This window comes from Miscanthus floridulus, chromosome 9 (genome assembly GCF_019320115.1).
Source record: "Miscanthus floridulus cultivar M001 chromosome 9, ASM1932011v1, whole genome shotgun sequence".
NCBI classification, from domain to species: Eukaryota; Viridiplantae; Streptophyta; class Magnoliopsida; order Poales; family Poaceae; genus Miscanthus; species Miscanthus floridulus.
In genome coordinates this window covers 32028377-32172555 of record NC_089588.1, presented here as the reverse complement: position 1 = coordinate 32172555, position 144179 = coordinate 32028377, and the positions used below count along the sequence as shown (strand labels likewise).

The 144179-nt window shown below is 47.0% G+C and overlaps 2 protein-coding genes, 1 long non-coding RNA gene and 3 pseudogenes across 9 annotated transcripts; 4 read left to right on the top strand and 2 right to left on the bottom strand.

Annotated features, from left to right (window-relative positions):
• Positions 1 to 13857: 13857 nt before the first annotated feature.
• LOC136479598 (wall-associated receptor kinase 3-like) lies at positions 13858 to 16559 on the bottom strand. Its single transcript, XM_066477410.1, has 2 exons — positions 16299 to 16559; positions 13858 to 14508 (listed from the first exon to the last, which is right to left on the bottom strand). The coding sequence occupies exons 1-2, from the start codon at positions 16557 to 16559 to the stop codon at positions 13858 to 13860; spliced, it is 912 nt and encodes a 303-aa protein (XP_066333507.1).
• Positions 16560 to 20959: 4400 nt separating this feature from the next.
• On the top strand, positions 20960 to 26931 carry LOC136483632 (putative F-box protein At5g62660). Of its 7 annotated transcripts, none has more exons than XR_010765553.1 (3): positions 20960 to 23348; positions 23442 to 23549; positions 23648 to 26708. XR_010765553.1 is itself a non-coding variant. In XM_066480746.1 (2 exons), the coding sequence occupies exon 1, from the start codon at positions 21152 to 21154 to the stop codon at positions 22346 to 22348; it is 1197 nt and encodes a 398-aa protein (XP_066336843.1). In that variant the 5' UTR covers positions 20960 to 21151; the 3' UTR covers positions 22349 to 22365; positions 23442 to 26707. The 7 variants fall into 7 exon arrangements, 1 of the variants encoding a protein (XP_066336843.1); XR_010765554.1 differs by having other exon boundaries at positions 20960 to 22365; positions 23168 to 23549; positions 23648 to 26707; XR_010765555.1 differs by having other exon boundaries at positions 20960 to 22365; positions 23648 to 26706.
• Positions 26932 to 33295: 6364 nt separating this feature from the next.
• Positions 33296 to 43934, bottom strand: LOC136479597 (putative wall-associated receptor kinase-like 16; annotated as a pseudogene).
• Positions 43935 to 70474: 26540 nt separating this feature from the next.
• Positions 70475 to 78583, top strand: LOC136481672 (wall-associated receptor kinase 2-like; annotated as a pseudogene).
• Positions 78584 to 84428: 5845 nt separating this feature from the next.
• LOC136479596 (wall-associated receptor kinase 2-like) lies at positions 84429 to 109926 on the top strand (annotated as a pseudogene).
• A 24280-nt stretch (positions 109927 to 134206) lies between these two features.
• LOC136481670 (uncharacterized) lies at positions 134207 to 135180 on the top strand. The gene is made up of 3 exons (XR_010764808.1): positions 134207 to 134627; positions 134726 to 134781; positions 134932 to 135180. It is a non-coding gene; the product is annotated as an uncharacterized lncRNA (long non-coding RNA).
• The last annotated feature ends 8999 nt before the right edge of the window (positions 135181 to 144179 follow it).

Sequence of the window (144179 nt, the reverse complement as noted above, 5' to 3'; positions counted from 1 at the left end):
TTTCAGATTTAGATATAGGTTGCAACTTGGAAGCATTAATATAGAATTCTTTGGTGCTTATATAAGCACCATCTACATGCGGTCATGCCTGATGTCCTGAACTCCTTATATAATACCAGCTACCAAGTTTATATTCTTATAATCAAATATTATAATCAAGACACTGTCGAGGTACACAGTAGGATTCAGGCAACTGTCACACCTAATTCTAAGGATAAAATTGAATGCACTAAACTCATGTGTGCCCAGGGATCAGTCACACATAAGTTGACAAATTATAAAAAGTATCGTCACGGTGTATCTTACATAACGATTAATAACATCACATAGTCTCACACAACACAGCGGAAATAAAAAAAAATTAGCTCTCTCGTGGTAGCTCCAACACAGGGATGGTCAACTGGTTGACCACAAGCCTAATAGTCCTTAGGGAACTCCTCATATCCGTTGTCATCTGTTACCCATCCGGGATTTTTATCCAAATATTGAAAGCAAACAAGCGTAAGTACTTCCCGTACTTAACAAGATAACATAGGGTTATGAAAGCTCAAAAAGGTTGACTCTGGTTTACTACAGTTAGCACTTTTAGTAGGTCAAGATTTTATCATCAACTATTATCAAGTCATGCTTAAACTCCCATTTAAACCCACATAATCAGATATCTGAATCATTTAGATCATATTATCATCGTATAACATCATAAATGAACAACAATAAGTAATCAGTTATTCTGTAAGTTTTCCGGGCCGCTCATGACCGTGAGCACGGCTGTTATAACAGTTTGTAACCCTCTGCAGAGGTTGTGCATATTCACCGCGAGTCATGTTTCCCCTATGCCCGGGTTAATTACTCCTATATCACTACCAAGGTGAGCGGGCGGGGTACACTATGAAGCCATTTCATAGATTTCTCTAACAAGTTAGGGCCGCTAGGTTTCCTCGACAGATAGATGTAGGAAACCCCCTTTCCTATGGCACATATCCATCGCGGCTATACACATAGGAATAGAGGCAGCCCTATACCCTACGTGGCAAGCTCCTTTTGCGCCATAAAGGTAACCTCTAACAAGCTAGAAAAGGTCCTATTACTGAGCTAAAGTCAGAGCCATGTGACCCTCACGGTTGCACTGTCAGTCCCAGCTTTTGTCGACAGATAAGTCCTTATGGAGGGCCGAGAGCATCATGATCAAAAGTCATTTGCTCCTTCGCCCTATAATTCAGTTGTTTAAAAGCAACTTTTACCTTTTCTTTCCATAGAACCATCATTCATTATGTAAATCATGTATAGTTACATTGAGCGCTAGCAAACTACCCATATGCATATAACCCATAGGAGAACAAGGAACATGATAATCAATCACTAGGATGTCCTTACGGGTATCAAAATTAGACACATGCAAATGAATAATTAATAAATGGTGAATAGGCATCAAGGTAGATCCCATGCTATACTTGCCTTGTTTAGCAAACTCCTGCTGGCCCTGCTGGTCGTCAAAGAACTCTTGGTATCCAACGTTCTCCTCACCGTCTGAACGCGACCAACACAGCAACATACAACATTCCAAAGGCATTCATGCAAAGCAAACAATCCTACAGTTAGAACAGTACACCAGCAGTATAGAAAACAAGATAAAATGTTTATGAACAGATTCTATGTCTCGCTACGATCATGTCAATGCGAAGTTCACGAAAAACGGAGCTAAAACGCGAAAGTTATGATTTAAACGGGATTTCCTATAGCAATTTATTTAACTAAATCTAATCTCAAAATTTAAATGTTGCAAACATGGTTAACAGTGGTATTAACATGTAGAGAACTTAATTGTGAACCTAACGAAATTTGAACGGGTCAAATCGGAGCTATAACGACGATTTTATAAGCAACACAGTGCAATGACATTTTTGTAAATACTAAAAACGTATTTTGGACTAAAACAGTATATTTTACGTTTTCAAAATGAGAAAGCGTACTCAGGAGATGTGTTATGGACTGCGGGTTAGGATTTAGAAAAGCTCGGGGACTCATTAGCAAAACTGACACGCGAAGGGGTATCGGCTTATGTGAGCCGTTGGATCAAGAACGATCGGCTCAGATTAGAAATGAGAGAGAGGGAGAGGGCAGCGGCCGGGAACAGTGCGGCCACGGCGGTGCAGCCATTGCCAGCGGCGAGGACTCGCCGGCGCGATCGGTACGGGGGCTACGGGCCATGGTTCAAAGAACCGAGGGCACCGGGAGAGAGATGGGGGGCAGGCGAACTCGGCCAGGCCTAGAGCGCGGCTGTAGGAGAGAGCCGAGGCGGCGGTTGCCATGGCCGGCGGCTGGAAGCTCATCGGCGCACGTGGCTAGGGCACTAGAAGCCGTGAAACAAAGAATTAAGGGCATGGGGAGAAAGAGGGGAGCAAGGGGATTCTCATCGTGGGGAAAACGGAGTCGACGGTGGCTTGGGGATGGCTGTCCACGCGGAGGGGCGGACGGCGGACCTCGGCTTGTCGGTGCGGCGGTTTTTGGCTTCCGCTGCGCCTGGCGAACGCGAAGAAGGAGCGGGGAAGGCAGCAGAGGGAGCGACGAGGGGTGACGGCTCCGTTTTAAATGAGGCCGGGGAGCGGGGCGACGCGCCCACGGCGCCAGGAGCGGGGCGGCGGTTGCGGCTTGGACCGGACACGGCGGTTGCGGGAGGTGGGCGAAGGCACTAACGGGCGGGGCCGGGTTGTCAGCGGCTAAGAGGGAAAGGGGGTGCGGCAGCGGTTGTTGCCTGCCCGAGCTGGGCCGGCCCAGGAAGGAAAGCAAGGGGAGGGGGAAAAGGAAAGCGAGCGAGCCGGCTCGGCCAGAGCAAATTGGGCCAGCGGGAAAAAGGCCTACGGGCCAAAAATGAGGAAAAGAGGGGAGGGGAAGGAATTTCCTTTTTTTTTCTTTTTCCAAATAAATTTTCCAAACTCATTCTCAAAAGGTTTTTAAAACCTTTTAGCATTTGAAACAAAACCACCCATCACAGAAATAAATATGCAATAACATGAATGCATCAACATGTTTCTATCCTTATATTTACTTTTAATTTCATAAAAAATATTATTTCCTAAATTTGAAATGCACGTATAATTGCATAAATAAATCAAATTTTACTATTTTAAAATAATGCAAATTTTTAGGTGTTACAGCAACTGACTTGCATTGGTGGTAGCTATCATCCAACAAGCCCACAGCTAGGTCCATCTTGGTCCATAGATACATAATAATATAAGGATGATAAATCATATCCACGGTTGGCAGCAGCAAATGTACTGACGTATAAATCTATCTGTACCATATTTTAGGCTGAAACTTCACTGACTATGTGTAAAGTAATCTGTTGCTCTTTCACCATGTGAACGCACGGTAGGGGCAGGCGCCGAAAGGGCTCCTTGCTGTTGCACTGTAACCGCAGCAGGGGCAGACGCCGAAAGGCTCCCCTACCGCACTGTAGCCACGGCAGGGGCAGACGCCAAAGTCAGCCCTGCTATCACATCTAGTCACTATAGCAGCATGGCAGCCTGGCATATCTGTGTACTAGAATTCGATGGGTAGAGTTTTATTTATAACTTCCCACTGCAACTCAGTAAAGTGAGCGAGTTCAGTTTTGCCATATCGTCTGCAGAGCTCCGGCCAACGCTGGTGCTTGTGCTGTGTGCGCGCGCGGTCTGTTCTCCCTCCCTTCTTCTATCTCTAGCCATAGTGTGTGGTTGGCAACGCCGGTGAGCGGAAGGCTCACCCGTGCGGGAGATCCCGGGGCAACAAGTGGTATCAGAGCCGTACAAGCGCCGTCGTCGTACTAACCGCTGGCGATGACGGATGGTTTGGAGATGGGCGACAGCAGCGGCGCTGCTGTGGCTGCCCAGCCACGACAGAAGGTCGTCGTGTGCACGGTGCGGGAGGTCAGTGACACCAGTTGGCCGACGTTGATTCGCACCAACTATGGAGAGTGGGCGGTGACCATGAAGGTCAAGCTCAGAGCCCGACGGCTCTGGAATGCCATTGACAAGGGCACCGACAACGAAGAAGACGACATGTCAGCGTTGGAGACTATCCTCGCTGCTGTGCCAGCGGAATACAGGGAGCCATTGGGGGCGAAGAACTCTACTAAGGAGGCGTGGGAGGCCATTACAGCGATGCGCGTCGGCTCCGACCGTGCAAAGAAGGCGACGGCCCAGCTGCTGAAACAGGAGTACGCCACCCTCAAGTTCAAGGATGGTGAGTCAGTGGAGGACTTCTCCCTTCGCCTGTAGTCGCCCATCAGCAAGCTGAGGAGCCACGGCGTCACCATCGACAAAGAAGAGGCGGTCTCCATGTACCTTTAGTCTGTGCCGATGAAGTACATCCAGATTGCTCTCTCCATAGAGACGATGCTGGACTTGTCCACTCTCACCATTGAGGATGTGGCAGGCCATGTGCGGGTGGTGGACGAGCGCATGGAGCAGGCCACAACAACGATGGATAGTGTCAAGCTACTGCTGACAGAGGAGTGGGCTGCCCGGATGAAGAAGTCCAGTGAAGCCTCCTCCAACCGTGGTGGCGATGGCAAGCACCGCGGCATGGCTTCTTCGGAGAAGAAGAAGAAGAAGGTCGACTCCAACGCCTGTCTGCGCTGCGGGAAGACAGGCCATTGGGCAAAGGAGTTCCCAAATCACAAGCAGGAGAAGAAGGCTGAGGCTCATTTAGCGCAGGCTGATGAGGATGATGAGGCCACTCTCCTGATGCCGACGTTCTATGCACTACACGACGTTGAGGCCAAGGAGAAGGGAGAGGTGATGGCGGTGAAAGGGCATGGCAAGGCTCTAAAGGCTGTCATGCTCGACGAACCGCGTGCCCAAGTCCACCTTGGATGTGTGGGCGGCGAACAGGAGCAGCAGTGGTACCTGGACTCCGGCGCCAGCAACCACATGGTGGGCTCCAAGGAAGCCTTCTCCGAGCTTGACGCCAACATGACCGGCACGGTGAAGTTCGGTGATGGCTCAACGGTGGCGATCCGAGGGCGCGGCGCCATCATCTTTAGGTGCTAGAACGGTGAGCACCACACACTGACGGATGTGTACTACATCCCGCAACTGCGTTCAAGCATCGTCAGCATCGGGTAGCTAGACGAGCGCGGGTGCGAGGTACTGATCGAGAGCGGAATTATGAAGATTCGGGATCGGGAGCGGCGTCTTCTCGTGAAGGTAAAACGCTCACATAATCGATTGTACCTGCTTGACTTAAAAGTGGAGCAGCCGGTGTGCCTAGCAGCACAGCACACTGAGGAGCCGTGGCTGTGGCATGCCCGGTTCGACCATCTCAGCTTCGACGTGCTCGATTGGCTAGAGAAGATGGTCCGAGGGCTGCCCCACATTAAACACGGAGGCGAGCTATGTGACAGCTGCCTGGCCGGGAAGCAGAGGAGGTTGTCGTTCCCAAAGGCGGCCAAGTATCGCGCGGCGGACGCTCTCGAGCTCATCCACGGTGATCTCTATGGGCCAGTCATGCCAGCCATAAACGGTGGTCGGCGGTACTTCCTCCTGCTCGTGGATGATGGCAGTCGCTATATGTTGCTGCAATTCATGACGAGCAAGGACGAGGCGACGGAGGCGATCAAGAAGTTCTAGGCACGCGCGGAGGCAGAGAGCGGCAAGAAGGTGCCCGTGCTGCGAACTGATCGTGGCGGTGAATTAACTTCGGTGGAGTTTGCTGCGTATTGCGCGGATCAGGGTATGGTGCGACACCACACCGCGCCGTACTCACCATAGCAAAATGGCGTGGTGGAGCGGCGGAACCAGACGGTGGTCGGCATGGCTCGATCCATGATGAAGGCTAAGAGCATGCTGGCAAGGTTCTGGGGTGAGGCGGTGACCACGACAGTGTTCATCCTCAACCGTGCGTCCACAAAGGCCTTGAAGGGCATGATGCCGTTTGAAGCTTGGTATGGGCACAAGCCAAGCGTCTCCTTCCTCCGGATATTCGGCTGCATCGGCCACGTTAGGAAGATGAAGTCGGTCTTCACCAAGCTGGAGGATAGGAGCACACCGATGGTGCTCCTAGGCTATGAGGAAGGTACCAAGGCATACTGGCTCTATGACCCACGTGGAGGCAAGGTGGTTGTCTCGCGCGACATCATGTTTGATGAGAAGGTAGCCTGGGAATGGGACAGTCCGGGCACGGGGGAAGCTGGCGGCTTCACCAACACCTTCGTCGTCGAGCACTTGGTCATCCACGGTGGTGAATACGCTAGAGAGGAAATGCCGACCACTCTAGCAACAGAGCCGAGCACTCCTAGGGCACTGCTGAGCACTCCAGGAGTGGTGTCGAGCACTCCGAGAGTGGTGCCGAGCACTCTAGAAGTGGTGCCGACCACTCTAGGACAGGTGCCGAACGCTCTCGTAGCAGAGCCGAGAGGTCTTGCAGTGATACCGACCACTCCAAGTCTTGTGCCGAGCACTCCTACAGTGGTGCCAACCACTCTAGGAGTGGTGACGAGCGGTCCAAGACTTGTGTTGAGCACTCCTGCAGCCGAGGTGCCGAGCACTCCAAGTGTTGTGCCGACCACTCCGGCGGAACAGGGGACTCCATCAACGCCGATTGAGTTCGCCTCACCTCCAAGCGACATCACAGAGTTCGTGGATGCTTTCCACGATGGTGAGGAGGTGCGGTTTCACAGGCTGGATGACATCGTCGGCGATACAGGGTGCTCAGGCCTGGCGGGTCAGCTGCTCAATGACCCAGAGCTGCTTCTCGTCAGTACAGAGGAACCACCCACTTCGCGCTGGCCGAGAGCGATGCAAATTGGCGACGGGCGATGCTGGAGGAGATGAAGGCGATCGTGGAAAATGAGACTTGGGAGCTCGTCGATCCACCTATAGGATGCCGTCCGATCGGCTTGAAGTGTGTTTACAAGGTCAAGCGGGACGAGCACGGCGCCATTGTCAAGCACAAGGCGTGCCTCATCGCCTGAGGCTTTGTCCAGCACGAGGGCATCGACTTCGAGGAAGTCTTTGCGCCGGTAGCGCGCATGGAGTCTATCCGACTGCTGCTAGTTTTGGCAGCAGCAAATGACTGGCGCGTCCATCACCTGGAGGTAAAATCGGCCGTCTTCAATGGCGAGCTGGCGGAGACGATCTTCGTCAGGCAACCTCCGGGTTTCGCCGTCAAGGGAGCAGAGCACATGATGCTCCAACTGCGTAAGGCGCTCTACGGGTTGCGGCAGGCCCCGCGAGCGTGGAACGCCAAGCTTGATGCCACACTGGGCGAGCTTGGGTTCACGCGGTGCCCAACCAAGCATGCGCTCTACACGTGGCGACAGGGGAAGGAGGAGCTCATCGTCGGTGTGTATGTGGACGACTTGATCATCACCGACGCGCGTGCGGAGGACATCGACAGCTTCAAGCGCGAGATGGTGGCTCGTTTTCAAATGAGCGATCTCGGCGCGCTCTTCTACTACCTCGACATCGAGGTGAGACAGGGGAAGGAGGTGCTCATGTTCGGTCAGAGCGCATACGCCTCGAAGCTGTTGGAGCGGAGCGGCATGACTGAGTGGAAGCCGTGCGTGACTCCGATGGAGGAGCGACTGAAGCTGACGAAGGCCAGTACCATGGCGAAGGTAGATGCAACACTCTACCGAAGCATTGTCGGCGGTCTACACTACCTAGTCCACACGAGGCCGGACATTGCGATCGCTGTGGGCTACGTCAATCGCTTCATGGAGGATCCTCGAGAGGATCACTGGGCTACGGTGAAGCGGTTGCTATGCTACGTCAAGGGGACGGTGGATCAGGGGATCGTCTTCCCCAAGACCCGGCAGAAGTGGGCTGCAGCTCACTGTGTTCAGCGATGCAGATATGGCGAGGGACATTGACAGACGGCGGAGCACTTCTGGCGTGCTCGTCTTTCTCGGGTCGGCTCCAATCTCATGGCTGTCGCTGAAACAGGAGGTAGTGGCGCTGTCCACGTGTGAGGCAGAGTATGTGGCGGCGGCCACAGCGGCGTGCCAAGCTATGTGGCTACGCCGGCTGCTAGGCGAGCTAACCGGTGTGGAAGCTCACCCACTAGTCGCGAAGGATCCGGTTCTCCACGACCGGAGCAAGCACATCGATATCAAGTTCCACTTCCTTAGGGACTGTGTCGATGGAGGGCAGATCGTCATCTAGTTTGTCGAAACTAGTCGGCAACTCGCGGACGTCCTCACCAAGCCGCTCGGCCGTCTTCGGTTCACGGAGCTGAAGAAGATGATCGGCATGGTGGAGGTTCTAGGGTTAGCAGCAGGATTAGGGGAAGAATTGTAAAGTAATTTGTTGCTCTCCCACTGTGTGAACGTGTGGCAGGGGCAGGCACCGAAAGGGCTCCCGGCTGCTGCACTGTAGCCGCGGCAGGGGCAGGCGCCAAAAGGCTCCCCTGCCGCACTGTAGCCACAGCAGGAGCAGACGTCATAGTCAGCCCTGCTATCACATCTAGTCACTTTAGCAGCATGGCAGCCTAGGATATCTGTGTACTAGGATTAGATGGGTATAGTTGTATTTATAGCTTCCCACTGCAACTCAGTGAAGTGAGCGAGTTCAGTTTTGCCATCTCCTCTGCAGAGCTTCGTCCAACGTTGGTGCTTGTGTTGTGTGTGTGCGCGCTCTGTTCTCCCTCCCTTCTTCTACCTCTAGCCATAGTGTGTGGTCGGCAATGCCGGTGAGCGGTCGGCTCACCCGTGCGGCAGATCTCGGGGCCAACACTATGTACCTTCCAAAGCTGAGTTGTGTTTGGTGTCTTAATATTTTAATTATTTTTTGCTCTTGTAGAGTTTGTCCTCGTGTGTTTGTAATTTCAGTTTGGAACTCATGAGAGTTTGCACTGACTATGTACCTTCCAAAGCTCAATTTCTTCAAGTTTTAGTAGGAGGTTCCAACGCCAGCCGATCCCATGTGCACACGCCACGGTCAGGCTGCCGCACCAGCACGGCACACACAGGCTACACACCGAGAGGAGGAGACAATCCAAGCCCTTGCTGCACATCTTCATTGTAGCATATATAGGTGACAACAGATTGGCCAGCACAAGATTGACCTTTTCCTAGTATGTTCTTGTTGCTGAAATTGACGAGTACAAGCCCAGCCAGTGCAGATTACTACCTGCAACCGTCAGCCTCTTGACTTACTATTTAAAATGCAAATTTGTGATTTCTTTAATAGCAATTTAAATATGCTTTCCTGTCTGTCATTGAGGGATTAGAGAAAACATAGTAATACAGATTTGTGGTTCTTTGTAAACTCCATGCTGAACCAACTATAAGTAACATGGATCTTTGGGGTATACTGATTACTACCTGCAACCGTCATGCTGTACTGCTAGTTACAGTACCTATTATATGAAGTTCCTGTCATTTATGGTTATTTTGTAAACTTTTGCACAACATAGGGGTATCATACTATTCGTTTGTGGAGCAGGGGTACTCTCATATGCAGACCATCATCTGTTTTTAGCTCATTTACCTGATAGAGTCTTCATTTAGCTGATTATGTGATAAAATTCATGGCTGCAACTGCCCATTTTGGGTTCAGTGACTGTTCTTTACAGTATGAAGTTTTGAAGTTTATTTTTTCACAATTTTAATGATTAGTTGATTTCATGTGGCAGTCCAGAGAAACAGCTTCAGAAGATCATCATTTCCACATGGGGAAAGTGAGAGCAGTCCAGGAACAACTTGTTAAGAGTTTACTTCTCCATGGTTCAGAAGATCACAGAGTATGAGTGGATTAACAAGGAGTAGCAACTACATCGAGCACTCGCTCGCCTCTCACGCCTCCGGCACAGCCGGCCTATTCCTTCTTCTTTTTCTTTCCCCTGCCTCACGTCTCCTTCCTCTTAACAGCTAACACGCTCACTCGATCGTTACGACATCATCATGGGCCGACCTTCCACTCTGGGCCTTGATAGCGTGTATTGGGCTTGATCATCCGCCTAGGCCGGCCTGGTACCATTCTTCCTTCCTCTCCATCCGCCATCTTCCCGCCTTCACCCTTGTTGATATCAGCATCTCCTGGTACCGTGACATTCCTCCCATCTTGAGATCCAGCTTGCCCCCAAGCTGGTGCCGCCGGGAAAGTAAGCTTCAGGGCTTGTTCGTCCTCCCAGGTTGCAAGATGCTCAGGCCATTCCGACCAATGAACCAGGATTTGATCAGAACGATGAGGTTTAGTACGACGTCGTTGCAGAATCTTCAAGGGGTACTGGAATGGAGATGGAGCAGGGGGAATGTCAGCACTGACCTGCATAGAAGAGCTGACGGCGAGTTAGAGTTGAGAGACATGAAAAACTGGGTGCACTGAAGACTCTGCTGGAAGTTGGAGTTTATAAGCCACAACGCCAATCTTCTGAACAATCTTGAATGGACCAAAATAACGATAAGACAGCTTCTGATTCACTCGATGGGCCAAACTGGACTGAACATAAGGTTGTAGTTTGACAAACACCGATTGACCCACTTGAAATGCACGTTCAGTCCTGTGTTTATCAGCTTGATGTTTCTGACACTGCTGAACCCGAAGAAGTTGCTGATGCAGCAACTGTTGCATAAGATGACGTTCTTTGAGCCAGACTTGCAGATCAGCAACAGCACAGTCTTGGAGATGATCAATACCAAAGTGACGGGGTTCATGACCATACAGTACTTCAAAAGGTGTGCATTGCAAAGAAGGATGAAAACTGGTATTATACCAATACTCTGCTAGAGGTAGCCAATCTCGCCATTTGCTAGGACAAGCATTGACAGTACACCTGAGGTAAGCTTCTAGACATTGATTCACTCTTTCGGTTTGGCCGTCCGTTTGAGGATGATAAGCTGTGCTCATTTGAAGTTCAGTGTTGGACAAACGAAAGAGTTCTTGCCAGAGATGGCTTGTGAAAATTTTATCTCTATCAGAGATCAAAGCAGAGGGCATACCATGCATCTTGAAAATATTATCCATGAAATGCTTGGCAATTTGCAAGGCAGTGAAAGGGTGAGTTAAAGGTATGAAATGGGCATACTTGGAGAATTTATCCACCACTACTAGAATGCAGTTGCCTCATGCCCCATCCGTTCCTCGTGCCTCGCGTCACGCGCTGCTTGCGCCTAGCATTGCCCGTGCCTCGCGCCTCGCGCTGCACTCCGCCGCACCTCGCGCCTCCCAGCCGGACTCACGCTACGCATAGTCGAGGCCCGTGGACCGTGGGCGACCTTCGCACCATGGCATCGAGCTTCACGTCAACGAGCATCTGTTAGGTGGCAACAAGTAGCTGAACACACGTTACAACAGTATGTTTCATGCGTTTCAGATGTAAGTTGCATATGTTTCATTTGGATGTTGCAAAAGTAGATCTTGTGTTGCATATGTTGTAATGTCTATACACGTATGTTATAAGTGTATATTTCAAATGTTTCTACTGTTTTCAAACGTATGTTTGCAAGTGGTTTATCTGAATGTTGCATATGTTGCACTGGCTATACACGTACACTGGACTTGTATGTTTTTCAAATGTTTCAGTTGTTTCAAACGTACATGTTGCAAGTGTTTTATCTAGATGTTGCATATGTTGCAGTGGTCATACACGTATGCTACAAAGTGTATGTTTTCAAATGTTTTAGTTGTATCAAACGTATATTGCAAGTGTTTTATCTAGATATTTTATATGTTACAGTGGCCATACACATATGTTGTAAGAGTATATTTTAAATGTTTCATATGTTTTCAGATGAATGTTGTAGCAAATACTACATGTTGCAAGTGTTCCACGAGCAGGCGCGGGAAGTGGGCGCAGGCGAAGCAGGTGGTCCCCTCGGGCACAGCAGTCCCCGTGTGTGCGGGAAGCGAAGTGAACGCGGCGGACCCCACATGCATGTGCAGCAGCAGTCGCATGCGTACCGCAGTAGCAGGCACTTGTGTGCCGCAGCAGCAGGAAGGCCGGCCCGACAGGCACGGCAGCAACAGCATAAGGCAGGACGTAGCAGCATCGTGCGGGCGAGCAGAGGCAGGAGGTGCATGCATACATGAGCGTTTCGAGTCGTGTTGAGTCACATGGGTGTCGTGCTGTGTCGGTCGATGTTGTGTCTGACAATTTTGGACCCCGTGCGCGTTATTGTTATGTGTGTGTCGGTGCACGAGGCGTGTTTGATGTTATCATTTGGGGCGGGCAGCAGGTGCGGACATCCAGACGTCCAGACACTATCCACTCCCTATCTCCTTTATCGAAAAAAACACGGCATCTATTGGTCACTACTTGACTCACTCTCCAGTGTGCCTTGACTCCACGGTGCATGGGTACCGACTGTTATGTGACAGCGCAAATATTTTTATTATTTTTAGAGGTTTATTCATATGCCAAATTTCTTGCATAGAGTTTGAATTGCATTATTGACTAGATGTCTTATATATAAAGCCTTTTTCTCTGCCAAGTTTATATTAGCAACCCTTGCAACAAGGATGTGTCACTTACTTTTTTTTTTGCAACCAGTTCTTGTTGCTTATTTCCATTCAACAACAATAAACAAAGCAAGGTACTGGAATTTAAAAGCATGGATTCATAATCATATACCTCCAAAATCTATTTTGATTTCCAGTTAAAAGCTTAAACCTCGAAATACTTATGAATTAGTCCATTAATCACATAAGACAAGACTAAAAGTGCGAGTCAACAACTTTTTAACCACTTAGTATGAGGTTTCGAACATATTTGATTTGAAATAAGTCTTGACAAACTCTCTCCGTATTGTGTAGCTTAATTATCCACTTGCTCCATATGTTACAAAATAATGGATGTTATATGATTGTGTAGAGATACCAATGTTATAGCTAAAAGATCAAAATATCTCTTATGAGAAGGTGAGAGATAGAAACACTAATGTATTGGGAAAAGAGAAGGGTGTATTAGAAAGCGAGAATGTTAAGTATTTTGGGACAAAACCTGAATGCTATAAAAAAACATCAAGTATTTTAAGACGGAGGGAGTACTCAACATGCCTCCAATTCTGATAGGCTTCCAAGATGTAGTACCATTACCTATATAGCTAAGCAGGCCGTATTTGTTTGATCCGTTCGTTGGCCTGGCCCAATAGCATGGCCAATTAGCCCAATAAAAAATGATTTCCCATCCAGCCGCACGGACGTTTTGTCTCCCTGACTCTGCGATAGTGCGATCCCAATTCCCAAACTTCTTAGTCTCGATGTCTCCTACCGCGCTGTGCCCAGATGTTGGAGAAGATTGATTATGAGCGTATCATTGAAGATTCCATTTCAAAGAACACTAAAAGAATGATGCTATTCAAGTAAAGATAATACAACATAGGTACCATTCTTGACATATCTTATTGCAATATAATATATTATGTCGTACATCTTATTTTAGCCCTATTTTTTTTCAAGTTAGTAGGCCTCATTTTTTTAGTTTCATACAAGACCTCGGATTTCCTCGGGACAGCCCTGGCACACATCAACGATAATGGGGAAAGAAGGGGCCAGGGGCGGGGCAACGGGTAGGCGGGACCGGTAGAAGACATCAAAAGGCAATATAGAATAAATTATATATAAATAAAATAGTGAACAATATATAGAGAGGTGCATACATATGGGAAAGGCGTGACCGGTAGAAGACATCAAAAGGCAATATAGAAATGATTTTCAGTAACGAGAATTTTTTTGAATAGAGGTGGCTCAATCTACAGCTGATTCGACAAGTCTGATGGTTATCTTTATTAACTGGTGACATGGCTGAATCATGTGAACAAAACAAAAGCAATGGTACAAATAGAGGATCCAGTAGAATCATCATGCATAAAAATACTAGTAGGAGAAGTTAACTAATCCCCTGTGCTACTGATGCACACGACACAGAGCTATGCTATCTAGGATACCTCGCCGACATCATCATCTCTTGCTCCAAACTGTATCTTCTACTAGATTCCTCAGGTCTCTGCCTTTCACTAGTCCCTGATGGATAGTATCCCCCAATGCTACCATTCACAAATTCTTCAGTTACCATATCATCTTTCTTGTACTTTTTGTTGGAACCTTGTTGAAGTCCTTCTAGTGTAAGTTCAACCTGTCGCATCGTTGGTCTTTCTTCACCTCTTATGTTTATACAGGATGCTGCAATCATAACAACTTGTTGTACTTCTGTGCCTCCTTCCTCTAGAACCTGTGGATCCATTATCTGGTCAAGGTTTCTAGAGGCAAGTAGATTGAGGAAATGTGGAACAAGGCCACCATATTCATTGGACAAATGTGAACAAGTTGGTTTCTTCCTGGTGAGTAGCTCCACAAAAATTACACCAAAGCTATAAACATCACTTTTCTCGGTAAGACGACCGGTTTGAAAGCACTCGGGATCCAAGTATCCGAATGTTCCCTGTATCCTTGTTGTCAACCCTGTGTTGTCTATCGGAATGTACCTTGAAGCTCCAAAGTCGGATATCTTTGATGTCATTGTATCATCAAGAAGTATGTTGCTAGACTTGATGTCTCTATGGATTATTGGGATTGAAACTGATGACTGAAGATAGGCAAGAGAAGTAGCTATTTCAGTTGCGATCCTCAGCCTATTGCTCATAGTTCAGTTGTGATCCTAACGACTACTAATCTATATATTTTGACATCTATCCATATTTTTTTTCTTTGCAAGGCATCTCCATGTATGTTTGAATATATAGTCAAAACCTTAGCTTAAACCATATTTTTCTGATGCCATCAATATAGATTTTAATTTTAAAATTTTAGTCTTATTATAGTTACTATACATTTTTTACCCTAAAGAGTAGCCAAAACTTTTGTACTTATTTTATACTTTATTAACTCTTCTTTTTTATTTTATTGACAATAAAGATTTTATGCCATAGATTGCACCCTTGAGTACTACAATTGCACACCAGTCATTTATAGATGCACCATATCACTTAAGATCAGCGATCAAGCTTGAAGTGAGATGTAAGATAGGATAGCAGCGATAACCTCAGGAGGATAGTATTATTTATTGGAAATAAATCTCAAATACAAGTTATTACAACCACCATTAGTCTGTATTAACCTCCACAGTTTCTCAAGATGTTTGAATTTTTCTTATTACATAATTATAGACCCAATAATGTTTCTTTATTCTAACAAAGAGTTCTTACAATTATACTATTAATATAGACATGTAAAATATTTTAGTTAAATGTATGCACAAATACAAAATATTTTTATACAATTGTATGTCACAATTATTAATATAATTTTAAATGATTTGTTACTATCATTAGTAAATTAGTCAATATTTTTCATGACATATAAAACATAACATGTATATTTATTGCTCATGCATGCATATGTATTTGATCTGCATTTTGGCAAAACATGTAAATATATTAATATTAATAGAAGTGGGTAATATGATAACATTGTGGTTATTTAAACATTTTTTTGTAATAAAAAATGTTGGTAATTCATATGTAGATTTGAGAGGATATTTTAATTTTTTAATAATCAAAGAAGTTGTAAGTACGACACAAATTTAAGAGCTTAAGTAAATTATCTATCAACTATAGGTGGGTAAGTATAGGAAAATTTAGGGTTACCTTAAATTATATTCATAATTGGTGGGTAATTTACATACATATTCATAGATCACCTTATGTTTTTTTTTGCATTTATTAATGTGAGCAATTATTTAGGAAAAAACAGATCAAATGGTTACTATTATCAATAATGATTAGAGTATGTTTACAAATTGTCCATATGATTGTGGTTTTGATGAGAATTTATAAGATATATTTTTTTCTAGCATTTCTTGTGCTCACAATTTAATAAGTGATTGGCTAAAATAAATAGTGCTCGACTTTCCTATAAACACCAAAGCATACTTCTAAGTCAAACATTCTTAACTTTGACCAGCATAAGTTAAAAAAAATCCGTGTAGTTTAACATGTGAACTACATACTATAAATGTATTTCTCATATATTCAATTTATAAATATAAATCTTATGTTGGTAGCCAGTGTAATTTTTTTTTAAAGACCACTAAGGGAATGAAGTTCTTCAAGTAAATAACACGATATGAATATGTTTGCTAAGCTTTAGCCCGTACGGGAGTGGGAGTATGAGTTGACCATTTGCCTGCTGCTTACTGTATTTCAGTTGCGTGCAATTGAATGAATCAAATTGAATGAATTACGTAGCTTGAGTTTGAGTAGTAAACCAACCTTGACAGCCACCGGCGATGTAAGGATTGCCTCCATAGCCGACCTCGCAGTTGCATATGTAGCCAATGATAAAGGCGGTGCAAACGCTGTGTTTGCTCTTGCATACGTCTTGGGAGCAGGTCTCATTGTAGTGGTAGATGTCGAGTCGTGGCAGGTTCCGCGTGATCTTCCACTTGAGGAGAAGGGGAGCCTCCTGGAGCTCGTGGGCGCCCACCAGCTCGCTCTGGTCGACCCACCCCTCCTCCGCGACGAACACGTTCACCGGCGCAAGCTGCTGCTCCGCCGTGTGGTTCCGGCCGTGGATCCACTCGGCCTGTACTTCTCTGGGCCGTGTACCGGCGGTGAGGGTTGCCTGACAGCAGTCCATGTTGGTTTTGCAATACCTGCCTTTGGCATAATCCGGCCCATACACCTCCGGCCCCAAGTTGCTGCAGAAGGTTGTGCAGCCGCCGACTATACTTTGGGTTTTGTCCCCAAACTCAACGATGAGCGTCGCCTTTTGGCGAGCCAGTTGACGCCATTGGACATCCGTCAACCCTGGAAGCTTCACCTACCCTAGGCGATGCTCTAGCAACTAAAATAAAGGGAGGAAGAAGACGAGGCGAGCATGGCCATGGTGGCGCGCATGGCGGCGGCGCGGTCGGCTCACGGCGGTGGATGCGCGTTCCTCCCCCGGAGGGGCTGGCATTGGCCAAAGGCCAGCAGCTACAGCATCCACAAGGTCTAGCGACTACGGAACGGTAGAGAGAGTGAGCGGTGTAGGCGTGAGGTGGCCTGGCCACGGCGAGCTCGGACTCGGCGGCGCTCTGTGGTCGTGGCGACGGTGCGGCGATGGCCCTAGGGGCTTTACCTATGCTCAAAGAGCGTTGCTAGCGGGTCGATGGGGTAGCGCGCGATGCGGCGGAGTTGTGGGCAAGACGAATCAAACAGCGGTGCTACGGTGGTGGTGCTTGGCCGGCGAAGACACGACGGCGGCGGCGCTACTGCTTTGCTCCGCTCTGGAGCGGCGCGTGGGCGAGAGAGAGAGAGAGAGAGAGAGAGAGAGAGAGAGAGCGAGAGAGTGAGTGAGCGCGTGAGGGTGTGGGTGACCGAGTGCTCTCCCTTTTGACGCGGCAGGGCGGGCCGGCGCCGGCGTATGGCCGCCAATCGGCACGCGCGGCCTGCGCCTGGTTGGCCACCACAGCGTGTGGCGAGGTTGGTTCAGGCCTAAAAACAGCGTCTGAAACCCAATTTTGGAACCACTAGAACTCCTAAACCATGATGAATTTGGGCAAAAAAACTTCACCACATGGTAGAGTTACAGGAGTACTCCAAGTTTTCTTAAATAAGTTTGGCCAAATTCTAAATGGTTTTCAAACTAAAAATCCCCAAAGTGTGCTACATGAAAACTGTAAGTCAGCCTAGGGACTTAGAAAAATTTTCAAGTTTCAAAACAACATCAAGTTGATTTTTGGAAGCCCTATTTGACCAACTTAGGCACTGATTTAGCTCTTGACCCTTAAACAAAGTTTGTTCTACATGACCTAAACTACAACTTTTATTTAGGTCCCACTGTCATGAAAGCTCTTTAAGTAATTAGTCAAGTTAGGTCAAACAATCAACTTAATAAAGGCATTTCTAGTAATACTAACACTTAGAAGCATTTTTGGACCAACTCATGAATATAAGCTTGGTTCCATTTTCCATCCTAAGGGTGTCTAAGTTGTTTTAGTGACCAAACAACAATCACTTGCATTAGCCAAGCATGATCACAAGCATATACATGTATAATTAAGCATCACATGTGATAACATACAGTGAATATGAAAGGAAATTTTCATATGCAAATGCTCTTGAATGAATGGGTGATGCTTATGCTCATGCAATGCAAGTGCAAAATGCAAGCTTAACACTAGGGTGTTACAGTCCCGTATTTGGAAATCATTTTCGTTGAAAGTGATTGGAACCAATGACCAGGCTTGCTCGTAATCTCTTCTGGCTCTTTTTGCTTTCGTGCTCCTGGTTGGACCCGCCTGTCATGGCAAAAATGTGGCCATGTGATGGGAGTATGCTATTTACGGTTTGGTTTTCGTGCATGTTTTCTTGCTTTCCTTGCTGCTGTTGACTTGACTGCTATTGCTCTCGATGTACCGGCGAGGATACCACTACTGACTGGAGCGGATATTGGGGCAACTACTGATAGGGCTGATACGCTTTATGATGTCAGGCAAGAGGTCGCGGAGCTTGGCCTTGCAAAAATGTTGGCTGTTGTACTAAGCCGCATCCTAGCGGATAGTGAGACTGGCGGCCATAGTATTGGCTGTGCATGCTATCGACGCGCGGGGCGTTGTGATAGATGTGCTTTGGTGCTTCGCTGCTTCTGGAGGTTTCGTCCTTCTCCTTGAGCTCTTTCGCCATCTTGTTATACTTGCAATCTCTGGTTGTATGACCGGCGTTTTCACCGCATACGGCGTAATATGGTGATCTTTGGCCTCTGCTTCTTCCCCTGTTATCGCGTCCTCCTCTTGTGCCGCGTCCACCCCAGCCACCGCGTGAGTTTTGATCGAATGGGCGGTTTGAGTTGAACTATGGCTGGCTTGGCTGAGGCTGCTCTGGCACTAACTGGCCTGATTCCTCTTGCAAGTTATTGATTGCGCGGTAGGGCCTCACGTTTCGCTGGCCTCTGCAATCTCTGAATTTCTCGGACCAACCTTTCCCTTTCACATTCGGCCTGTTTGAATACTCGTTGGGTCTGCTCGGCCCTATTTCTTGCCGCGGCTTGCTGTACCAACTGGTCCCTTTCGCGTTGTAACCTGATGATATCTTGCTGAAACTGATCGAGTTTTCTCAGGTCTCTAGCTTGCTCGATGATTTCACTATCTTCGTCTTCTTCCCGTACTTCATTTCTGTCTTGATCAAGCTGGACTTCCTAAACTACACCATCAGGCGTCTCCTCTCAACCGATGGGAGGCACTGTGTTGTCTCCCGTTGTCTGGCGTGCTGGTGGTTCCGCCGTTGCTGCTGCTGCGCCATCTTGCGTGGCTGTCTCTGCAGTCGCAACGGTCACTGCCTTGGATTGTTCCACTCTATCCGCCGATGGTTTCGGCGCCTTATTTTATGGTGGCATGATAAGCTCGAGCGACAACCACGGTGGGCGCCAATGTTGCTTTAGGCCGTAACCTTAGAACCCCGTGTTGTCACTCAAACTACTGCCAAAACCGAAATGAACAGGTGGCGAAAAGGTCCCTGCAAGTGACCTGACTTGTATATCATTAGTTGGGAACAGGGTTCCTCTTTCCTTTTACAACCCACGCGGGGGCGCTATTTATACATTTCAGTAGCATTTTACATGGACTCAGTTATCCCCACAACTACCCTGATTCGAGGGAATATTCCATTTCACTGAGGGCATTCCCGTCTTTTCCTTCTCCGCCTCCCTAAGGCTTCAACCACCCTCGTTGCAAGTTAGTGGTCCTGTCGGCCAACTGTAGCCGCCCGGCCCACGTGCAGCCCCTCCTCAGCGACGAAAGGGCGAAGAGTTCCTACAACATTAGAGAAAGCCGCCTTGCAAAAGCGTTCAACCCCCCTGTTTACTTCACTCGATGGCCTGGTTTCGCCCGATTGGACGAAAGCCTCGTCCCAGCGAGCCCGCTCCTGTGTCGTGCGAAAGCACTCTGACGACCGAGCGCTCCCTTTCGCCCTCAGCGTGACACGAAAAGCGCCGATCACTGGTGGCTTTTTCCTTTCACCAGCAGGGGGTGCGAAATCCTAGGGTCGTAGCCCAACAATATGCTATAACAATGTACTGTAATATGTGGGACTTAGCGACGATTTAATTATGTTCGGTGCAAAACTTATCTAATACACTCATAATGATTTATTTTTGTTTTTATCTATGAACAAGTGATGTTTAATAGCTTATTAGGAATAGTTTTAAGTCAGATTCTATGATTTTTTTTGAAAACATTGATTTTTTTGAATTTGATTTGATATTTCTGATATATCCTGTTTATCCATGATCTCTGATAAATCTTTATTTCCAAAATGAAGACCCTGCGTGCGCCACATAACTCCACTAGCACCACCACAACGCAAATGGGACCTCAAATCCAACAAGTTTGGGGGTTAGGGATTCGCCAAGGGTAGAGGTGAGAGTAGTGCCAACAGGCTTGTGCATAAGTTTGGAAGAGAAAAAAGAGGGCCAGTGGGTTAAATGCCTAGATCTTGTCGTTAAGTTGGACCATACCGAGTTCTGTGGCTCAGCATAAACTGGCTCGACATCGAGGTTCGGGGGAGCAAGCGCCATGTCGAATCCTATGTAGCAAAAGCGATCGACGTCTATGCTAACGTGACAGGGTACGGTGTTGTCTGACATGACGCAGGGCCATGTGCCTTGGCGCTATGTCTTATGACACCGAACTTTGAGTCCATTATGAGATAAGGCTTCTCAAGGTAAAAAAGAATCCAAGCAGACAAAATGCAAAAAATTCACAAATAGCCAGAGGGAGATTTATGTCGACTGCCTAAGACTTATTTGATACAACTCAACTTCACTAGTGAATTATTTTTTTTCTAGCTTTGGCTCGAAAAACAGTTCTATCGGTAGAGCTAAATCTATTTTAGTAAACTGTTTAGTAAAACAGCTATGTCGAAAAGAATGGAATACCCATAACACTCTTCTGTGTTTTTTTTTCTTTTTTTTTGTTTTCTCCATTTTTTTTCCTTCCCTTTATTTTTCTTCTCTTCTCTCTCAAACCTTCATCTCTTCTCCTCACCGCGTGCTTGCTGTTCTTCGTTCTCCTCACCAGCACGAAAACACGCGCGACCCCGCGGAGCTCGAGACACGCCTGCCTCCTTGCGCGGCCGTCTCTCCCGGCGCCGGTCGGGTCTGCCCGGCTGTTCCGCGTCGCCGTCCGCGAGCACGAGCTCCATCCGGCGGGTTCGCGCGCCTGCTCCCCAAGATCCAATCGCGACTACATCATGTCAAAATTGGCCGGCGGCGCCCCCCCGCTCCCCGAGGATCTCGTTTTCTGTGAGATCCTGACGCGTCTGCAGGCGAAGCCCCTCCTCCGGTGCCGCGCCGTCTGCCGCTCCTGGCGCCGCCGCCTCACCTCCGACGCCAAATTCCTCCTCGCCCACCACCGCCGCCAGCCCTCGCTCCCGCTCGTCACCTCCGGTGACAGGTCCACCGAGGAGAGAAGGATCGACGCCCTGGACCACCGCACCGGCGAGCGGCGCCCCGTCGAGCAGACGACGGGCGGGACCGGCGGCGCCGAGGACAACCTCCAGGTGCTCGCTTCCTGCGACGGCCTCCTCATCCTCCTCGCCAACGGCGGCCTCCAGATCTGCAACCCGGCGACCCGCCAGCGCGCGCCCCTCACGCTGCTCCACGGCGCCTCCTGCATCTCCGCGCTCTACCCTCACGGCCCGTCTGGATCGTACCGAGTGCTATGCTGCTTCAAGAGAGCCGAGGACGGCCACGCTGTGTACCACGTGCACACTGTCGGGTCCGGCGAGCTGAGGCGCGTCGGAGAGCCTCCCGCGCCGTGGGCGTCAGGAGATATGGCAAGGGCGATGCCGGCGATAGCATCGTTTTACCCGCCCGTCCTAGCAGACGGCAGGATCTACTGGGAACCGGTAAGGCTGCCCGGTGGCAACGGCAAGGGCAACAACATGCTCGTGTTCGACACCATGGCCGAGTCCTTCCAGCATTTGCTGTCGCCCGTCGACGGTGGTGCATCTCTTGAGCTGTTTGAGATGAGCAATGGTGCTCTTGGATTGTACGACAACCATGGCGGCACGGCTGATCTTTGGGTGCTGCAGGATCACAAGAGCTGGACTTGGTCGTTGAACAACCGGATCAAATTTCCGGCAGATGTTCTTTCTGTGATGCCAGTACTGGACCCAGAGGGAGATGTGCTCGTCCTTTCTCTCAGAGGGGAATCAAGCTTTGAGTGCCAACATCTGCAGCACATCTCTGGTGGCAATGGCAGTTTGTTGGCACGGTATGAATGGAATTATTCTCTGAATCTTTGGAGGCACAGGTTCAAAGAAAGTCTTGTCTGCCATGACTTCTTCTCGATGGGAGGAAATGCTGGTCGTGTTGATGAAAAACCACTGTTTGATGGTTTGTCAACCGTGGCGCTGGTTCGTGATGATAATTCTGAGCCGCATTGACAAAAAAAAAGAAGAAGGTATGAATCCGTGCTAGCAAAGCTGTTGCATCTCAGCAGGATGGAGTCACTCCTGATGATTCTGAACTGTCTAGTAATAACAGCACTGGAGATTAGTAATAACCTGAAACTATTCCTCTAGTCTGGTATTTATTTCCCTTTTCACATGAGCCATGAACACTCTTTATTTTGGTTATGTCATGCCTTTTTAACCTTGTGTCTTTTATTTATAATAACTTGCAAGTATCTCTGGTAATATTGATGCTGCATAGAGATTTCAATAAGCTGATATGTCTGCCTCTCTGTGTAAGCACACAATTTCGATTTTGTATTTCTTTGCTGTGCAAAGTCTGGGTAGGGCGCAAAGTATCCAATAAGAAACAAAAGTACAATGAGTAACCTGCAACCATTGCCTCTAGTTTCAGGTGCCTTTTTCCCGTCTTCACTTGAGTTATGAACACATGATGAACGTGCAGAATAAAGTGGTTATGTTGTGCCTTTTTTAGCCTTGTAACCTTTGTTTTTAACTGTAAGTAACTCTGGTAATCAATTGATGCTGCAAAGGGATTTAGATAAGCAACTCCCAGTGTAAACTTCTCTACTTGGATTTCTTCATTAGGCCTTTTCCCTATTTGTACTAGTTGTGTTTAGCGCATATTTTCCATTTGTGCTACTCCTGGCATACACCTTTTGCTGTTCTTGTCTTTCTTTCTTTTAGTATAAGCTTTTTTTTAATGTAAAACCATATATTATACTTTAAAAGCTTTGAGCTACCTAATTGTGTTGTGAGTGAAATTAGTGCTTGACTAGAAATCATGCGCAGCATTGCCGCGCGGATGATCCTGTGTCGGGCAGCACCAGCCTGCAATACTTCAGCCAGCCGCTGCAGGCGAACAGGACCGGATTCCATACACATTGTGTATAGCCTGGTTGAGGAAATCATTCTCAAGAAAGGATAATGGCTATATCAACTAGAATAGAGAAAAGGAAGTTCAGAATATGTGGTAGGCCTAGATAGTATAGCGATTCAGAAGAACTCGTGATAACCAAAGAAGACATGTCAACATCTCATTGATCTGATTTTGTGTATATTGCAGTATATACGACGAACACCACGGGGCCCCACATGGAGATACACAAAGGTGCTAGAACTCCTATATATAATGACTGCAGCATGCAATGGCTATATAACCCTTCTGTTCCAAGTATGTCTTCTATTTCCATGTTCCTGCTTGTTGAATAGTCGCTGCAAGTGTGTAACTGGGAAAAACAATCAGAATATGTTTTTTTTTTGCTACCACAGAAGCTAAAAGGCAAGTTTTATAGGACGGCGATTAGACCTGCTATGTTGTATGGTGCAGAATGTTGGCCTACGAAAAGACGACATATTCAACAGCTAAGTGTCGCGAAAATGCGTATGTTGCGTTGGATTTGCGGTCATACAAGAAGGGATCGAGTTCGGAACGATGATATACGTGAGAGATTAGGAGTAGCGCCAATTGAAGAAAAGCTTGTCCAACACCAGTTGAGATGGTTTGGACATGTGCAACGGAGACCTCCAGATGCACCGGTGCGTAGTGGAATCCTAAGTCAGGATAGTAACGTGAAGAGAGGCAGAGGAAGACCGAAGTTGACTTGGGTAGAGGCAATAAAAGGAGACTTGAAAGGATGGAATATACCCAAAGACTTAGCCTTAGATAGGAGTGCTTGGAAGACAGCTATTCACGTGCCTGAACCTTGATTGCTTCTGTTGGGTTTCAACTCTAGTCTACCTCAACTTGTTTGGGACTTAAAGGCTTTGTTGCTGTTGCTGTTGTTGTTGCTGCTGTATGCCTATGCTGAGTTTCAATTATGGGCAGTATACTTTAGGTTTACTCAATCAGAACTATGGAGATTGGAGAATAGGATAAGCGTGATACATTTGTCTCATGTGGAAGGGAACTTTGCTAATATCATGTGGAACCGAAAGTGATGATGGAGCTTAAGCTATAACCTGGTCTAGCCAGAGATGCTTTTTTTATTACTTATTTACCTTTTTATTTTTCACTTGTTGGTTTAGAAAATTAGAAGGTTTCAAATAAAGATGAGTTGAGTTCCAAATGTGCCCAGTAGCAACTCCATCTATGGGATACAATTCAATATAGCAATGCATCAATAATTTTTGTAAGATCATAGTTTTATAAGAGAACAATATTTTCTGAAACTAAGCATATCTCACAGATATTGTCATAAAAACTGAGGCCATGCATAAGTATGCATCACTAAGTTTCTTTCAGTGGCACAGCACAAAAATGTCTTGTATAACCTTTAATTAATGATGAAGAGCTAGAGTACTCGAAGGGTGATGCATTAAACTTGACTGCCTAAGAATGGGGAGACTGTCTAGGAGGTAATGAATGCTTGTGACATGGTTGTGTCGCAGGCAACATAAGCATCCATTCCATAGCATACTGAAGTACTGATATAGGTCCTTGACTGAAGCCATACAATCTACTACATGGGATACATACAGTACTACAAGACATTGCTAATGCACGATCATGATTGAAGCACCCACTGATTGAAGGCATACAACTACTACGTGTAGTGGCTCCTACACCATACGACTATCTCCTGAACATCTGTGCTTTGTGCATCTAAAAGAACTTCACAGCAGCTGGGCTTGCAAACAAAGAATATTAAACAAATAGGAATTCCATCTTAAATTCACAAATTTTAGACAAGCAGTCATCAAGCATGTATTTTATCAGTGAAAAAAAAATCTATGATAGCTGAAGGAAACATGTGTTGGCATCTTGCCATATCTAATCCTATTGATTTCTGTAATATTTTGGAAAGAGGCTATGTGCATGCAAAAGAATTTCACAAACAGCTGGGCTTGGTAACAAAAAATATGAAGCAAATATGAATTTTCATCTCATTCTAATTCTAAAACAATGTCTTAGGGATGAAAAGTCAACAATAACTTAAGACTGCTCATCCTCAAAGCTTATGTTTCTGCTTTGCGAGATCAATTTGTTTTAGACATCTTCAAATTAACAATTCATGAGACACGCACAAGCATCACAGTGAATATCAAAGAGGACCGGCTAGAAGCAGTACTGCAAAAGAAGGTCTCAACCACAGCCCGGATAAGCATCGATTCATGGCTGTTTACCTCATTGCCTCATGGGCATTCCGTCGAACACCACCTTTGCGCTATTGATGTCACATCCAGTCCAGCGTTGGCGAGTGCTACCGGGGCAGTGAACGCCAATTTAGGTGGACGGGATGCCGTTGCTGCCGTCCCCTTCGGCTTGGGGGCCGCTGGGCATGGCCAGCCGCCCAGCCTGCACGCCCCTTTCCGTGGCTTCACCTGGACTGCCGTTATCTGCAGCTCGCGGCGCGTGGTGGTGCTGCCAAGCGGGCGCTAAGGAGGAGCGGGGGCGCTTGATACCCGCAGCGGCGTCACGTGCTGCGAAGAAAAGCTCGGCTCGCCCCCGCACCGCTCCAACGGTGGACCGCGCTCACGTCGTCGAGGGCGCACCCACGACGCGGTGCCCGTGCAGGTAGTCCACGGCCATAGCTGCGCGCCGCGCCAGTGCGGAGGCCGCGGCTTCCGCCGGCGCGGAGGACAGAACGTACGCCAGCACCGCTGTGGGTGCGTCGGCGGCCGGAGCGACGTGCGCGGGGGGTCGCCGGGGCCACTAGGGCCCCCACCCGCGCTGGGAGGAGGAGGGAGGTGCTGGAGTCGAGGGCGAGGGGAGCGGCCAAAGAATCGGCCCGCGACGAAGGTTCGTGATGGCTCGGGTCAACGATAAAGCGGGCGAGGGACCCGACCGATCCGCAATCGGACGGACGAGATCGCTTGCTCGCCCGATCCAACGGTTAACGGGTTTGCGGGCGACGTCGCACGATGGTTTGCCCGCTTTTGGAGGCAGGATTCCTATATAGAGATTGCGAATTTCAGCTCATTAAAAAATCACCTGCCAGACTAATAGAACCATAATTAGGTGTAACACCATCTGACTGTAAGTCTGGTACCGTGGGTGCATTTCACTCAACTGTCTCAATGTCAATGGTAGAAGTGAGATTTAGTAGCGTGTTTGCTTCCTGGGATTGGGAATCAATATTTCTGTTTCACCTTATTTGTTGCCTCTGTATAAACCATGCTATGTTTTGTTTGTTTTCTTGAATATTGCCTTCATCAAAACGAAAATATACTTTATACGGAGTGTAGCCCATCCTATATACTCCAAATACCACTCTAGAAATGTGCCTCTAAGAAGCTGTGTTCCAGTCTTTTCAGTTATACAAAAAAAAAAAAATGGCTTCTTTAGTTATTGATGATAATTTTGGTATACTAATGTTGGTGGTGAGGATGAAAAACCGTTGTTCCAGCTGTTGCTAACTGTGTTGGTGCTTGTTGATGATAATTCTGGGCTACACTGAGGAATTCATGGTGTGGCCAAGACGGTTGCATTGTAGCAGGAATAAGTCACTCGTGAAGATTTTGAATTATCATTATTGTTTAGTATTTCTTTCTATATGTATGTATGGGTTGTTTGCAAAGTGCTAGCCATTATGCAACAAAAATCCATACGTGTAACCAAGATTGACACGAGTCACCAACACATGATCGATCTGCATGCAGAATAAAGTGGTTTATTATGCCTTTTTAGCCTATATATGCCTTTGTAACTGGTAGGTGTCTCTGGTAATCAAGTGATGCTGAATGGAGATTTAGATGAGCAACTTCTTTATCAAATGCTGATACTTCCAGAGTAAACACTATTTGCTTGCCGTTCTTTTTACTTCTGTGAAATCTTCAGTATTTTAAAGCACATTATCGATTTGTGTGTATTTCATGGTGGTACTCTTGGCATGTCCTTTCTTTGCTGTCCTTAGCTCTTTCTTTCCGTAATACTTTTTGGTTTTGTTATTTTGATGTGCCTAAGTTTCGAAAAACCAAATGGTGGTGTCAGGAAACTTACTAATTGATTGTGAATTTTACCCCATCCATATATAAACTGCTTGACTAAAAGGATCGTGAGGTTAATCAGTATTTTCGTAGTGGTCTTAAAAAGTCCTTAATGGTTTTATGACCAACGTTATCATTCTGTTGACGCTGTGGGTTGGAATAGTTCCCCTGCAATCAAAGAAACAAACACTCTTGTGTCCCCCAACTCACTGACACCTTTTTGTCGAGTTTTTTTTTTAAAAGAAATTTTATTCAAATGCTCTTGTGTCCCCCAACTCACTTGACACCTTTTTGTCGAGTTTTTTTTTAAAGAAATTTTATTCTGCAAAAGTTTTGCACCAAACCATCCAATTATCATAGGGTTTATTGCAAAAAGGACAAGTTAACTTTATCATACGCCTTCTCGAAATCAACCTTAAAAATGGCCCTATTTATTTTCTTTCAATATAGTTAAACTGTTTCATGAAAGATTGTGACACCTTCCATGTATCATCTTATCTGCTACCTTGTTGATCCTATTTGTCGAAACTTTTGTGAAGATTTTGAAACTCAAATTTAGTGATAACATCTTAACCTTTTGGCAGTAATGTTATAATCCCAAAGTTTTGAGACTAAAAAGAGATAGATTTCCTTCATAGAAATCATGGAATATATCCAACAAATCGGATTTAATTGCATCCCAAAACACATGATAGAACTCAGCTAGAAAACCATCTGGACCAGGTTCTTTGTAATGTTCCATTTGGAAAATGGTTTCTTTAGTCTCATCTTCGCTGAACACTACTGTTAAAAAACAATCATTCTCTTCTTCAGTTGTGGTATGCCATCACTCTGTTCTCCAGCATAGTGAAATTATTCTCTTCTTAAATATTGATGGGTGCAACTTATCTTAAATTTCCAGCATACTGAAATTATTTTCCTCTTAAATAGTGATGGGTGCGCCTTATCTTAAATTGTCATTTTTGTAATGAATTAGCACCTCTTGTTTTGTTCTCCCAAACCTCTGCCACTTGTTCATAGAAACCTTCTCGTAGTTACCATTACAGTTCAAATTTGAAAGCCTAACTCACTATTTTACCAATAGGTCTATTCCATTCGTTCCAAATTATAAGTCACTTTGATTTTTTTGTTCATCTATTTTATTATGTATCTAGATATATTATTATATTTAGATGTATAGTAAAATGGATGTACCAAAAAAGTCAAAACGAATTATAATTTGGAATGGATGAAGTATTAGGTTAGGTGAACACCCCCTAGCAGCATGAGATTTGTTCAGGGAGGGAGAATTGATCAGAGAACGACTCAAAGGTGGTAGTGATCCACAGCAAACTCTAACGCGCTACTGGTCGCGCTTGGGGCGTAGCGCGCGAGTGGCCAGGTGGCTTGGCCAGGCCTACGCATCCACATGCAGAACGAAAAAGCTCTTGTGGGTCTGGTTGTGTAGCCTGGAACGTGCACAAGGATCATATCATGGCCAGATCTGGCCTATGTATATGCAGTAGCAACAGCCCACTTTCGCGCCTGATAATATCAGTTTTTTTCTTATTTTATCTACTTTAGTTTCCAGTTTCTATTTGTCATTTTCAGTTTTATTTTTTGATTGTCAATTTCAGTTTCTGCTTCTACTAATTTCAGTTTCATTTTATCTACTTTAGTTTTCTTTTTCAATTTCAGTTTTTTTTTGTGGTTGTCAATTTCAGTTCATTACTTCAGTTATTTCATTGTTTTTTTAGTTTTAGTTAAATGAGTTAGGAGTTTTTTCAATGTTTTTTATTTTCTGTTTTCAGTCAAGTTTTTTTCAGTGTGTTTTTAGTTTCAGTTTTCAGTCTTTTTTAAATATTTTTTAGTTTCAGTTTTCAGTTATCGTTTTAGGTCTGATTGCCTTCCTAAAAGCGGCATATCAGTCGGCTCACCTAGAATTAGCCTTGGGCAAAATACCCGATACCCACTACCTGAACTCATACCTGAAGTACCCGAACCCAAATTACCCGATTACAAATTCGGATAGTAACTTTAGATACCCGAATTTAATTAGGGTAATAAGTCGTGGTACCCGATTTGTACATGAATGCAAACACAGAACCCCCAACCCTACTAGTCGGCCCAACAGGCAACGGGAGAGAAGAGCCCATCGCGGCAGCGTCCCAGCGACCCAGCCCCAGACAATTCCCCACCCCACGAGTCCCTGTCTTCCCGAGACCGAGAAACACAAACCTAGCGGCGACGGCGACGAACGGCAAATCTAGCGGCTACCACGGCATGGCGGCGGTGCGGCGGTGCCTCGGGCCAAGCAGTCGAGGTCGAGGCGTCCAGCCCTCAACTCCTCCTCGAGACCTCCCCAGGAGCCCACGGAGCTAGGCGACGCACTCACTGGTCCCAAGCGCTGGCACCGCTGCACCAGCAGATCGAGTGACGAGGAGACTAGGAGGTGCACGCACCTGGTCTTCCACTCTTGTCTCTTGTGATTGTGGAACATGCTGTTTGGTAGTTGGTACTTTGGTATTTGCTAGCTAATTAAAGTTTCCCTTATGCATTTTTCTCTCTGATATGCTGGATACAAAACTGCGTTTACTGATTAGGATTGCTGCTGAAATTCTACACAGTTTGATGGTTTTTGTGAATTTCGAGTACACCGGGTATTGCCCGAACCCGAATCCGAAATATTGGGTACCTGAAAAATCGGGTGGTGTTTTTTCGGGGCAAGTTTCGGGTACCAAATTCTATTACCCGAATTTCTCATTACCCGAACTACCTACCCGAATGCCCAGGCTTGCCTACAATGTATAAGTTGTCATGAAATGGTAGCCATTGCACACGTAAGTTGCCACAAAAGTAAAGCATTCTCTTGTTTGGTTATTTTCATTGTTTCTTTTAGTTTTAGTTAAATGAGTTACGAGTTTTTTTCAATGATTTTGTATTTCCAGTTTTCAGTCAAGTTTTTTCTTTTTTTCAATGTTTCTTTAGTTTCAGTTTTCAGTCAAGTTTTTTTTAATATTATTTAATTCCAATTTTGAGTCATCCTTTTAGGTTCAAATGCCTTCCTAAGTCCTACATATTAATTGCCACACCTATAATGTATAAGTTGTCACAAAAAGGTAGCCATTGCACACTTAAGGCCCCGTTTAGATCCAAAAATTTTTGGATTTTGGCTCACTGTAGCATTTCGTTTGTATTTGGTAATTAGTGTCTAATTATGGACTAATTAGGTTTAAAAGTTTCGTCTCGCGATTTCTCGACCAACTGTGTAATTAGTTTTTTTTTTCATCTACATTTAGTACTCCATGCATGTGCCGCAAGATTTGACGTGACGGTTACTGCGCAAAAATTTTTGGATTCTAAACAGGCCCTAAGTTGTCAAAAAAGAAAAGCATTCTCTTGTTTTGGGCCGGTAATCTCTTAATAAATACCCTTGAGTTGATAGCTGGTCATGTTTCTCGGCTCCTACATTGGGTTGCTTAATAATCCCTGCCCAGTTAGCAATTTATGCACTACTATGTAACAATTTTTTTATTTCATAAAACAATCGATGTGCATACTATGTAACAACTTTAGTATATTTTTGCAATAGCAACTTTATTATTACATGGTAACAACTCCTTAATAAATCTTCTACCACATATTTATACATAAGTTGCTATTAGAATAAAATTCTTCAAAACATATGCAAGTGAGTCTATTTTTGTTTGTCTCGCCACGTAAAACACACCGGTGCAATCAGAATTGAAAATAGGTAAACCCTTCTAAGAGTTATAGCAATTTAAAATAATGTTTCGCTTTTTTAATAGGCTGTCACTCGGATAGCGATATTTGCATGTAGTGGAGGGGAGGGACTCCCGTGGAGCGCATACAGTGGGTCCGGTCGAATGCATGATGGTGTCTCGCACTGGCAGGTCGCGCTTTTATCTGCCTCCGAGACGAGTGGGCTAGCAAGATGACTACCATCAGACTTATCTGACTGAACCTGCTCCAAAAAATAATCTGACCTGGTCGCATCGAATTAAATTTGGATAACACACTTTAACTAACAGGACCGCTCCTTAGCCGGATGGAATGTTAAAGCCAAGCTGTCATCTATTGACCGTACTAGCCTAAGTGCCTAACCTTTACGGCTTTACCTGCCCAGTCGTGCAGAGTACTACCTTTCCTAGCACCACATCTATTCAACCTTCATCCAAGATGAATCGTAAGGGGGCAAACATAACTCACCACAAATTCACATCACATTAGTGAATATTAGTACTTAAGTGTTACAACACATTGTTTTACACATTATTAGTTTATGACATCTCACGCAAACAACTATCAACTCTACGGCACAAGTCGTAAAACAATATAATTTATTCCATATATTATTCACAGCCCATGCCACGACCATGAATTATAGCTCACAAAAAGGACTCCTAATACTCCCAATCCGTCGATGGATTGGAAGCGTAGAAAAACCCACATGTAGGTCATCCTCACATGTAAAACAATATAATTTGTGTGCAGTTATTCCAGTTTTGGCCGTGTCGTGGCAGGCTCTGTGCGTGACCGTGAAATCGAGCAGAAGTGGAGCCTACTGCAACCTAACCACCCGGTGTTCCTTGGCGACCCACCCCTGCTCCGCGACAAACATGCGGTCACGCCAAATCTTATTGAGCGCGCGTGCGCCGATAAGATTAGCGTCGCACACGCAGGGCCGTCTCTAGGGGGCGTGCAGCCTCAGCGACGGCGCAGGGCCTCCAATTCTGATAGGCTTCCAAGTATGTAGTACCATTACCTATATAGCTAAGCAGGCCGTATTTGTTTGATCCGTTCGTTGGCCTGGCCCAATAGCATGGCCAATTAGCCCAATAGAAAATGATTTCCCGTCCGGCCGCACGGACGTTTTGTCTCCCTGACTCTGCCATAGTGCGATCCCAATTCCCAAACTTCTTAGTCTCGACGTCTCCTACCGCCCTGTGCCCAAATGTTGGAGAACATTGATTGAGCATATCATTGAAGATTCCATTTCAAAGAACACTAAAAGAATGATGCTATTCAAGTAAAGATACTGCAACATAGGTTCCATTCTTGACATATCTTATTGCAATATAATATATTATATCGTACATCTTATTTTAGTCCTATTTTTTTCAAGTTAGTAGACCTCATTTTTTAGTTTCGTACAAGACCTCGGATTTCCTCGGGACAGCCCTAGCACACATCAACGATAATGGGGAAAGAAGGGGCCGGGGGCGGGGCAACGGGCGGGCGGGCAGTGGGCGGAATGGCCAGCAGCGACGTCGCCGCGGCCAAGGCAGTGGATGAGGAGGCAACACGGTTAGGGTTTCACTTTTGCGACCATCTATGGCTGGCGGCTCTAGAAGAAGGGGCCTTGGGGCGGCCGCAGGCCCGGCGGTGGTGGCTGCGCGTTCCCAGGCGATCGCTAGCTGCGCGTTCCCGGGCGTGGACCGACCGTGTTCGAATGAAAGATATCTTTTCTCACCAGCTACGCGCATGCACGCGGCTGCCTTTTTTTAATTTAAATAGTTTAGCAAAAGTGTTCCGTGGGCCGGCGCACCTGGCTAAACAAGCAAACGGAGCACCCCTCCTCGGCATCACACTGTTTAATTTTATTCCTGGCTGCGCATGGCGTCTGCGGTGATTCCTTCTTGGATTGATAAAATAAATTATATATAAATAAAATAGTGAACAATATATATAGAGGTGCATACATATGGGAAAGGCGTGACCGGTAGAAGACATCAAAAGGCAATATAGAAATGATTTTCAGTAACGAGAATTTTTTTGAATAGAGGTGGCTCAATCTACAGCTGATTCTACAAGTCTGATTTGATCTGCTATATGGTTATCTTTATTAACTGCTGATATGGCTGAATCATGTGAACAAAACAAAAGCAATGGTACAAATAGAGGATCCAGTAGAATCATCATGCATAAAAATACTAGTAGGAGAAGTTAACTAATCCCTTGTGCTACTGATGCACACGACACAGAGCTATGCTATCCAGGATACCTCGTCGACATCATCATCTCTTGCTCCAAACTGTATCTTCTACTAGATTCCTCAAATCTCTGCCCTTCACTAGTCCATGATGGATAGTATCCCCCAATGCTACCATCCACAAATTCCTCGGTTACCATATCATCTTTCTTGTACTTTTTGTTGGAACCTTGTTGAAGTCCTTCTAGTGTAAGTTCAACCTGTCGCATCGTTGGTCTTTCTTCACCTCTTATGTTTATACAGGATGCTGCAAGCATAACAACTTGTTGTACTTCTGTGCCCCCTTCCTCTAGAACCTGTGGATCCATTATCTGGTCAAGGTTTCTAGAGGCAAGTAGATTGAGGAAATGTGGAACAAGGCCACCATATTCATTGGACAAATGTGAACAAGTTGGTTTCTTCCTGGTGAGTAGCTCCACGAGAATTACACCAAAGCTATAAACATCACTTTTCTCGGTAAGACGACCGGTTTGAAAGTACTCTGGATCCAAGTATCCGAATGTTCCCTGTATCCTTGTTGTCAACCCTGTGTTGTCTATCGGAATGTACCTTGAAGCTCCAAAGTCGGATATCTTTGATGCCATTGTATCATCAAGAAGTATGTTACTAGACTTGATGTCTCTATGATTATTGGGATTGACACCGATGAGTGAAGATAGGCAAGAGAAGTAGCTATTTCAGTTGCGATCCTCAGCCTATTGCTCCATGAAAGTGACCTTTCTTGGCCTTCAATATGAAGATGGTGATAAAGGGTCCCATTGGGAATAAACTCATACACCAACAATGGCACCTTAGTCTCTAGGCAACATCCAAAGAGTTTTACCACATTCTTATGGTTGATCTGTGAGAGGATTGCTACCTCATTTATGAACTCATCTATTTCTTTCTTCATGGTAATCTTTGACTTTTTGATGGCCACGACATGTAAATCTGATAGTATTCCTTTGTAAACAGTACCATGCCCTCCGCCACCAATCTCACGAGCTGTGTCAAAGTTGTTTGTGGCCTTTGCAAGCTCATCCAATGGTATTATCATCCTTTCTGCAATGTCTGCCTTTTGGGACAACAGCTGTTGCAACAATTGTCCACGATTTTGCTTGAAGTACTTTTGTTTCTGTACTTTCATCTTGCGTTGTTTAAACTTGCGGAGTAGGAAAAATATACCCAGAACTATCAGAAGGAGCGCTGGGCCACTTGCAACTGACAAACCAATAATTAAACCTGAAAATGTACATACACATACACTATTATGATCATTTTTGCAAGCTACTAATGTACTTACAATGTCAGCAGAAGGATCCAGTGGCTCTCACCTTTTGGGGCCTTGTTTTTGACGCAGCCGGCGTTCTCATAAGCGTTGCCGTGCATTCCTGGCGGGCACCGGCACTCGTAGTGTCCACGCAAATTGTGGCAGTAGCCGCCCAAGCATGATTTGCGTATCGCCGGGTCGTTACACTCGTCAATATCTGTAGCCAATAAGGATGGACAATATAGAACAATGGAAGCCATTCCAAAGAACTATAAACTAGTGAATAGAGATATCCATGAGGAGGAATGTGTACTCGGGTAAAAGCATGTGAGGATTAATGTCGAGGCTTCATTGGGACCGCTAGTCACAATAAATAGGATTTTTTTTCTAGCGTAATAAGCTCTTGTTCCATCCATATCTTTAACATCATAAACCTATATTTTAGCTTTCAACTTGTAATCCTAATGTTGTTGCAACCATTTATCCATATAATATGTTGAAACCCTAGTGTTTATTGTGTCTTATTTGAAAATTTTAATTTTAATTTTATTAAAAAAGAGTCTAGGTCCTACGTTACATTCACTACTACAATTTTTTTCGCCAACACCATTTTAACCATTGGTTTTGTAAAAACAGTTGGTGGTGATTTTCATCGTCTGTCCATAATATGGACCGTTTCAATGCAGGCGGGGTCTACTCACCCGCGTGTCACCCCACATTTGGCATCCTGGTAGGGGCTCGGATCGACAGACCAACTGGTCTCCTATATGCTTTTTTTCTCCCACGGACCAACTGGTCTCCTATAACTGATGCGTGAGTGGCGATGGGCTCAACGGTCGGCCAACATGCTCATCATCATGGCTCACCGAGTTTTTTCATTAATTTTAAAAATCATTATCACCATTGACCGGCAATACGAGCCTATGGTGATATTTCATTATCAGTACTTATTGCAACCAGAGATGATAACCTAGCGGTAATAATTCATTATCACGCTGATTGGAATTGGCGGTGATTACCATAGTTACAGGGCCCACATTCATCACCACCAAGTGACGAAACTGATGGTGATGAGCATTCTATATTATTCATTCTTAGCTACGACAACAGTGTGCAAGCTAAAGCAACAATAACTTATATTAGTATATACATGTAGATTTAGGAGATATTTTTCTATATTTTTTTTATAAGGAGGTCTCGATACTTTTTCTTCTGATTTAAGGGTTCATGTTTTTTTTCTTGTCTCGAGAGGACTAAAAGGAAGGCTTCAGAAGGAATATTTCATTAGTTATACTAGTAAGACACCACTGGACTCAGGTTCTTTGCCGAGTGCCTGAGGCACTCGGCAAAGGCCAAATTACACTTGGCAAAACCTTTGCCGAGTGTGGCACTCGACAAAGAACACACGGCAAAAAATTGATCGGTAAAGCCCTCTTTGCCGAGTGTCTTTTATCGGGCACTCGGCAAAGAAAAGCGGTCGTCACGTCGCCGGCCCCGTTGACGGTGGCTTTGCCGAGTGCCAACCTGTAGGCACTCGGCAAAGATTTTTTTATTTTTTTTAAAAAAATTCTTTGCCGAGTGTCAACCCTGCAGGCACTCGGCAAAGATTTTTTTATTTTTTTAAAATTTCTTTGCCGAGTGCCCACTGGCCGGCACTCGGCAAAGTTTAATTTTTTAATTCTTTGCCGAGTGCCCTATTTCCGGCACTCGGCAAAGTTTGAATTTTTTTTAAAATTTTTTTTTGCCGAGTGCCCTCTGGGCCGGTACTCGGCAAAGTTTGATTTTTTTTAAATTCTTTGCCGAGTGCCCTTTGGCCGGCACTCGGCAAAGTTTGATTTTTTTAAAAATCTTTGCCGAGTGCCCTCTGGGGCCAGCACTTGGCAAAGTTTGAATTTTTTTTTAAAAAATTTGCCGAGTGCCCTCTAGCCGGCACTCGGCAAAGTTTAATTTTTTTTTAAAAAAAATCTTTGCTGAGTGCCCTCTTACCGGCACTCGGCAAAGTTTGATTTTTTTTAATATTCTTTGCCAAGTGTCCTCTGGCCGACACTCGGCAAAGTTGGAATTTTTTTAAAAAAAATCTTTGCCGAGTGCTATGGTCATGGCACTCGGCAAAGCTGGAAAAATGGTTTTCCATCAGCCCATTTTCCTAGCTTTGCCGAGTGCTGCTCTGACGATGGCACTCGGCAAAGGGGTCCTTTGCCGAGGGCAACACTCGGCAAAGTGACCCAAAACGACCATTTTTAATTTTTTTTACGTTCCATCATGACAAATAAATTCATACAATCATATATCTCATCCATCACATATATATCTCATCCATCACATATATATCTCATCATTCTCATATATATCTCATCCATCACATATATATCTCATCCATCCACACATCCATCCGCACATATCACATCCATCACAATATATATCACATATATAATAATAAGTGCTCAAGTCCATCCAAATAAATCCACAAGTCCATCAAAGTCCACAAGTGCATCACAAGTATATCAAAGTCCATCACCAAGTGAACAACAAATAAAAAAAATACAACGTGCACTCATCTCGGCCACTGCGACTGTGGTGAAGGCCCAGTTGCATCATTCGGAGGTGCATGAGGTGGATTATTCGAACCACCGTCAGATGGAGACTGCACAAAGGAGTAAAGATTGTATGTGAAACAAGATTATTTAGATAGCTAATCTAGGAAGGTAGAGGCCATACAAGCAAAGCACAAGCGAAAGAAAAAACTTTCATACTCACAGGAGTAGCTGCAACTGCAGGACGTGAATGCGGAGGTGGAACCAATAGCCCAGGTGGTAGAGACAAGCCCACACGTTGCCCAAGCCCTTGTAGGAACTCCATAATGTCCGTCAGCCTCTGCGCCTGGGCCTGCCGCTCGGTCGGCTCGGCGTCTAGCTTGGCCGCCAGCTCCTAACGTTGCCTCATTTCTTGTTCCAGCCGAGCCTGCAATATTCCACTCCAATGTTTCAGTAATGCAAAGCTAATTAAGGTGTGTAAATATCAATGTATCGTAAAACAGGAATAACCTCGAGTGCGTCGACTCGGTGCTGTGCAGCGGTCGGCCGTGTGCGAATGGCCGGGCTCTCGCTCGTGCTCCGTGCTCGGATCTGGGAGAGAGAGGGAGTAGAGGCCGTGTCGATGACGCCGTCGCCAAGCCAGAACCGCCCATGCTTCTTGCCTTGCCCCGCCCTCATGACGGCCTCTCCATCGAAGTCCTGGGTGCTCGGATCGTGGTCTGACTCATAGAGCGACCTCGCCACCTCAGTGTACTCACTAATGCGGGAGTGGACGCTCGGGTTCGTGTATGCCTCGGGTGGGTCCTCCAGGTTGAAGGAGACGTCGGATGTCGCCTTGCCCTTGTGGGCCATACACCATGCCTGAAGTCCGAGCAAGCCTGACCACTATGTGACGCCGACTGCGAGAAAGACAGGATGATGATTACAAATCAGGCAGAACTGAGCGTCACAATAGATAAATGAATTCACGTACCCATGCTTGTTTGTATCCGGCGAGGCTGCGGCTGCCTTGATGGTGTGCTGGACCTTGCATCTGCAAACGACGGTCCCGGGCATCCCTGTGCATCTTGAGGTATTCCTCCGTGAGCCACCTCTCCACCATCATCGCCCAGCACTCGGGATATGCTTGGCACCACCAGGGAATCATCTACTCATCATCAAGTATTGGACATATAAGAAGATCAAATTAAACCAACTTAATCTCAAAACGAATCAATATTGATGTTCTTCATTTACCTCAAGGTACTACTCCTGGGTCAGCTGCATCTCTCTTGCATCTTTCTTGGTTTTCCTCTCTCCAAGCTTCGACCCAAAGTAGGTTACGATGGCCTGGATGCGTGCCTCGTGATGCATGTCGGTGACGAGTTTTTTACAGGCTTTGGTAGTCACCTGCTCCGCCCTGGCCTCAAATCTCTCCTCGCATCTGTAATAAGTCTGCATACAAAAGCGATGTATCCATTCATTATTTCAAGAAAAGTCCAATGAATGCGACATATTGAGCAATGTTGTGCGCGGGAGACTTACCCAAAGCTCTGCCTTCACCCGCGCCGCCTTGTTGGGCTACTCCACATTGGTGGCGACGGCGTAGTGGTCAAACGAGTAGGCCGGCTCCATCTTCGATGCGTACGTGACAATGCCGGGGAAGTGTCGCCTGCACAGAAGATCCAGGATGCCGTTGACTAGCCGTGCGTTACCACCCGACACAACCACCTAGTTCCTGCACAAGTGATTAAGAAAAATTATTAGTTTTTTTCATCATATCATATGAAGTGGTGGTGATAACATATAAAGTTACTTACTTTTGCCCTTCGGGGCGAATCACTAGGCGTTGGTGAGGAAGCGGAGCCTGTGGGAGGCTCGCGGGACCTCGCAAGTAGACACTCGAAGAGGAGTCAGAGGAAGCGGAACCCGTGCCTGCCGCCTCCTCCTCCTCCGGCTCCTCCTCACACGACCCCTCCTCCTCGTCCGTCTAGCGAACCAGCTCATCGTCCGACTCGTCCATGGGCGCCACCTCCTCCTCCGGCTCCTCCTCACATGGTGTGGGAGCAGATGGCCCCCTCCTACGGTTGGCGGTCCTCTTCCTCGTCCGCCTGACCGATCCCTCCGCTGCCCCCTCTGCCTCCTCCTGCAGCCGGCGTGGTCTTTGGTAAATCGAGTTCACGGACCTATGACGGTCGCCCGCCATCTTTGTTCAATCACCTACAACAAAAAAGAAAAACAAGACGTAATTAGAAATAGGTGCAAAAATGAACAAAACATAATTACAAAAAACATAGTATTACATGTATTAGAAATAATCTTCATGATTGAGATTAGCTGGATCATAGGTCTCGTCATCACTATCAACATTGTCCAACTTATCAACATTATCCGAAGGAGGAATGTTGTCTTCATTGTCATTGCCTAAACATAATCGCTCAAGCATTTGTATGTCCTTCAGATTTCGCACCTCGTCTCCAGCGTCCTCGTCATCATCCCTTTCATTGTCTACTTCCATTCCTATCTCTTCGGTTAAGTCTATGTCAAACCTCGCTTGTAGTCCCTCTTCTTGATAGAACTCTCCATCATATGTGTTTGGGTTGAAGTTGTAATCTTCATCGTTTGGGACAGGTAGTTTACCGTGTGGCGATACCTTGTGCACAATAGACCAACCCTTAAGATGCTCGGCGTCTTTGCACGCGTATGACGTATAATAAACCTGGACGGCCTGTTGAGCCACAATGTAGACATCTTTTCCTAGATAGACGAAATCCTATCGAATTTTGACTAGCCCAAGCTTAGGGGTCCATCTTGTTACTCCAGGATGAAACCAGTGGCATTTAAATATGACAGGAGTAAGAGGTTTGGAACCATAGAATGATAGTTCATATATTTCTTTAATTCTTCCATAATAGTCGAGTCCATCAGTGCCAGGCGTAACAACTCCGCTGTTTGTGGTTTTTTGATTGGGCCGACTCTGCTCGTAGCTTGCTGTGTGAAAACGATATCCATTCACGTCATAACCGGTAAATGACTTGACCCTAACGGCACATCCGTTTGCAACCTGTCTCAGCTCGTCACTTATAGACGCATCAGTTTGGGCTTTCTGTTTGAACCAACAAATGAAATCGGGGCTCCCTGGTCCCGCACCCCGTGAAAGAAGGGTATCATTTTCTTGCGGGGTAGGTTGCCTTGATCCATGCCAGGATTGACGAAGAAATTCCATGTACCAACGAAAAACAAGGGGGTTGGACGAAGAAACAAGGCCATACGGCGAAATGAAACAAGTTCGTTCAGAACTTACCCAATGAACGGCTGCACCTCGACAAGGTTGGTCAACACATATAGCATGATACTGCACCACTCTTCATTTTTCAATTGCTTAGTGGTCGATGCACTTGCGCTTCCGAGTTGCCCTTGGAAAAGGCTGAGGTTCGATTCATTTTCGCCAGCATTGCAACGAGGTGATGGATTATAAACACTAGGAAGTTTCTCAGTGTAGTATTTCTCTGTGAAGTTCGACACCTCCTCTAGAATGTTTGCCTCTGCAATGGAAGCCTCAATTTTGGCTTTATTTCTACATTTTTTGCAAAGAGTCTTCAGCCATCTCTCGATTGGATAGCACCAACGGTTCTGCACGGCCCCCCCCATCCGTGCCTCATACGGGAGGTGCACAATCAAATGCTGCATCGGCAAGAAGAAGCCGGGTGGAAAGATCTTCTCCAACTTACAAAGCAACACAGGTGCTGCTTTTTCCAAGTCATCAATGATGGTCCAAGAGAGCTCCTTGGCACAAAGCTGGCGGAATAAGTAGCTCAACTCTGCTAGCACTTGCCAGACATGCTCCGGGACATAGCCTCGAACCATCGCCGGAAGAAGCCGCTCAATCCATATGTGGTAGTCATGACTCTTCACCTCGTTTACTCACAGAGTGTCTAAGTTCACTCCCCTCTTTAGATTTGCTGCATACCCATCAGGGAACATTAGCATCTTGATCCATTCAAGTACTTCCCTCCTTTGGTCCTTTTTCAAGATGAAATCGGCCTTAGGCCTTCTCCAAGTCTTACCACGACTAGGAGGCTGCATCTCTTGATTTGGTCCATCGCACAATGTTGCCAGGTCCACTCTAGCCTTAGGGTTGTCCTTAGACTTTTCAGTGTCCATGAGTGTTGCCCAAAGTGCCTCGGCGACATTCTTTTCAGTGTGCATTACATCAATGCTATGTAGCAGGAGAAGGTCATCGAAATAGGGGAGCCTCGTCATGCCCGAGATATGAGTCCACATATGTTGCTCACCATATCCCACAAAATCACCTTCTTCATTAGGCACGAGAGCATCTATCTGAGCATGAACCTCGGCACCAGTCATCATCCGGGGTGCATCAGATATCACTTTGACACCTTTCGTAAAGTTCTTGATGTCTTGTCTGAATGGATGGTCAAGAGGTAGGAATTAACGATGTCTGTCGAACGACGAATACTTGCCACCCTTCTGCAACCAAATGAACCTCACACCTTCCTTGCATATTGGGCAAGGGAACTTCCTGTGAACACACCTAGCGCAGAATATCCCATACGCCGGAAAGTCATGCAGGGAGTAGTGGTACCAAACGTGCATTTTGAAGGTTGTCTTTGTAGCTCGGTCGTATGTCCATACCCCTTCGTCCAAAGCATGGACCAATTCATCAAACACGGGCTCCATGAACACACCCATATTACTCCCTGGGTATCCAGGAATTATCAACGACAAGAATACGTTATGTCGTTGAAAGAAGACATCGGGGGGGGGGGGGAGATTAAGGGGGATAAAGAAGACGGGCCAACATGTGTATGGGGCAGCCATCATTCCATAAGGATTGAACCCATCTGTTGCTAGCGCGACACATACATTACGAGCCTCATCTGCTTTGTCACGATGTTTGTCATTAAAGCGGATCCAAGCTTCACCATCGGATGTATGTACCATCTTGTCAGGATTGTACCATTTGCTATTTTTGTGCCATGTCATCTATTTCGTGGATTCCTTGGTCATGTATAGCCGTTGGATCCTCGGTAGGAACGGAAGGTACCATAGGATTTTCACGGGGATCGTAAGTTGCCTCTTCTGGCCATCATCAGAGTCTACCTCCAGGTACCTAGAGGATTTACACTTTGGACAGAACTTTGCATGCTCGTGTTCTTTCCTAAATAGGACGCACCCCTTCGGACAAGCATGTATCTGCTCATACGGCATCTCAAGTGCTCGAAGGAGTTTCTGTGACTCGTACATGCTCTTTTGCAGAATGTGGCCCTCCGGAAGCAGGGTGCCAATCACGGCCAACATCTTATCGAAGCCAGGTCGACTCAAGTTTAACTCGGACTTCAACCCCATTAAGCATCCAATGGCATCTAGTTGAGACACCGTTGACCGATCGTGAAGGGGTTTCTGTGCTGAGTCCATCATGTCGTAGAACGCCTGTGCGGCTACCTCCATCTCCTTCTTCTCACGTCCCTCATCGAACTGTCCTTGGTGAAAGTCATCTAACATGTCTGGTACCTCGGCATCAGCATCAAAAGCCTCCACCCGTGGGCTCACCACCTCCTCTCTCATACGATGGGCTTCACCATGGTGGACCCACCGGGTGTAGTCCGGTGTAAATCCATTCTTCACCAGATGTTTACCCATTTCCACCTTGTTTACCCTCCTCCTATTTCCACATTTGATGCAGGGACACAAAACTAGGCAATGTCCTTTAGCAGCCTTGCCAAATGCACTGTTCAAGAATGCATCGGTCTTGTTCATCCATTCCATGGTGTAATCACTCTGACTTCTCCAGCCCGTGTACATCCACTAACATCATCCATCCTCTAACATATGTATCAGCGAGTAATGTAACCATCAATTGCATCTACATGGTGTTCCTACTATCTAATAGGTGACGATAGGTCCTAATCCCACCCGCGGATGCGTAGATGAGGTTAGTTTCCATGCTCTACTCCTATCCGAGATAGAATTTTGGCAGCACCTCCCCGCTGTTCTCCAGATACACGTCTTGCCAAAGAAGAGTGCGTATCCAGAGAACAACAGGGAGGTGATGCCGAAACTCTATCCCGGACCAGAGCAGACCATGGAAACTAACCCATCTACGTATCCACGGGCTGTCCAAAAAACGTGGACAATCCAAAATAGATACGGTCATAGATATGCAAAGATCTGCAAACCTCCAACCGTATCTCTTTCGAACGGGAGACGCCTAACTAGGTTATGTGATCTACGACCATGATACGGAAAGAGGGGTTATACCTAGGGTGGCGGTGGAGTCAGGCTAGCGGGGCCATGGTGGGTCGGTGCAGTGGCGAGGCGGCACGGTGCAGGCAGACCGACACGGCGACGGGAACTCCGATAGGCTCTTTTCTACAAAAATGGAATAAAATACTGTCATTTAAAAAAATTCGGCAGAACCTCCCCTGCACGGTGAGGTTTCCAAAACTTGCAAAAAACAGCGGCACGATGGCCGACAAGCACATATGTCTCAAGAGAAGCCATGTAATTTGAATATCAATCCATGCAGAAGAATATATCCAAGTAGTACCACTACTTCTACTACTACTTCCATTAATGCTACTACAACTACCACTAGTTCTACTACTACTACCACCACTATTGCTACAACTACTACCACTACTTCTACTACTACTACCATTAATTCTACTACTACTACTACTACTACCACTAGCACTACTAGTACAACTAATACTACTACAACTATCACTACCACGACAACAAAAAGAGAGAAGGCATACCTGACGGGCGCCGGGGGTAGGGGCGGGTGGCATTGGGGTCGGGCGGTGTTGGGGTCGGAGTCGGGGTCGTTGGAGTCAGAACGGGGTCGGGCATGGGCGCGGCAGGGGCAGGGCCGGCGGCCGGGGGTAGGGCCGGCTAGGGGGTAGGGCCGGCCTGGGGCGGCTGGGGGCAGGCCGCGGGCAGCGCGGGTAGGCCGGCCTAGGGCGGCCGGGAGCAGGGCATGGCCGGGGGCAGGGCGCGGGCAGCGTGGGCGGCCGGGCGGCACGAGCAGCGCGGGCGCACGGGCAGGCCGGGGGCAGGGCACGTGGGCAGCGCGCGGGCACTGGCGGCGTGGGCGCAGCGTGAGGCACGGGGGCGGCGCGGGCGTGGGCGCGGGGGCTGGCTTTCTGGCTGTCTGTCTGACGCCGGTCGGCCGAATTCGCTTAAGTCCAGATGGGCTCTTTGCCGAGTGCCGGATCAGGGAGGCACTCGGTAAAGATTTATTTTTTTTAAAAAAATTCTTTGCCGAGTGTCCCAGATCTAGCACTCGACAATTTTTTTAATACTTTGCTGAGTGCCCCTGGCACGGCACTCGGCAAAGATTTTTTTTTTTAAAATGTCTTTTTTTTTGGAAAAATACTTTGCCGAGTGCCCCTGTCCCGGCACTCGGCAAAGATTTAATTTTTTTTAAATGTCTTTGCCGAGTGCCCTGTGAAGGCACTCGACAAAGAGGAAATTTTTTAAAAAAATCCAAACCCTCTTTGCCGAGTGCCTTATCCGTGGCACTCGGCAAAGACCCCCTTTGCCGAGTGCCATGCCCCGGCACTCGGTAAAGTTTTTTTGTTTTTGGCCTCCAAATTTTTTGTGCAGCCCTTTAAAAGCACCAGGAACTCCTAGTTACAATTTGGGGATTTTTATGGCTTTTTGATATATTTAGTTACTTTATTTCATTTACTTGAATTTTTTCAAAAAATATAATTTTGAATTGCACGTGGTACGAATAATGGAATTTAATGATTCAAAAAATGATAGTCATGTTACTGAGTGTAATGTGAGGCCGTATCTAGGAACGTACCTGGAATTTCGGACATCTTGTTCATGAAACATGACCGCGAACTTGCGTGCAAAGTGTTTTTAAATTCTATAAAAAGCAAATGAAGTCCGAAAATCATGAAACTTGTTGAGATGTCGTGATATCATATGTGGAGGCTATGATAAAAATTTCAGAAGATTTTGTACACGTTTGTCATGTACAATGTTTACAAACCAGGACATCTCTACATGTGATAGATGTCCTGGTTTGTGAGCATCGTACGTGACAACATGGTCGAAACTTTTTCAAATTTTTTCCACGGCATACGCATACGATATGGCGACAACTCGACAGGTTTCATGATTTTCGAAATTCGTTCGCATTTTATACAATTAAAAAACCACTCCCACGCAAGTTGGCGACGTTGCCCCGTGAGCACGTTGATCGAAATTTCAAGACAGTTGCTGGATTTAGCCTAAATTTACACTAAGAAACAAGGATAACATTTTTTGAACGAATGTAATCCATTATTCGATGCACCTGTAGTTCAAACTTACAATTTCCGAAAAAATTCAACAAAACAAAATAAACTATAGAAATATGCCAAAAGGCAATGAAAATGTCCCAAATTTAAACATGTTGTTTGTGGTTGTGTACTAAAGCTTCAAAAAAAATTGGTGGCAAAAAACCAAAAAAAAAAATTTATTTTGCCGAGTGCCTAGGGTTGGCACTCGGCAAAGTAATAACTTTGCCGAGTGCCGCCCAGCTGGCACTCAGCAAAGAGCTGCTGAATTTTTTTTAAAACTTCGCCGAGTGCCAGATCACGACACTCGGCGAAGAAAATTGACCGAGTACCGCCGATCTGGCACTCGGCAAAGCCGCCCTTATCCCTTCACCCGCGCCCGGCCGGCGCGCTCTCTCTCTCTTTCTCTCATTTCTCTCTCCCTCTCACCTCTCTCTCCCTCAGCCACTGCCGCCGCACATCGCCGGCCCGCGCCTTCGCCCCGGCCACCGCGCCTCCCCGCGCGGGCCCCCACGGCGCCCGTCCCCGTCCGCCTCCCCGTGCCGGCGCCTCGCGTGGCGGCCCACGTGGCCCGTCCCTGTCTGCCTCCCCGCGCCGAGTCCTCGCACCCCCCCGCCCGGCCTCCACCGCCCGCCTGGCCTCCACCGCCCCCGCCCGGCCTCCACCACCCGCGCCAGCCCCCTTGGCGACCACCTTCCCCGCCTGCGCGCCCCCCTCGGCGGCCACTACAGAAGAGAGGAGGAGGAGGCAGGGGAGAAGAGAGGAGAAGGGGAGAAGAGAGGAGGAGGGGAGAAGAGAGGAGGAGAAGGAGGAGAGGAGAAGGAAGGTGCCGTCCTAGGCCCGTCGACCCTCACGCCGCTGCAGTCGTCCCCACCGTCGTCGCCGACCCTCGTTGTTGCCATTCTCGTCGCGAAGGTATGCCCTACACCTATAGTAGTTAGTAGTTAGTAGTGTTAGTAGTATTGTTAGTAGTAAGTAGTGATAGTAGTAGTGTTAGTAGTAGTAGTGTTAGTGTTAGTAGTAGTTGTAGTGGTAGTAGTACTTGTTGTTGTACTACTTTGATACTTTCATCTGCATGGAAAGAGAACTAAAGTACATGGCTCGTCTTGGTATATATATGTTTGTTGGCCTTCGTGCTTATGTTTGGTATATATGTGGTTGTTGGCCATCGCGCCTATGTTTCTTACAGGTTTTGGAAACTCCCCGTGCAGGGGAGGTGCTATCGAAATTTTCAATGGATTCTAACCTATTGCCTTTTTATGTAGGATAAGGACCCGTGGGAGGGACTCGGTGACCCCGACCGTCTTCGTCAGCGTGTACTGTTTTATTCATCGTTCATTGCTTTTACACATCTACCTTGCCTTTGCATTGTTTAAACATTGCGGGTGGAATGTTGTAGGCCGACTTGCGGAGGTTGGAGGCCCAGCAGGCGGCCCAGGCGAAGGCCCATCGGCTAGAGATGGAGGCTGTACAAGCCCAGAGGGCGGCCGAGGCGCAGAGGCTGCAGGACATGTTCAGCTTCATGGCGAGCCTTCAGGCCTTGCCAGGTGTGGTTGTGCCCCAGTCGCTGCTCGCTCCAGTTATGGCTCCTCCTCCTCCTGTAGGGACTCCGGTGAGTATATATGGTTGTTTATTCCTTTAGCTTGTGCAGCCCTCCTGTAGATACTCATGAATTCGCTTCTCCTTTGTGCAGCCATAGTCGGCGGGTTCGAACCCGACTCCTCAAGGTAGCCCTTCTCCATAGGCCGGGTGGCCAACTGGCCCTCCTCAAGGTGGTAGTTCACACTCCGGGTGGAGAGGCTGGCAGTAGGTACCGTTTATTTATTTTTTTTCATGTTGCATGGACTTGTGTTAGACTTAGCCTTATGTTGGACTACTACTAGAGACATATATATATTGTGATGGATATTGTCATGGATGATGCAAATGTATGTGATGGATTATGGACGATGGATTTGTATGTGATGTATTATGGATGGTGGATGTGTATGTGATGGGTTATGGATGTGTATGTGATGGAATATGGATGTGTATGTGATATATCATGTGCTGTGTGTTGATATATATGTGATTTCTTTGTTTGTGCTGATGGAAAGCAAAAAACAAAAAAAATAGCATTTTCCCCTCTTTGCCGAGTGCCACACTCGGCAAAGAGGGCTTTGCCGAGTGCCGTGACCATGGCACTCAGCAAAGCTGGGAAGCATAGACCCAATTTCCCAGCTTTGCCGAGTGCCAGAGCCATAGCACTCGGCAAAGATTTTTTTTTAAAAAAGAAAAAATTCTTTGCCGAGTGCAAGAGTATGGCACTCGGCAAAGAATTTTCAAAAAAAAAAGAAAAAAATTCTTTGCCGAGTGCCGTTGAGGTGGCACTAGGCAAAGAGGCCGTCAGAGTTGACGTCGGATTTTTTTTTGCCGAGTGCAGACGTGACACTCGGCAAAGGCTTTACCGAGTGCCCGATATGAGGCACTCGGCAAAGAAACCTTTACCGACGGGTTCTTTGCCGACTGCTCTTTGCCGAGTGCGGCACTCGGCAAAGCCTTTGCCGAGTGCAATAGGGGCTTTGCCGAGGGCCCTAAGCACTCGGCAAAGAGCCCGTCTGCAGTAGTGAACGCTTTCTTCTTGAAAAAAACTAATGCAGTATCATTTGCTTATCATGTATGGGTAAGTTCTGTTAAGAATGCCCGTGTACTTGTTGAGTTTTACATGTGAGGATGCCATGCATACTGGTTTTTCTACGCGCTTCCGATCCCTCGGCGGATTGGGAGTATTAGAGATCCCTTTTGTGAGCTGTAATTCATAGAATCATGGTCGTGGCATGGGCTATGGATAACGTATGAAACAAATTATATCGTTTTACGACTTGCACCGTAGATTTGATAGTGTTTGTGTGAGATGTGATAAACTAATAAGTGTAAAACAATGTGTTGTAACACTTACGTACAAGTATTCACTAATGTGATGTGAATTTTTGGTGAGTTATCTTGGATGTTTGGCCCCTTACGATTTATCTTGGATGAAAGTTGAATAGATGTGGTGCTAGGAATGGTAGTTCTGGATGACCGGGCGGGTAAAGATTAGGCTAAGTGCAGTGAATACATGACAGCTTGTTGGTGTTCGGAGAACGGTCCCATTAGTTAAAATGTGCTATCCAGATTCAGTTCCATTCCATGCGTGCACCGGTGCAGACCGACCAGATCAGATTATTTTTGGATCGGCAGGATCCCGTTTGTTAAGTCGCGACATCCGTTGGATAGTTTCAATCTCGGCTAGTCGGCTGAATATTACCGAGTCACTCCAGCTACTCATATGAGGGAGAGAGGGGGCGGCGGATCTGGGGGAGGGGCGCCGCCAGTGAGGGAGGGGAGGGAGGGGGCGGCGGATCTGGGGGAGGGGCGCCGCCGATGAGGGAGGGGGCGGTGGATCCGGGGGAGGGGCGCCGCCGGTGAGGGAGGGGAGGGGCGGGGCGGCGGATCCGCGGGTGGGGCGCCGCCGGTGAGGGAGGGGAGGGGCGGCGAATCCGGGGGTGGGGCGCCGCTGGTGAGGGAGGGGAGGGGCGGGGTGGCAGATTTGGGGGAGGGGCGCCGCCGGTGAGGGAGGGGAGGGAGGGGGCGGCAGATCCGGGGGAGGGGCGCCGCCGGTAAGGGAGGGGAGGGAGGGGGGCGACAGATCCGGGGGAGGGGCGCCGCCGGTGAGGGAGGGGAGGGAGGGGGCGGCGGATCCGCGGGAGGGGCGCCGCCGGTGCCGGTGAGGGAGGGGAGGGGCGGGGCGGCGGTTCCCCGGGAGGGGCGCCGCCGGTGCCGGTGAGGGAGGGGAGGGGCGGGGCGGCGGATCCGGAGGAGGGGCGCCGCCGGTGATGAAGGGGCCGGGGAAGAGAGGGAGGGGAGGGGCCGGCCGCCGGCGGGAGGAGGGGAGGGGTCCGGCCATCGGCGGGAGGAGGGGAGGCGCCGGCCCCCACGCGGGAGAGGATGGGAGGGAGCGAGCTGGGAGGGAGGGGAGGCGCCGGCCGCACGCGGGAGAGGATGGGAGGGAGGGGAGGGGGTGTGTGCGTGATTTTAGGGCCGGCGGGGTTTTTTTCTTCTTTATTTTTTTGGCTTTGCCGAGTGTTGTTTTTGGACACTCGGCAAATCTCTCTTTTTTCCGGGTGTTTTTTTGTGACACTCGGTAAACCCTCTATTTGCCCAGTATTTTTTGTTTGACACTCGGCAAACCCCCTCTTTGCTGAGCGTTTTTTTTTCCGCATTCGGCAAATATAAAAACACAGGGCAAAATTGAGGTTTCCGGTAGTGCATGCAGGCAACCTGCAGCCTACCGTTCGGAGACTTGGACCACGCCTCTCCTTCACAAATCTGAAAATGACAGCACCCACAAACGGCTGATGCAGTGCCCGTGCGCCATCTCCAATTGCCGCATTCCCATCCCATGTGGCATGCAGCCGATGTGGTCGGGAATATGCCTCAGCCGGCAATGGTGTCACAAACAAGCAAGGGGAAGAGCATCTCCAAGAGTATAAAAAAATACTCTAAAAAACAGGTTTTCCAACCTTTCCAAGACGTATTGGGAGAAAAAAAGCTGTACCTCCAACAGTTCCCAAGATTGGATTCCAAAACTTCATCTTCTCCGTCTCCTCTAATGGCCTTGGCGAGCGCAAGCTGCGTCCCCACATCCAGTGCCATGAGTGCGAGCATGGCGAGGGCGCCGCGCACCTCCAGGGCTCGTCGCGGATCCGGCGCCCGGAGGGGTCGCCCTCCCTGCGGAGGCCACCGAGCAGGCCACCGGCTCGCCGCCGCCAGCCGCCGGAAGGAGACAGCTCGACTGACGGTATGACGCATCTCCGTGCGCTTGAGCGCGAGCTTGGCGTAGCCGAGTGCCTCCTCGACGGGCCAGTCCTTGACGATGATGTGGAGCATCTGCGCGAAGGTGCCCGCGTCGATGGCCTTCTCGTTGTTGCGCGTGAGCCCCACGGGTGGCGGAGCCGCTGAGGAGAAGGCGCGGGAAACCTCCCGCGAGGATACGCGCACTCTGCGTATCTTTGCGCGCGTGGATGTGTTTTCTTTTCTTTTCAGAAGTGCTAAAAGATTCGTAGGTGAATTTAGAAGTTTTTGGAGATGGTTTTTTTCAATCTTGCTAAAAAATAAGGATTGGAAGAGTGTTTTGGATACTCTTCGAGATGCGTAGGAGAGCAGAGCAGGCCCCTCGTCTCTCACTCCACACATCGTTGGACAGGTAGTGGCTGCTGGGCTTCCTGTTACGCCTGGGCCTTCTAGTAGCGGGCCAATTACTCTCCATTGGCACCTTTGGATTATACTCTCTCCGTTCTAAATTATAATTCGTTTGACTTTTTTATTATTTGACCACTCGTTTTATTCAAAAAAAATGTACAAACATAGTCAAATTTAAGTCATTTTTGAAGATCTTTTATTAATAAAACAAGCCACAACAAAAGTAATGATATTTTACATAAATTTTTGAATAAGACGAGTGGTCAAACTTAGGATAAAGAATATCAAACGAATTATAATTTGGATCTTATTCAAAAAAAATTGTGCAAACATATTCAAATTTAAGTCATTCTTGAAGAACTTTTATTAATAAAGCAAGCCATAACAAAAGTAGTGATATTTTGCACAAATTTTTGAATAAAATGAGTGGTCAAACTTGGAGTAAAAAATGTCAAATGAATTATAATTTGGAACGGATGGAGTAGCCTATGACAAACGGCCACCGTTGATGTTTGTTGTGGATAACTAGCACCCCCTGAGGCGTTCTCTGATCAGGGCTTCCTCGCTAAACAAATTGTGGGTTACTCATGCTGCCAGGGGGTGTTCACCTAGTTTAATAGATCTATTGGTGAAATAGTGAGTTAGTCTTTCAAATTTGAATTGTGCTGGTTACTACGGGTTGGTTTATTCCATGATTTCTATGCAGGAAATCTATCTCTTTTTAGTCTCAAAACTTCAGGATTATAACATGCCAAAAAGGTAAGGAGTTATCACTAAATGTGAGTTTCAAAAATGTTAGAAGTGAATGTAAAATGAACAAGATTTGGAAGAACTATCTCTTTCATTTATCTCTGAAATATATATACGAGTGAAGGGGTGTTACGAAGGGACACAACTGTTCCCAAAGAACATAACCTTTGGGAGTAAAACTAACTATCTAATCATATCTACTAATCTTATACTTGATGGATGCGATCACTTCATGAACAAGCGTCTGTTCGTGGTGTCTGTTCGTGGCATCATTTCACAACACTCCCCCTTGATCGAATCTTCCTTGAGATCAAGGTAGTTGTAAGCTGAGATTCCTCGGAAAACCCTATAGAAAAAATCTAAGGAATATGTATATATAGATATGCCATAAAAACTCCTTTAAACCTTATTGGAAAATAAGGAGGAAATAGCATATATGAGTGTGATTTAAATAAACCACTATATTATTGGTATCCCATTAAAAAACCCAGTGGAGAAAAATATTGGAGATACGACATAAAGATAACTCCCCCAAAAACTATTTAGGAAAAATGTGAGGGGCAATATAAAGTGATATGCCGCTAAAACTCCTATAAAAACCTAGTGTGAAAATTAGGAGAAAATATGACGACATATTATTGTTATCGTCTCTTAGATAACTCACATGAAAAACCTTTTTAGGAAAAACCATGGATGAGTTGTGAGGGCAATATGTGTCTTTGATATTTCCTAAAAAAACCCGATGGAAAAAATAGAAAATATGACACATTAAAAACCTTTTATGAGAAACCTTTGTGAGGAAAACTCATAGAGGGAAAAGAGTACAACATGATGTTTGAACAGGTTATAATCCAGGACAAAACTCCCCCTGAACCTTGCAACTCTCGAAGTCACTGAATACCAATTCCATGAAATGTGGATGTAGGTATGGACTTAGTGAGTGAATCTGCAAAATTATCGCAAGACTACTTTTGCTAGATGTTTATTTCCCAATATGTTTTAATTTATGGAGATAAAACATGTTATACAATATATTTAATCATATTGCTCTTATATGACCTGTTTGCATCTTGACAATACAAGCAATCTTATCTTTGTAGATAATGGTTGGTGATCTTATTGAATCACATTTGATCACTCTGTGAAGTCATGCATATATGATGTTTCAGAATGATAAGTGGAATTTGATACCTCATGTGAGGAGACTCCCCCACAAGGAAATCAGTATGTGATCACGTAGATTAGTCACATAATAACATAACAATGCAATAGATAACAATAGTTCATTAGTGCATTGCAAAGAGATAGGGATGTATAGGGGCCTGCCTTGGATCTGCTCGGTCAGGGGTTCATTGTCACACCCAATTTTAAGGATAAAATTGAATGCATAAAACTCATGTGTGCCCAGGGATCAGTCACATATATAAGTTGACAAATTACAAAAGTATCATCACGGTGTATCTTACATCACTATTAATACAATCACATAGTCTTACACAACATAGCAGAAAATAAAAAGGTAACTCTCTCGTGGTAGCTCCAACACATGGACGGTCAACTGGTTGACCACAAGCCTAAAAGTCCTTTAGAAACTCCTCATATCCATTGACATCTGTTACCCATCCGGGATTTTTATCCGATATTGAAAGTAAACAAGCGTAAGTACTTCCCGTACTTAACAAGATAACATGGGGTTATGAAAGCTCAAAAAGGGTGACTCTGGTTTACTGCGGTTAGCACTTTTAGTAAGTCAAGATTTTATCATCAACTATTATTAAGTTATGCTTAAGCTCCAATTAAACCCACATGATCAGATATCAGAATCAATTGAATCATATTATCATCGTAGGATATCATAAAGGAACAACAATAAGTAACCATTTATTCTGTGAGTTTTCCAGGCCGCTCGTGACCGTGAGAACGACTGTTGTAACAGTTTATAACACTCTGCAGAGGTTGTGCACATTCACCGTGATTCGTGATTCCCATATGCCTGGGTTAATTACTCCCATAACACTGCCAAGGTGAGCGGGCGGGGTACACTATGAAGCCATTTCATAGGTTTCTCTAACAAGTTAGGGCCGCTAGGTTTCCTTGGTAGACAGATGTATGGACCCCCCTTTCCTATGGCACATCTCCATCGTGGCTATACACATAGGAACAGAGGCAGCCCTATACCCAACGTGGCAAGCCCCTTTTGCGCAATAAAGGTAATTTCTAACAAGCTAGAAAAGGTCCTATTACTAAGCTAAAGTCAGAGCCATGTGACCCTCATGGTTGCACTGTCAGTCCCAGCTTTTGCCGACAGATAAGTCCTTATGGAGGACCAAGAGCATCATGATCAAAAGTCATTTGCTCCTTCGTCCTATAATTCAGTTATTTAAAAGCAAATTTTTACCTTTTCGTTCCATAGAACCATTAGTCATTATGTAGATCATGTACAGTTACATTGAGCACTAGCAACTACCCATATGCATATAACCCGTAGGAGACAAGGAAATAGGATACTCAATCACTAGGATGTCCTTACGGGTATCAAAATTAGACACATGCAAATGAGAAATTAATAAATGGTGAATAGGACATCAAGGTAGATCCTATGCTATACTTGCCTTGCTCAACGAACTCGGGCTGCTCCTGCTAGTCATCAAAGAACTCTTGGTCTCCAACGTTCTCCTCACCGTCTGAACTCGACCAACAAAGCAACATACAAGCATTCCAAAGGCATTCATGCAAAGCAAACAATTATGGGATTACAACAGTACACCAAGGCATAAAAACAAGATAAAAAGGTTCTTAAAAAGAATCTATGTCTCTCTACGATCACATAGACGCGAAGTTCACAAAAAACGGAGCTAAAACACGAAAGTTATGAATTAAACGGGGTTTCCTATAGCAATTTAATTAATTAAATCTAACCTCAAAATTTAAATGTTGCAAACATGTTTGACAGTGGCATTAACATGTAGAGAACTTAATTACGAACCTAACGCAATTTGAATGGGTCGATTCGGAGGTAAAACGATGATTTTATAAGCAAAACAATGCAGTGGCATTTCTGTAAATAGAATGAACTATTTTTGAATTTAAATAAAATTAAATCTGGGATATTTAAACCGGTCGAGGACTGCGGGTGTAAAAAGAGTAAAGCTGAGGGGCTCTTAAGCAATTCTGCCTCGCGAAGGGGTATCGGCCATCCACGGCCGTTGATCAAGCGATGGGTGGCTCAGATTAGAAAGGGGAAAGAGAAGGTGGGCGAGTGGGCCGACGGGGGAAGCTGGGCCAGCTGGCCAAAAATGAGGAAGGGAGGGGGAGGAAAAAGAATTTACTTTTCTTTTTCCAAATCAGTTTTCTAAATTCATTTTCAAATGAAGTTTGAATCCTTTTGACTTTTGGATCAAAACCACTCAACACAATAAATGAAATGCTACAGCATGAGTGCATCAACATGTATCTATCCTTATGATTGATTTTAATTTCACAAAAATGTTATTTTCCTATATTTTAATGCACACATAATTACATAAATAAATCAAATTTAACTATTTTAAAAGAATGTAAATTTTAGGGTGTTACATTCATCAACGAGTTCTAACTCTTGGACCTCCTCTACCACCACTTCTTCAGAGCCCTCATCACCTAATAAATCATGATGCTTGATGAGCACAATGCATAAGAGTAAATGACATGATATGATATGCATTGATGTTGTTTGATTAGGATTTAATCATATATAACATGTGTAGGTGGTATAATGTAAGTGTTCTGTGGATAGTATTGACGGACACCCCGTCACTAGGGTCGAACGCTACGTGGTTACAGTCCATCAACAAGTTGGTGAAAGTTTCTAAGTGTTTGACTATATGGACGCTCCATCCTTGACCACGGATGATCCATGAATGTTGGATAGAAACTGGCTAGTCTCGAGTTACAAAAATATATTCGGACGGACGGTCCATGGTGACTTATGGACCCTCCGTGGGTTTTGGGACTTAGGTGTTTTAGATGACTAAGTCTGTAAGATGTTCACGGACACTACATCAAAGGTCGCGGATGCTCCGTGAACACAAGTCTGTAGCCTCTGGGTGTTTCTGGTATGTGAGTGAACTGACGGGACGTTCCGTCAAATGTGAAGGATGCTCCGTCGTGACTAGTCTGTAGGCTTCTAAGTTCTCTAATTTTTCTAGGTGTGAAGATGTTCTCACGGAATGTTCCATCAGGAGTGGCGGAGGCTCCGTGAAGAACTGGCTGCTCTCGGGCTAGAAATTATTGCCCAAAAATATTCTACCGGATGCCCTGTCGCATTTTACGGAGGATCCTTCAGAATAAGTATGTGATCTCCCTAAGTGCTCTGGCTATGTAAGTGTATCGATGGAGCCTTCTGTCAGAAGGGACGGATGGCCCGTAGAATGAAGTTCAATGCTGAAACTTGCATCTCGAAATGTAAATCTTGTTCTAGAGTTCTTGCATGTCCAATCCATCTTTAGGGTCTGTCTCTAGCATCCTATAGAGCATATCTAGCTGGTCAAAAGGATTTACATTGTGTGCAAACTAACCCTAGGTCATTGGATAGCTATTTCTATGTGTATGTGCATGTGAAGCAAAAAAATGTGCAATGTGCTCGGTTTGAGCTTACCAAGGGCAGCAAGATGAGGTTGCTTTGCTTCCTTAGGTGATGGAGAAGCTGGTTCTTTCCATTGGTGGCTCGAGCTCCTCTTCTTTGTGACTCCTCCACCTTCCTAGCTCCAATGTGGTGAGGAAGAGAGGGCTCCAATCCTTGTGGAGCTTAGCTTCTACACGAAATCCATGGCCTTCTCTTGCTGGTGGTGATCTCCAATCCCCCCTTCTTCCTCCTCCCTTGATCCTCCTTGATTGAGAGTGTGTGAGAGAGTAGAGAGAGAGTGTGAACTAGAGAGAGAGCTGGACACCTAAGTGTTTGTGCATGGGGTGAATTGATGGACAGTCTGCCATTTTTGGCGGACGCTCTGTTAGTGCACGAAGTGCTGAGCAAAGTCTAGCAATTGTCAGTCTGTGTAATTGCCTTGACGAACACTCTGTCATTCCGTCAAAACAAGTAGTGTGCAGGTTTAGTCTAGTTTCTTCACAAGTTGATTTCTAGATTGAAATTTAAATGCATATGATGCTCATGACGATGGTGAAATTCAACATGTCATGATCAGGTCATGACACCATTAAGCGAGATTTACACAGTCATCGAGCCCATTGAGCCCATCGAGTCCGCTAGAGGGCCCGTCGCCGTCATCCACACGGTTGTCGTCGTTGTAGCCTCCGTCCACCTGGTCATCAGCGTAGCTCCACATCAGCTAGATCCGGGGACTTGGCGGCCGGATCCACAAGCGCTCGTCGGATCCGCATTGGTGGTGGGGAGTCGATGGTGGTGGAGCTATTGCTGCCGTGCCAGAGGGTGTGGCAGACCCGCCTGACATAACTAAATCCCAAGCGTACTCGCCATCCATTTGGCACTAAGTACCTAAGAGACCCAGCTAAGCAAACAAGTCCGTCGAGCACACCACCATGAGAGAACTCGAAACAATCCACGATTTACCCAAAATCATAAAAAGGAAAAACTTACAGCACAGGAACATTTCATACATAACTTGGGTCCATTTATTTATTACAAACCAGTTCGAAGTTTAAAAGCGGAAGCATAAATAGTTCAACGACTCATACAGAGGACGAATTTACAAGTGTTTTTGCCTCCGTATGCCCCTACATTATTTGAAGGGAAATTAACTAAGTGATGATAGATGTGACACCCTCGTTGTGCCCACTAGGAGAGTACCACCATTGCCATAGGACTACTACTCCACGTTCTCACCTACAACATTGGGAATAAAACCCTGAGTACTGAAGTGTACTCAACAAGACTTACCCATCAAATATGGGAGTAGTCTCCCGACTCCCAAAGGATATGCAGAGGGCTTTTTGGTTTGCTGGTTCTTTTTCTTTTGCAACAACTTACTAAAGGTAAGTCCTTATATTCAAGTTTTAGCAGTCAAGTGTAGTTTCATTACTTAACCATTCTACATTTGCACCTGAACTACTTTCAAGCAAGCGGTAAGTAATCAGATGATCAAGTTTTCCCTCACCAACAAGTTCTCCTCCATGGTTACAGTTGCATTTCTACGAAGGTAGACAGTGGCGAAGTGGTATCCATATCCGAGGAGAGACGGCGATTGCAATCGATTTACATCTTGCTGGGTAATTGCTGGGTAAACCCAGACACACGCCCATACTAACCTCGCCAGGTTAGCATAAGGCTACCATTCCCTACTCTTAAACTAAGGTCCAGTATTGACCCAGTCTTCCCTGGGAATCTGACCCACCGGCCATGCATCATTGCAAGCTCAACGCGTGGTTACAACTGTGGTTCCCACCTCCCAACTACTACCCGAGGGACCGGCGTAGTGGCTGACAAACCCCATGGGTTCCCTTAGCCCAAGAGAGGTAATAGGTTTCGCGGTCAACCATACATGGGACCTTGCTATGTGTTGGTACTTTCAAACTTCACCAACAATCTAACATCGGACGGACCTCAATCGACACGGGCGGAAGAAAGCACCCAAGACCAGGTCCTGTTGCTCCTACCCACACAACACAACTTTCCACCCGGTCTCAATTTATTTTTCCTTCCTAGATCCATTCATGAGATAAGAAAGTGTGGACCTATTTATGAGCAACAACAGGTTACTCATACTACCAAGTCTCTAAGCATAGCAGCTACTCAAACCTATTAACTAGTACGACTCATAGGTCAAGATATATATATGCATGTAGGTTTCACCCAATTCCTAACTTAATGCAACAAAAACAGAAAAGTGCTAGAAATAATTGGGTCATGCACCGGGGCTTGCCTTGGGTAGCTTCCGTGGCAGCAAGCTCAACAACAGTGCTAGTCACAGAGTCAACAATCAGTTCTTCCTCTTATTCCTCGATGATCTCCTCAAATTCCTGGGCTTCGGAGTTGGAGTTTTTCGATGTTTTCCGCTTCTACATGCATGCATAATGCAAGAATAAGCATAATGGAAAATACCTACATACAACATACAACGCTTTAACCATGTATTAATTAATTTCATTAATTCATGTACTTAATCAAGATTAATATTCCCATCCAGGTTTTAGATTATAGCATTTTAAATTACAGAAATTCAAATAAAACTAGCTCTAATGTGTTAAAACCATTTCAGATTATGCCACAACAGTTGCTCCAAGAAATATGAAACTTAGCAGCACACTAAATCATCACATTACTAAAATAAATAAATATTTTCATGATTTTTAGCACACCAGAACAAGCTATATAAATAATACAATTTATCTTTGTGATTATGGCTTTATTTAAGTACATATTTATTTTACTAACCACATATGACATTTTATGTTACAACTGCACAGATATATTTTCAAGCATTCCATAAAGTCTTATTTCACAATTTTGGGATTTCATTTGGACTTTCATTTCTATTTTACAAATCTGCACAAGTTCTGGAAATAGAAAACGTAATAAAAAATCCATGAAAAAGGAAAAACATCAAACGGCCCAACCGGCCCATGACCTGGCCCAACGGCGGTCCAAAAACGTGGTCCAGGCGGGATCCGCCGCGCGGCCATGCTCTTTTTCTGAAGAGACCCCATTATAGTTTCTATTTGCAAAACTAACTCGAACACTATTTAACTAAGTCATGGATTTGCATCTAGCACCCTTCCCTTAATCGAATTCCTGTTTTTCAAGGTCCCTGGCCGGATCTATTCGAGGTCGCGGCATCTCCTGCCAAACGTCGGCGAGCTCGGACCTCCCCGGCACCAACCATCACCACGATAACACTCTACGTTCAAAGTGCAACCGATCGAGGTATCAAACACCAAAAAATGGTGTAGCACAGAGACGTGGCCATGCATCGCGCCGGGGTCTGGCCGCGGCAACACCAGCGCCGGCGAATACACCTAGCCCAACGCCTCTACAACTACCCTTTTATCCATACATAGGCTATGGAAAACAAGCCAGGAACCCTATTTGAATCGCTACTACACCCAAACGAGCCGGCCACAGAAACGACATCTAAACCTAGTTCAGCGGCAGCGGCAAACGCGTTTCGGTGAGCCTAGACCTTAACCGGTTCAACCATCTACCCTAGGAGCAGGAGGGCCTCACCATAGACATGTAGGACTGGCCGAACGAGGTCGCGAGGCTTGGCAGTGTGGTTGACCATGTGCGCGGGGGTGTTCCCATTCACGGCGACCGCGGCGATGGCGTTCCCGACGATCTGCTGATCCTACGACGAAACTGGTTCACAGGCGAGGCAATTAGGTCAATTTGAAGCTAAATCACCATTCGTTCAAAGAAATGGGGCAGAGATGCGGCGCCATGGCAGAGCACCCGCTCCGGCGGCCATGGCAGACCGCCGCAAGGAAAATGCCTTGCATTACCTCCCTGGTGGACTAAAGTTCGTTGATCCAGGTTCAAACACGATATAATTCCCTAAGGTTTCCATGTCTATGGTGGATTGGATGGAGGTGGACTGTGTGGGATGAATTCGGTGGGCAAAGTGAGCGGTTTACGCCAGCGTCCTCTGTTCTTCTATTTAAAGGGGCGACAATGTTGGTTAAGGGCTGATAGGTGGCAATGTGGGGTGTGTGTGTGCTCTCCAAGTCCAGGGCGGCTATGTGGCACTGTGACGACTTGCCAGGGCACCGATGCCAGCCGGTCGGTGAGTAATGGCGGGGCGCGGCGAGTGCAAGGCCGCTGAGCTAGGCGAGTGGTGGCGAGATGACTGGCCAAGTGATTACAGCGTATGCTAAGGGTCCAGCGGCCGCTCGCCATCCTCAGGATGTCAACCGGGCGCGGCCGTCCTCAGGATGTCCTCGCCATGTGGCAATGGCGCGGCGGCTCGACCATGGCGATAGGGTCGGTTCTAGGTTCGAGGACAGGCTGGGATGGGGCAACGTAGGCTCGGCACACGCCCAGGCCTCCTCTTCGAGCTGACACGGCGGAAGAGAGAGAGAGTGGACGCGAGGTGGTTCACTGGTGGAGCCAATGGCGTGCGCGCATGTGCGGGCGATGACATCGCCACGACGTGGGTCCAGCGGTCGCTCCGACGTACGGACACGATAGGACAAGGGCAAGGCCGGAGTGGAGGCGTGATCGAGCGCTGGCTACTCGTATAGATGGCCAACAGGCCGGCCTGGCCCGGCACGACACGGGCCCGTGAAAGCATGGCCCGATAGGGGTCGGGCCGGCATGGCACGCCGGACCTCCCGGGCCATGCCGAGCTGGGCTTTGTGCCTGGCCGACGGCCCAGGCATGGCCTGCTGGGCTGTTTTTCATGCCAGGCCGACCCAGTAAGCACGGCCTGTCAGGGAGGCCGGGCCAGCCCAAGGCCCGCTTCAATAGGCGATGATGACATCGAGGTCGAGGGGGCCGCCGGCCGCGTCGGCGGCATGAGAGAGAGGAAAGGGAAGAACATGAGGGGCAGTAGGGGGCGAGGGGCAACACGGGAGCGCGGTGGCGGCGGCGGTGCATGGAGCCATGGAGGAGGCCTCGAGGCAGATCCACATCGTCAATGGCCATGGCAAGCTCAAGCTTGTTCATCTCATTCTAGTAAGAAAAATAAAAAAAAAACAACAAAAATCACAAGGCACTAGATCTCACGGATCAATCACAAGTCCACAAGACCACAAAAGAAATCGAAAAATAGAGGAATCGGACAAAAGTCATGCATTCACACAAATCAGAGAAAAGGGAGAGGGAGCTCGGAGGAGAGGCACGCTGCCTACGCCCGGATCCATGGGGGAGGAGGCTGTTGTGTCGCCTCCTGCGCGCAAATCCAAGGGGGAGGAGGCCTCTATGCCGCCCCTGCGCACGGATCTGAGGGGGAGGAGGCCTCTGCGCCGCCCCTGCGCACGGATCCGAGGGGGAGGGTGGGGGAGGGCGCCACCATCGCTGGCTCACCAGATCTGAGGAAGAGGGTGCCACCGTCGCTGGCTGCTCGATGGATCTGAGGAAGAGGGTGGGGGAGGGCGGCGCCGCCGCCAGCACTGTCTAGAGAGATGGAGGAGGGAGTGGGAGAGGGAGGTCGCGAGGAGGGAGGAGGGGCACGGTGCGTGGCTGAGCGGAGCGGAGAGGGAGGTCGTGAGGGCACGGAGCGGAGCGGAGAAGGGCGAGGCGGCGAGGCGACTGGAGAGCGGAGCGGACGAGGAGGCGAGGCGACTGGACTGAGTGTGGACTGCAGAGCGGGCGAGGAGGCGCGGGGGCGCGGGGAGGCCGGGAGGCGACAAGCCGGGCCGCTAGCGGGCCAGCTCGACTGTAGCAGGCCATGCCGTGCCGGCCCACATGCCTGGGGTAAGGCCCAGGCAAGGCCTGCTCCTCTGGGCCAGGCCAGCCCAGGCCCGCTAGCCTCCGTGCCGGGCCGGGCCGACGGGCTCGGGCTGCATGGCCATATATGGCTGCTCGGGGTGGCAGAGTTTGGGTGCCGCGTGGCCATGACGCGCGTCGCGCGGTGACCGTGGCCGACGCCGTTCCCTCCCATTTGGATTTGGGTTTAGGGTTCTGGGTTAGCCCAAGACCCATTTTCTAAGCAGTTTTGGCCCAAGATCCAATAAGAAAACTTGCTGAACTCCCAACACAGTTCAAAGTTGATTACAGGACTTAACTCAAAAAGTGATTAGTTTGAGAGATAAGAGATGATCAACATAGGTTTGCATTAGGGTTTAATAATTAAACCAAGATTAAGATTTTTAACATTTTTGATGAATTTTAAGCTATCAAAATGGCCTCTAATTTGGTCTAGATCAGCCCTAAGCTATTGTTCATAGTTTAGACCAATAAATGGTGAATTAGTTCACCCCCTTGACTTAAGAAATTTGGATAGAACAAGTTGATGAAAATGGCATTGCCATTGTTTTCCAAACTTAGGGTTATTTCATTACCTTTTTTGTTTCCATCATTTTTATATGACCTTTAAGTTTTCAAACACTTGTTTATTTTGTTGTTACCTAAATTTTATTTATACTCAAAATTTCAAACTATCATATAACAATAATTAATCAAACAAATGCAAAAATGCAAGATCAGGACAAGATGAGCATGATGCTTATGTCAATGCAAATGAAATGACCTTGCTTAACACCTAGGGTGTTATAGAGCACGTGCCGACCGGATCCACCGCCGTCGTGCTAGATTTGCTGCCTCTGCCAGGAGAGGACCTTTGTCGCCCGTGTGCGCTGCCGGGAGGGAGCCTGACCTTCCCTGCGTGCGCGCAACTGGAAAAGGGCCTTGGCCGCCCCTGCGCATGCTGCAGGGATGCGGCCCTAGCCAACCACGTGCGCCACCGAGAGAGGCCCTGGCTGCCCCTGCATGCTGCCATGAGTGGACCCAGCCGCTGGAGCGTGTCTCGCGAAAGAGGTGCTACCGTCGGGACTGGATTTAGGTCGCGCCACCGTGAAGGAGCCCTTGGCTGGAGGCGCGGATGCGAGGAGGAGTTCGCTCACGTTAGAGGCGTGGATGTGGGGAGGAGTCCGCTCGCGTCGGAACTGTGGTAAACGAGCAACCAAGATAAAAATAAACGAGCGGTGTAGTCCCAAACACCCCTTTATTATTGGGTTCGATTGGATTTATCAATTGGCTATAACCTTTTATATACTTATAAAGCGACTAGGCTAGTCTTTCCTTGTGTTCACGGAATATCTATGTCTGGAATATATACAGCTCAATTCTCCTGCATAAGATATTCCTTTCCCTTTCATGCCAACCGCAGCTGCATTTAGATGGATCTGTAGGTCTTCAACTTGAATGATCTATCTCTCCCCATGTGCACATGTCAGCATTGATTATTATGAATTTGGGTATAGAGTTTATCTTTATTTAAGTTCATATGAAAATGTTATAATTTTTTTGAATGACTTTTTTTTTAAAGGTGGGGCCTTTTAAGCTTGCCGCCTCCATTCACCGTTTTTTATAAATTTTAGAGGCGGCCTTTACAGAGACGGACATCCTAATAAAGTGAGTGTCTCTATAATAGTCGATTAACATAGATGGTCTCCCTTGCATCCCCGGTTCTATAAATGATTAATAGAGACCAACATTCTGTCTGAGGACTCACAGTTTTTTAGATAATAGAACAAGGTTCCAGCTCCTGAGACTCGCGTGACCATTTTACAGAGGTGACTTTTAAAAATATTCGACTTAATTTATTAATTATGAGACCTGTCTCATAAAATTATTTTTTTTGTAAAAGTGCGTGTCCCGATGATGGATCTCTCGTTGCCTCTAACCTGTACTGCCAGCTGCGCATGTGTTAGTTTATTTGATGGTCGCGAAGATGCGTATTTTGGCTACAATCCACCAGCTTTATGTACCGACTTCACAGGTTTATTCGCTGGCATACCGCGTGGATTTGGTTATTCCTTTTCGGGACGATAATAAGAAAATTAGCGCTTTAGACATGCATGTGAAAGGCATGAGCAGAAAGACATGAGAGGGAGAGGCACAGCCTGAGCTTCCTCGCACTCTCTTCTGAAGACCTCCCCACGGACCCCCCACCTGCCGACCCATCATTGCTTGCCTCAACCCTTCCTACAATTTTGTGTATCTGCTCTTCGTGCTCCCTCTATTGCTGAATAAATAGATTTCTAGATTTATCTTAAATCAAACTTTTAAACTTTGACGATTTTTTTTTTTTTTAAAAACTGTCAAAATTATGACATCAAATTAGTATCATTAGATATACCATATAATATCACTACCGGAGACCAGCTCTTTGCCGAGTGCCAAGTGGATTGCCGAGTGTTTTTTTTCGGTCACTCAGCAAAGAGCTTCTTTGCCGAGAACTCGGCAAAGAAGCTCTTTGCCGAGTGTTTTTTTGACACTCGGCAAAGAAGCTTCTTTGCCGAGTGTTTTTTTTTTGCCGAGGGTTTTTTTTGACACTCGGCAAAGAAGCTTCTTTGCCGAGTGTTTTTTTTGACACTCAACAAAGAAGCTTTTGCCGAGTGTTTTTTTTGACACTCGGCAATGAAAATTTCAAAACACATTTTGAAGCAGTAAATTAATTCAAATGAAAAAGTTTTCAACTATAAAGTTGTATAACTCATCAAGATGTATAATGTTTGTTTTGGTCTTTTCTTCATATGACAAAGTGAAAGTAAATTTGTTCACAAATCTAACATATCTCTCTTTTAGTTTATGAAACTATAAGAGAGATATATAAGATTTGTGAACAATGTTAGAACGACCTTGTCAGATGAACATATGACCAAACAACCAAAATAAACTTTGTAGATCTCGAAAAGTTATGAAACTTTGTAATTGGCAACTTTTTTATTTGAAATCATCTTGTCATGCAAAACTGTGTTTGAATTTCAAAATTTTAAAATTCGAACTTTTCAAACGACCTCGGATGGAAAAACAACCAAAATAAACTCTGTAGATCTCGAAAAGTTATGAAACATTGTAGTTGGCAACCTTTTGATTTGAAATCATCTTGTCATGCAAAACTACGTTTGAATTTCAAAATTTTCAAATTCAAATTTTATAAACAACCTCGGATGGAAAAACTTCCTAAACTAAAAGTGTAGATCTCGAAAAGTTATGAAACTTTGTAGTTTATAACTTTTTAATTTGAATTCGTTTAGGGCCTCAAACAAGCAATTTACACTCGGTTTAGTATAATATGTGGGGAACCAAAACGGAATCTAGACATAGGTGGCAGTATGGTGCAGTGGTTAGAGGAGGGGACGCGTGAGGGAGAGGTCGCCGGTTCGAATCCCGCCGGCCTCGTAGCCGTGAATTTTACGCGAGAAAAATGCCGGAGATGGACGGACGCTAGCCAGTGGGGGCCTCCACCGATTAAAAAAAATTCCCATTTTTTCCGGGATTTTTTCGGTTCCAACTTTGCCGAGCTTTGCCGAGTGCCCGACAAAAGACACTCGACAAATACGCCTTTGTCGGCCCATTTTTTACCAAGTGGCCTTTGCCGAGTGCAGCACTCGGCAAAGCCTTTGCCAAGTGCAAATTGGGCTTTGCCGAGTGCCCATGGCACTCGGCAAAGCCACTGAGTCCGGTAGTATATATTTTTATAATGTGCTCATTTTATATTATAGATATTGTTATTTTTTCATATAAATTTTGCCAAACTTATGATAGTTTGATTTGGGGACAGTGGGAGTACAACAAATCTCCGATACCAATAAGTTCTTCATATTTTTAATCAGTAAAAACATTAATCCCTCTATCACAAAATAAGTGTCGCCATGGTATTCGTGCTCTTAAGTTTAACCATATTTATAGAAAATACTAGCAACATTTGTATATCTAAATAAGTTTATCATGAAAATAGATTCAACTATCTATCTAATGATACTAATTATATATGTACTCTAAATATTAATATTTTTTTGTATATATTTGGTAAAAGTTAAAAGCGCTTGACTTCTCAGGAAGCGAGACCGACACTTATTTTTTAGAACGGAGAGAGTAGCTTATAGTAGTACTACTGATGCACCATCTTGGGTCCTTCCCTAATTAAGGAAGATGCATACAGGCTTTGTAATGATGCTTACCTAAGGTCAGTCTTAATGGAAAGTTTCATGGCGTTATTTCCAACAATGCCACATCAAATAAAATGCAATTAAACTAGAATGAAAGAACCACTCTCGATGTATAGTTTCGTTCTATAGTTTTATAGATATTTAATTCTATGACTCATTCTGAGTTGGTAACTGTGCAAGAAGAGTTTCATCTTCATGAAACTCATTTCTTCTCTCTTCTTAAATGTGGTGCCATGTCATCAAAATTTCTACTTGACAATTTATTAAATACGGATAAAATTTCCAGTGAGACTGATCTTATGCTTGTGTATTTCATTTCATGCATCGGGGCACGTTCCGACACCGCACGGTGGCTACACCAACAACCAAAATTCACCTAGTTAAATACGTGGAAAACAAATGTTGTGCCGTGGTACTACGTGTGTGCAAGATGTGCAGACAACAATCTAGATGATTAACTTTGTGCAAAGATACCGCGTACAAGCTCTGGCCAGAAGTATGATTAACAAACTTTTTAGAAGAAAATATTTAAGGATTAGACTTATGCTTTTGGTTACGTTTCCGAAAAGCAGGGAGTGTAGTAGACACGCTAGTTGACTGAGTGCTTCCCTTACTTAGGTTAATTAATGAACTACATATATGAAACCATAATGTCACGGCCTAACCGCTCACCGGCCTATGAGCCTAATACGATGCAGCTGCTTTTATATATAACTAGCAAGGAGGTCCACGCAAATAGCGCGAGTCTAGCTAGGTTTTTTTTTCATTTTTGTCATATAACATTTGGATGTTTTTTCATAAATTAACTTTTCTAAATAGTGCTTTTATTTGTTTGGTTATAGTAGTCATCCCTTTATTTAACTAAATTGCATCTATCGGTACGGACAACCATATATTCCTTTATTATTTTTGTTCATTTAAAACTATTGTTGTCTTTCTGTCGTCCTCTTTTTTCCCTTTCCTATCAAGTACCCCCTCCGTTCCAAATTATAAGACGTTTTGGCTTTTTGAAATACTCCTATATTGGTTTTACTATGCATCTAGACATAATATTTATCTAAGTGCATAACAAAAGACATGAATCTAGAAAAGCCAAAACGTCTTATAGTTTGCAACGGAGGGAGTAGTTATGAAATTTATAATGATGCCAAATCAAAATAGTATTGAATTTCTTTGATAAGCTTCATTCCTCAATAAAATCAATACTAGTTTTCAATTCCTTCATCCTATTCTAAAAATTTAAAATTTGGACCATCTTATGCATATAAATATTGTCTTAGCTATTCATCCAAATTTGTATATAAATTATCCACTATCATTATTATTGATAATCTAAATCCAAGATCGAAGTGCCTGGTACAAAGTATCAGAAATAACAGAATACTAATCCTAAAGTCACTCGAAAATACGCTGCATCAGCCGAAGTACATAAAAGAGAAGCGGACAACATCCACTCCTCCCTAGCTCTCACTTAAAATTTATTTTTCCTATTTTTTAAGTGGAATAGTGTCAGGGCTTCGCCTTGAATGGTTCTTCGTCTCGTTCGCTTGAACTTATCAGCCTGGCTTATCAGTCATGTTACATTATTTTTCTCGCTTTCCATATCCTTTGCAAATGAGCTAAGGAGCACCGTTTATTGCTTTCAAATGGTGGTGCTTGGATCGGAGCAGGGGTATTTTGCAGAGAAGTGGGAACTCAGGTCGAGTAGGCTCCTTGATTAATAGAGACATATACTTTTAGGAGCCACCATTGACCAGTATAAATGGTTAGACAGGTCTCAGGCAAACCCCCAACCTCTATTAATCATTTACAAAGGTAATCTAAGTATTTATAGGGGTCGTCCTCTTAAGACACCTGCCTCTGTTAATTGATTTATTAACAGAGACGGACATTCTCCTCTAGAAATCGATTAAAAGAGGCGGCATCCTTAAGTGGCCCGCCTCTAGAAATCATTACATAAAAAATAACTCATACCAAAGTTTAGATGCGGACACTGTCTACAACTCTGTAGTCGATAAGTTTTTTATTTGAAATTATTTGGAGTCCAAAAATTGTTTTAAGTTTTCAAACTTTGAAATTTAAAATTTAGAATTTTCAAACAATCATATATGTTGTCCTACTCTGTACCAAAGTGGTAGTTGTCAATACAATCTAGTTGACAAGTTTTTTATTTTGAAGTTATTTAGAGTATCAAATATGTGTTTTAAGTTCTTAGACTTTGAAATTTAAAATTTAGAATTTTCAAACAACCTTAAATGTTCATATGTTAATACCAAAATTGTAGTTGTCGATCACCCCAATGGGTCTGTTTGGTTAGACGGCCAACCCCAACCAGGCTCTAGCAAGCCACCTTGTGGGCTGTTTGGTTGCCTATTTGAAGCCCGAAGCCTGGCCCTGTGAAGCCACCGACCACCCTCAAGCTAGGGTAAGTGGAAACGAGAGGGTGGCCGTTTCCCGTAGCAAGGCTTGCACCTAGGCTCGCTTCACCGCTCGGTGCTTCACTTCACCGCCCGAGAGGAGCTTCGGAGCTCGCCGGAGGACAAGCTAGCCCTGGTCGCCACCGTTCTCCCCTCCCCTTCGTGCGGGCCATGGTCAGATCTCGCCAGAGGACCAGCGCCTCCTCGCCCTTGCCCGCTGGAAGATCACCTCCTCTCCGTCCCTGCTCGTGCGCAGCCTCCACGCGCACCATGGCCGCCGCCATCCTCCTCCTCCTCGTCTGCACGCGAACTACTGAGATGCGGGAAGACCTCCTCACCGGAGATGCTCGCTCATGAATGTGCTTGCTGGAGATGCGCCACGAGCTCCTTCCCAGAGATGTGCATGGAGGTGCTCGCCGGAGATGCGCATGGAGGTCCTCGCCACGAGCTCTCCTCGCCGGAGCTACTCGCCCATGGAGGTGCTCGCCATGAGCTCCTCGCCACGAACTCCTAGCTCATGGAGGTGCTCGCATCTTGCGCTCGAGCTCCTCGTCGGAGATGCACTAGTGGCCATGGCGCCGGTGGAAGGTGCTCGCTAAATGCTTCAATGTGGTAACCTTACTACTCTTAGGATATGGTGATTCTATTCAAGCCAAAGTAGTCAACCAAACACACCAAAACTTAGCAATCACTCCAACCAAACAGGTGACTATTGGTTTGTGCCAAGCTAGTTAAGTCTAGCTTGACTCAGAAAACTAGGCAGGCTTGGAATTGAACCGGAACCAAACACACCCTATGTATCTATGAGTTTGTAGTCTATTGTTTTTTTTATTTAAAGTTGTTTAGAGTATCAAATATTTCTTTTAAATTTCCCTAGTTAAGATTCAAATTTTAAAATTTTCAAAAAATCTTGGATGGAAATAAACCTTTAGGGCTTTATAAATTTGGTCAAACTTACAACAATTTGACAATTTAACTTGCAAACAAACCTTTAGGGCTTGTTCGGTTAGCTCCAATCCCAGAGGATTGAGAGGGGATTGTGAGAGATTTTATCCCTACACCTTAAAATCCCCACCAATTTCCTGTAATCTTCTTGGATTAGAGATGAACCGGCCAAGCCCTTAAGGTGATTAGTCTGTCGGAGGCACTGATAAGGTGGTGAGTAAGTTGGAGAGATGTGGCTGGCAGGTTAATTACTTGGGCGCCGACGCTAGCCAGTGCCTTGGATTTTTATCTCTCGTCACGGCCTTCACGTGCATGTCCTTATGCCCTAGTACTATAGTATTGAGCGGTGTTTCTCGGAAAGAATCACTGCATGCAGGCGCCGACCGCGAGCCACCGTACACTGTACAGCGCCTGCCATGCCTTCGCTCGGGTCGGCCCGGACCTGCGCCTGCGCGTGACTGAATGCAAGTACCGTAGCGCGTGACCTTAAACTTTTCATCTCCCACTAAAAATGTGACCATTTATGGCCTCAATCTAATGGCACGCTTCAGCAGAGATCGAAAACCAAACACAACACCTGAGTGGACATGACAGTATGGATGGGTTCCATAAAAAAAACTCCCTCCCCATCTCTCTCCCCGTCCACTCCCTCTGTGTTCTATGTGGTCTTTGAATATTTTTCATGGTCGATAAAGTATTAAACTAATTATAAATCCTAATATATGCATGTTTACTTGGTCTAGAATGGGACACATACACATATATAGCATCAGATTACTTTTTATTTAACGACGTGAGAACCATGTACTTTATAGACACTGCATGCAGGCGCCATGCCCAGCAAATAAAACTGTCAGGTCTGCCAGCGCTGGCGAGTAGTCGGACACTCCAATACTCGATTTGTTTAGGCTAAAGTGTGCTTGTCGCGACCAGCAAACAAGCTAAGTTTAAGGGCCGCTAGCTTGGGAAGGCAGGCCGGTGGGCAGAGACAGCACGCGTGTGGTAGGTGAGAGATCGATCGATGGTCTGTCATGGGAACACGTTCACCCCTGGCCATGGCCTTGGCCTGGAACGCGCGTCCATCCATAAACGGCACACATATATACCCTCCCGGTGCTCGCATCTCATCACTACTGTAGCACAATCCACAATGGTAGTTCACCAGATGCGATGCGCCGTAGGTAGCACATACTCCTCCATAATGGCGCCAATCTCTGCAGCTGTCCTATTACCAGCTGCGGCGGCGGCGCTGATGGCGATGGCGGCATTGCAGCTCTCGGCCACAGCAGCTGTGCGGCGCCGCCACCGGCACCGGCGGCAACGATAGGGCAGCCCGGCTGCAGCACCACCTGCGGCAACGTTAGCGTGCCGTACCCCTTCGGCTTTGGGCCCTCCCACTGCTACTGGCCGGGGCTCAACCTCACCTGCGACACCAGCGACAGCCACCACCCCCCGCGGCTGCTGCTCGGCGACGGCAGCCTCCGGGTCGCCGAGATCTCTCTCTCTCATCGAACCGTGCGCGTCATGCGCGCCGGCTTCATCATAAACATAACCGGCGACGGCCTAACTTCGCCCGGCTGGAATGGCTCGCTCGAGTTCGGCCACGGCTTCAGGGAGCACGGCTACCTGCTGTCGGCCCGGAACGTGCTCGCCGTCGGCGGGTGCAACGTGATGGCGACGATTTCCGCGGACATCGTCGGGGAAAGAACCACCAAGATCGTCAGCGGCTGTGCCTCCTTCTGCACCGAGAGCGACCGCGTCGACCACTTCATATATGACCATGACGAGGTAACAGACAAGGTCTGCAGCGGCACGTCGGGCTGCTGCCTGGCGCCCCTCACTTCCAGCGGCGTGCCCGTGCGCAATGGAGTACAGGCCAGGTGGCTCTACAGTGGTACTGGTAACCACACCGTGGAGCAGACACTTGATTGGGCGGTGGTCGTGTTCGTCGCCCAGCAGGGGTGGGTCGAAAAGGAACGGCCGATGTACGGATTCCAGGAGGCTCCGCTTCTCCTCGATTTCGCGGTCACGCAGGGCCTGCCGCTCCACAGCGAAGGCAACAGTAAATGCAGCCAAGATGTACAACGCATGGTCTGCAAGAGCGAGCACAGCGAATGCTTTGCCACGTACCCGGGCTACGTGTGCCTCTGCGACCCTGGTTATGACGGCAACCCTTACCTCGCCGGCGGGTGCCAAGGTTAGTTATCATTGCATACTTAGTAGCTCCAGTTACTTCCTTCCTACAGTCCCGTCCATTTGCAAGTAAAAAATTACATTACTCCTAGTCCTATCTCGATCCTATATGCGTGCGTCTTTATAAACCCTTAAATCAGAAAAAAAGTATCGAGACCTCCTTATAAAAGAATATAGAAAAATATCTCCTAAATCTACATGTATATACTAATATAAGTTATTGTTGCTTTAGCTTGCACACTGTTGTCGTAGCTAAGAATGAATAATATAGAATGCTCATCACCATCAGTTTCGTCACCTGGTGGTGATTAATGTGGGCGGTGATAACTATCACTACCGGAAACGTCAACTTTGCCGAGTAATTTTATGTTTGCCGAGTGTATTTTTTCGGGCACTCGGCAAATAAGTTCTTTGCCGAGTGCTGCACTAAAAACACTCGGCAAAAAAAAAACACTCGACAAAGAGAGAGTTTGCCGAGTGTCAAAAAAAAAAACACTCGGCAAAGAGCGAGTTTGCCGAGTGTCAAAAAAAACACTCGACAAAGAGGGAGTTTGCTGAGTGTCAAAAAAACACTCGGCAAAGATGGAGTTTGCCGAGTGTTTTCTTTTTTGCACTCGGCAAAGAAATAAAATATTTTTTCTGGGAAAGAAAGACAAGAAAAAAAATTAAAAAAAAACTTTGCCGAGTGCCTAGATCTAGGACACTCCGGCAAACAAGTAAAAATCTTTTTTCTGAGAATGAAGGAGAAGAAAAAAATATTTTTTTTTACCGAGTGTCCAGATCTAGGACACTCGGCAAAAAAAGTAAAATCATTTTTCTGGGGAAAAAAGAGAAGAAAAAAAAATAAAAAAACCCTTTGCTCGAGTGCCCAGATCCAGGACACTCGGCAAAGAAGTAAAGTAAATTTTTTTTCCTCGGCCGCACCGCCCCGCCTCCCTCCTCCTTTTTCCCGCACCCGCACCCTCCCTCCTCCGCACTCCCTCCTCCTTCCTCCTCCGCACCGCACCTCCTCCTCCTCCGCACTCCCTCCTCCTTCCTCCTCCGCACGGCCGCACCTCCCTCCTCCTTCCTCCTCCGCACCGCACCTCCTTCCTCCTCCTTTTTCCCGCAACTGCACCTCCCTCCTCCTCCCTCCTCCCTCCTCCGCACCGCACCGCCCCGCCTCCCTCCTCCTCCCTCCTCCACACCGCCCCGCCTCCCTCCTCCCTCCTCCGCACCGCCTCGCCTCCATCGGCGCTCGCTCCTCCCCCGAGCTGCTCCAAAGGCGGCCGACGCGCCCTCCTCCCCTGAGCTGCTCCACCAGCGACGGCGCAACCTCAGCGGCCGGTGCGCCCTCCTCCCCTGAGCTACTCCACTAGCGATGGCGCAACCTCGGCGGCCGGGGTGGCCGGATCCGCGACCGTGGTGGCCGGATCCGCGCCCATGGCGGCCGGATTCGCCGTTGCTCGGCCACCACTATAGGAGTTCGCCCCCTCCACGCCTTCCCTCTCTCCCCTCCCTAGATCCACCTCCAGCCCCTCCCTTTCCCCACCTCTGCGGCTCGCACGGGCGCCGATGCGTGGACGGCACCGCCGTCCGCGCGGTCATCGCCGGCGGCTGCCTCAACAGCACCGGATCCCGCCGCTGACTCCGCCGAGGTAGGCCCTGCGGGCCCCTGCTCGGACGCCGGCTGCCTGGCCAGCGAGCCCTCCATGGCCCCCCTGCTCTGCCGGGGCCGGATGCCGGTGGTGGTGGCCGGCCGGTGGTGGTTTTTTAAAATTTCCTTAAAATAAATGTTGTTTTTTTTATTTTCCTTAAAAAATATTTGCGGAGTGTTTTTTTTTGCACTCGGCAAAGTGCTTGCCGAGTGCCCGACAAAAAACACTCGGCAAAGAATGTTTGCCGATAAATCGTTGCCGTGTGTTGGTTGCCGAGGGCAACACTCGGCAAAGAGGTTGCCGAGTGTTTTTTCGGACTTTGCCACTCGGCAAACCTCCCATATCCCGTAGTGTATGGTCATCACCGCCAATTCCAATCAGCGTGATAATGAATTATTACCGCTAGGTTATCATCTCTGGTTGCAATAAGTACTGATAATGGAATATCACCATAGGCTCGTATTGCCGGTCAATTAATGGTGATAATGATTTTTAAAATTAATAAAAAAAACTCGGTGAGCCATGATGATGAGCATATTGGCCCACCGTTGAGCCCATCGCCACTCACGCATCAGTTATAGGAGACCAGTTGGTCCGTGGAAGAAAAGAAGCATATAGGAGACAAGTTGGTCTGTTGATCCGAGCCCCTACCAGGATGCCAAATGTGGGGTGACACGCGGGTGAGTAAACCCCGCCTGCATTGAAACGGTCCATATTTGTTTTTACAAAACCAATGGTTAAAATGGTGTTGGCGAAAAAATTGTAGTAGTGAATGTAACGTAGGACCTAGACTCTTTTTTAATAAAATTAAAATTAAAATTTTCGATTAAAACACACAATAAACACTAGGGTTTCAACATATTATATGGATAAATGGTTGCAACAACATTAGGATTACAAGTTGAAAGCTAAAATATAGGTTTATGATGTTAATGATATGGATGGAACAAGAGCTTATTACGCTAGAAAAAAATCCTATTTATTGTGACTAGCGGTCCCCAATGAAGCCTCCACATTAATCCTCACATGCACGAGAAAAATAAATTCTACAAATTCTCATAAAACCAGAATTACAGGGACATCAATTGGTAGACTCTAACCACCATTAATAATAATATACACCGGACCTATTCTATTTTATAAATCAATGTCCACATCAGCATCGTGAAGAAAATAGGATAAAGTAACCAATGGATATATCTTTAAATTACCCAACTATACCATTAGGAAACACAATTTAATGTAACCTTATAGTTGCATCTAATTGCTGACCTACCTTATGATACATAAACTACTTAACCACTTAAATTTGCATCTTAATCACAACTTCGACCACTATTAAAAAACCTAATATCCTCTCAATCTATATATGATCTACCAACATCTTCTATTACACAAAATTTTTAAACAACCATAAATTGTGAATATATGCGTTTCTACATTACTCATTTATGTTAATATCTTAAAAACTAATTAAACTAAACATACATATTGCACCAAAATGTACATCAAGTACACACATGCTTGCGTAGTAAATATACATGTTATGTTTTAGCAATCATGAAACATATTTCGTTAACAACTCATACAATAATGGTACTAACAAATCATTTAAAAATTATATAAATAACCATGACATATAGTTTATGTAGATATTTTAGGTAAATTCATACATTAACTAAAATGTTTTACATATCTATATTTGTAGTATGATCGTAAGAACCTTTTTATAATTAAGGAATATTATTAAGATATAATTCACATATAAGAAAATTCAAACATCTGGAGAAGTGGTGGAGGTCAATACACAACAAACGTGGCTATAACTAACTGGTCATTAATATTTATTCCCAGCAAATAATATTATCTTCCTAAGGTCAGCACTGCTACCATATTTTAGATCTCACTTTGAGTTTGACCACAGATTTTAAGTCACATGGTGCTGATTTTAAAAATTGTTGCCATTTTAGTACTTGTGCAGTATATGACCTTAAAACTTTATTTTCATACAAAACGAGAGTTAGTAGATTCTATAATAAGCGCAAGAGTTTTAGGTCAACTCTTTAGATTAAAAAATATAAGGCAACTAATAAATTAAAATTTTGAAATGTTATTGATCCTTGCAAAAGCTCGCATGATGGATTAGTCTTACTACCAAATGTGGCCATGCATTTTAACGAAACGTACATCTTGTTGTGCGGTTACCTGGACGATTTACGGTTTGGAAATTTATTCAACAATCATCACCTGCTCCAAAAGTTTTGGAATCAAATTTTATAACATTGTTTGACGTGTCTTGGAATAAGACATTATACTGCTACTCGACGTGTGTTGTTCTAACTAGTATGATCTCGGGTCGTGAGTCAGTAGGTCACATGTGCGATAGAAAGGGGCGTGAGGGCATTGTGGTAGTAAAAAAAGACGAACAGAAGAATACCTTCTCAGTTTAATATTAGACTAGCAAACACGTCCGTATGTTGCAATGGAACCTAATATGTCTTGCAATCGGACTCCTTAACAATGTTGAACGTCAGTTTTTTCCAATTTGTATGAGAATGTGTCGTGAGTTTGGGCATATATGGGATAGAGAGTGCGCAGGGGCACTTTGGAAACTAAAAAAAAGACTGATGGAATCACCACACCTTTAATATTAGGTATATAAATACAGATAAATTTCTATCATGTGTGATTTCGTGGGTTGATTGGCTCCAGATGTCGACGAGTGCAAGTTCCTGGGTGAAGATAGAGTGTGCTTCGGTGTATGCAGCAACACGATTGGGTCACATGATTGCCAGTGCCCGCAAGGAACTTACGGCGAACCCGACGTCGAAGGTGGCTGCGTCGATTATAATTTCAACAAAGGTCAGTATTAATTAAGTACAAAAGCACCCCGGAGTCACACTGGATGCACACACAGGCGCAGCGGTATCTTACATTCATTTACTTGCAGCAGATGCGCTGTCGCCTACGGTGGCTCCGGTGCCGACGACAGGGATGCCCAACTGCAGCACTAGCTGCGGCGACGTGAGCGTGCCGTACCCCTTCGGCTTTGGGCACCCCGGCTGCTACTGGCCGGGGCTCAACCTCACCTGCGACACGCGCCACAGTCCCCCGCGGCTGCTTCTCCACGGCAACGGCAACGGCACCCTCCAGGTCGTCCACATCTCCTTGCGCAACTCCACAGTGCACGTCATCCATCACAGCAGCAACACCAACATGATCACCGTCGCGGTGATCAACTCCACCGACCTTCTGGCTGACGTTCGCCTCCCAGACATCGGCGAGCCCTATGTGCTGTCGACCAGGAACGAGTTCATCGTCATGTCCGGGTGGGACATGCGTGCCAACCTCCACGGGGAGTACAGAAGCAGCAGCAGTAGTAACACCAGCGATAGTATCATCGGCCGAGCTGTCTGCAGCAGCTCCGGCGGAGATCGTGATGCTGGTGGGCCGCCGCCGGTCCCAACACAAAGCCACCGCGGGTACTGCTCCGGCCACGATGGCTGCTGCCATGCGGCCATCTCTGCAGGCAGCACGCCCAAGAGAGTGGAATTCAAAGTGCTCAATAAGAACATCAGCCATCATCAATATGGTAATTGGTCGTGGAACTTCGCGTTGGCGTTTGTCTCGGAGGTGGGGTTGACTGATCAGTGGTACAAGATCTTCAACATGAATGATTTCATCACTTACATGTCATCTCCCGTTGTTCTCCAATGGGCTGTTAAACAAGGCTTGTCAGCGCCTGCTGCCGACAACTCAGGCAAGTGCCCATCTGACGTGTCCAGCCGCCTTTGCAAGAGTGAGAACAGTGACTGCCGACAAGAGAATGGAGGCTTTACGTGCCACTGCTCCAAGGGCTACGACGGCAACCCTTACGTCGCCAATGGATGCCAAGGTCACTAATGCTTTTACCCGAGTACACATTCCTCCTCGTGGATATCTCTATTCACTAGTTTATAGTTCTTTGGAATGGCTTCCATTTTTCTTTATTGTCCATCCTTATTGGCTACAGATATTGACGAGTGTAACGACCCGGCGATACGCAAATCATGCTTCGGCGGCTACTGCCACAATTTGCGTGGACACTACGAGTGCCGGTGCCCGCCAAGAATGCACGGCAACGCTTATGAGCACGCCGGCTGCGTCGTCAACAAGGCCCCAACAGGTGAGAGCCACTGGATCCTTCTGCTGACATTGTACGTACATTAGTAGCTTGCAAAAATGATCATAATAGTGTATGTGTATGTACATTTTCAGGTTTAATTATTGGTTTGTCAGTTGCTAGTGGCCCAGCGCTCCTTCTGATAGTTCTGGGTATATTTTTCCTACTCCGCAAGTTTAAACAACGCAAGATAAAAGTACAGAAACAAAAGTACTTCAAGCAAAATCGTGGACAATTGTTGCAACAGCTGTTGTCCCAAAAGGCAGACATTGCAGAAAGGATGATAATACCATTGGATGAGCTTGCAAAGGCCACAAACAACTTCGACACAGCTCGTGAGATTGGTGGCGGAGGGCATGGTACTGTTTACAAAGGAATACTATCAGATTTACATGTCGTGGCCATCAAAAAGTCAAAGATTACCATGAAGAAAGAAATAGATGAGTTCATAAATGAGGTAGCAATCCTCTCACAGATCAACCATAAGAATGTGGTAAAACTCTTTGGATGTTGCCTAGAGACTGAGGTGCCATTGTTGGTGTATGAGTTTATTCCCAATGGGACCCTTTATCACCATCTTCATATTGAAGGCCAAGAAAGGTCACTTTCATGGAGCAATAGGCTTAGGATCGCAACTGAAATAGCTACTTCTCTTGCCTATCTTCACTCATCGGTGTCAATCCCAATAATCCATAGAGACATCAAGTCTAGTAACATACTTCTTGATGATACAATGACATCAAAGATATCCGACTTTGGAGCTTCAAGGTACATTCCGATAGACAACACAGGGTTGACAACAAGGATACAGGGAACATTCGGATACTTGGATCCAGAGTGCTTTCAAACCGGTCGTCTTACCGAGAAAAGTGATGTTTATAGCTTTGGTGTAATTCTCGTGGAGCTACTCACCAGGAAGAAACCAACTTGTTCACATTTGTCCAATGAATATGGTGGCCTTGTTCCACATTTCCTCAATCTACTTGCCTCTAGAAACCTTGACCAGATAATGGATCCACAGGTTCTAGAGGAAGGGGGCACAGAAGTACAACAAGTTGTTATGCTTGCAGCATCCTGTATAAACATAAGAGGTGAAGAAAGACCAACGATGCGACAGGTTGAACTTACACTTGAAGGACTTCAACAAGGTTCCAACAAAAAGCACAAGAAAGATGATATGGTAACTGAGGAATTTGTGAATGGTAGCATTGGGGGATACTATCCATCATGGACTAGTGAAGGGCAGAGATTTGAGGAATCTAGTAGAAGATACAGTTTGGAGCAAGAGATGATGATGTCGGCGAGGTATCCTAGATAGCATAGCTCTGTATCGTGTGCATCAGTAGCACAAGGGATTAGTTAACTTCTCGTACTAGTATTTTTATGCATGATGATTCTACTGGATCCTCTATTTGTACCATTGCTTTTGTTTTGTTCACAGGATTCAGCCATATCACCAGTTAATAAAGATAACCATATAGCAGATCAAATCAGACTTGTAGAATCAGCTGTAGATTGAGCCACCTCTGTTCAAAAAAATTCTCGTTACTGAAAATCATTTCTATATTGCCTTTTGATGTCTTCTACCGGTCACGCCTTTCCCATATGTATGCACCTCTATATATATTGTTCACTATTTTATTTATATATAATTTATTTTATCAATCCAAGAAGGAATCACCGCAGACGCCATGCGCAGCCAGGAATAAAACAGTGTGAAGTTGTTACATAAGGCTATAGTCGATGCCGAGTAGGAGTGCTCCGTTTGCTTGTTTAGCCAGGTGCGCCGGCCCACGGAACACTTTTGCTAAACTATTTAAATTTAAAAAAGGCAGCCGCGTGCATGCGCATAGCTGGTGAGAAAAGATATCTTTCATTCGAACACGGTCGGCAGGCAGCCAGCAGCCGCGACCTGCCGGAGAGTGGAGACGGTAGCAGAAGGTGGCACCAACGTAGTTCGAGGTCGTTCCACCGAGGGAGAGCAGCAGCAGCAGGTGGCGCCGACGTACGTCGAAGGACACTCCACGGAGGGAGAGTGGTAGCGGCAGGCGGCGCGGGGAGGGGGGGGGGGGGGGGGGGGGGGAGGAGGCGGTGAAGTGCTGCGGTTGAGCGCCGCCGCCACCCGTGGGTGTGGTGGCCGGAGCTTCAAGGTACATCCCGGTTGACAAAACTAGGTTGACAACAAGGGTTTAGGGAACAATAGGATACTTGGATCCTATGTACTTTTCAACCAGCCGCCTCACCGATAAAAGTGATATCTACAGTTTTGGTGTAATTATTGTGGAGTTGCTCACTAGGAAAAAACCATTTTGTATTTGTCCGCTGAAGGCGATGGCCTTGTTTCCCATTTTGTTAACCTACTTTCCGAGGGAAATCTTGTCCAGATAATAGATCCACAAGTTATGGAGGAGGGAGGCACAGAAGTCCAAGAAGTTGCTACACTTTCAGCATCATGTATAAATTTAAGAGGTGAGGAAAGGCCAACGATGCGACTGGTGGAACATACACTGCATGGGCTTCAAAGTCCCAAGAGGTATAACAAAGATGGTATCCTAGGTGTGGAGGTCGAAAACAATAGCATTATGACGAACTATCCATGGTTGAGTGAACAAGGGCAAAGAATTGTGTCGGTGCAGAAAGTGATCAACACGTAAATATTTATAGTTTTGTTATACGTTGTGATCGGAGGTGGCCTAGCACTCAATGACACAGGATTTATACTGGTTCAGGCAACGTGCCCTACGTCCAGTTTGAGTCGGTCGGTGACTTTATTCCTGAGCCCAGGTGCTCGAAGTTTGCTGTAGGGTTACAAACAGAAGGGAGAAAGATGGGGGCTACAAGAGGTCCGGTCGGACTCTGGTCTGCAGGGTCGAGAGTGATGGGAGCCCCGCTATGTGCTAAGTGTTCGAGCGTGTGCTCAGTATAACTTTAGAGTGTCTAAAGTTACAGAGGGTGAATCAATGTAAGTGAACTGATCGATCTTTTTGGGAGAGAGTGCATCCTCTTTTATAGATGAAGGGGATAGCTTTACAAGAGAGAGAGAGAGTGTACGTGTGCTAAGTCTTGTTGCCCACGCCATCGGGTACAAGATGATTGTTCGCTCCCATAACACTGTTAATGTTAGATGCATGTGGGAGATTGCGTCGTCTTCTTCTAGTATGGCAGACGTCCGTGCCTGCCACACTGTTGATGCCCAGAGGTATGCAAGTGGTTTTACTGTGCTCGTCTGGTATGGTAAATGTCGGGGTCCACAACACTGTTGATGCCCAGAGGCATGTGGGGGAGCCTTACCATGTTTGTCTGGTAAGGGAGTTGATGGCGCCTACAACACTGTAGGGCAAATGCCGGTGCCCACAACACTGCTTGAGTTCTAACACGCCAGGAAGGGTGTTGGTACTGTCCTGCAGGTGTACAGGGTATGGTCCTTGGTATTGTGGTTTACTTGAGTGCCCTACCTTACCTTCTCCATCCGTTTCCTGGTCCTTACCGAGCGGGCGTCCCCGGTCGGTTGGTCCCAGTCGGCTCTGATTGCACCAGTCGGACAGGAGCTGTAAGCAGGGGTTCGGTGCATTCCCAGTCGGAGATGCGAGTCAAAGTCAGAAGTGGTATTTTGGCTAGGCCTTCCGGTCGGAGAGACCGTCCGGAGGTGGGATGGAGTCGAAAATGAGCGCTCCAGTCGAGAGGCGGGCTAGAGTCGGTTGCGGGCGCCGTTCCTCCTCGACCAAGCCTTCTGGTCGGAGATTGGATGGCCCTTCTGGCCTGTCGTTCAGGTATTTGGGCCAACCCAGGAGTTGTGCGTCATTCGTAACGTTGTCTACAGGGCCACGCGAGCCTTTGCTAGTGAAGCTGGTCCACGAGGGACATAGGGTTTATGAACCCGACAGGAGCCCCCGAGCTCCCGAACAATTCAGATAGAATCATCTAGGGGATTTTTGTTTTGACGGGGGTGTGCGCGAAAGCACCCGTGGGTGTAGCCCCCGATCCCCTGGGCGATTTGGGTAGAATCGTCTGGGGGGGTTTCGTGTTTTCCTACAGGGGGAGTTTTGTTTTGTCAGCGGGTGCGCGCGAGCGCACCTGCGGGTGTAGCCCTTGAGCCCCCGGGCGATTCGGGCAGGATTGCCTGGGGGAGGGTTCGTCAGCGGGCATGTGTGCGTGCATTTTGGTCGAGACTGAGTTGACGACCAAGGCATCGTGCGCATCCGAGGCAGTTTTTTTAGGGATCGGGCGAGGCGAAATCGTGGATCCAGGCATCGGGCGCAACCGAGGTGTAGCCGAGGGATGGGGCGAGTTCGGGGTCACAGACCTGTGCGTCGGGTGTAGCCGAGGGACAGCCGTGGGATCGAGCGAGGCGGACTCATGGATCCAGGCGTTGGGCGCAGCCGAGGGATGGGGCGAGTTCGGGGTCGCAGACCCGTGAGTTGGGTGCAGCCGAGGGACAGCCGTGGGATCAGGCGAGGCGGACTCATGGATCCAGGCATCGGGCGCAGCCAAGGGATGGGGCGAGTTCGGGGTCGCAGACCTGTGCGTCAGGTGCAGCCGAGGGATAACCGTGGGATCGGGCGATGCGAACTCATGGATCCAGGCATCGGGCGCTGCCGAGGGATGGGGCGAGTTCGGGGTCACAGACCCATGCATCGTCGAGGCATTTTTTGGGTGTCTTGAGTCCCTGAGTCCCGTTTGGGCTTGGTAAGGTTCAGTTTGAGTTTTGTGTGTTACCCCGTCCTCGGTTTCTCACAACCGGAGAGGCTGAGCTAACATCGCTTGCCTCGATGGCTCTGGCTCGAGTGAAGCGCTTGGTGAGCTCGCTAATGGGTATGATCGAGTGAAATCTGGGTCCATCATTCGTGACGGGGTCGCCATAGCCCTCTTGTGACATTCCACTGCTCCTTAACCTGCAACCTAGCAGATGCCTGGGTTGTTTCGGAGACCGACCCAGGTGGCCCGCTGGCCTCCTCTTGATGGAGATTCTGTGGGTTTGGCAGAGGTTTAGGATCGAACGAGAAGGTTGAGATGACCCTGTCTGCTTCGGGGCAGACTAGGCGAGGGTCGCTCAAGGCTCATCTATGTTTTCTCCCCTAGCTCTGTTTGACGCGAGGTGGCCTCGAGCCCTTAGTGGGCCAGCCTTCGAACCCCGGTCAGTCATTGCTCATGTTGAATAAGGCAACTGACGCTTCGTGACGCAACACGGAGCGTTGTGATGCATTTGACTGCATACGCATTGCTTTTAGCCCCCGAGCGATTCGGGCAGAATCGTCCGGGGGGCGTGGGTGTATGGAATAAATGCGTGTGTGGATGTATGAATGATTATATAAAGAAATAGTGGGGGTTGGTAATATTACCTTGATGACTCGAGTGATGGGGTTTGAGGATCTCCAATCGAAAATGTCCAACCAGGATCCGCGCTCGTCGTTCATGATGGAGTCGGCATGGCCCACATGGGGCGTCTCTTTGCTCCTTACCTGTCTCTCAGCGTTCGCCTGAGCCATTCGATTAGACTCAGGAAGCCCGTTGGTCTCTCCTGGCAGAGATCCCGTTTTTTGGGTCTTTCCATTTCCCACCTGGGAAGGCAGAGGGACGCCTACGCGCAGTGGCGCCTTGTTTCTCACGCCCAGCGTGCGGTAGTGGCGGGCCATACCTAGACCACGTCCCATCTGACCAGTCGTTGTTTCGTCGGGCAGGGTGCGTCCCATCGGTCAGGGTGCATCCCATCATATCCCATCTGCATTGAATGGGGGAAGGGAGAGGGTTTTTCGCTCCCGTCGTTTCGCCTTTCCCTGATCGCCATGCCTTTCCCAACTGTTGTGCCCCTTTCTTTAAGTAGGAGAAGGGAGAGGGATTTTGCCCCGTTCTTTCGCCTATTCCTCATCTGGCGTCTCTTCTCTTTCTTCCTTCTCGCCAAGAGCGTCTGAGTGACGTGGTGGTTCCTAGGAGAGAAAAAAGGGGGAGAGCGAGGGAGAGGAGAAAACTCACAAATCCATCCGTGAACCCAGAGAGAAATGTCAGGCTAGAGGTCATCTGTTGTGAGGGAGTCGGTGCTGGAGGCCTTCGTCGAGAAGGAGTTTCTACCGCCGAAGGCGGTGGCACACTAGAGGGCTCCTGGGAGGGCGGATTTCCCGCAACCTCGGGCCGACAAGGTTGTTTCCTTCCTCGCCTTCCATGAGCGTGGGTTAGGATACCCTGTGCACTGGTTCCTGCGTGGGCTCCTCAATGAGTGGGGCCTGGAACTACAGCACCTCAATCCGACTAGGGTGCTGCATATCACCGGCTTCGTCACCGTGTGCGAGGCCTTCCTCGAAATGGAGCCGCACGTGGATTTTCTTTCGGCAGATGTTCTCCGGGCTAACTTTGTCAGTGGGGAATCCACCCAAGACCGCGCCGGTGGGGCGCTTCGTGCTACAAAAGAAACCAAGCGCAGGGGGTTCGTACCCCGTGTATTCCCCCTACGATTCTAATCAGGGGTGGCACGGGGAATGGTTCTACATCAGGAACCCGACGGAGATGTCGTTCCTTCCTTTCACCGGCAGGAGGCCGGAGAGGCTAGACAGCTGGTCATGGGGCCCCACCAGTCGGCAGAAGAAGAAGGTGGAGATCAATGAGGCGGAGCTCCAGAAGCTCGTGCGGCGTGGCCTTGACGGGGTGCGGGTGTTCCACACCCTCTTCCACCGTCGGGTTGATCCGCTGGCGGAGAGGTCGTGACCGATGTGGAAGTACCGCGGCCGGACGGACCCCGATCGTGCGTCGCCGGAGGAGCTACCGAACGATGAGGTCTGGAGTCGCCTTGACCGGGTGTTGCAGCTGAGGCCCAAAGAGAACGTTGATGGAAAGCCCGGACCACTTAACTCCTCTGTGGTGTCCAAACTAGTATGCTCCCCTCTCTTTACTCCATGTTCTTTTCCCCTTTGTTCTCCTATTTTTTGATTGAGTCACCTATTTCGTAGGAACTTGGAGTTTACAAGTCCCGACCGCACCTCCCAAAGGGGCCAGAGGGCGCGGCTCGGCAGGCCACCTAGAAGGAGGCGGTAGATGCCAAGAATAAGAAGAAAGCCGAGGAGGCTCAGCGGAAGCATGAGAAGGAGATCACCCAGCACGTGCGGACTGGGGAAAATAGGAGTGACGTCGAGTCAGAGCTCGAGTCGGAGGACCCCATAGAGGTGGGCGATGACATGATCTTCTCCGAGGAGGAGGAAAGCCGGGAAGTTGTTGCGACCTCGGTGGAGCATCACGATCCTGTGGCCGCGTCCGCTGGTGGCGAGCAGGAGCCAGAGAGGTGCGACAATGTTCCTACGTCGAGGAAGCATGCTGTGACCGAGGACGCCGTCGGCGAACGGGAGGAGAAGCGAACATGGTCACCGCGCCCTCATGTACAGGCGGTCGGTGCGAAGCGGGCGCCAGGTCAAGTCGGGGAGCAGATGCGGCCTCCTGTGCCGCGCTCGGCGGTTGTAGCGGTGAGCGGGTGGAGCGATTCGTCTTGTGCATCCCCACTCCCCTAGTGGGGGGAGAGGCCGCAAGTTGGTGTCGTGACGTGGAGCTCTCCGCCTATTGAACGGCGGCGGTCTCCACCAGTGCCCGGAGGTTCCGGTGGATCATCTATTCCTGGGGTCGTTCGGCTCGGGAAGGCCGCGCAGAAGTATTGCCACATCGGCGATGTTCTGGCCAGCCCGAGCGAACTGTGGGGGATCGTTCCCCCCGTCCATGATGTTGTGTTAGACCTGGCAGGCACGACCCTTAGGCCCCACTTGCCGAGTCATGCGCACGGGGCGCAGTGTGGGGCGCCGAGCGCGCCGGTGCAGGTGGTGGTTGGTTCTGCCGCCGTTGTCGTAGCTCCTCGCTGTGCTCTCGTGTGAGCACGAGGGTCCCCGCACGATGGTCTGGAGGGGTGTGAGTCTGCAAGGACTCCGCTACCACCGACGGCTGTCCCGAAGCATCCGCCATTGTGCACTCTCGGGACGGACGGTGGCTAGGTGCCACATCGCTGATGCTGGAGCTGTCACTCTCAACATCGTCATCCATGAGGTCGAGGAAACAGGTGGGATCATAGCTCGCCATCCCCACGAATTCGAATGCGAGAGGAGGCGGCATCAGCATTTTTTGGAGCCCCCGGGCGTACGTGTCCGCAGGGGACGCGAGGCCATAGGGGAACTGGTCGTACGGTGGTTGCGGTGCGGACAACGCAGTCCCTCTGGATAATCGGCGAAAGATAGTAAATAGCGAGTAAATAACATAACGTATATTGCTCACAGCGGGGTTTGAGCCGAGCGTTTGCTCGGAATGAAGCGCAGGTGCCTCGTTGTTGAAGTCGTTGGGTATCCCGGAGCCGACGGAGGGCGCCCCTCCGACGGGCGCCAGAGCAAGTGCCTCCTCGCGGAGGTGTAGTTCGTCGAACCGGTCAGCGACGAAGTCCAGGCTTCCGAAGAGGAAGGCCTAGGACGGCTCGAAGACGGGTGGAACCCACATCCCAATAGGTGGGAGTGCAGAAAACTCCAACGAGCTAAAGCGAGTCGTATCGCTTGAGCCCGTCATGGCGAAGGTGGCGGAAAAGTGGGCCATCCGATGACCAAAAGTATGAATGTACATCGTCTTCCCCACGGATGGCGCCAACTGTCGATGCAGAAAGTGACCAACACGTAAATATTTATAGTTTTGCTGTATGTTGTGATCGGAGCACTCAATGACACAGGATTTATACTGGTTCAGGCAACGTGCTCTACGTCCAGTTTGAGTCGGTCGGTGACTTTATTCCTGAACCTAGGTGCTCGAAGTTTGCTGTGGGGTTACAAACGGAAGGGAGAAAGATGGGGGATACAAGAGGTCCAGTCGGACTCTAGTCTGAAGGGCCGAGAGTGACGGGAGCCCCGCTATGTGCTAAGTGTTCGAGCGTGTGCTCGGTATAACTTTAGAGTGTCTAAAGTTACATAGGGTGAATCAATGTAAGTGAACTGATCGATCTTCTTTTTGGGAGAGAGCGCATCCCCTTTACTGTTAATGTCATATACATGTGGGAGGTTGCGTCGTCTTCTTCTGGTATGGCAGACGTCGGTGCCTGCCACACTGTTGATGCCCAGAGGTATGCAAGTGGTTTTACCGTGCTCGTCTGGTATGGTAAATGTCGGCGCCCACAACACTGTTGATGCCCAGAGACATGTGGGGGAGCCTTACCGTGTTTGTCTAGTATGGGAGTTGATGGTGCCCACAACACTGTATGGCAAATGTCGGCGCCCACAACACTGCTTGAGTTCTGACACGCTAGGAAGGGTGTTGGTATTGTCCTACAGGTGTACAGGGTACGGTCCTTTGTATTGCGGTTGACTTGAGTGCCCTGCCTTACCTTCTCCGTCCATTTCTTGGTTCTTAACGAGCAGGCGTCCCCGGTCAGTTGGTCCTAGTCGGCTCTGATTTCGCCAGTCGGAGAGGAGCTGTAAGCAAGGGTTCAGTGCATTCCCGGTCAGAGATGCGGGTCGGAGTCGGAAGGGGTGTTTTGGCCAGGTCTTTCGGTCGGAGAGACCGTCCGGAGGTGGGCTGTAGTCGAAAATGAGCGCTCCGGTCGGAGAGGCGGGCCGGAGTCGGAATCGGGCGCCGTTCCTCCTCTGCCAGGCCTTCCGATCGGAGATTGGATGGCCCTTTTGGCCTGTCGTTCAGGTATTTGGGCCGATCCAGGAGTTGTGCGTCGTTCGCAACGTTGTCTGCTGGGCCGAGCCTTTGCTGGTGAAGCCGGTCCACGAGGTAATTGAGAAACCAAGTAGTAGAAGAAACAGTTTGGAGCAAGAGATGATGATGTCTGCAAGGTGCCCTAGGTAGCACTGCTCTGTTTGCACATTAGCATAAGAGGATTCGTTAACTTCTCCTAGGAGTAACTATACATGTGCATGATGGTTAAACTCAATGCACCGTTTCTCACCATCACTTTTGTTTCGGTAGCACGATTCCACTGTATCCACTCTCCACCTTTAGGGCACGTTCGTTTCACACGGAATGGAGCACCGGAACGAATCCGGCCAGGAATGTTAACGTATTTTATACGGACCACCCATCGCCGGGAAGCGATATGGCTGGGAATTAGACGAAACGAACGGGCCCTTAATAAAAGTGTAATCCAGATGTGATCGAGATAGTAAATTGCTTTTAAATTTGTCTTGTCTCACTCATCCCCATTTACCAGTTGATTCGTACAGCTTCTCTTGGAATAACACAACACAAAGTCATGTGTTAGACGGCACTGGTGCCTTGTCATAAACTGCGGGTTGTCCAAAACTGAGCATCCGGCACAACCGCTCAGGGTCGAGATCGCCCGCGTGCTCGGTCGGTGTACATGTCGCCCTCTTTTCCTATACGTACACGTTCAGCGCATGTTATACTGAGTTACTGACGAACACATGAGGCCCACACGGTCCACGGATGTGTGTTCGTGCCTCGTATAGAAAAATAAATTTGCGAAAGGCGCTGGCTTCAAATACTTGTATCGGATCTTTTAAAAGAAAATGTTTAGATGCAGACACTTAAGTAAATAGTTTTCTAGAGTCACCCCAATTAAGTCATATTAGTTTAAGTTTGATCAAGGATAACAACATCTATAGCATAAAAAATACATCATGAAAATATATTTCATAAGAGCATCTCTAAATTTCACTCTCTAAATCACTAGGTAGTTTTTCACCAAAGTCTCTATTCGTAACATTTAAGAAGGATATGGAGAGTCACTTCAAGATGCTCTAATATATCAAGTGATACCAGTTTTAGCTCACAGAATATTGATAATTAATTTAATTTGGGATGGATGGATTATATGCATGCACACTACGTTACTACAACTATGCCAGAATAAGCAATTACTATCGGACTATCATTGCCGATTGCGTTAGATGACAGTGATAAGTGATTGGGTCGAAATGCTCGGACCAGAAGAAATCAAGCCATACAACAACAGGACCATAAATCAGCTCATGGGCCGAATCTACATAAAAATAGAAGATACAAAAGTGCCGGGCGCATTATTAGGTGATTATATCGGAATGCTTGGGCTAGAAGATTGGCGCCTGCGTTTGAGCCCTTATATGTATAAAGAAAAAGAAAAAAAAGTTCATCAGACGATCTTCCACAACTATGTACTCCCTCCATCATAGAAAAATGCAATTCTAGTTACATTGTTGGTTCAATCCATCTCTAATCCAATTTGATTAGTTTTTTTCTTAAAAAAGGTACTACTCCATCCAATACAAATTATAACACGTTTTGGCTTTCTAGAGACATTAGTCTTACTATGTATCTAGATATATTGTATATCTAACTACATAGCAAAAGCTATATATCTAGAAAAGTCAAAACGTCATATAATTTTGAACGTAGGGTGTAATAAAAAAGCTCGACTAGCAATAGGGGGAAGATCGGCCCATGGTTTTTATACAAAGAAGAAGCTCTCGGCAGGGGCGGATTTGGGCCTAGGGCCATGGTCCTAGGCGTGGCCCAAAATCCCCCTTATACTATATGTTGTTTTGGGCCAAATCTTGTCAACTCCCGGCCCAGCAAAGAGGAAGGAGAGGCAGTGGCCCTAGACGTGGCAACTGATGAGCTCCACCACTGGCTCTCGGTACACCGACCGAGAAATACACCACCTGTGACAATGTGAGCGTGCCGTACCCGTTCGACTCGGGCCCTACGGTTGCTAGTTGCTACCGGGGCTCAACCTCACTCGCAACACGCGCCACCAGCCCCAGCGACTGCTGCTCGGCGACCTAACGTGACTCAGTTGGAATGCCTTGCTCGAGTTCTGCTGCGGCTTCAGGGAGAACGGCTACCTACTGTCGACTCGAAACAAGCTCGTCGTCTCCGGATGCAACATCATGGCGACGATTTCCGCGGACATCATCAGGGAAGAACAAAGAAAGGACCAAGATCGTCAGCGGCTGTGCCTACTTCTGCACCAGGAGCGACGGCGGCGTCGGCTTCATAAACGACCACCACGAGGCCACAGACACAGTACTTCCTGCTGCCAAGCACCCCTCACCTCCAGCTGCGTGCCCGTTCCCAATGGAGTCTAAAGGCCAGGTGGCTCTACGGTGGCAATGTAGCTGGCGTGGGGAAGAAGAAGAACAGAGATAGGTAACGAGGACAGGATTGGATAGTTCGAGTTCAGTTTGATTCAAACAATCGATGATCCTATTACACGTGCATCGCTACCTCTGTAGCCGCAGGCAGGTAGCTGATGGCTTCTAGTGCTTCGACGCACAACTCCTTGCATGCTCCAGAGTGGGCCATATACATTCGGGTTCTATTTCTTCGGCCTGGCCTGCCGATGCACCACGAGCCCAATTCTCAATCTTCCACCATCTTCAGATGAAGCTTCTGGCACTCGATCAGCATGGCTACTGACAGCTCCACACCTTTTAGGATACTTCTCCAAGTGTACGACGACGTGCCCTCGTATGGTCGTGCATGTAGAACATCTGTTGAATGGAAGTACTTTGCTTTGAGAATCTGGCACACACAGAGGGTTGGAATTTTGAGCCAAATGCCACCCTTGTTTAGATAGCATGGCAATGTTGAAAGAGTGAATATAATGTCCCTAATCAACCCCATGCCCCCTCTTTCTTTTGGTAGCTTCATTCTATCCCAACTGACCCAATGCATTTTCTCCTTGTCTTGTTGACTCCACCAATATTTGCAGATGATATGGCTTATCTGGTCGCACATGTCTTTAGTTAGGTCAAAACAGCCCATAGCCCCATAGCATAGGTCGGAATCGCTTGCCCCCTAGCTTTTATGAACACTTCTTTACCAGCCTTTTTTTGACAACATCTTTACCAGCATTTGACAATAACCTCTCCTTTCATCCTTGTTTCTGCTGGCACACCCTATCCTTTAAATATTCAAAGGTTTTTGTTCTCGATTACCTAACACGTACGGGTAAACCTAAATACTTGTCATTAAAGGTTTCCTGGGTTAAGTTCAGAGCTTGCATGACAGCTGCTGTCTTCTTACTCTTGGTGTTTCTGCTGAATATCACGATAGACTTTTCTTTATATACTGATGACATGTCCATAGCACTCTTCATAGAGGTCTAGTATACCTTGAAAATGCGTAGCATCCTCCCCATTTGCAAGAATCAAAAGTAATGAGTCGTTGGCAAAAAACAGGTGAAACATGCTTGGAACTATATATGACAGATCTTTATTCCTCCTATCCTGCCTTCCTCCTCTGCTTTCTATATCAAGGCCGAGAACCCTTCTGCACAAAGCTTGGCAACGATTGTGTGTTGTAGTCAAGTGCTACGCCGGCTGTTATGTGGGTAGGAGAGTGTGTCATGTTGTCGTGTGAACCTCTATTCTTTTTAATTGAGCAGCAGAGCTCCAGCCTTTTGGTTCAGAAAAGAATAGTCTATGCCCCCTATTCAGGGTATATGTTTTTTTTAGAATTACACAGTACAAAACACCCATGCTATTCTTCTTAATTGAGCGGCAGAGCTCCAGCCTTTTGGTTCAGAAAAGAATAAAGGGTATGTGCCCCCCTATTCAGGCACAAAGGGATATGTTTTTTAGAATTACAAAGTACAACGACAACATCCACAACACGCACGCACACTCACCCATATGAACACACGTACATAAACCCGACACTTATGAGCATCTCCGAAGGAGATTATGTTTTTTTTAGCTGGTAGATCTCGAAATTCACGAATTTCTCCTCTGCTTTCTGTATCAAGGCCAAGAACCCTTCTACACAAAGCTGGGCAACGATTGTGTGTTTGTAGTCAAGTGCTACGCTGGCTGTTTTACACAGTACAACGACGACATCCACAACACGCACGCACACTCACCCCGATAAACACACGTATGCAAACCCTAACTCTATGAGCACCTCCAAAGGACTGAGCCGTTTTACACAGTACAACGATGAAGTCCACAACACGCACGCACACTCACCCATATGAACATACAAACGTAAACCCTATCCCTATAAGCACCTCCGAAGGATTGAGCCGGATATGTTATGAGCACCTCCGAAGCAGTTTTTTTTTTGAGCCCGTAGATCTCGAAATTCACGAATTCCTCCTCTACTTGTTGTATCAAGGCCGAGAACCCTTCTGCACAAAGCTCGGCAACGATTGTGTGTTTGTAGTCGTGCTATGCCAGCTATTTCGTCTACCATTGAAAGTATAGCTCCGTTAAATTCTAGAATAAATCCAGAAAAATGCGAGCACCAGTGTCAAATCGAGGACTCAAATCTGGGTAGGTAGGTTCCACCACAAAGAGCCTAGTCAACTAACCTATAATCAGTTCGCGCACAAAGGGATATGTTAATACCCCATTTAGTTTAACTCGGTATGTGACCGTAGTTACACACTGCATAATTGAGTCCACCCAGTTCACATGCATACCTAACACGCTAATGTTCTTGACTGTTCCCTTGTTTTATCCGGGAAGGAATCACCGCAGGTGGCATGTGCCAACCAATAATATACCAGCGTCGTCAGCGTGTGCCAATCGAGTAGTCAGGACACCCAATTGACTGCGGCGACGTGCGCGTGCCGTACCCCTTCGGCTTCGTGCCCTCACGCTGCATGCTACTGGCCCGGGTTCAACCTCACCTGCGACACAAGCCACAATCCCCCGCGGCTGCTTCTCCACGGCAACGGCAACGACACCCTCCAGGTCGCCCACATCTCCTTGCGCAAGTCCTTGTCTGGGTGGGACGTGCGTGCTACCCTCTACGGGGAGTACAGAAACGACAGCAGCAGCAACAGGAATAGCAACAATGGCGACAGTATCATCAGCCGAGCTGTCTGCAGCAGCTCCGGCGGGGATCGTGGTGCTGGTGGGCCGCCGCCAGTCCCAACACAAAGCCACCGCGGGTACTGCTCCGGCCACGATGGCTGCTGCCAGGCGCCCATCCCTGCAGGCAGCACGCCCAAGACAGTGGAATTCAAAGCGCTAAACGGGAATAATGGCAACCATCATCATTATGATAATTGGCCGTGGTACTACGCATTGGCGTTCATCTCGGAAGTGGGGTTGACTGATCAGTGGCAGAAGATCTTCAACATGAATGATCAGATCATCAGTTACATGTCATCTCCCATTGTTCTACAATGGGCCGTTAAGCAAGGCTTGCCAGCTCCTGCTGCCGACAACTCAGGCAAGTGCCCAGTGGATGTGCTCAGCCACCTCTGCAAGAGCAAGCACAGCGACTGCCGGCAAGAGAATGGAGACTTTACGTGCCACTGCTCCAAGGGCTACGATGACAACCCTTACGTCGCCGATGGATGCCAAGGTCATGCCACTGCTCCAAGGGCTACGATGACAACCCTTACGTCGCCGATGGATGCCAAGGTCAGTACTAATTCCTCCTCATGCATATCTATTCACTAGTATATGCATGTTTCTCAATGTTTGTTATTCATTACCCCAGATCTGGACATTATTATCGGTTCAAAAAACCCCCTTCACTGTCGGATTTTGAACCGACAGTGGCATACCGGCAGTGATGGGGGGTTGACATCACTGTCGGTTCTTAAAAACCGACACTGATCTACAGACAACAGTGTTGGTTCCTGGCTCCACCCGACAGTGTCTAGTTGAACAACACTGCCAGGTTTGTAGTCCCAACCGACAATGATGGTTGCATCAAGAGTGTCGGTTCTTGGCTCAAGCCAACAGTATTGAGCAAGCCAACACTTGTCGGTTCATGGCTCAAGCCGGCAGTGTTGAGCAAGCCAACACTGTCGGTTCATGGCTCAAGCCGACAGTGTTGAGCAAGACAACATTGTCGGTTTGTTGATAACCGGCAGTGATGGTTACGACAACACTGTCGGTTCGTTGCTAACCTGGCAGTGATGGCCCGTTCGTATTTTATTATTTTATAATTGATTTTAATTTATATTTTTTCGTGGAATCGGGTTTCGCTTTATATACGCTACGTAGACGACATGTCCATCAATATTAAATATTACAAATGTTACGGTTACAGTTTAAATGTTCTTATCCAGATCTCGATCCCTCAAAATAAAAAAGAAATGTTCTCGGACTTCACAGATTGTGCAATGCTTCTCGGACTTCTTACAATAATCTGGCGAGCCACTCTGGGCCATACTGGTCCTTGTACTTCACGGATTGTGCAATGAAAATACTCCATCTTTTTCCAATACCTTGGCTAAGATGAATTTTGCAAGCTCCGATTGCAGTGCGACGATCTCCATGTCTAACAGTCCTTTGGTGGTTATATTTCTTGCGCTGTCGTTCAAAAAAGATGATATCCAAAGAGGAACAGTAAATCATTTTGTTGAATTATTAATAGACATAAATGAAATAGGGATTATACACACCAACTTATCGGCTTCTTCCGATTTCCAGCCGATATAGCGAAGCATTGCCCACATTACATAAAACCCGCATTCATTGTTTTCCGCCGGCTGTGATAGGTACTTCCCCTCCATTTCGACAACCTTGAATGGGACCGGCGTCCCACCGATATGTCTTCTTCGGACACTGAGCAACATTAAAGGGAGAAACATTAGAAAGCGGTATGTGTGATTAGAAAATAATATGTTATTAGGATCGCTTACTAATTCAGCACTGCCACCAGTGCATCCAGATGATGAAATGGTTTTTTCTTCGAGTCCCACACCTCGATCAGATTTTTGGCAAGATTGACACAAATGAAGACAAAATGGTTGCTGCAATCACAGAATCCTAATTATCGAATAATCTTAACGAAAAAAGAAGCATAAAATTAAAAGCCGAGAACACATACTCGCAGTTGTAGGCTAGAAGTATGTGGGTTTTCTTCTTCATCGTGAATTCGTCGAAAACAACAATCAATCTCTGTTTCAGGTCTTCCACGTCACATCCATGGAGGCCTAGACATGTCCTCTTATTGACTCGCAAGGGGTCCAAGAAGCCTATGTAATCCCATTTGCTTTTTAGAATGCAAAATTTTGCTATACACCTACATAAAATCATGGGAAGTGCTCAAAAGTTAACAATTTGTGTCTCGAGAGAGTAGTTAATTGTAATATCGTGCGTGTAGGGTACTTACATAGTCCACAGCGTCAACATTTGAACATCGAGATAGCGTTTCTGGTATAGCTGGAACAAGCACTCCCACTCGACATCGAACTTCTCTTCTTCAGGATAATGGAAAACATGTGGCGAACGGATAATAACCTCAAAACCAAAGTCGTCCGTCTCTGTTGCTTGAGCCATGTAATATTCATGTAACTGGCGCATATATGTTGTCAGATTTTTATACTCATGATCGGGAACCAAAAGATTGCCCCTTTCATACTTCATTGCCGGTGTTCCCGTCCCTTGTACATCATAATAGATGTTCGCGGCCTCTTCCATGGTTAATCCTAGGGTTGTCTTCGACGTACTTCTGTATGTTTCTTAAATCTTTATTGTGTATTTCTTCGTCTCTTGTTGTAGCGTATTTATTCTGTGTTTGCCTTTTGAATTCGGACTTCAACAAAAACGAAGGCAGTGAGGCACAGAGATTGAAGAAACTAACACAATCTTCCTTCGAGATGTGTGCTAGTAAATTTTTCTTTCATCAAGGTGGTAACGCTGCCACTGAACGACCTTTTTCTTTTCTGTTGGTCCACTTTGGGAGCATTAGCGACCGAATCCAAGGACCTTTTCTGTGACTGCGAGGATGTCCTTGATCTTGTTTTGGGCTGAGGTGGAGGAGGAGGAGGATGACGACGAGAATTCTGTTTTCCCGACGCTGATGAAGATGGAGGAGGAGGAGGAGGAGTCTCTTTTCTCAGGGCTGATGAAGATGGAGTCGGACGAGGAGGAATAGAAGGAGACCTCTGTCTTCTCGGGGTGATGGCTCCAGATGAGGAGTGGAGTGATCTCTATTGGGAGATGGTGAGTGATCATCGCGGGTGGGACGAAGACTCGCAGTCGTCCTCATCATCAGAGGACAATTGATGGTCAAGCTTAATGAAGCGCTTGCGCCAGGCCACTTGAGAGCCCTTGTTTTGACCAAGTTTCAGGCCTGTCTTCCGCTACGGGGTACTCAATGGGTATCTTGTTATACTTCTTATCAAGTATTCTAGTCAATGGTGATGCGAGCGTACCCCTGTGGAATTGGGCGGCCATTAATTGTCCGTCTCCCGCAGGCCAGGCCTGGCCGAGCGCCACCTTGTCCTTTGTCCATTCCTAATGGATGTACAACTTGACATTGATGGGTTCATTGATGTCGTCCACCGGATGATGCACATTCGCCTCTTCTTCGTCGAGCGGGGTCGATCCGCAGCTGCTTGTGACCCCTAAACTGTGGGCTAAAGGCAGTAGGAGTAGGGTTTTGTGGTACTCCTGACCCCTTGGATAGCAAAATTTGCTCGACTCGCGCTTCAACAGTCGCCTCAATCCGTGCTTCCATTCTGTCTTCCATCTCTTTTAGTCACCTCAAATACTCTGCCTCATGTTCCGCTCTACCCCTCGAGCGGCTCCGGTAAGTGTTAGATTCTTGGGGAATGCTAGTTTCCAAGGAACAACACCGGTTCCTCTAGTGCGACCAGGGTGCTCCTTGGTTCTGAGTGCTTGGGTGAGCACGTCTTTCTCCCTATTAGAAGTGCGAGTCCCTTGCCTCACCTCCTTAGTTACCTGGGAGATCCTCTAGATGAGTTCGCTCATGGGTTGATTTGTGGAGCTAAAGCTCCCATCCTCGGCGTGCCGTACATTCCTCCCCATACAGTATAATACCGATCTGGCCTCCCAATCGGCGGTCTCAACCTGAACGCCTTCCTCAGCAAGGCGATCCATCTTTTGAAGTTCTGCTTCAAATTCTAGCATCTTTTTGGCGTAGCCACGAGAGCCGAGATGATGAGGATTCGTCGCTTTCTGCGAGTTCTCCTTATTCTTCCTGCTCAGTGCTAAGTACTCCTCGGATAACCTATATTCCTTGAAATCCTGCCAGAAGTCCTTCTGCTTGCTAAACTGTCCACCATCGAAATCTGGCTCTTTATTTTGGAGGACAAAATTCTTGTACAATGTCCCCTTGAAATTCTTGAAGCATGTCCCCATGATTTCTTTTGCTTTTTTCTTGACTAACTCCCTGTCATACTCGGTTGGGAAAGTGAAATACTCTGGGATCTTGACATCCCATATGTAATCCTTCTCACTTTTAGGAACCCTCCATGGGTCATCATCTTTCCCAATCCACTTCCTGTACCTAATCGGGATGAAGTCCCTAACAAGTAACCCGAGGATAGTCTTGTATTTGGTCAAAGCTATAGGCGGTGAGAGTGGATCCCCGAATTCATCGAACTCAGTAATGTGCCAGTGTGCATTCCTACCAATAGGAATCTTTGATACGCCTCGCTTGGATCTAGGCCTTCCTGCTACCCGAACCCTCTGGCTCCTCGGTCGGCGAAGGCTCCTGCTAGAGACACCAAGTAAGTTATGACCCTCTCAATTGATTAGCGTGTGTGGCTACATAGTCACATGATACCAAAGTTACCTGGCCATCTTGGTCATTTTGACCCAGATCGAGCAGGTCGGACGGGGTCCATGGCTGCTCGTTCTCACCATCCTAATTGACAGCCATCACCGTTTGTCGGATCATACGGCTCTCCCATCCTCAGCGATATCAGTCGCTTCTTGTTGCCGATCTGTTCTTCGACGATGGGGTAACAGGCGATGATGAGTCATGGCTGTGACACGATCGTGGTTAGTTTTGGCTGTGGACAACTACTAATAGCATATGTTCATATATATATTAATATGTTTAAAGCAAAGTCTAATAATAAGTCCACATACAACAAAGTCAAATAATAGCATATGTTCACCTAGAACAAATTCATTGTTTGATTGACCACATACAACAAAGTCCACCTACTATTCTACGAAACTAAGCCTACATCAACTTCCAAATAAGAAAAGCAATGACCATAGCCATAAATAAAAGCATGACATCTTTCCAAGACCAAGGAGCAATTCTCCTAATCTTCACATCTCCGGAGGGTGGCTTCTCTTCAATCTCCAGTGCCAGCGGATGGCCATGGTTTGCATTCATTGGACCATAGTAGGCCGGTTGCCCATGGTTTGCAAGGTAGGCCAGATGACTATAGTAGGCCCTCAAAGCTTCAGCTTCTGTGTTGTATTTTTTGTGCAAATTACCAGGGTAGCGATTGACTTGAGCATAGCAATCTTCCCAGGTTCGATAAATCCCAGGCACATGACCAACATGCACTACATACCATGCCATGGTTGCCTATACATTTAAGTAAATTAGGTTGTCATTCAAACATGATGTATTCTTATAAAATTTAATATATTTATGAATAACACACAACCATTGCATAGATAGGAGTGTTTGGAAAATAGCTATTCACGTGCCTCAGTAATAGTTACTACAACTTATGATTATATCATCATTGCACATGACCATAGCCTCAGTCCAATTAATATATTAAGTCATCATAACCTTAGTCTAAGTGCATTGAACCCTCTACAATGCATACAAGATAAAGAAAAGTTGTTAGATGTAGGAAAGATATAAAGAATATTTTTTATTCGTTAAAAACCAAATGATGATTTAGAGAGCCAGTTTAAGACTTTTGGATATACTCCTAGAGATGTCTCAGAGTCTTCAGTCTCACTATAAATCCCCCAACCATCGGCGCGAGGTTCTTTCACAAGTATCAGTGCAGGTAAGCATCTTTCCAAATTCCAATCTTCTTTGATAATGATTGTTTCTTCCTGCCTGATACTGATCGAACAACCCTCGTTTGCTTGTAGTTAGCCTCAGTCCAATTAACTTTTCTTTATCTTGGCTTTTGCACAAGCTTGAAAACTTGAAGTGACTCATAATCAGCTCTAGGAATGAGATTTGTGAAAGGAGTAAGAAGACCCAAATCTTTTAGAAATTGGTTGTAGTTGTACTTGTACCTATCTGGTCCATGCTAAGATGTGCATATATTAGTTCTATAGGTCTAAAATATATATACTCCATCCTCACATCCAAAAACATTGAGCATCGGTGGCACTACAGACTAGACATTCATGATCAAACTGTATGCTAGCATTGCAATAAAGTAGCAGTAACATAAATTATGGCAAGTAAATTATCATATCAAACAATAAGTTGTAGTACTTGGTAAATGAAAAGCCTCTACTGATTCAAGTAAGTAGCTGTGGGACATTTCATCAGACACATAGCGGGCAAGTGAGCCACGCACTCACCGTAGGGGGTGGGAAAGCAGCTGTCCACGCGCTCCTAAAGGCCTCAGCTGCGGGATAGATGGCGCGGTGCTCTAGCTTGGCACGGACAGCGCGGTACTCTGGCTTGGGGGGTGGACGGCGTGGGGCGGTGCTCTAGCATGGGGCAGTGATCCGGCATGGGGCGGTGCTCGGGCGGTGCTCCGGTGTGGGGTGGTCTCCGACATGGGGTGGTGCTCCGGCAGCGCGGGGGGAGGGGTTGGCGCGGGGTTGAAATGAATTTGGATAATTTCAACCCACGCCATTTTTATACCAGTAGCTCATTACTGCCGGTTCTGCATGTAAATCGACAGTGATGGGGTACATCACTGGCGGGTCATTCCCCAAACCGGCAGTGATGTGGTGTAGTAGTTAGGTGTTAAGTTAGGTGTTAAATAGGATAAGTTTTCGTTTTCTTTCAAACTCCTCCTACTGACGCAATGGTTAAGACCCCTCAACTTAGCCCCCGAGACCTGTGTTCGAGTCCTAGGTGGCCTAAATTTTTTTGTTCTATTTTATAAATTATTAATTTATTACGGGAAATAGCTCATCACTGCCGGTTCTGCTTGTAAACCGACAGTGATGGGGTACATCACTATCGGGTCATTCCCCAAACCGGCAGTGATGTTGTGTAGCAGTTAAGTGTTAAGTAGGATAAGTTTTCGTTTTCTTTCGAACTCCTCCTACTGGCGCAACGGTTAAGACCCCTCAACTTAGCCCCTGAGACCCGTGTTCGAGTCCCTAGTGCGGCCCAATTTTTTTGTTCTATTTTATAATTTTTTAAGTGGCCCTAAAGGTCAAAAGAAAAAGTAAATAACCCTTGGCACACATCCTATACTAGCGCAGCGGTTAAGTCTCTGAAATCTATAGCCCGAGACCCACGCTCGAACCCGAGGGCTGGCACAATTTTTTTAAATTTTTTATATATCACTGCCGGTTTTTAAAATAAATCGACAGTGATAAACTAGTATCACTGTCGGTTTATTCTCATCAATGCCAGTTTTTTACAAACCGACTAGTGATGTTTATATATATTAAAAATTTCTTTTATATACTGAATAAATAGAAGCATATGTATTCCTATGTCGAAATGGCTTGAAATTTTTTTGGCAAGCTTGTACACCCAAATTAAGACCCCACATAGGATCTTAGGTTTTTCTGATCAGTTTTTTATTTATTATATTTTTCTGTGTGCTGAATGAGACAAAAGAGGGTGAATTTCATCTTGGACCCAATAGATTTTTTCATCCACCTCCACAAAATTCTTATCCCTAGGGCACATTAGAGCCTGTGTAAAAGTTTGGCACCATTCCGGATCTTTTCGTGGGTAGACTCAGTTCAACCTATAATTAATTGGTGTCGTCGTGCAGGAAATTCAATTAAACCTCAGAAAGTAGCAAACCATCTCTGAAAAATCCTCAAACTTGGTGTTTCCTTCACACGTGGCACTGTGCAAGCCTAAGAAAAAGTTTGAGACGAATACGACACCGGAATACCTATGAACCACAGAAACCTTGATAACCTATGTGTATAGTCATGGTTCGATGAAAAGGCACATGTACCTCTGTGAAGCATGTATACTCCGCCTATATCGAAATGGCTTGAAATTTTTTTGACAAGCATGTACACCCAAATTAAGACCGCACACAGGATCTGAGGTTTTTCTTATTAGTTTCTTTATTTATTATATTTTTTCTTCGCCGAATGAGACAAAAGAGGGTGAATTTCATCTTGGACCCAATAGATTTTGTCATCCACCTCCACAAAATTCTTATCCCTAGGGCACATTAGAGCGTGTGTAAAAGTTTGGCACCATTTCGGATCTTTTCGTGGGTAGACTCAGTTCAACCTATAATTAATCGGTGTCGTCGCGCGGAAATTCAATTAAACCTCAGAATGTAGCAAACCATATCCGAAAAATCCCAAACTTGATGTTTCCTTCACACGTGGCACATGCAAGTCCTAAGAAAAAGTTTGAGATGAATACAACACCATAATGTCCTATGAACCATAGAAAACTTGATAACCTATGTGTATACTTATAGTTCGATTAAAAGGCACATGTACCTCTGTGAAGCATGTATACTCTGCCTATATCGAAATGGCTTGAAGTTTTTTTGGCAAGCATGTACACCCAGATTAAGACCCCACACAACATCTGAGGGTTTTTCTGATCAGTTTTTTTATTTATTATATTTTTCTCTGTGCCGAATGAGACAAAAGAGGGTGAATTTCATCTTGGACCCAATAGATTTTGTTATCCACCTCTATAAAATTCTTATCCCTATGGCACATTAGAGCCTGTGTAAAAGTTTGACACCATTCCGGATCTTTTCGTGGGTAGACTCAGTTCAACCTATAATTAATCGGTGTCGTCGCGCGGAAATTGAATTAAATCTCAGAAAGTAGCAAACCATCTCCGAAAAATTCCCAAACTTGGTGTTTCCTTCACACATGACATGTGCAAGCCTAAGAAAAAGTTTGAGACAAATACGACACCAGAATGTATATTTCTAGTTGTCCAATAAATATTACATGAATTACATGCATGACAATAATTAAACACACAAAGCCGTAAAAATTAAAATTAGAACCCAATTAAACTACGACCTTGAAACCAACCTAATAAACATTAATTACTATCGGAATCACTGCCGGGTTCGATCGGGCCACGCACACTAACATGCCTCTATAGCCATATATGGTAATTGATGTCACGGATTATGTATCCGCTTGTATCGATGAAGTCCAATGCCCGTATGAGTGCACTCTCTCGTGCCTCACAATACCGAAAGAATGGTCGGCCATAGATGTAACCTACTGAACGACCACTGCCCCTGTTAGTAATCCTTATGCAGTACTGGCGTCCTTCTATAGTGAGCTGGCCGAGGTTACCATTGCAGAAGTCCCAATCGTACCCGAGTTGCTCCGTAGCTTGGTCTAGAACGGCCCACAAGCCACATGCAGCATAGGTAAGGTCCTGGAGCGCAATCTACATGTGGAGAAAAAGAAAAAAATAGAGAATGTTATTACAATAATAAACAACAAATAACCACGACTCAGGTATAAGTGACTATTTTACCACATCCGCACGGTTGTAGCTCGCAAACCATTCGCTTGCTTGCGGGACGGGGATATCACCAGCATTCAAAGCAAGTGCCTTGAAGTGCGAGAAATCAGGCACATCATAGCAAACATGTCGAAGGTGCCTCTAAACAGATGCGCACATCACTAAATTGGGCGCTTATCACGTCCGGGCTCTGTCTTCTCAGTCTCGTGGATATGGTTCTGATGATTTGCACCCCTCAAAGGGATGGAAAAAACTGAGTTCACACGTCCATAGCCGACCGACTTGCATTAGATGCCGTGTTCTCGACGATGTCCGAGATAAAGAACCAGCTAAGTGCTGTTCGCAGCCAATCTATTGGGGATATAGTCTGCGACATATATGTATGCAACAATGATATTAAACTAATTACTACTTATTTGTTAGCATCAAAAAACAAAAGATGTTGGAAAATATTTCATACAATAGCTGGAACAGGGAACCGTGGAATGGCCACATTAGGAGCGAATGGCTCATCGCCAGGGTGGAAACCTGGTTCTTGTGGTGGGGGAGGTCCGTTGTTCATACCACCTGATCGATAAAATGCCAAAAAATATGAACATAAAATATATGCACAAAAAATTCTTCCAAGTAAAATATGGCAACATAATTAAATATAGATCGAATGCAAGGAATAAGAATATATATAAATGTAGAATGCAAAGAAACATGAATATAAATATAGATCAAATGAATATAGATAGAATATTGGAGAAGACAACATATCAATACCATTGAAAAATGCAGGAGCCATGACCAAATCACGTAGAGAGAGTGGATTTCTTGAGAAGTGAGAGTGAAACGTGAGAAATGAGACTGTGAGAGTTCGTGGGTGGGTGGGATCGATGTATGTGGCCGAGTGGTTTGTTTTATATAGGGGGCATGGACATCACTGTCGGTTTTTAAGTAGAACCGACAGTGAAGGTGCATATATGTAAAGGATATATTTATTTAGATAGTACAGTGGGAAAGTTTTAACAACAACGATATATTTATTTAGATAGTAATGAAATACATCAAAAAATAACAAAAATATTAGAAATAAATTACATATACGATAACAAAGACCTTACACTAAAATTCCATATACGATAACAAAGACCTATTTGCGTACAGGTCAATGTTACAATCAATGTGTATCAACACATTATAATGTAACCACCTCAGTAGCATTCTTCTAGCACCAACTAGGGGCAAACAGCAGCACCGAGGTGGTCTACGAGCTATACCGGTTGGAGATGACAAGGTGGCATCGATGAATCCGCCTTGTCTGTACATGGCCTTTTTCCTAGATGCGCACCACAATGGATGGCTCTGTGAACCTCGTGGCATCTCCAATCTTCGGCGTTGCTCTATCTTTAGTAGCATTCTTCTAGTACCTCTTGTGTGCACCATTTTGGTGGACTACGACGCATAACGATATATGTGGTTTGTTATGAGAGAAAAACATTGTATCATGGCTGATAAGGCCTGGCTAAAACCAAAATGCATGGAGAGGCTAGCTCCTGGCCGAGGGCCATTTTATAGGGGATAGCAGTCGTGGTATATTTTTATTTCTAAACTAAAGTTGTCGGGGTAGGTGGGAGCAGTGTTCCAACTATTGTGGTCAGTGGGAGCACTGTTGACATGTGAGGAGCATCTACACATCACTGTCGGTTTTAGTTTAAAAACCGATAGTGAATGGAGTTATCACTGTCAGGTTTTTAACTCTAAACCGACCGTGATGAGGAATTATCACTGCCGGGTGAATCATCAAACCGGCAGTGATGTGGGTGTAGCAGTAAAGGGTTAAGTAGGATAACTTTTCCAATTATTTCGAATACCACCCACTGGCTCAACGGTTAAGACTCCTGCAGCTTAGCCCTCAGAGTACCCGTGTTCGAGTCCCAGGTGGCCCAAATTTTTTGTTTCAATTTTATAAATTATTAAATGACTTTGGGAAATTGCTCATCATTGCCGGTTGTAATTCTAAACCGACAGTGATGAGGAACCATCACTGCCGGGCCATTCCTCAAACCGGCAGTGATGTGGCTGTACTAGTTAGGGGTTAAGTAGTATAACTTTTCCCTACCTTTCGAATTCCGTCCAACTGCCTCAACTGGTTAAGACTCCGCAACTTAGCCCCCGAGACCCGTGTTTGAGTCCCAGGCGGCCCAAATTTTAAATTTTTTGTTTCAATTTTATAATATATATGTCTAGACTTCCTGATAGAAGGACATTGGGGCGGCCATTCTCTTCCGAGCTACTACTAGTAGTGAGGGATCCACAGCTCCTCGACGCCAGGGCTAGGCTCCTTCGAGTATTGCGAGCATGGACTACAAACTGGTTGGGGACCAGTGGCACCGAGGAGCTATGGATCCTCTACTACTAGTAGTAGCTCAGAAGAGAATGGCCACCCTAATGTCCTTCTATCGGAAGTCTAGACATATACATATATATATATTTATATTTAGCTGGTGTTTAAATTCAGAGAGTAAAGTTTAGAAATGATACGTCGGCATATTTACTGAGTTGGCAGAGTATTAACGAGGAGGAGAGAGGAGATGAGAGTTTCATCAGGATCAAACATCCTTCATGGTTATGTGCATAATGATTACATAGTTAACAATAATCTAACTATCTTTAGGTGCATCAACAATGAGGGCCTCATTATGATCAAGCCATACGTAAGCAGGTTCGTCACCCTCTTGAATGATAGGTAGGGGTACGTTCGCCCCGAATGGAGGCATTTCTTAATAGCCCCTGTAGTCTTCATCGTCCGTCACTCCATCGACACCGACAATCTTCCTTTTCCCTTCTAGGACTACTTTTAGCCTTCCTTTTGTCTTGTTGTCCCTTGCATAAAAGACTTGCATAACATCTCTTGCAAGGACGAAGGGGTCGTCTCTGTATGCAGGTCTTAGTGAGATCAATGGTAGTGAACCCTTCGCTGTCAGTGTTGATTTCCTCGAGCCAGACCCACTGGCAGCGAAAAAGAGCTGCCTTCAATGGACCATAGGCTAGCTCCCATATCTTCTCTATGAAACCATAGTATGTCGCCTGCACATTGCCGTTTTCATCGTGAGCATCAAAATGAACACCACAATTTTGGTATGTGCTTCTTTCCATCTTGCTTTTTTGTGTAAAATGTGAATCCATTGATCTCATACCCTTGGTACTTAAGATATGTACTCGAAGGTCCCTTGGCTAAGGCATCTAGTTGATTACCCAACTTTATTCCAAGCAAGCGACGTCGCAACCAGTTGACAAATTCCTCCTTATGTTTTTTATCCAGCCAAGCCATGTGACCTGCTCGGATACAGAGTTTGCAGCTATTGCCTGTGCTCGTCAATGTATGGCATCACACCCTCGGCTTGCTAGAGAACACAAACTGTGCCTATCTAAAAGAAATAGGGGTCGTCTACTGTAACAGATTTCTCCCCAATCGTTCCTTTGCCACGTAGTCTTCCCTCAGTGACGAGATTCTAGAACTCCGACCCTTTTGATGTCCAGATAATATGCGCAGAACTCAATGGCCTCCTCCGTTGACCATCCTTCAACCATGTCCCCTTCTGGCCTGAATCTGTTCCTAACATACCTCCTGAAAACTTTCATCAATCTTTCAAAAGGGAACATCTGATGCACGGTATATTAGGCCAAGGGCTCTAATTTGGTCAACAAGATGAATGAGTAGATGCAATGAGATATCAAAGCTAAGTCGGTGGGAAATGCATCTCAAGCCTAACGAGAGTTTCGGCTATGTCCCGCTGCAGCTGCTCTAGCATGGACACATCAATGACCTTTTTTGAGATCACGTTGAAGAACGAGCAAAGCTTTATGATTGGGGCGCGGACCTTTGGGGGGAGGATACCACACAGAGGCAACAGGGAGCAGCTGAGTCATAATGACATGACAGTCATGGGCCTTCATAGGGCCATAGTTGAACTTGAGTTCTCTCATGTTCACTAGCCTCTTCGGGTTCACATAGTAGCCCGTCAGGACTTTGAGTTCATTGAAGAAAGAAATAAGCGCACGCTTTTCTTCCTTCTTCAATGTCCATGACGCAACCGGAAGTTCGAACTAGCCATTCTATTCTCTAGCTCCACGGATGCAGCTCCTTCCTGATTCCCAAGTGTTGCATGTCCACGCGTGTAGCTAGTGAATCCTTCGATGTCCCCCCGGTGTCCATCAAGGTGTTAAGAGTATTAGCGCACACATTTTTAGTGATGTGCATGGGATCAAGACAGTGGCGTACACTCAGAAATGGACAGTAAGGTAGTTTCCAGAATACAGATTTTTTCTTCCAAACGCTCCCATTAGGCGCTGCTACTGCATTGTCCCCCTTCCAAGGACAACCTCCAGTTTGTTGAGTTCTCGAAGTATCGCAGGCCCAGTCTCGATATTTTGGAGCTAAGCGTTTCTCAATAGTACCGTTGAAATCTTTTCTGTTCCTGCGGTAAGGGTGATCCTTAGGTAGGAACCTACGGTGTCCCATATAAACTATCTTTGAGTTATTTGGATAGATTTACCGCATCGGTGTCGTCCAAGCACTCGACACATCTAGTATAGCCTTTTGTCTTCTCTCCGGACAACAAACCTCGACCTGGCAGGTCGGTGATTGTAGCGATAAGTACTCCCTTGATCGTGACATGTTCCTTTTTATACTCATCCCAAACATCCGGCACACCCTTTTCAAACATCTCCACTAGTTCATCGATCACTGGTTCTAGAAATACATCGATGTCATTCACAGGTTGTCTTGGCCCTTGGATCAGTAGTGGCATCTGGATGTACGACCGCTTCATACAGACCCAAGGTGAAGGTTGTATATACAGAGCGTCACTGGCCAGGTGCTATGATTGCTTCTAACCTGGTCGAAAGGATTCATCCCATCTGTGCTCAAAGCAAACCAAAGGTGCCTTACCTCTCCACCGATGTCCTTATAGAACATAGTATTGATAGTCCTCCAGTCATGCCCATCGGCAGGGTGCCTCATCATTGTATCTTTCTTACGCTCTTCGCCATGCCAGCGCAACAGCTTGGCTGACTTTGCACATGCAAATAGCCTATGCAGCCGGGGAGCTATAGGGAAATACCAAACGACCTTTATAGGACCTCCTCTAGTCTTGGTACCCTCATCTGATGGCCCTTCCTTGTACCAGTGGAGCTTCACACTTGGGCACTTGTCCAAGTCTTTGTATTTTTCTCACGGTACAATATGCAATCATTGGAACACGCGTGGATTTTTTCAACCTCGAGGCCGATGGGGCAGATCATTTGCTTGGCCAAGTATGTCTTTTCTGGCAACTCATTTTTTTCTAGGAGCATTTTCCTTATTATACCTAACAACTGATCGAAGCCTTTATCGCTCAATCCGTTTGTCGATTTGAACTCTAACAGCATGATGTTGGCTTCTAGTTTGCTCATTGGACAATCCCTATACAATGGTGTTTTGCCATCTTGTCTCATTTTCTCTAGCTTTCTCAGCTGTCTTTCACTAAGACATCCGGTCTCTACATTACGTAGCAGCTGAGAAATGCCATCGTTATCCTCGGTGTCGTCAGCTAGCAGTGTTCCTAAACACATTATTAACTGTGGCCATAGGTTCCGTATTGACACCGGGTTCCTCATCAGCATCGTGGATGGCTACATTAGGCATGTCAACATCATCATCGTTTTCCTATAGAACATTCACACCAACCTCGCCATGCATAGTCCATATCGTATAGTTTGGCATGAACCCCCTGGTAATCAAGTGCGATCGTATAGACTCAATTTGACTAAAGTTCCTATGATTCTTGCAATCTTTGCATGGGCAGAAGACAGGGTTCCCATTCCCTAGCATAGGCTTTGGCATCGGTGATAAACTGGCTGACACCATGCATGTACCGCTTGTCCGTTTGGGTCAGATGCATCCACTCTCGATCCATCTCTGCATAAAAAAATACTTGAGACAGTAATTACAAAGAATTAATAAGAAATCGAGCTTCATGAACAACAATTATAGCTCAAAAGTACCATTTTTGGGAAACATTATTGTACACTAATTATTGGAAAATTGAAATTGGTAGCCCCGGCCCTGTAAATTAAAAATCGTAGTAAAAAACAATTATTGCGCAATAATGAAGAACATCTATTCTACTCTACTTCTAAGAACTAATTATAGCATCACATAATGATGATCTTGACCACCATGGAATAATTAGCTAGGAATTTAAATGTGTTCATAGACACCAACCGTTTGGATGATGGATTCACCACAATTTGAGCCTTGCACAAATGTCCAATTGGAAAAGTGCTCTCTAGAATGGAGAAAGAACTAGAATGAGAATCAAGTAATGTAGGCATCAAAACGAAGCTAATTAAGCAACAAAATCAAAGGAGTGGATGTTTGTTACTAACCTTAAAGCAAAAAGATCAGGCCATTCTTCAAAATCCAAGCACTAGCTTCATGGTGAAGAGCAGACGCAACAATGGAGGGAAGGGTCCAAACGTGCGCCTCTGTTCTTGGGATGGAAGAGAGGAGGAAGGAGAGGACGGTTGCAGCCTTTTTGTGTTGTAGGCTTATCACTGTCGGTTCTTGGCTAGAACCGACAGTGATAGAGCCTAATCACTGTCGGCTCTTGGCTTAAACCGGCAGTGATGAGTGGCTGCTAAAATACTGCCGGTTCAAGCCACAAACCGGCAGTGATGTGGTCCTTCACTGCCAGTTTTAGCCCAGACCCAATCATTTTTTCATTTTCAAGCTCATAACTGGCAGTGAAGGTACATCACTGCCGGTTCTCACAAATCTGGTAGTGATGATGCCGATAGTGCTGTGCAAATCTGGCGTAGTGATTCTTTCGGAGGCTTCCATTGTTGTTTGTTGTTCATTCTCATTGGCTACAGATATTGTCGAGTTAACATCCCGGTGCTACCGCCATTCGTGCTTGGGCGGCTACTGTAACAATTTGCCTGGGCGCTATGAGTGTCGGTGCCCGCGGGGAACCCATGGCAACGCTTCTAAGCCTAAAGGCTGTGTCATCAGGTCCCCAACAAGTGCGCGGCCACTGATAGATTCTCATGTCTCGATGATGCTTTGGTTGCCATTGTACCATATATATTGTGTAGCTTGAGAAAATGATCATAATATATAGTGCATGCGTATGTACACTTTTAGGATTAATCATTGGTTTGTCAGTTGCAAGTGGTCTAGTGCTCCTTCTATCGGTTCTGGGTATATTGGTCCTACTCCACAAGTTAAAACAGCACTAGAACAAAACTACTGAAACAAAAGTACCTCAAGCAAAATCGCGGACTATTGTTGCAACAGCTGGTGTCCCAAAAGGTAGATATTGCAGAGAGGATGATAATACCATTGGATGAGCTTGCAAAGGCCACCGACAATTTCGACAAAGATCGTGAACTTGGTGGCAGTGGTCATGGTACTGTTTACAAAGGAATGTTATCAGACTAACATGTTGTAGCCATCAAGAAGTCAAAGATTACAGTCCAGAAAGAAATAAATGAGTTCATAAATGAGGTAGCAATCCTCTCACAGATCAACCATAAGAATGTATTCAAACTCTTTGAATGTTGCCTAGAGACCGAGGTGCCATTGTTGGTGTATGAGTTTATTCCCAATGGGACCCTTTATCACCATCTTCATATTGAAGAACCAAAAAGGTCACTATCATGGAATAGCAGGTTGAGGATAGCAACTGAAATAGCTACTTCTCTTGCCTATCTTCACTCGTCAGTTTCAATCCCAATAATCTATAGCGACATCAAGTCTAGTAACATACTTCTTGATGATACAATGACATCAAAGATATCCGACTTTTGAGCTTCAAGGTACATTCCGATAGACAACAAAGGGTTGACAACAAGGGTACAGGGAACATTTGGATACTTGGATCCAGAGTGCTTTCACACTGGACGTCTTTCTGAGAAAAGTGATGTTTATAGATTTGGTGTAATTCTCGTGGAGCTACTCACCAGGAAGAAACCAACTTGTTCACATTTGTCCAATGAATATGGTGGCCTTGTTCCACATTTCCTCAATCTACTTGCCTCTAGAAACCATGTCTAGATAATGGATCCACAAGTCCTAGAGGAAAGAGGCACAGGAGTAGAACAAGTTGTTATGCTTGCAGCATCCTATAAAAACATAAGAGGTGAACAAAGACCAACAATGTCGTAGGTTGAAGTTACACTAGAAGGACTTCAACAAGGTTCCAACAAAATGTACAAGAAAGATGATATGGTAACTGAGGAATTTGAGAATGGTTGCATTGGGGGAACTATCCATCATGGACTAGTGAAGGGTAGATATTTGAGGAATCTAGTAGAAGATACAGTTTGGAGCAAGAGATGATGATGTCGGCGAGGTATCCTAGATAGCATAGCTCTATGTCGTGTTGCAATAGCACAAGGGATTAGTTAACTTCTCCTACCAATATTTTGTACCATTGCCTTTGTTTTGTTCACAAATTTGCTATATCATCAGTTATAAACATAACCATATACCGGATCAAACCAGACTTGCTAGATTTATTTTCTTAATTTATCTTACATCATTGATATTTTTTCTTAAAAAAGAATCTAGAAATTATGCAATGAGCGTCAAGGTTATTAGTAGATTGAACTACAACATCGCGGGGACAACATAAGTAATGTGGGACAAAGAATATTGTTGTTTAGGATCAAAGTTGAGGTGGTGGTAGTGCTCCTATTCACTCCTGGAAATCAGGGGCACCATGGACGTAGTTGGTGTTGTGAAAAGATTTTTTTCCCATAATGATTCAATCTCTTATGTGCCCTCCTATTCACTCATGGAAACAAGGTTTCATGCATGGTAAATATCAACTACAAAACACTTATGTAATCTTTGCTATGCACATTCCACAACATAGCAACTTATTTCTCTTATTGCCACATAGAATACAAGTGCCATCCCTCTATACTTTTTTGAATTTAATCAATGTGCCCTCTCAATCTAAAGAATCGCCCTTGATTACAAGGTTCAAATTGTGTTAAAATCTATCAAATACCTAATCAGTAACTAGTTTTGTGAATAATCAATCAATATGATCTCAAGAGGATATGAACTTGACACCAAAGCTCATATGGCAATCTTTGTCTGCACAAAATGAAAGTCCATTTCAATATGTTTGGTGCGGGGATGGAATAATGGATCCATTGTTAGGCCTTGAAGTAATAATAATAAAAAAGAATGAAAATAACAAACATGCCTTGAATTTTAATGACCTTTCACTGACAAGCAAATGCTCTTAACACTAAGTTATTAATGCACTTTTGAATAGAAGCAAAACTCATATTATTATAACCGTCAAATTAGATCTTTAGTAGTTTGTTATGCAATCTGATATAAATAAATGCTGCTCATGCATGTTGTATGTATGCACCAGTGCAATTACCGACAATGACATGATGTGAAAAATTAAGAGAGGTCTCATATCATAATCATTATGGGACATATCACCTCTTGACATACTGGTAACTAACTCCATGTTGACTTGAATTAAACTTGATATTTAACTGTACCTAAGGATGAAAACGGAATGGAAATATTTTGAACCGAACCGCATCGTTTTCTATATTTAATCTGATCGAATCCGTATTTTCTTGTCCGACTTTACCATTTTTGTTTTCGCATTTAAGATGTTTCATATTTCAAATGTAAAAGTAGAAAACGGTTTAGACATTTTTCAACCGTTTTCTACTTTTCTACTTTTAATATGAAATATTCCAAATTCAAAATTTGGTTTAAACCGAATTTGGCCAACTGCATAGGTCACACAACCCAATTATAGGCTGCTCACCACGCAGCTGCGTTCTTTCTACTGGTGGCCAGCTGCCCTCTCTTATAGACGGAGCCCAGCCTCATCTCCCTTCACCTCACGAGGTGGTGCTAAATGGCAGGAAGCCAGCAGCATCTTCTCAGCTTACCAGTGCTACACGAAAGCCCACATGGGCCATAGCCCATCAAGCTCATCGGTTTAACCCCCACCTACGAAGTCAATCGTTTGATAGTTTTTGCTTCAGCCGAATAAATCTTTGTTAGTCAAAAGAAAAGGTTGAATAAATCTTTAAAATAAAATACTACATCTATTCCAAAAAGATTAATAAAATTATCCTGACTCAGTTTGAGTTCATGTTTCTATAACATCTAATTTTAGTTTAGATTCTAAAATGGTATGTGTCGGGTACCATAGAACGGGGTACCCCGAGCATACACCAAAAGAGTCACTTAAATCCCATCAAAACAACGAAGCCAGAAGGTAAGCCATGGGTTCATCACCGGCCCCGTCAGAGCCCACTGATTCTCCGCCTCGCCTAAGGCCTCGCATGGGAGGGCTCGGCGCCCTGACGAAATCTCCGCCTCGCGCGAGGCCTCTTGCGAAAGGCCTCGGCAAGGAGCCAAATCTCCATCTCGCCCGAGGCCTCATGCGTCCGGCCTCGAGCAAGACAGCTATTCTCCGTATCGCTCGAGGCTAGCTCGACAATAGCCCGTCGCTCTCGCCTCGACCAGCCTTCTCGACAGCATGTCATGTCCCATTAATGCGTCAACCACTCCCACAATCTCAGCCGGACGACGGCTCAACACTACGGAGTGGCTGACGGGACAAGAAGTCGCATCAGTGCCATACCGACTGAGACGGGGCACGATGGGGATTACCGGCCACTGTATTCTAGCGTTGTGCCCACGATCAGCGCTCGCACCGCACTGTGCCCCACAATCCCTGCCTCGAAGACAACGCGGCATGGGAAGTCTGGCTCGGGTCATCATCGCCTCCGAATCAGTGTACCAGATCGACCGCTCCCTCCAGGCCTCAGCACTCCACGCCAGGGTCTCGGTTATCTCGGGATTCATGTCTGCCGAGACCCCCCACCGCGGTTCGGTCTTGGCGCCAACCGAGCCTCGGCCTCGCGCACAGTCAATCCACAACGACCCACACGCTGACCGCCGCACCCGCTCCGAGGCAGCCCTAGAGCTCCCATGACGCACAAGATTGGATGTGACCAGCACATCGCCACAGCGCTCCAGGGACGGACCATTCCGACAACTACACCGCCACAAGAACAAGCTACAGGGCTCGGACACACCGCCTCTGTTCACACGACGCCATATAGTTAGCACATGTACTACCTTTGTCCTCCCTTCAAACTATACAAGGAAAGGACTTGGGTCATTTCAGGGGGACGGAGGCACTCACGAAGAACAACACCCTGTAACACGCACACTTCCCTGCCGCTTGAGAGCAACGTCTCAAGTAGCCCACATCACTCCCCGTCGAGACCTGGGACTAGCTCCCTCTCTCACCTAGCTTGTAACCCCCTACTACAAGCACTTCGGTGCAAGGAATACAAGATCAATCTCCTAGACTGGACGTAGGGCACGAATTGTCCGAACCAGTATAAACCTTGTGTCTCGTTGCATCACCATCCGGGATTGGGACACACGCAACATAAATTCACTAGTTGGTTGAGGATCCCTTGGTCTAAAACACCGACAGTTGGCGCGCCAGGTATGGGCCTCTGCGTGTCAGTTTCGTCATCCCAATAAGTTCTGGATGGCAGACCTCGTACGACCGCTGCGTCTCGGCACGGTGGTCTGGTTTGGGAGCCTGGAGTTCATGTCTCTAGGGCACGAGTACGACATGGTACTTCTCACACCCCGAGCCCCGCCTACTGACGATGACATCATGCACCGGTAGCCCAGGCGCAGGCGACGCCCGGGCGGCCGCTCTCGCCACGCTCGCCGGGCACGACACGAGCAGGATCACCCCGATGCTACGCGAACTCAGGGTGACTCGCCGCTCTCCGACGGTATCCCACGACCAGCTGTTTGCGCAAGGTCCCTGGTTGGGGACCTATCTAGCCTGAGCCTGGACAAGGGAGAAACGCCAGTGGCACCTGGCGATGCCCCGACATCAAGCTTCGCTCCACCACTCTCAGAGGAGCCAACCCCACCAGAGCAGAGCCTGGCGACGGCACCTTCTCCATACCCCTTCGGGTTGAGAAATGCCGCCGCCTCTTATGCTTACGCATACGCTTCCGCTCACGCGGATCTCTTGGAGCACCGCCAGCGCTTCGCTTTCGACTTCGACACCACCGCGTCGACCCACACCCACGCCGACTCCTCAGAGGAGGATGAGGCATGGGCCGGAGCGAATTTCTCCAACCTCCACGACAGCGAAACCATGCGTTGCTTCTTGGCCGCAAGCGACTATTGCTTTGGCTACTCCGATTCTGACGATGAAGGTACTTACGATCCCTCTCATGAGTGCTTCCACGTCGGACTTGGGATGCCAAGCACGGGCGATGAGGACGAGGGGGTAGCCAACCGCACTCCACTTCATCAGGGAACGGGCGATGCCACGCCTTCACGCATTGTTCCACCGGCAGCACGGAACGAGAACCTTGCCCTCGGACAATTTCGATGCCCGAACCTCGAGCAGCTCCGTGAGCTTCAGGCCAAGGTTGAGCAAGATCGGCTCCTTCTACAACAACTCCGAAACACTCTCGAGCAGGAGCAGCAGGGCTACGGTGACTGCGGAGGAGCCCGGCGACGGGCTCGCGACGTACACCACCGCATCAACGACGACGAAGGGGACGATTGTCCCCCAATCTTCAATCGCGCTAGCCAGAATGTCGCGGCTACGGTGATGCTAGTGCGCGCGATGTCCGAGCCCTCTACCACGGAAGGGCGACGAGTTCGTGGTGAGCTCCAGGATCTCCTCGAGACTGCCATGGTGCAGCAGGCAGAGAGTTTCGCCTCTCGGCGGCACGAAGCCATCTCGGACCTCCCCTTAGCACCACATCGACAGAATAGGGAGGCCTCGGTTTGTCCCGAACCCGCTCGGGCGCCAATAATCAATAGGGTCCCCTCGGTCCATGACCGCCTCAACAACCGACACGAGGCGCAGGGTGACCACGAGGTGGTCGGCCGACGACGACGCCACGACAGTGAGGGGCCCGCCTGAGGCTACCATCCGCATTGAGGCGGCCGCTACGACAGTGGGGAGGACCGCAGTCCTTCTCCCGAACCACCCGGCCCCCAAGTCTTCAGCAGAGCCATCCGCAATGCTCAGTTTCCAGCCTGGTTTTGCCAGCCAGCCAACCTCACAAAGTATAGCGGCGAGACCAACCCCGAGCTCTGGCTCACCGATTACCGCCTAGCTTGTCAGCTAGGTGGCACGGACGATGACCTGCTCATCATCTGCAACCTTCCCTTGCTCTTGTCAGACTCGGTGCGAGCCTGGCTTGAGCACCTTCCTCCCTCTCAGATCCACGACTGGCACGACTTGGTTAGGATCTTCATCGGGAATTTCCAAGGCACATACGTGCGCCTTGGAAACTCCTGGGACCTTAAGAGCTATCACCAGAAACCAGACGAGTCTCTCCAAGACTTCATCCGGCGCTTCTCTAAATAGTGCACCGAGTTGCCCAGTGTCGGCGATTCAGAAATCGTCCAGGCTTTCCTCTTCGGCACCACCTACCGAGACTTGGTCCGAGAATTAGGCCGGAACATGCCGCGCTCGGCTGCCACGCTCCTCGACATTGCCACCAACTTTGCCTCGGGCGAAGAGGCTGTAGGGGCCATCTTCCCCGAGAACGACGCCAAGGGGAAGCAGAGGGATGAGGCCCCTGAGGCCTCGGTTCCCCACTTGCCCAAAAGAAAGAAAAAGGATCGCCAGGGGAAGCGGGCCGTCCTCGAGGCCGATCTAGTCGCGGCCACAGAACGCAAGAATCCCCGAGGCCCTAGAGGCCCTAGGCCTTTCGACGACATGCTTAAGAAACCATGCCCTTACCACCAAGGCCCTGGTAAAGCACGCCCTTGAGGATTGCTCCATGCTGTGGCATTACTACGCCAGGCTCGGGCTCCCCGACGACTGACGCCAAGCAGAAGGGCAGCCGGTGACCGGGACGATGACAAGGACGACTGGATTCCCCTGAGGTACACAACTGCCTTCATGATCTTCGGCGGACCCTCGGCGTGCCTTATGGCGCAGCAGCGAAAGAGGGAACGCCGAGAGGTCTTCTCGGTCAAGGTGGCCACTCCCCGGTACCTCGACTAGGTCTAGGAGGCGATCACCTTTGATCGAGATGACCACCCCAACCATGTTCCGAATCCTCGGGCAGTACCCACTTGTTGTCGACCCGATTATCGGCAACACCCGACTCTCCAAGGTGTTGATGGACGGAGGCAGCCGCCTCAATATCCTCTACGCCAACACCCTGGAGCTCTTGGAGATCAACCAGTCGAGGCTCCGAGGCGACGCCGCACCTTTCCACGGCGTCATGCCAGGGAAATGCACGTGACCCCTCGGGCGCATCGACCTTCCCGTCTGCTTCGGAACCCCCTCCAACTACCGCAAGGAGGTTCTTACCTTCGAGGTGGTCGGGTTCGGAGGAACCTACCACGCCATCCTGGGGCGGCCATGCTACGCCAAGTTCATGGTAGTCCCCAACTATACCTACCTCAAGCTCAAGATGCCAGGCCCCAGTGGTATCATCATGATTGAGTCCATGTACGAACATGCATATGACTGCGACATTCGAGTGCATCGAGTACGCCGAGGCTCTCGCGGAGGCCGAGACCATCATCGCCAGCCTCGACCAACTCAGTGGCGAGGCGCCTGACCCCAAGCATTCGTGCAGGGGTGTTCGAGCCCGCGGAGGCCATCAAGCTCGTCCTGGTCGACCCCGCCTGCCCCGACGACCGGGCGCTGAGAATCAGCACCACCCTCGACATCAAATAGGAAGCCGTGCTCATCGACTTCCTCCATGCGAATGTTGATATATTCGCATGGAATCCCTCGGACATGCCGGGCATACCGAGGGAGGTCGCCGAGCACGCCTTGGACATCTATGCCGGCTCTAGACCGGTGAAGCAACGCCTGCGCCGATTCGACGAGAAAAAGCGTAGGGCCATCGGTGAGGAAGTGCAGAAACTCTTGGTGGCTGGGTTCATCAAGGAAGTGTCCCACCTAGAGTGGTTGGCTAACCCCGTGTTAGTTAGGAAGAAAAATGGGAAATGGAGGATGTGTGTAGACTACACCGGTTTGAATAAAGCTTGTCCAAAAGTCCCCTTCCCATTACCCCGAATCGATCAGATCGTTGATTCCACTGCGGGGTGTGAGACCCTATCTTTCCTTGATGCGTATTCTAGTTACCATCAAATTAAGATGAAAGAGTCCGACCAGCTCGCGACTTCGTTCATCACCCCATTCGGCATGTACTGCTACGTGACTATGCCTTTCGGCCTCAGAAACGTGGGGGCCACATACCTAGCGGTGCATGACCCAGGTCTTTGGCAACCACATTGGGTGAACCATCGAGGCCTATGTGGACGACATCGTGGTCAATGTCCAGAAAGGCCGAAGATCTCGTCAACGACTTGGAGATAGCCTTCAAATGCCTTAGAGAGAAGGGCATCAAGCTCAATCCCAAGAAGTGTGTGTTCGAGGGTCCCCCGAGGCATGCTCTTGGGATTCATAGTCTCGGAGCGCGGCATCGAAGCCAACCCAGAGAAGGTCTCGGCCGTAACCAACATGGGACCAATCAGAGACCTCAAGGGAGTACAGAGGGTCATGGGATGTCCTTGCGGCCCTGAGCCGCTTCATCTCGCGCCTCGGTGAAAAAGGCTTGCCTCTGTATCGCCTCTTGAGAAAATCTGAACGCTTTTTCTAGACCCCCGAGGCCGAAGAAGCCCTCGCCCAGCTTAAAGCACTGCTCACTAATCCTCCTATCCTGGTACCCCCGACCAGGGACGAGGCCCTCTTACTCTATGTCGCCGCGAAAACCCAAGTGGTCAGCGCTGCCGTAGTAGTAGAAAGGCCGGAAGAAGGGCATGCTCTGCCCACCCAACGACCTATTTACTTCATCAGCGAGGTGCTCTCCGAGACCAAAATACGCTACCCCCACATCCAGAAGCTGGTCTACGCCGTAGTCCTGGCCCGGCGCAAGCTGCGTCACTACTTCGAGTCCCACCCAGTGACAGTGGTATCGTCTTTCCCCTTGGGAGAGATAGTCCACAACCGAGAAGCCTCAGGCAGGATAGCCAAGTGGGCTATCGAGCTTATGGGGAAGCCTTGAATTTTGCGCCTCGGAAAGCGATTAAGTCTCAGGTCTTGGCCAATTTTGTGGCAGAGTGGACCGACACCCAATTACCACCTGCTCAAGTCCAGACAGAATGCTGGACCATGCACTTCGACGGGTCTCTGATGAAGACCGAGGCAGGCGCGGGTCTCCTCTTCATCTCGCCCCTCGGAGTACACATGCGCTACATGGTGCGGCTCCACTTCGCTGCCTCCAACAACGCGGCCAAGTATGAGGCCCTCGTCAATGGCTTGTAGATCGCCATCGAACTTGGGGTACGACGTCTCGACGTCCGAGGCGACTCATAGCTCGTCGTCGATCAAGTCATGAAGGAGTCAAACTGCCTCGACCCCAAAATGGAGGCTTACTGCAAGTTGGTACGTCGCCTAGAAGACAAGTTCAACGGTCTCGAACTAAACCACATCGCACGGAATTACAACGAGGCCGCCGACGAACTGGCAAAGATGGCCTCGGCACGGGCTCCGATCCCCCCGAACGTCTTTGCCAGGGACCTCTACAAACCTTCCATTGAGTATACCTTGGTAGCAAAGGAGGGCCCACCTGTCGAACCCACGACGGGGCTCGGCGCCCGCTCTACTACTGAGACTCTCTGGACCAAGCCTGAGGTCATGGAAGTCAGCACCGAGCCTCCCCAGACTGACCAAAACGCGGATTGGTGAATCCCGTTCCTTGATTGGCTTGATCGGGGGGAGCTTCCTATTGACAGGACTGAAGCCCGACAGCTTGCGCGCCAAGCCAAGACTTATGTCCTCTGTAATGACGAATTGTATAGGCAAAGTCCCTCCGGTGTCCTCCAACGATGCATCACCGCCGAGGCAGGCCGAGCCCTGCTTTGGGACTTGCACACAGGGGCCTACGGGCACCATGCGGTGCCTTGGACGCTCGTGGGAAATGCTTTCCGTCAAGGGTTCTATTGGCCAACGGCGGTCGCCGACGCCACCAAGCCAGTATGCTCCTACGAAGGATGCCAATACTATGCTCAACAGACACATCTCCCGGCCCTGGCCCTCCAAACCATCCCCATCACGTGGTCATTCGCCATGTGGGGGCTCGACATGGTCGGGCCTCTACAAAAGGCCCCCGGGGGCTACACCCATCTACTGGTATCAATCGATAAGTTCTCCAAATGGATCGAGGCTCGTCCAATCAATCGAATCAAATCCGAGCAAGCAGTGCTGTTCTTCACTGACATTATCCACAGGTTCGGGGTCCCTAACACCATCATCACCGACAACGGGATACAGTTCACCTGTAAAAAATTATTGATGTTTTGCGATGACCACCACATCCATGTGGCCTGGTCAGCCGTAGGACATCCAAGGACCAACGGCCAAGTAGAACGTGCCAACGGCATGATCCTACAAGGCCTCAAGCCAAGAATTTACAACCGGTTGAAGAAGTTTAGCAAGAAATGGCTCGCTGAACTCCCATCGGTCATCTGGAGCCTGAGGAACACCCCAAGCCGAGCCACGGGGTTCATGCCTTTCTTCCTGGTCTATGGGGCCAAGGCCATCCTCCCCACTGACTTGGAATACGGTTCCCTAAGGCTACAGGCCTATAACGAATGAAGCAACCGCACCACCCGAGAGGACGCCCTCGACCAACTGGAGGAAGCCCGAGACGTCGCGCTGCTGCACCCGGCTAAATACTAGCAGACCCTACAGCGCTATCAGGCCCGGTGCATCCGAGGCCGAGACTTGAAGGTAGGCGACCTGGTGTTGAGTCTAGCATAGAGCAACAAGGGCCGCCACAAGCTGATCCCGCCATGGGAAGGACCGTACATCATCGCCCAAGTGCTGAAGCCCAGGACCTACAAGCTAGCCAATGAAAAGGGCGAAATCTTCACCAACGCTTGGAACATAGAACAGCTACGTCGCTTTTATCCTTAAGATTCCAAGCATTGTATATATTGTTTCTCAGAATACAATTGAAACCCGTTTTTTAGTTGTTTTAATTTTTTGAGAAGTTCCCCGAGCCTATCATTGGTCTCGGCAATACGATAACACTATAAGGGAGACTCGGCTCTACCACCGCAGAACTGAATCTCCCTCGGGGGCTAGAGGGGGGATTCCCCCTAAAGTCCCACGCGCCATTTTTTAGTCGTTTTTCGAAAAAATTCCTACGCCAAACCCTCTAGCACGCTCTGACGAATCGATTGCAGAAAACTCAAGGACCAAAAGCCCGTCTTAGGGCCAGAAGGCCGGTTGAGTCGCGAGACAGCCTAAGCCTCCGGGCTATGGCGCTCCCTCACCACCTTTTGCCCAGGGGACGGCTTAGGCTCCAAAGAGGTTTTTTGCAAAGAAATCAGATCGGAGACAATAAGAGGGCAGAGGCTCGGAAATACAAGACAAATGATTAAAGAAACATGAGTACTTTAAAAAGAAAGGCCCCGACGGCCACAAGCGTTACGATACAAATTTAATTCCTACTCTATTTACAAGGCCGCTTGGGCCCAGGTCAAGGCTTAGCACCTCCGCCATCGGCAGACGGCGGCAGAGGGACCACCTCTTCTTCAAACAACGTTGCCAGTGCGGTGCCAGGGCCTTCCGCCGCCTCAAACAGCTTCATCACCACCTCGTCGGCCTCACCGTCATCATCGGGCAAGACGTAGCCATCGCTGATGGCTTGGAGGCCGACACCGACGTAGTGTGAGGCGATGATGGCCAGTGCGCACTTGACGCCCGTGTGCAGCGCTCCTCGGAGCCGCTCATGCACTTGACCGCTCAGTGCAATCAGACGGCTCCCAAGGGAGCTGCCTGACTGAACCCCCTCGACCACCAGGGCCTCGTAGGCGGCATGGGCGGCACTCTTCAGCGCCTTGTGCTCACCAATCTCGGTCTCGAGCACCGTCTGCACCGCGCTGGAAGCCTCGGCTGCTCGGGTAACCTCCGCCTCTGACTCTGCACCACGGAAAACGGAATGGGGTTGAGCGAGAGAGAAAACAAGCTAAATAGGGACGGAAGCCTACGGAACTCACCCTTGGCCTTAAGCTCCCAGTGTCGGGCCTCGACCCGAAAGGCCTCGGCTTTCTCCTTCAGGCGCTGAGCCTCAGCCCGAGAAGCCTCGGCCGCCCTAGAAGCTTCACTCCCCAGCTCTACGTCACACCAGGGAGTTAGGGAACGAACATGAGAAAAAACGAATAAAACAAAGGGACTAGGACTCACCCTCAGCCTTTCCCCTCCAAACCACAGCCTCGGTTTGCGAGGCCTCAGCCACTGCAAGAGCCTCATCCAAAGCGCCTTTCGTCAGCTGGTGCGCATTCTGTTCCACCCCTAGCTGCCCAGCAAGAGCCATGGCCGAGACTGTAGCTTCTTCGGCTCGAGACCTGAAGGCATCCCGATCACTGGCCGCGCGGGTGAGCTCCTCCACCAACTCCTTGACCTGCGCCACTAGAGGGGTGAGCTGCTCCTGGGCCGTGGCCGCCTCGAGCTTCGTGTCAGCACAACGAAGACGGAGGTCCTCCACCTCTGCGCTCCGCGCCGACAGGAGCTCGTTGGCACCAGCAAAAAGGCCCTTCTGCCGCTGAAGCTGGTCCCAGACATCCCTCTCCTGGCGGAGGAAGACCGACTTCCCAAGAGATCGGGTCTCAAGCTCCTAGGGGAAATAGAATAGGGGTCAATCCCTACAAAGAAAACTCAGAAAAAGACCACCGCGTGGGAAAAGAAAGCACGAACCTGGGCAACTCCAGGCAAATTGTTCGCCACCACGGACAGCGCCGTCCGTAGAGACCGCTCCGCCAGCTGGCGGTACTGCTTGAACGTGTCCCAGCGACCGCCCTCGGCCGTGTCCTTGAGAGCAAACAGAGGCTTTGCCTCAGGATCATCCCGGCTTTGCCACAGGACACACGGGTGGTTCCACCCGCGGGGCTCAGGTCGCACTCGTGCGAGGGCCGAGCTTCCCTCACCCGAGGTTGGAGCCGGCTGGTCCACGACACCGGCCACCTCAACGCCGGCCATCTCCTGTGCCTAGGAAGTATCGTTGGAGGAGATCGGAAGAACTTCCACCTCCCGGGCGCTCTCCCGCAACGGCGGCGGGCCTTGAACCAAGGGTGCCGCCAAGGCCTCCGCCGCCTTCATCTCCACTTCCTGGCCCAGCAGCCCCGCCACTATCACGTCAGCGTCGGTGGTCCCGGGGGCTCCGACCTCTATAATCATGGCCTCGGTGGTCTCGGGGGCTTCGGCCTCCGCCACCGTGGCCTCGGTGGTCGCGAGGGCTCCGGTGCCCGCCGTAGCGGCCTCGATGGTCCCGGGCGCCGTAGTCTCTGTCGCCCCGGCCTGTGAAACCCCAGGGACCTCGGTCCCGGTGGTCTTGGTGGCCAAGGGAACCTCAGCCGCATCCGACCCACGGGCCTCGCCATCCCGGGGCGGAGGCGCTGCCTCCCCTTCCTGTGTCAGGGCCGCCTCGGCAGCCCCTCCTTGAGTGGCCGGCTCCTTCGGGTCGGCCCTCGCCGATGCCGTGCCACGATGCAGGGCGGCTTGCGCCTCTACCACCCAGTGGGCAGTGGAGCCAGGGTTAACCTTGAGCGCTTTAAGGGGCACCAAGGTAGGCACCTCCGTAGGCCGCTTCTGGCTAAGGACAAGACGATCATAGGGTCAGCACATGACAAAAGAATGAACGGAAGGCACTGCGACCCCACCAAAAATACACCTACCTCGAGCGGGGCGGCAACCGCTTCGCCATGGCAACCCTTGTTCGCAAAGGCGGTGGCGGCGGTAGAGGCATGGCCTTCGTGTCCATCGGCGCCGATTGATCCTCAACGGACCCCGGCGCCCCCTCGGTCCCCTGCGGGAGCAGTTGCGTCGCCTCTGCCGCCACTTGCTCCACCGCCGCGGCTGAGACCATCGGGCTGACGGTGTGTTTGCCCAACGCCCGTGCCTTGGGCGTGTCAGCCTCGGCCCCGGAGCGGGCAATTGCCGACCCCGGGTCTGCTTCTCCTCCTCCTCCCGGGAGTGCCAGGCTGCTTGCCAACGCCTCGGGCACCACCTCCACTACGTTAGGGAGATGGTCCAGGGGACCTCGCCCCATCTCGCCCTCGTCATCCCCGTCTGAGGCCTCCGTCGACAGCGATGGTGACGGGGATTCCTCCAACAGGAGGCCATCCTTCCTTTGTTGACGGTGGCGCTTGTCTAGCTCCTCGCGCACGAGGGTCTTCTTCGTGCGCTTCGCCGCCTTGGTGTCTTTCCGTTTTTTCTACGCCTCGGTGTGCGCCCGGTTGATCGCCCGCCGCCTCGCATCCTCGGGAACGGGCGGCGGAGAGGAGCGCACGTCCCTCATCCCCTATAGGAATGGTGAACGCAAATAAGGGAACAAGAAGTAAGGAGAAACGGAGGAGGCTCGGGGGCTACAGCGGCGCATGACTTACCAGCGAGAGGAACCCCCACGACAGTCACATCGCGATGGGGTCAAGTTGCCGCCCCTCAGCTTCGCCTCTACCGTCTCCCCCACCCGACGAAGAATTTCCTCGTCGGAAAGGGCAGAGGAGGACATCCGAATGCCCTCATTGGGCTCATCCGGCCTCATCTCGAACAGCCACCGCCGCCACCGAGCCATCAGCGGCAGCACCCTCCGGTGGTGGAAGGCAGCCACGACCACAGTTGCGGTAAGGCCGCGGCCCCGTAGCCTCTCCAGCCCCACTAGAAGCGGTTGTAGCTTGGGTTGATCCTCCCTCGGGACGCCATACTTCCACCTCTCCGGGCAGCTCCCCACAATCAGCCTAGTATAGGGGGGGAAGTCCTCCGTCGTCGTTGCGAAGGTAGAACCAGCTCATGTACCATCGGCGATTGGATGACGTGAGCTGGGCCGGGATGTAGAGGTGCTGGTGGTCCTGGCGCACTTGGAGAGTGCAGTCGCCGGCCCTCGTCGCTTTCCTCGTGCCCGACGTGCCCGTCGGCTTAGTGGTATGCCCCGCCCAGAAGAGATGGAGCCACAACTCCCAATGGGGAGCAATCCCCAAGTACCCCTCGCAGACGGCAACGAAGATGGCTGCCTGTGCGATGGAGTTGGGGTTGAAATTGTGGAGCTTCACGCCATAGTAGTGCGGGAGCGCCCACATGAACCGATCCGCCGGGACGCCGAGGCCGCGCTCGTGAAAGGAGACAAAGCTCATGACATAACTGTTGTGAGGCCTCGGCTCTGGCTCGCCCGACGGAGCGATCCACTCCGACCTATTGGGGTCCGTCACTGGACGAAGGAGTCTGCCATCGACGAGCGACTAAAGCATCTCCTTGGTGACGTCTGATGGATCTCAGGGGTCCACCTCAATGACAATGATGTCACTGGCCATGGATGCGGTGGAGGGATCGAATGCGGCGGTGAGTTTTTTTCTCTCTCTCTCTCTTTCTCGCTCTCTCCCTGGCTCACTCTTCTCCCTTCTTCTTCCCGGCACCCGCTGCTCTAGCGACGGCTCGATGGAGGCAGAGCTGACACAGGCAAGGTAAGGTGAGGAGGGGCGAGGCTCTTTGAGTATTTATGCAGGGTGAAGGCAAAACGGATGGGCGATAAAATCGGGGAAGTTTCCCCTCGATCCGGCGCGGTTAACCACGATCCGATTCTACCGCCCACGCGCCCACCTTTATCTCATTAATTGCGGGAATAGTTACATCCCATCCACCATGTCACGCCCGACTGCTGCGGCAGCAGGTGTCGTTCCGTCTCCCTAGAAAACTACCTCAAAAGGCGCGCCAGCCGTTGCCGAGCCGATGGGAAAGATATTCCCCCCACCCTATTCCTTTCAGATGAAGGAACCGGGCTCTGAGCCTATTACGGTCCAGGGGTTTGAAGGCTGGGCCCCTAGGGGTTTCGATAGTCGCCCCAGGACAACAGAGTTAGGGACGACTGTGGGCGAGCCCATACGGGGCCGAGGCCCAAGCAAGCGAAACGCTTGGGACGCCCTAAGTCGTGTCCGAGACCGGCGGGGAGGTCTCCGAATGGGATCCCACCATAGGGAGGTGCCGAGCCACCGAGGCCCAGCGAACGGCCTCGGCACCCACTAGAGAAACCCTCTGGTACTCTTGGAGTGCGTCTCTGGACCGCTAGCCGTCCCCTAGCGAACGGGGCACGGGCCTCCACTTGGACTTACCCGATAACAGCTCACTGGAAGTGCCAACGCTCGTGCCCACCGAGGGTAGCCTGGCACATTCCACCCCTCCTTTCAAGCGAAAAGGAAGCATGAGGGTCGTACAAAAAGCCAGGGGAACCCCTGATGGACCTCTTGCTCCATGCAGAGGCTAGGGGGCTCTTCCTGCAACCTTACCGAGACCTAGCGACCCCGGCTCGCACTCGAGGAGGCTCGGCAAAACAACCCCTCCTTCCGAGCAAAAAGGAAGCGCGAGGGTCGTACAAAAAGTCAGGGGAGCTCCCGACGGCCCTCTCGCTCTGTGCAGAGGCTTGGGAGCCCTTCCTGCAACCTTGCCGAGACCCCACGACCCAGGCTCGCGCCTAAAGGGGCCTCGGCAAACAAACCCTCATGCACGAGGGGCGTACAAAAAGCCAGGGGAACTCCTGACGGCCCTCTCGCTCCGTGCAGAGGCTAGGGGGCTCTTCCTGCAACCTTGCCAAGACCCAGCGGCTCCGGCTCGCACCCGAATGGGCTCGGCAATCAACCCCTCCATCCGAACGAAAATGATATGTGAGGGTCGAACAAAAAAGCCAGGGGACCCCTGACCGCCCTCTCGCTCCGGGCGGAGGCTCGGGGGCTCCTCCTGCACCCAAGACAAAGACAAACGACCTAAGCCCACGCTAGAAGTTTCGTTACAAATACGATAAAGGGCACCGAGCCCGTTACGGTCCAGGTGTTCGAAGGCTGGGCCCCCTGAGGCTTCGACAGCTGCCCCAGGGCAACAGAGTCAGGGACGACTATGGGCGAGCCCACGAATGGCCGAGGCCCGAGCAAGCAGTCGCTCGGGGCGTCCTAAGTCATGTCCAAGACTGGCAGGGAGGTCTCCGAATGGGATCCCACCGTAGGGAGGCACCGAGCCACTGAGGCCCAGCGAACGGCCTCGGCACCCACTAGAGAAAACCTCTGGTACTCTTGGAGTGTGTCTCTGGACCGCTAGCCGTCCCCTAGCGAACGGGGCACGGGCCTCCACTCGGACTTACCCGATAACAGCTCACTGGAAGTGCCCATGCTCGTGCCCACCGAGGGTAGCCTGGCACATTCCACCCCTCCATTCGAGCGAAAAGGAAGCGTGAGGGTCGTACAAAAAGCCAGGGGAACCCCTGACGGACCTCTCGCTCCGTGCAGGGGCTAGGGGGCTCTTCCTGCAACCTTGCCGAGACCCCGCGACCCAAACTCGCACTTGTGGGCTCGACAAATATGATAAAAACTCCTCACTCAAAACACGAAAAAAGCCCCTGGAGGAATGACTCCACTCCTCCAGGGCCTCAGGGGCTACACCCGGCGGGTGCGCTCGCGCGCACCCACCGAAACCTTGAGAAGCAAAACATAATCCCTACAGGAGCGGCTACAAGCCAAGTCTCGACAAACCCTCAGTGAGAGTGCACGCACTCACCCCGAGGCTCAGGGGCTACTGTCGGGTACCATAGAATGGGGTACCCTGAGCATACACCAAAAGAGTCACTTAAATTCCATCAAAACAACGAAGCCATAAGGTAAGCCATGGGTTCAACACCGGCCCCGTCAGAGCCCATCGATTCTCCGCCTCGCCTGAGGCCTCGCACGGGAGGTCTCGGCGCCCTGACAAAATCTCCGCCTCGCGCGAGGCCTCTCGCGAAAGGCCTCGGCAAGGAGCCGAATCTCCGTCTCGCCCGAGGCCTCGTGCGTCCAACCTCGAGCAAGACAGCTATTCTCCGTATCGCTCGAGGCTGGCTCAACAATAGCCCGTCGCTCTCGCCTCGACCAGCCTTTCCGACAGCATGTCATGTCCCATTAATGCGTCAACCACTCCCGCAATCTCAGTCGGACGATGGCTCAACACTACGGAGTGGCCGACGGGACAAGAAGTCGCATCTGCGCCATACCGACTGAGACGGGGCACGGCGGGGATTACCGGCCACTGTATTCTGGCGCTGTGCCCACGATCAACGCTCGCACCGCACTGTGCCCCGCAATCCCCGCCCCGAAGACAACGCGGCATGGGAAGTCTGGCTTGGGTCATCATCGCCTCTGAATCAGTGTACCAGATCGACCGCTCCCTCTAGGCCTCGGCACTCCACGCCAGGGTCTCGGCTATCTCGAGATTCACGTCTGCCGAGACCCCCCACCGCGGTTCGGCCTCGGCGCCAATCGAGCCTCGGCCTCGCACACAGTCAATCCACAGCGACCCGCACGCTGACCGGCGCACCCGCTCTGAGGCAGCCCTGGAGCTCCCATGACGCACAGGATCGGATGTGACCAGCATGTCGCCACAGCGCTCCAGGGATGGACCATTTCGATGACTACACCGCCACAGGAATAGGCTACAGGGCTCGGACACGCCGCCTCTGTTCACACGACACCGTATAGTTAGCACATGTACTACCTTTGTCCTCCCTTCAAACTATAAAAGGAAAGGACTTGGGCCATTTCAGGGGGACGAAGGCACTCACGAAGAACAACACCCTGTAACATGCACACTTCCCTGCCGCTTGAGAGCAACATCTCAAGCAGCCCACATCACTCCCCGTCGAGACCTGGGACTAGCTCCCTCTCTCACCTGTAACCCCCTACTACAAGCACTTCAGTGCAAGGAATACAAGATCAATCTCCTAGACTGGACGTAGGGCACGAATTGCTCGAACCAGTATAAACCTTGTGTCTCGTTGCATCACCATCCGAGATTGGGAACACGTAGCATAAATTCACTAGTTGGTTGAGGATCCCCCGGTCCAAAACACCGACAGTATGCTAGTTGCTACATCTAATTTTAATTCCTATTATCCTGCTATCTATTAATTGCTTATTCTAAACTTGTATTTATGTGTCGGCTATTGTGTTAAATACCTAAGACCAAGGATCATGCACTTGTTAATTATTATATGCACTTGAACTTGATCATGCATGTACTTAGTTATGCACTTGGTCCTATGGGTCGATATTCCGTATTGAGTTTTCGTATATCGACCGTGTTCGACATAAATCTGCTTGAATTGGTTCGTTTTCGGAATTCTCGATATTTCATAAGTTCGCGTTCGTTTTCGTGTCCGGCTTTACCGTTTTCGCTTTCGTTTTCGTATTTCAAATGTAAAAGTAGAAAACAATTTAGGAGTTTTTCGACCGTTTCTGACCGTTTTCATCCTTAACTGTACCAATGAATGTATGAACAAATATTTTTGCCCTTAGCAACAGATGAAAATTTGTATCAAGGCCGTATTTTAATTTGATACACTGTTAATTGGACATTGTCGTATTATAGCTAAAGGGAAAAACATAAATAGTTACATAGCATTCCTCGTGTCCGTTTTCCAAAAATTTAATTGCAAAACACATCTACCATATGTGTTTTCCATGAAAAATAGATGTTTTGGCTTCACGTTACTATTTTTTAGCCCCTCCATTCCAAATTATAAGTCGTTTTAGTTTTGTTAGGTACAAAACTTTTACTCTGTACCTAGATGTAGCATAGTATCTAGATGCATAACAAAAAAATGTATCTAGAGAAGTCAAATGACTTATAATTTAGAACGGAGAGGAGTGCCTCTTTTGTAATGTTTTTTACTCTCTTTTGTTGAGTTACAGATATTGTATCACAATATATGAATTTGTATTTACAATTTATCTTTCTTCTTTTAGAATGACTATGTTCCAAGCAAAACTAAGGTAAAAAAACTCCACTTTCATAACTTCTTAGTTTGTTGTTGTATAGCATTATGTACTGTTCCAAATTGATACTGTTTGGTGTAAATCGGACAAAAACTATTAATTCAAACCAGTTAGCATATTAGCATTTTTCCTACTAAAAGCAATAAAATTATTAAGTGTCGTACTATATTATATTATTGTATCAGAAAAGAAAATCTATTGAATACAGATCAGCACTTAGCCTAAACTTCATTATTTTTTGCTTCACAACAGGGACAAATCTATTGGTGGGGTGGGGTGGGGTGGGGTGGGGTGGGGGGGTCGAGCCCCCCCTACGCTGATGAACCCTTGGAGCCCCCATGAAGTTTGCAATATTTTTGAAGGGTAGGAACGACTAGAATCGCAATCTGAAGGTTGAAGGAGACAATAATCGTGATCTGATGCTACAATGACATGAAAGATGTCCGCCTTTGGAGCTTCAAGGTACATTCCAATACACAACAAAGGGTTGACAACAAGGATACAGGGAACATTCGGATACTTGGATCCAGAGTACTTTAACACCGGTCGTCTTACCGAGAAAAGTGATGTTTATAGCTTTGGTGTAATTCTCGTCGAGCTACTGACTAGGAAGAAACCAACATGTTGTAGCCATCAAGAAGTCAAAGATTACAGTCCGGAAAGAAATAGATGAGTTCATAAATGAGGTAGCAATCCTCTCACAGATCAACCATAAGAATGTGGTCAAACTCTTTGGATGTTTCCTAGAGACGGAGGTGCCATTGTTGGTGTATTGAGTTTATTCCCAATGGGACCCTTTATCACCGTCTTCATATTGAAGAACCAAAAAGGTCACTATCATAGAATTCCAGGTTGAGGATAGCAATCAAGATAGCTACTTCTCTTGCCTATCTTCACTCGTCAGTTTCAATCCCAATAATCCGTAGAGGCATCAAGTCTAGTAACATACTTCTTGATGATACAATGACATCAAAGATATCCGACTTTGGAGCTTCAAGGTACATTCCGATAGACAACACAGGGTTGACAACAAGGGTACAAGGAACATTTGGATACTCTGTAGTACCCGATTTTAAGAACAAAACTAGATACACACCATATGTGAGCCCAAGAAGTCAAATCTCACATATAGCTACAAATAAGGGTAATATCAAAAGACAATGTTTAAATAAATAGCGTATTAGTATAAAGATTATAACCTCAGAGTATAGACAGCGGAAAGACAACTCCGATCTTGAGGCGAAGACTCCAAATCCACAGGGACAACTAACTGGTTGATCACAAGCCTAATTCCTCCAAACTCTAGCAATCTGGTACCCATCCGGGATTTTTCCAAAGATTTAAAAAGTAAAGCAAGCGTAAGTACATGTCGTACTCAACAAATATAACATGGGGTTCATGAAGCTCAAACGGCTGACACTGGTTAACTGCGATTAGCTTTTAATGAGTCATCTTTTAGCAATTGAGTAGCAACAAGTTTATCATAAGCCCATAAACACATGATCAGGTAAACATGAATAATGAATAGCATAAACAATAATCATTAGTGAACATCTTTATCATTAGTATCATCAGTGTCCATCATCTATTCCGTAAGGGTTCCAAGGCCGCTCGTGACCGTGAGCACGGCTGATATACCAGTTTTACACTCTGCAGAGGTTGTACACTTTCACTGTGCGTCATGATTTACCCTTTCGCCCGAGGTGATCAGCCTCTTGACACACTACCAAGGAAGGTCGGCAGGGTTTACTATAAAGCCTTTCAAAGGTTCGTGTAACAAGTTAGGGCCATTAGATTCACTCGACAAACAGATGTAGAGCCCCCCTTCCCTATGGCACATTGACACGTAACCTATACACATGGGGACAGAGGCCGCACTATACCCGATTCATCAAGCCATTCTTACGCCAATAAGGGTAACCACTAACAAGCTATAAAAGGTCCTCATACTGAGCTAAAGCCAGAGCAATATAGCCCTCACAGCTGTACTGTAAGTCCCGGATGATCACTTACAGATAAGTCCTTAGGGAGAGGAATCTAGAGCACCATAAAAATAGCCCAATGCTCTAGCCCCCTGGTTCTATGTTGCTAAAAAGCATCTTTTAATGTTTATTGCATATACCATTAGTCAAGTTACAAGATCATGGCTTTAGTTGAGCACTAGCATCATACTACCCAATCCAATACCCCAAAGGTGTCAAGGTACAAGTACAAAAGACTAGGAATTCCTTAATGGCAGTCAAGGTAGACACATGCAGTATGAATTAAATGATTAAAGGTGTATAGGACAACAAGGAAGATCCCATGCTATACTTGCCTTAAACTCAGATCCTTCTTCTAGTCCAAACCTTCAATGAATTCCTTCTCGATTCACCACGTATAGCTCACCGACTGGACAAGATCATAATACACCACACAAGCATCCATGCAATCATACACGAAGAAAACAATAGAACTAAATTAGAACAGTACACCAGACATATGAAACATCGAGTGAAAAGGTTTTAAAGGCATTCTACACGTCGCTACGAATACACAGACATGAAAAGCACGCTAATCGAAACTACGGTTGTAAAGGAACGACTACAAGGTTTTATATTACAAAAGAAAAGATAAGACTATAAGCTTGATTTATGTTAATAAAAAAAAAACTATGTGAGTAGCATTAATTTAGATTAAACAAATCATATTTATACTTAAAAACTGAGTTGAAGCTAATCATATTTTATTTTATAAGCTTTATCTTTGCAAAAGAAATAATTGTGAGAGCATCTGAACAAACCGTATATGATGGACGTTTAAGCTAACCATATTATATATTAAAAACGTATTCATGTTTCCATTAATCAAGTTAGCAAGTAATTATGAAAGATGATATATTTACTTACATTGCTTTTAATTATAAAATTTGGATGCATGTATATTAATCAATTTAATATTTAACTATATATAGAAAGACATGTGGACACTAACATATAGATCGTGTCGATATGAATCTAACGCAACTTGAACGGAGCAAAACGGAGTTAAAACGATTTTTGTGTGAAGGATTAGGAGTTCTAAGGACGGACGAGCATATACACGTACATAGACTGCAGATCACGATGGCTGATATATGGCTCCACGGTGGGTAGATGTAAACAATGAAGTTTCTAGAATTAAAGCATAATATATATAAGTAGAAACGAATTGTTTACTGTGCAAGCTGGATATAGATCGATATACAACAGTGCACGGGAACCATGGCCTTGGGCACTGAACTCACCGAGAGCCAAAACAATATCTGTTTTTTTCTGCAGGACACAGATGTTGGGCGACGGTGACTTGCAAAATTTGGGAACAGGCAGCTTGCCGCCGGCGTTTTGTTGGAGAGGCATGGATGGGCAAGCAGACACGGCCGATGAAACTTGCATGGGACAGCCGGACGACCACCTCGCACAATGACCATGGGACCACGCAAGAGCGAGCTGACAGATGAGAGTTAGGAGAACAGATTGACAGATTTAAGCTAACCAGGTACAGAAGCGGACGATGATGAAAGCCAGACATGGTCTGCCTGTTGGACCAGCAGGCAGCCAGGCAGCAAGACGTGGAGCCAGTTTGGCTGCGCGGCTAGCCGAACGGCAGTGGCGCAGCACCAGGTTGAGCAACGCGACGGCGATGGCAATGGCGAGAGAAGGATGAGGAAAATCTAATTTACTGCACGAGTGATTTCTCAAACTAGGGGCTCCCCTTACAATAGTTTTGATGTGCTTTGCCTAAGGGGTTGGTAGCTATATATAGGAAGAAAAACTCCCCATATCTACATCAACTAGCAATATGATACTAATTGATATTGCACCCTTCACATTTACTAATGGGCCTAAATAATCATTAAAGTCCATTAGTAAATAAATGCATGGGCCTTTAGGATTTATTAGGATTATTGCACATGGGCTTTGAGCGTTGGGATAAATGTGAGATTTATTATTTTCGGAATTAATTAATTTCATGGATAAAATAATTATAGAAAAGTCCAGAATTGATATTTAAGCCACGAAAAATACTCCGAGACCTCCGAAAATTTGGGGATAATTCTCAGAGATACTTTAGAACATGATGAACCCAAATAAAGTATTTGGAGCTCATAAAAAGATTGTTGGGAACTTGGAACATAAAGATTAAGGTGAAGGAGGTAGGAATTAAATTCTAGAAAGAAGCTGAAAAATTCCTAGAGATAGATATTCGTCTCCTAAACGTATAAAACACACATTTTGCACATAGAAACACGAGGTGTGACCGGCATGAATGCAACAAACACGTTTCTACCTTATGATAAATTTTAAATTAATGAAAATTTTTATTTTCCTATGTTTTCATGTGCACAAAAATTCACAAATAAATTATTTTAACTCTATTTTTAAAAGTAGCAAATTTTAGGGTGTGACATACTTGATCCAGAGTACTTTGACATCGGACGTCTTTCCGAGGAAAGTGATGTTTATAGCTTTGGTGTAATTCTCGTGGAGCTACTCACCAGAAAGAAACCAACTTATTCACATTTGTCCAATGAATATGGTGGCCTTGTTCCACATTTCCTCAATCTACTTGCCTCTAGAAACCATGTCCAGATAATGGATCCACAAGTTCTAGAGGAAGAAGGCGCAGAAGTACAACAAGTTGTTATGCTTGCAGCATCCTATAAAAACATAAGAGGTGAACAAAGACCAACAATGCGGCAGGTTGAAGTTACACTAGAAGGACTTCAACAAGGTTCCAACAAAAAGTACAAGAAAGATGATATTGTAACTGAGGAATTTGAGAATGGTAGCATTGAGGGAACTGTCCATCATGGACTAGTGAAGAGCAGAGATTTGAGGAATCTGGTAGAAGATACAGTTTGGAGCAAGATATGATGATGTCGGTGAGGTATCATAGATAGCATAGGTCTGTGTCGTGTGCATTAGCACAAGGGATTAGTTAACTTCTCCTACCAGTATTTTTATGCATGATGTTTCAACTGTATCTCTACTTGTATTATTGCCTTTGTTTTTTCACATGATTCTGCTGTATAGTCAGTTATAAAGATAACCGTATACCTGATCAGGTCAAAGTTGATGGATTTCTTATCTTAACTTATCGTACAACAATGACACTTTTTGTCTATAAAATAATGCTAAAATTATGCAATGGGTACACTTTTGCTAAACAAATCTAGAGGCGTGAATGCGCGTAGCTGGTGAGAAAAGATATCTTTCAACCGAACACGGTTGGTCCACGGCCGGGAACGCACGCGCAGCACCTCAGATCCTCCCAGTGCAGTGCACACTGGTCGATCGTCAGCAGCAACTCAATTGCATAGCAGCTCATCAGGTGTATTAGACACACCTGCAGGCCAGGAAACAGAAAATACAGAATACGTCGCTAATTAAGTAGGATTATAGAAGTATTAGACACACCTCAGTAAGCAGCATGCCCGATGGAGTACAGGCCCGGAGCCCGGTGGCTCTACGGTGGGAACCACAGAGGCAGAACACTGCACCAGTGACTGTGTTCGTCGCGGAGCAGGGGTGGGTCGCCAAGGAACACCGGTGGTCGGGCTGCAGGAGGCTCCGCTTCTGCTCGAGACACGGCCACGACAGGAACAACTGCACACAAGATGCACAACAGGGGCGGACGTCCCGAGACCAAAAGTGAGTGAGAGCCTCCAAGCGGTTTGCCTCATCAGCTACAGTAAATGGTTCTAATTTTCCTTGCATTGAGGAATTTTAGTGGGGGCTGGTGGGTCATCTCATCTGCAAGAGCGAGCACAGCGATTGCGTTGCCTCGTACAGCCGCTCGGAGGCCAGCGTGTACGGGCAGCACCTTCCTCCACCGCTTCGAGTTGACGGCGTACGGCCACAGCTTCCTCGGCCGCTCCGCCGTGGTGCCGGCTGCGCCGGGCGGCGGCCGCCGGCTCTCCTCCCATCCTCCGTTCCTCGTTGCAGCGGCGCAGCCAGTCTCCGGCATGACAGCCCAGCCACTCCGCGGCTCCGCCCCCAGCCGGCTAACCTCCTGCCTCCGTAGCCCGGCGCCTCAACTGGCGGTGGCGGCCACCCAGTCCCCAGCCCCGGCGATTGGCGACCCCGCGCAGCACCTGCCAACTCTCTCCGTGCTCCTGCTCATCTCCATCGCGCCTCTCCTGCCACATGGCCGGCGCCCCCAATGCAGTACCCCTGTGAGAAGTCCACTTTCCTAGATGCCGTGTTCTCTTTCCTTCCTTCAAATTCACTGGAAATCTTGACCTCATCTGTTTATCTCATGATTTTTCTACAGATCCATTAATCAGGTGTGGTGAAGCGAGAATCCCCAACGACGATGCTAGGATGATGGTACAAATCCATTCTTTTTTTTTTCTACACAATCTCTTTTGCGGTGCATCTTAAAATCCTTTTCCTTCTTTTCTTACACATCTTAAAATCCTTTTCTCAACATGCGCCGTCATTCCCTGTCTACATTGCTGCCCACTACCCTCTCCGAAGTCCTTTGCTAAGCACTATTGTTGCTGTCCCAAATGTATTTCTTCAACTAATAGTGGCTTCCTGAAAGGAGTGGTTGCAGATAAAATCGAGCTGCACTGCAACCTCTTTAGTGTGTTTTCTGATTAATATGGCCTTCTACTAATGTATTGTATTTACCTGAAGACCTCATATGTATTGGTCTTTCTTACAAGGATTACAGGTTACAGGTTCTGCTATGATTTATCGGTTTGATTTGGCATTCTTGGTTCATCTACAGGTTGTACCATCCAAAAAGGCTACCTATCTTGCAGGGATGTCGATCCTGTAAGTTTAGGTCGAATATTTTTCTACAATTTACCCTACATTGTGATGCCACAATAGTAGTGTATATATATGGTCTCCAAACAAATTCCTTCCTTCCAACTAAAATGCACTTTCTGTTTTCCTTTGTTTCCTTACATTCACCTCCTTTCCATCTATCCAATATCTGAATGTTTCTTTTCTAACTTTCTAATTTCTCATTTCAATTCAAGGTCATGCTTGCAGTAGTCAAAGCACTATTGTTGCTGTCCCAAATGTATTGCGTCAACTAATGGTGGTTTACTGAAAGGAGTAGTTGCGTATAAAATTGAGTTGCGAAAGTGTAGCACCCGGTTTCAAGAACAAAACCAGATACATACCATATGTGAGTCCAGGAAGTCAAATCTCACATATAGCTACAAATAAGGGTAATATCAAAATACAATGCTTAAATACATAGCGTATTAGTATAAGGAATATAACCTCAGAGTATAGACAGCGGAAAGACAACTCCGATCTTCAGGCGAAGACTCCAAATCCACAGGGACAACTGACAAAGATGCAAAACAATCATAAGCATAATGACAATTCAACGAGCAATAAAGATGTACAATTCAATCATGGACTCTTGCGATACTATCGTCCTTATTGTACTAGGGGTAACAATCCTATGACTCAACTTCAAATTACGCAAGAAGGTGATGAGAAATAGTTCTAAAAGCATATCAAATCAAGGAGTGGAGATGAGAACAAAGACTTTAAAATAAGCACCAAGGTAGAGATGAATAACAAGGATAGAGATATAGTAGAGACGAAAACATCAAGGCTCATAGAGCAAGGGTTTTTGTAGCAACTTATAAACCTTAAAACGACCAATTTCTGCTAGGCTTGAGTCCTACAGTCAGCATTGCTCTAATACCACTTTGTAGCACCCGATTTTAAGAACAAAATCAGATACACACCATATGTGAGCCCAGGAAGTCAAATCTCACGTATAGCTACAAATAAGGGTAATATCAAAAGACAATGCTTAAATACATAGCGTATTAATATAAAGAATATAACCTCAGAGTATAGACAGCGGAAAGATAACTCCGATCTTCAGGCGAAGACTCCAATCCACAGGGACAACTGACTGGTTGATCACAAGCCTAATTCCTCCAAACTCTAGCAATCTGGTACCCATCCGGGATTTTTGTCCAAATATTTGAAAAATATAAAGCAAGCATAAGTACATGTCGTACTCAACAAATATAACATGGGGTTTATGAGGCTCAAAAGGCTGACACTGGTTAACTGCGATTAGCTTTTAATGAGTCATGATTTTAGCAATTGAGTAGCAACAAGTTTATCAAAAGCCCATAAACACATGATCAGGTAAATATGAATAATGAATAGCATAAACAGTAATCATTAATGAACATCTTTATCATTAGTATCATTAGTGTTCATCATCTATTCCGTAAATGTTCCAAGGCCGCTCATGACCGTGAGCACGGCTGATATACCAGTTTTACACTCTGTAGAGGTTGTACACTTTCACTGTGAGTCGTGATTTACCCTTTCGCCCGAGGCGGCCAACCACTTGACCCACTACCAAGGAAGGTCGACAGGGTTCACTATGAAGCCTTTCAAAGGTTCGTCTAACAAGTTAGGGCCGCTAAGGTTTCCCCATCAGTAAGCATGAGCCCCCCACCAAGGAGTGACTAACAAAATACCAAGAAACCAAAGTGCACCCTCTTGGCAGGCCGAGATCATACAAACCGGAGCCCCTCTTGCGCCATGAAGGTAACCTTTAACAAGCTAGAAAAGATCCTCATACTGAGCTAAAGCTAGAGCCATATAGCCCTCACAGTTGTACTGTAAGTCACGGATGATCACTTACAGATAAGTTCTTAGGGAGAGGAATCTAGAGCACCATAAAATAGCCCAATGCTCTAGCCCCCTTGTTCCATATTGCTAAAAAGCATCTTTTAATGTTTATTGCATATACCGTTAGTCAAGTTATAAGATCATGGTTGTAGTTGAGCACTAGCATCATACTACCCAATGCAATAACCCAAAGGCGTCAACGTACAGGTACAAATTACTAGGAAATCCTTAGTGGCAGTCAAGGTAGACACATGCAGTATGAATTAAATGATTAAAGGTGTATAGGACAACAAGGATGATCCCATGCTATACTTGCCTTAAAACACCGATCCTTCGGTAAGCTTTAATCTTCAACGTTCTTCTTCTTCTTCTTGATCACCACGTATATCTCACCGACTAGACGTAATCATAAAGCACCACACAAGCATCCATACAATCATACACGAAGAAAAGAATAGAACTAAATTAGAACATTACACCAATCGTAGAAAAATAAGTGAAAGAGTTTGAAACACGATTCTATGCATCGCTATGAACACATAGTCGCAAGAAGCACTCTAATCGGAGTTACAGTTGAAAAGATACAACTACCGAGAGATCTGCTTTATACGCGGAAAAGAAAACTATAAGCTTCATTTATTTTAACTATATAAAATATTATATAAATTGAATTAAATGAAATCTAGATTCGAATTATAAAACTAAAGTAAAACAAATCATATTTTATTTACAAAATCCAGTTGCATAATTATTAATCAAGATATGATTTAAGCCATGAAATTTTAGAAATAGTAATATGGTAACCACTGTTACTAACGCGTAGATCTCATTGCTATGAATCTAACGCAACTTGAATGGGTCAAAACGGAGTTAAAACGTAGAAGATATGAAATAAACAAGATTTCCTTTAATAAATAATAGATTAAATCTAACCTTGAATCTTAAAAGTTGAAAACATACTTAGCAGTAGTATGAACATGTAGATTATGAAATTACGAACCTAACGCAAATTGAACGGGTCAAATCAGAGTTAAAACGGAGAAGTTATGGCTAAAACAAAATTAGTGGCAAAACTGTAAATAGGTGAAAACGTATTTTGGATCTAAACCGAAGAAACTGCGCTTTCCAAAAGAAGAAAACGTATTCCGGGAATACGTCATGGACTGCGGGTTAATTTGCCGAAAACAGAGGGGCTCTTTAATAAAAATACTAGCGAAAGGGTATCTTCTAATCTGGGCCACAGATCTTAGATTGGACGGCTCAGCCTGATTGTGTATTTCTATTGTATTTCAGGATTTGTTTTTGTAAAGGAAAATGGCCACAAATAGAGCATGACGTTGGAGATGTTGTCATCAAGCTAGCTAGCAAATTGAATTATGGCGATGCATGCACGGCTCACGGCGGTGGCGCCATGTACAGCGGCGACCAGAGCTCGCTAGAACAGCTAGAGAAAAGGCCTAGGGCCTCGGTTGACCAAAAGGAGAGCACTGGGGTACCGAGAGAGCGACGGTGAGCTCACCTAGACACTGAACGGAGATGGACCAGAGGCGGCACCGGGCTTGGCGGAGCAGCAGCGACTTCCATGGGGTAAAGCTCGTCAGCTAGCTCGAGTTGACGGAGAAGCAGCAAGATGCCGCGGTGGCTTCGGCGGACAGGCTCGGCTCCTCGGCGAGATTCAACTGGGCCACAGCGCGAGCTAGGGCATGGACGATGGTGAAACGGCAGGCGACGTCAACGACGATGGTGGCGTGAGCTCGGATGGAGGCGACGACTTGCGCTAGGATTCGGCGAGGGCGTAGCGGTGCCGGGGCTCGGCTTATATGGGGCGCTTCGCGTGGTGCGCACGGCAAGCGAGCGAGGCGGGGCAGCGTGGGACTCTCGAGCGGCGGCGGTGTCCGAGTTGGGCACGGTGGGGAAGAAGATGCCCTGACAAGTGGGACCAGCTGTCAGCGAAAGGAGGGAGAAAGAATGGCTCGGCTGGGCTGCTGCGCAGGCTTCTACTGGCCCAAGTGGGAAGGGAAGGAGCTGGGCCAGGCGCCAGGGAAGAAAGGAGAGAGCGGGCTAGGCCGGCTCGGGAAGGAGCAAGCTGGGCAGTGTGGGAAAAGAGCAGCGCTGGGCCTATGCGTGCAGTAGTGAGGAGGGAAGGGAACTGGGCTCCAGCTTGGGCCGCACAAGAGAGGGGAAAGAGGAAGGAATTTGTTTGCTATTTTGTTTTTAGAACCAAATTCAATTTTGAACCAAATCAAATCCAAATAGAGTTTAAAATACACTTTTAATACAAATAAAAATGAGAAATTTTGGTAAGTTTTCCAAAAATAAGTTTTTACAACTTTCTGAATGCATTTATTTCCTAATTTTCTTTTCTTTCTTTTCTTTTACTTCAAAGCGATTTCTAATTTTTTTCCAAAAGCAATTTGAACCATTTTAAATTTTCAATCAAAACCACTCAACCAAATAAATCAAATGGTAGGGCATGTATGCTCAAACACGTTGCTACCTTATGATGAATTTTAATTTAATAAAAAAATTTATTTTCCTATGTTTCATGAGCACAAAATTCAGAAATACATCCTGTTAAACCTATTTTTTAAAAGAGGCAAATTTTAGGGTGTTATAATTCTACCCCCTTAAGATGAATCTCATCCCCGAGATTCGGAAGACGTCGACTAAGAGATAGAAATACTCTGCCTTTATTCGATCCTTTTTTTCAAGTTATATCTTTCATTAAGAGCCATTCTAAGATCCTGGTTGGCTAATCTGCATAAGCATGATCGTCTCTCGTATTGAGATCCTCCAATGGTGTTTGCTCCTTTACACTGACATCTGAAAACTCATAGTCCACTTTACTATCCTCATAGGATGCACCTTCTAATACGTCATTCTCATATTCCTCAGGTGCAGGTTGAATACCCTCATACTCAATTCTTTCTCCTGATGGTGTGGTTAGAAGCACCGAACGCTGGGCATACTTAATAACTCCTTTACAAGCAGATAACCATCAATTTCCAAGGACAACATCAATGTCCATTAACTCCAAGACTATAAGGTTTGCCTCGAAGTTCTTCCCTTTTATGTTAACACTAACTTTTGGGCATAAGCGGTTTGCCTTCTTTTCTCCTTCGAGAGAGTTAACCATTAGGGGTTTTCTCATCAAAAGCATAGTCATCTTATGTTCTTCCACATATTCCCTAGAGGTGAATGAATGTGAAGCACTAGGGTCCAATAACACCATAGCAGTGTCTGAGCTTACTGCAATCAAACCATAAACAACCTCCTTAGCTCCATGAGTGGTAATCAAACCCACATTGTTCATCCAGCCTTGAATGTAGTTTCGCTTTAACTTATTGCCTTACACCTGCTCCTTATGGATGTTCTGTTCTGGCTCCTGCTGTTGTTGATTCTAGCTTCGATTACTCTCAACAAACTTTTCAAAACAATCGTTCTTATAGTGTTCAATCTCACCACAATCATAGCCTTCCTTACTAGTAGAAATATTTATCGTTATCAAGGTGATAGTGGGAGATGACAGACATGGCTCTTGAGAACTAAAATGCTGCACTTCATTATTAGGTTGATGATACTGATCTTGATCATTATTTTCAAGCAGATTCATAGGGTGTGACTGACATTCTGGTTGTGCAGCGAAATAGAGACGCGTATTCCTTAACTAGCGTTGAAGGTCACATTTTCTCTTCTTCTCTTCCATCTCTCGATGCTTGTTCTCAATTACAATTGCTCTATCCACCAATGTTTGATAGTCGGCATACACCACGGTCATCAGCTGTAGTTGCAAACCATCATTCAGTCCTTTCAAAAAGCGTTTTTGCTTTTTAGCATCACTATCCACCTCTTTTGGAGCATAGCGTGACAATTGAGTGAACCGGTTACGATACTCACACACTGACATAGATCCTTGCTTCAAGTTGAGGAACTCTTCTTGCTTGAGTTCTACCTCACCTAATGGGACATGGTAGGACCCAAAATTCTCCTTGAATTCCTGCCAGGTGATAGCGGGAGCATTATTGGGACGCCCATACTCAAATGACTCCCACCAATCTTGGGCAGTTCCTTGCAGTTGACCGGAAGCATAAAGCACCTTTTCATGGTCATCACACTGAGCCATGTCCAATTGTTGCTCCATAGCTCTAAGCCAGTCATCAGCTTCTAGTGGTTTGCTTGTATGAGAGAATGTCGGTGGGTGTCCCTTCATAAACTCACTATGCTTGTCAGTAGGTGGCGCTTGATGTGGGTTATTCAACACATTTTGAGCAATAGTCTGTAATAACTGAGTCTGCGTTATCAAAGCTTGCTCTATGGATGGGGAATTGGATGGCGGTGGATTAGAATTGGCAGCATTCCTTCCAGCACCTTGTGAAGCACTTCTCCTGGTAGCAACCATCTGTTTTCAATAGGTATGAATTAGAACTCAGTCGTTCATAACATCCTTAATTGTAGCTTCAAGAGATGATAAGATAGGATTGATGGCAATTGATACAAGAGAACACCAAACCCTAGAGATAACTAATACTTCCAAACGAATCGTTAGAATGTAAGAAACTTCATCTTACAAATCCTTCAACTTAACTACCCCTCTTAAGAAAAGATCAACTAGGGGACACCAAAAAGGTAGCTTGCATCTTCTTCTAGATGAGCTAATTAGTACCAAGACATTCTGACATCCTAATGATACTCTCGTATATGGGCAAGAATCAAGAAATTTGGAAATTCCTCGCGAGCAGAAAAACAGCAGCGTATTAAAATAGCTGTAATTCTCATTCTATTAATCTAATGAAGTTGTAGCTTAGATCGTTGGAAAGCTTATAAAATTCTTCACAACTCCCTTATAGAACACTTTTCCAAATTCTGGAGTTAATATGGTCGAAAATAGTGCACAACCGAAACTACTCCAGATTCCAAACAGCACAGATGCATCACCTTGTGATTTTCGTATCTTCATAACCAAAATAGCTATCAGGTTGATTCTTGCGCTCAGAGAAAAATACTGAAGTCTACTATTGTCCAGAATTTTCTCATAATTTTTGGTCATCCAAAATTAGAGATATAAGCCGAAGAGTGCAGGCTATTCCGAAAAGACACGATAGGGAAAATAGAAGAAAACATAACCCAACTATTTATTTTATTATTCCATATACCTTAGGCCTATAAACTAAATAAAATTGTGGGAACACCCAACAAGATCATTGCAATCATTACAAAGATGCAAAACAATCATAAGCATAATGACAATTCAACAAGCAATAAAGATGCACAATTCAATCATGGACCCAACTTGCGATACTATCGTCCTTATTGTATTAGGGATAACAATCCTATGACTCAACTTTAGATTACGCAAGAAGGTGATGAGGAATAGTTCTAAAAGCATATCAAATCAAGGAGTGGAGATGAGAACAAAGACTTTAAAATAAGCACCAAGATGGAGATGAATAACAAGGGTAGAGATATAGTAGAGACGAAAACATCACGGCTCATAGAGCAAGGGTTTTTGTAGCAACTTATAAACCTTAAAATGACCAGTTTCTGCTAGGCTTGTGTCCTACAGTCAGCATTGCTCTGATACCACTTTATAGCACCCGATTTTAAGAACAAAACTAGATACACACCATATGTGAGCCCAGGAAGTCAAATATCACATATAGCTACAAATAAGGGTAATATCAAAAGACAATGCTTAAATACATAGCGTATTAGTATAAAGAATATAACCTCAGAGTATAGACAGTGGAAAGACAACTCCAATCTTCAGGCGAAGACTCCAAATCCACAGGGGCAACTGACTGGTTGATCACAAGCCTAATTCCTCCAAACTCTAGCAATCTGGTACCCATCCGGGATTTTTATCCAAATATTTGAAAAATATAAAGCAAGCATAAGTACATGTCGTACTCAACAAATATAACATGGGGTTTATGAGGCTCAAAAGGCTGACACTGGTTAACCGCGATTAGCTTTTAATGAGTCATGATTTTAGCAATTGAGTAGTAACAAGTTTATCACAAGCCCATAAACACATGATCAGGTAAATATGAATAATGAATAGCATAAACAGTAATCATTAATGAACGTCTTTATCATTAGTATCATTAGTGTTCATCATCTATTCCGTAAATGTTCCAAGGCCGCTCGTGACCGTGAGCACGGCTGATATACCAGTTTTACACTCTATAGAGGTTGTACACTTTCACTGTGAGTCGTGATTTACCCTTTCGCTCAAGAGGGCCAACCTCTTGACCCACTACCAAGGAAGGTTGGCAGGGTTCACTATGAAGCCTTTCAAAAGTTCGTCTAACAAGTTAGGGCCGCTAAGGTTTCCCCATCAGTAAGCATGAGCCCCCCTCTAAGGAGTGACTAACAAAATACCAAAAAAACCAAAGTGCACCCTCTTGGCGGGCCGAGATCATACAAACTGGAGCCCCTCTTGTGCCATAAAGGTGACCTCTAACAAGCTAGAAAATGTCCTCATACTGAGCTAAATCTAGAGCCATATAGCCCTCACAGTTGTACTGTAAGTCCCGGATGATCACTTCTAGATAAGTCCTTAGGGAGAGGAATCTGGAGCACCATAAAATAGCCCAATGCTCTAGCCCCTTGTTCCATGTTGCTAAAAAATATCTTTTAATGTTTATTGTATATACCATTAGTCAAGTTACAAGATCATGGTTGTAGTTGTGCACTGGCATCATACTACCCAATGCAATAACCCAAAGACGTCAAGGTACAGGTACAAATTACTAGAAAATCCTTAGTGACAGTCAAGGTAGACAAATGCAGTATGAATTAAATGATTAAAGGTGTATAGGACAACAAGGATGATCCCATGCTATACTTGCCTTAAAACATCGATCCTTCGGTAAGCTTTAATCTTCAACGTTCTTCTTCTTCTTGATCACCACGTATATCTCATCGACTGGACGTAATCATAAAGCACCACATAAGCATCCATACAATCATACATGAAGTAAAGAATAGAACTAAATCAGAACAGTACACCAATCATAGAAAAATAAGTGAAAGAGTTTGAAACACGATTCTACGCATCGCTATGAACATACAGTCGCGAGAAGCACTCTAATCGG

Excerpts from the sequence above, each read along its gene's own strand:
- LOC136479598 (XM_066477410.1), bottom strand. The coding sequence starts at position 16,559 with ATGGACTGCTGTCAGGCAACCCTCACCGCCGGTACACGGCCCAGAGAA. Across the intron at positions 14,509-16,298 it reads ATGAGACCTGCTCCCAAGAC|TCATCAGTTTCAATCCCAAT; the intron begins GTATGCAAGAGC and ends GCCTATCTTCAG.
- LOC136483632 (XM_066480746.1), top strand. The coding sequence starts at position 21,152 with ATGTCAAAATTGGCCGGCGGCGCCCCCCCGCTCCCCGAGGATCTCGTT.